General features: G+C 37.5%; 1 protein-coding gene across 1 annotated transcript; it reads left to right on the top strand.

Annotated features, from left to right (window-relative positions):
* Nucleotides 1-34,443: 34,443 nt before the first annotated feature.
* On the top strand, nt 34,444-114,851 carry LOC134536450 (keratin-associated protein 10-6-like). Its single transcript, XM_063376166.1, has 3 exons — nt 34,444-34,557; nt 96,076-97,229; nt 114,716-114,851. Exons 1-3 carry the CDS (start codon nt 34,444-34,446, stop codon nt 114,849-114,851), a joined length of 1,404 nt encoding a protein of 467 aa, XP_063232236.1.
* The last annotated feature ends 7,045 nt before the right edge of the window (nt 114,852-121,896 follow it).

Raw genomic sequence — 121,896 nt, forward strand, 5'->3', positions numbered from 1 at the left:
ATTACTGTTAACACATTGCCATGGGTAATGTCGTCACCATAAGTGTTTTATAAAAATATAACACTTTTTTTGAAGATTAATAGCCCGAAGCCAATGTTTATTCTTTGTTTTATAATCTCTCTTAACAATTCATAATTTTTGCTTGTACCTTTAAGGCCAGTAATTTTTTTATGTCTACAAATGTATTTGCTATGCAAATAAGTAAATAATAAACTTTTTGGTATTTGATAAAACGGAAAAGTGCATTCTTTAAGTAAGCATTAGCATCCTCATGATAACTAATCCAAGAATAATATTTTCCGTGTGATTAAAAAAGTGGATGAATGAGTGAAAAAATATTCCGAGAGGATTGCAACTTAATGGCTAATGCTTGGATTTTTATAAATACAAGCTTAAATTATTTTAGATTTATTTTTCACTTACTATTTGAAACCCCGCTTTGGTAAAATCAAAATAATAAAAAAGTGGAACTAGTGAGGAACGATGCCGTGGGCTAGTGGAGTTTCTCTGTATGCTCTAATTTCACTTTTTAAACTGTTCTCCGTCCTTTTGTATCGATTTATCTCTCGCTCCCTCACTCCCTTCATGATCCCCACTTCACAAGTGACCGTGATGCTGACGAAACTTCAACCCCTAATCCAACCACTTATTTTAATCCCCAAATTGCAGCTACAAAAATATGATACAAGGACCAGTGCAAACTAAAATTTGTGAAGACAGTATTTTGTAATAAGCTAGAGATATATTGATAGAGTTTAACCAACCGTAGCATTATCTGAAAAATGCACCACTGTTTTTTTTTATTTTTGTTTTTTTCCCAAATTTGTTGCAAGGCATCGTTTGGGTAGTCACTTCAATCACTCCAAGAGCTGTGTCGAAAATTAGTGTAATTTTTATCACCTCTTGAAGATGACTGATCTCATGTGGTTCACACATTTAATATAAGTTTTTGTTTGGCGTATGTATCATATCGGCGCTTAGTGGAGAAACAAGGAGGCAGTTAGGGTTGGATTTAAGCCCAAAGGAAACATGAGGACAAAGTACAAAGAAAACTACTCCTGGGGAAAGGTTCCAGAAGAAAATATCTCATTTCTGGCGCCGTATCCTGTGTTTTATTCACTCTTTTATTTTCTTTAAAAAAAAGGCAGCATAAGAAGACCGCAAGAATTTTATTATCGTCGCGACGTCTTCTTGTCAAGTCACGCGGAGAAGAAGAATTTTCAACGCCCTTCTTTATCGCCTCAATTATACTGTCCTCCCCCCACGTCTCGAGAAATTCGTCCTTTTTTTCGAAAGCACGGCCGCTTTCCAGCTGAAAAAAAAAATGGTAAATCTCACGTATGATGGTGGGACTGTTTTGGTAGCAGCATTGGACGGTTAAGAGGAAAAGAAACCAGTGGCATGGACGTTTATGCTTCTGCTTCCGCCGTGTGAGATGACGGATGGAGGAACGATGGAATGATTTGGCGGGTGTACACGGAAGTACCACGCGGGAAACCAGCGAGCTCAAGGCAACGTCCAACATGTTTCACACTAGGAGAAAACAAAAACAGGTTTAAACACCGCCACGAATGTAACAAGAGACAATTTATTGAAAGGCGAGTAATCTGGCTGCTTTTTAAAATTCAAACTCTTTATTTCATTGATTTTATTTTTTGACAGTTTGATACGCATAAAAAATATTTCTGTAGTTTCACAAAAGATTCCTTTGGAAACAAGTACTACAAGAAAGCTAATGTTACTTTCTACATACAAATGTCTATGGTTTTTTCTGCATATACGAAATACGTTTTTCGGGATAATACTGAGTATTTCTTCCGAAAATTGGCCCATAATTGTATATTCTTATTGATATTTCATTCAAGCATTTTTTTTAAACCAAGGAGAAGATAATTGAACATTCGACCATTTTACTTTATTTGGTTATACCATGGTTATTAATATCCGTAGTTTATACCGTAAAGCTAATCAGAGAACAGTTCACAAATAACTTTAACTATTAGAGTTACTCGGACAACTCAAAGCATACATTCCCAGGTATTACTGTGAACACTGTCTTGTAGTGATACAGTATTTTTTTTTTGATTGAATGTAGAGATTTTACAAAATATCTGTAATTTTACATGATTATTTATTTTCCATTTACAAAAAAAAATTCGTTGTCTGTAAAGTCGGTTTACGGACGATAGTTTAACGTGACGTCGTAACAAAACAATGATGAAATGATTGCATACTTTTATGAATAAAATTGAATCATTTTTATTGAATTATCACTATTTTGAATGGATACAAAGAAGGAGTGAAATGAAATCTACAATTTAATTGATAAATTTACTTTTATTTGCACTCATTAATTCAAATATGTTTATTACTTTAACGAAGAGATTATTTTAACTATAACTTTTATACATGTTTGCTATTTAACTTCTTCCAATCTGTGTTATTCTGTTAAGGATAGGACGATGATAGGAAAAGTAGGAAACGAATGGGAGCGTTTCAAGTTTAATGTGCCTCGAAAAAGTCAAATCGATGGTTGTTCCAATCGAGTGGAAGAGAGATAGATGCGGCGCAAGCGTACAATGAGCGTAACGGGACACAGCGTAACGGGACAATGTGCGTAACGGGACAATGAATCATCCTTTTTCGTGCGTGCAGCCGGCGTTCATCGATTTATTAGACGTTGTCACGTCAAAAAAAAACATTTACGTTGCAGTTCCGTTTGGCATATCCGAAGATATAAGACTTTATTTTTGTGACCGATTCCAACCATATAAATTCACACCCATGCCCTACCCGTGACTCATACCCAGAACCCATCGTTCCGGAAGCCGGCCTGCATACAAGCTGCTCGGCACTAAACCACTGGTAACGTGACGTGACTGTACTAAGATTTCACTAGAACGACGTAACTCGGGAAGAAGAATTGAACATGAATGCTTTATAGAATTTAAATGGGATGGAAAATTTCGTTTGCATTCATGATTTTTTTATTGACCAATTCTTAAACCTAAATGCAGTATTTGATTTAAATGGTAACTAAATTTTAAAGTACTGACTTTAAAATTTACCTATAATTATTATAAATAAGCTTACGAAGGTACCACCTATAAATCAAACAAACAGCAGGGTAGCGTAAAATCTTAAGCTAATTTTATATTATGGACTTCTTTTATGTGTCTTACACTTAACCACACAAACGTTTTAAAAGTAGGTATTTTTTAAATCATCACAAAACAATACATTGGTATACAACTAAGATAACCATAGTACAAAACCATACACAAGTGAATGAAAACAACTTTCAAATACAAAACAATACAAATAAATTAATAATTTAGAAAATATAAGAAATAAAAAAGTTAAAAATAAATAAAAATTTTAAGATACAGAATTGGATAAAACATTTGAATGATAATAAAATGGAACATAAAATTGGCATGAAAATTCTGCGTTTTGTTAACTTACACATATTAATAATCAGCTGTAAGAGTCCTTCGTCACAGTTTGACACTCTTGTCAAAATATGTTCCTTCACCAAAGCTCGATAATTTGTACAAATTCTTTGTAGTAATGACGGTATCTATCTCTATCTCCCCCCCCCCCCCCCACTACCCAATTATTTTCACCACCTAACTGTAGAAAAGAAACGTATCCCTCCCAGCACCGTCAAAACTACGTTGTATACCAACAATTTGAAAAGAGTTAATTCCCCAGCTGGCAACACCATCAAAATGGCCTAGGTGGTCAGCAATATGGCAGGAATATGAGCAGCCAATCATGGTTCAGGGTCTAAATTGCCTTATGGCATACCCAACCATTGTGAGATACTCCACAACAAAGGGGTTTATCGGGGAGGCAAGAGGGAAACTACCTCCCCTTCCAAAGTAAAAAAAAAAACTAAAATTATTTATTAGCAGCAAATTTCTTAATTTTTTCACCAGGTTGTTTATTGGTTTTTAAACACATAGAAAAAACTAATTGCGGAATGAAGAAGCCGCATCATCAGTGAGAAGCATCAGAGGGAAATGTAGTAACAACATGAAAGAGGTTAAATTCCTAAAACTCCTCTCCCCCCCCCCCCCCCCCAAAAAAATCCACAAACGTTTCGAGTTGGATAAGCCCTTGTTCCACAGCCTGGGGTCACCAATCAAACGCATGTATACGCTTATAATTTATTTCGTGAGAATCCACCCACTAATTTAACGTTTCCCTTTTGTATAAATCGTGTGTAAATCATACAATTACACTAAAATTTGCAAATGAAATTAAAGAAGCAAAAATATCCCGACCAGATATTCAACAGCGTCCAAATTAACAAATATAAAAATATCTCTAGCTGTCAGATTGTATCATGGGCTGGTCGAAAAAAGGTTAAGCCATTTTTTCTCTTTTTACTTTGTCATTAATGCTACCGGCTGAAAATTAATTGCAACTTCACAACCAAACAAAAAAAATGTGCTAATTACACGAGGTACATTGAGTATGTTGAATAATGAATGGGAACAACGTATTGCAAACACGTGATTGACTTTCATACTCGTAAGCATAGATTGCAATTATTAATTCTCATAATTTACTCCTTAAAAAGTATAGCCCAAATTAGGCCCGCAGTGATTTGTTGCAGAAATTAAAATTAATTAAAACGGATATTATCATGCTTTAATTATTTTATTCGTAAAAATTAATACCACCACTCGTTATTAAAAAAAAAACAGTATTTATGTTATCTCCAATCAGGTGTTTGTTATTCAAATCAGCTTCATTTACCCTGAATGTAAAAAAAAAATACATTTATCCCTTACGAAGTAAATGTGCTCAACTACATGTTTATACGCATTTATAATTATCAACTTACTACAAACCATCCGACTCGTAGATTTTACTGCCCAGTAATTTAGAAAATATTACGTTAATGTTAATATTTGACAGTTACCTGAATGTCAGCATTTCAACTCTATTATACAGTATTAGTCACAACTATAACGACAAAAAATACACAAAAAAATACGTACAAAAATTATGGTCTACAAAGTCTGGTATATGCATTTGAAGTTAAATCTGAACAAATTTTATTATTACAAATAACAGCGAATATATTTCAGACAGAAACACGGAGCGTCTAGAAAATATTCAACTTAAAAGTTTTACAACCACTGCTAAATGTGTCACTGACATAAAACTGATTCTTTTAAATAATTGGGTTGGATGGGATATGTTTTATACAACATTATATTCAATAAATGTATTTGACGTGTTGCTAACCCAATTATTTCCAATTAACTTATTTGACGACAGGTTGTAGAACTATAATATAGACGCCCAGCTTTTCATCTTAAATAATTTCTCTATAATTGAAATATAAAATTCTTATATCTTGAACTTTAAAACCGTGTACCAGCGTTGGAAAGTACTTAAGGCTATATATATATATATATATATATATATATATATATATATGTTTTCCGCTTTTTTTTTTTTGTTCTTCGTAATGGTCTACAGCCGAGGTTTTTCGTTTGAATTCTGTCCACATTTCAAATTTCATTCCGTTCCTGGCGATTATCTTGAAGAGAAAATTTTTCAATTGTACGGGATTAATGAGAATACCAATACAACAGTAACGCAGGTAAAAATTTAGATTTTCCTACAAAATGCTTAGCCTCGTCATAAATATATCACATCACGCATGCTATAAAAAAACACTTTCTTCATAAAAAATAATCCATACTCTTATGTGTTGTCTCCTGGAGTCTTTTTGCAGAGTTTCAAAATGATGTGGCTTGATTGTATAAAGTAATTTAAAAGACCTTTTTCTGTCCCCTGGTCTAAATTACCGCTTAATTTTTTTTCTTTCGTTATTAACTTTTGCAATCTGTTTACCACAGTCCCGTTCAAAGATCAGTAATGTCAGAATGAAACCGAAGTTTTAGCTTTAAATAGCTAAATGGACTAGTTCAATAATAATTTCAAACAAATAAATTTCTTTAAAATAATGGCTTCTTCATATTACTATGCTGGAAGTACTTTAGCTCCTGCTTTAACGAATCAAGCATCGATTATGCATCCACAGAAAATACCGCGTGCATTAAAACATTACCTATAACTTATAAATAACTAAGGATTTGATTCACCACAGTGATTAACGCTGGAATATATATTTTTAACGCTTTTTTTTTCCTTTGGGATGTGGATGAATTAAGCGAAATTAAATGTGATTCATTATGAAGTTCAGATCTGCTTGAAATAAAATGTTCAACTTCAGTAACATCCCTTGTGATAAATATCGCTGAAATTTGCTTTTAATACCACACTGAATACATTGAGTTAGGAATTACTAGACTGTGACGTTGTTGACGTCACTTTTTAACCTCGCTATCGCCATATTGTCTTGTCAAAAAAAATTGCGGTAATGGTGTTTGATAACGTCAGATGATGGTAGTTATTAATTAGAATCTCCGTCATTAAAACCAGTCCCTCTCATTTAAAAAAAAAGTAATTTAAAACTGTTTCTATACTGCACTTCACCAATGTTTTGGGCGTCTGACCAATATGGCGCAACAATGAACTGAAGAAGAAGACAAACGGCTTCACATACTAACCACGTGGCCACCCCTTCACTGCGTAACCACGGTGCTGCCATCTGCGGCGAATGTCGCGGAACAAAGTTCACAAAGAAAAAAAATTACAGTATGAATTGTTTAATGTTTTAACAAGATAGGCAGTATTTTAATAAAATTCCTTGTCTAAAATCAGGTCCAAAGCTGGGGTTTACTTTTTTTTTCAGGTGTTTTTTTTTTTTTTTTTTTTTTTTTTTTGCTTCTGTCGGAACTGTTTCTTCTTACAGTTTCAAATGTCGTCGACGTAGCAGCATTGGCAGCGAATTCTAGCGGCGAATGCGGAAACTACCAGTGAGATTTGCGTCTAGAAATTTAGTTGCAAACACTTTTTTGCGTATATTTTATCACTCTCGGAATAATTATTTTAAAGTCTTCTACGTTAAATTTTGTGTTAAATATCGTTAGATTTTAAGTTTCAAGATGAGAAAAGATGAATTCTCGTTTCCGAGGTTAGATGTTACACATCTCTGACGAGTACCGAAAGAATCGCTCTTCTTTTTTTCCCCCCCCCCCCCCCCTTGACGGTCAAATGCCGCCGTCTAAGTGAAGTGGAAGTTGGCCCACCGTTCCCCCCCTCCTTGACACGATGGGCGTTCAAAGGGCACAGCATTGACTTCGATTGCAACAAGGTAGCCTTACAAAGCGAAAAGCGACGCTCTTAGGCCGTGTTTCGTTTCTCCGGGATCGCCACCCCCTCCCCCTCCGCTCTTCAAAGCCCTCCTTAAGGGTGTACGTTACCGTTGCAGGTATTTATTTTATACTTACGTTTCACGCAGTTAATCTTGCTTACATGTTGAGTAGCAAAACTTTCATAAAATTTAAACAAAAATTATATCGCATTTTTTTTTTGCATAATTAGCTGGCAAAGTTGCATTTTTAAGTTTTTGTGCAGAATGGTAAGGAAAATAAAATGGAATATAAAACTGGAAATTTTAACGATTAGAGTCGATTTTCCTGGTTACTATGTAATATGGTTTAATTTCTTTCAGAAAAAGAAAAAATTGAATATTAATTAGTTTTTTAAATCCTCAGAATTTTTATGATTTTAAAAAACTAAATAAAAATAAAAATACTTTTCTAAAGCAATAAAAACTAAACCACGCAATAGTCACTAGTATTGCGATCAAGCCCAAACATTTTCAGATATTTGTTCCTTTTGGTTCTCCTTATCCGTACTGCACAACATTGTTAAAAATTCAACCTTGCCAGCTAATTATGTAAAACGTATGCAATGTTTATAAATTGTTACGAAAGAGGGAGGCAAGCGCACGAATCTTGCCAGGTACCTGAGCCGCCTGGCAGCCCTGCACTGCCACTGACGTCACGCGCGCATACCTTCTGGGATTAGTGCGGCCCAGCCTTGCCATCCCCTTTTCCCCGCAACCCTCTTTTGTCGGCGCTGTTATCTTTCACTTAGCGGCCTGGGGATCCCGCGGCCTTACTGCGGCCACCGCGTGGAGTGGCGTGAATAAGACCCGCTGTTCTTGATGCTTCGAGCGTCAGGTCCGTCCGCGATGAAGCGACACGTCGCAAGCACTCCAGTCGGTTCCAGAAAGACGGTCAACGGATATAAAAGTAGCGAAGCCGGCCTCCTAGCGAGTTCGCAACATGCGAGTTGAGTGGAGTGCGAGTTGGGCGAACGGCGCGACGCATAGGGAGGATACCGTGAGAGTGCGACCGAGTGGCGCGAGACTGTGTGTGAGGACAGGTGCGAGGTAAGGGGCGAACCACTGCTGAGCCTAGCTCTAGCGAGCAGTGTTAACTGCGGACTGGACAGATATTTAGTGATTTGTGAAAAGACATTAAGTGTGGTGATTTAATTGTAATGCAAATATTAGTAATAAATAAAACTGTATAAAAATAATTGAGCTATACTAACGAATACGTTTTCCCCACAAGTAACTATATATGTGTGTGTGTGTGTGTGCATACATTTTGCATGATTAACTGGCAAAGTTAAATTATTAACATATTTTATTTTCCTTGCTAATTATAATTTATATCGATTATTTTACTAAATTAAATAATTAATATTATGCACGTGTTTAATGCGAAGTATTTATTCAAATTTATTTTTAATTTGATTGGAATTTATACTTTACCAACCGTATTTATCATATCACTCCAGTCATTTTACTATTTTATTTCTATTAATTATTTACATGCAAAATTAAAATTAGTTTATTTACGGCAAGTTAAGTACTATAACTTATGATTCGCGTACGTAAGTACACACGCCTATATTTTTTTTTCAATCCGAAGCTCTGCACCGAGTGTTTGTGCCCGAGTAGGCGAGGGGCCTTAAAGACCTCGGGGGCAGGACTTGAGCACTTGCTGCGCGGACGTGCGGCGTGACTCGCCGACTCATCACCCCCTCCCCCCGACTCCCCAGGAGGGCTGTACGTTTGGTCATAGGATACCAGCGTCCCGTATCACGTGACACCCACTTCTTCTCCCTTCCCCCACCTTCCCTCCTATACGGGGTTCAAACCTTAACGTTCCTCCGCCGCCTGGGCGAGCGAACCTCCTCTTCGTCGTAGCTGCTACGGCTGCTCTTGGCGCCACCGGGTCTCACGCAACTCGAGAAGAACCCGTCAAGCACACACAGTCCGAGCCACGTAGCCAATTTACGTGGTGCAGTTTTTAATAATGTCAATGTTGGTCGGGAGAAATGATCTCATTATCGGGCTACACCTGCAGCAAGTCCACAGCACACGCATGAATATGCACAGGGCCGGATTTAGAGGTCTGGAGGCCTCGGGGCAACAGAGGAGCGGAGGCCCCCTGGCCCCAAATTATTTTCCAAATAAAATGAACAATTTTTTTCAGTCGAGTTATCCAAATAATTTATTGTGAAATCAAGTAGATTCTCTTAGCATTTAAAAAAAACATACATAAATATAATCGGAGACAAGAATTATATGAAATTAAATTTTAGTGTTAATAAATATTTCTGTTAATATTCAACAATAGTATAATCATGTATATACAAAGTGCTGTAGGTAAAGGTAAAACAGCGAAAAAAGGAATATCAGAGGAAAAGATGTTTACTAGTGTTTACTTGGAATTCGAAAGATTTTTTTTCCCCGAAGTCTCTATTGTAAGGGCCCTCCGTTTGTGGAGGCTCCGGGGCTTTCGCCCCGGTTGCCCTCCCCTAAATCCGGCCCTGAATATGCACAAGATTCGACGACACGTGTTCGCGTATATGACCGGCCAGATGTGTTTATTAGATTACCGTGTAAACCTACGTGGGCCGAAAAAAAAAAAGTACTTTTATTACCTGCAATATCATCGGGTCGTCATTATATTATTTGTGCGCGTGTGTTCAAACAAAAATTGAAATCTTTTATGGATTTCATTGTCAAGTGTCATGTTTTTTTTTTATGGACGAGCTGTTGGATGTATTTTATTGAATGGCAAAAACGAGGATTGCTACATTCACACATTTTGAATATGTGTGATCGAAAGAAAAAATTTCACCAGAACAAATTGACCAAGTTATTTCAGAAGAACTTCCAGTTGGAGAAATTGATCCAGACTTATTTCAAATAGTTACCAAAAACATTATTCATGGGTCATGTGTAGAGACATGCAAAATTCGCGGATTCATTTCGCGATAGGCTAGCATCAAAACAACTATACCTTCATACTGCTTCTGCGATTGACCCACATTTTATCCGGGGAACTGTGAGCCAATGGGAAACACTAAACCAAGAAAGTGCCGAATTACGGACAGCCTAGTTGAGACGTCTCGCGCGTCAGTAGCCAATGAACAGGTGTCATTTCCGCGAGTATTTAAAGGACTGTGGAGTCTATCCTAGAGGTCAATGAATCCGCGAATTTTGCAGGTCTCTAGTCATGTGGCTTACTCACCAACGACTCACGTGCATGTCTGATGGGAAATGCACGGCAAGATACCCGAGAGACTTTCATACCGAGACTATCACAGGCGATGACGGTCCTCGGATGTAGTTTCCAGCTTGTCACTTACAGAGCATTATTTTTAAAAAAAAAAATCTGTACTTTTACAAAGTGTTAAAGAAAATTAGCGAAGAAATTGACTCACGACCATATTTTTTTTTTTGTGGACCGAGTAGATCGGATGTTGCGATGAGGTATGTAGGGAGAAAAAAAAAATCCCGTAAGAGAAACTCCCGGGAGGTGCTTGGGCTCGGACGCACTGAAGATGCCTGCTGCAATGCAGAGCGAAACATCAGTGCAACGCATCACTTCGACGCGGTTCAACCTCGAAAGCCATGATGGTTTGTGAGTGCCTGTTGTTATTGTTTTTAAGACACAAAATTTTCCTTATTCTTGGGATACTTATCATGTTCGTGAATCATCTGATATTCGGGATCGCAATGGCGCTACGGAATTGGTGCGATGGACGTAACGCGAATAAAAAAAAATTGCGAGCGAATCTTTCAATGCTCGCCAGAAACGTTTAACATCTAACTCGGTAATGAGCAAATTCATTATTTATCGTGTTACAAATATTCTTATAATACGGAATTCGGACAAGAAATTTAACGTAAAATTATTTAATATAATGCAAAGAGTGATAAATAAACATTAATTTGGTTTATAACTGAATTTCTGGACGCGAATTACACGTAGTTCCCGTACCAGTCACTAGAATTCGCTGCTTTAGCGACTATGTCAACTATCGAATCATTCCATTTGCAGATCATAATTTAAAAATGTATAATAAAACAGCTGCGAATAAAACTAAAAATATTTGGGAAAAAATACCGAGCCCTGACTTAGGACCCAATTTTCGACAAGAAATGTTATTATAATACTTCCTAAAATTTTAATACTATACATTTTCTCTTTGGCTCAGTGAACTTACTTTGGTTAGCACCATCCGCCACAGTTGGCAGCACCGTGGTTACACATTTCCGTTCCATGTGACTTAAATTCTATTGTAACCCTTCTTCCTCCTTAATTGGAAGAGGGGTTGCGTCCCCGACTCACTCTGGGCGCGAAGGGAAAAAATAAATATTAAAACCAGGCATAAAAAGCTAAACAATATAAATTCCCCACACCACTGCCCAGGGGTCAGGCCAAAAAATTTAAAGGATATAATAGCAGAGTAACCATTAAACAAACAAGAGGCAAGACTTTGGACGTATGTTATTAAAAAATAGAAATTTGCAAAAATAATTTTTACTATACATAACCATACAAGCTTAGTTACAAAAACTGACGTTAATAATGGCAGCATCTTATCCCCATTTGCGATACTAACAATAACCTTTAAAAAATCGTAAAAATATAAATACTGATAACAACAAGTATAAAAATATATAAGGGCGTGAGGCGTGGCCACTATAAAATATCAAAATATACTGACTGCCCTAATACCAAAAATCAAACAAGACAATCAATACAAATATATAAAAAATCTACAAAAATAATACTGAAGTACAAACAAATTATTTAAATAAAGTTCTTAAACTCTCAATCAACGGTTTAGTCTTTCTTCAGATGTTCGTTGCTAAAGACTCGCCAAAAAAACAAAGTTAATATCCTAGGCGTGCGCTGGCTTCCCGACCTTCCTCACCAACTCCAGAGTCTAATGCCACGCCGGGCCATAGGTACGAATTCACAAAGGCGTGAACGATGACCAAAAAAAAATTATCTTATTTTTAAGGGAAATGTAGCAAAAACTCTTCACGTAACATAACCATGTTACCACAGAAGTATTTATCATCAGCTTCAAACAAAGTCTTACTTCTTTATTAACTTGCCAATGATTTTATAAAAACGTAGAATGGCCGCACCAACCATCATCAGGCTGCGCATGTAGTCCAATACCGATCGCATACATTTAATAATACTGCACAAGCTGATATATTAGCTAAATGCCAACTTTACGTATGCAAATTCCGATGACAAAGTCTCAAAAACAAATTGCAAAATGTTCGTTTCTTCCAAACTTATACTTTTATTGCAACTACAGGCAAACGGGCGACCTTATTAAAAAATCCCACACTGGAACAACGTGTGAAACAAATGGGCCTATTCACCAAACAGGCTAATAAAAGTTCCGTCCAAATAAAATTTAGTATGGGAAAATACACAGTTCACTAGGTTTGCCAAAAACCAGTGCAGCACCACGAGGGTAAAAATCAAAATCGCGGCCTCTCTTTACCTTGATTTCTTCTGTACCACAGGGCAAACCATTTGCCCTGTCACCCATCGTGGAGCCTCCAACCCAATACTCTTCGTCGCCCGTTGCCGTCCGGCATACCAGTCCGCGCCGTCACATGGCTCTGTCCTCCACGGTCCCTCGGCACCAACTCACTCGGCCCAGCTGATTTTTTCTTCCCGGCAAGCCGAATGTCTGACGTCATCAGCCAACCGCCGGGCGCTCGCCAAGTGGTATTTACGTGAAACACAATCGATGTTCTTAAACTTATAATCGATAGCTACCAAACGGCGTATAACTAATTAACAGAAACAAATATAATTAAAAAAAATCACAGATAAATTAACATTAATTAAAAAAGGCGTAAAAATACGTGAAATAAAAAACCATATAAAACTAGAGACCAGCAACAAAAATAAATTACAAGTAAAAATGTGGCCCTGCCGGCCACAACCTCCGCCTTGAACAAAAAAAAAATTTAAACAGCAAAGAAAATTTTAAAAATAACCACAACTACAAATTATAAAAAAAAAAAACATACCAGAGTAAGTTCCAAATAAAATAAAAATAAAAATATTTAGCCATATTCACCCTAAAAGGGTCATCCACATTCATTTTAGGAACTCCGCCTTACAAACATTTTCAAATGACTAACATGGGCCTTTTTTACCTTATTATTTCTTTCAACTTCTTCCAACAAGACAGTAACCGGCCCTAAAATCTTTACAATCTTATACGGTCCATCATACTTATTCTCTAACTTAGAGCTCTGATACCCTACTTTGTCACTCAAAACAAATTGCCTGCATAGCACTTCATCACCAATTTTAAATACATTATCCACTCGCCCCTTATTATAAAACTTACTCATTTTCTTTCTAACCTTTTGCAGATTTTCGGCTGCTTCTTCCCACATTTTTTCCAACAAACGGGGGCTTCGGGTTTCCAAAAGGGCTGGACGCAAACCCCAACAATTTAGTAAAGGATGGGGTACATTTCTTCCCAAAAAAATTTCCGATGGTGTGAATTTAGTACCACTGTGTATGGTCATGTTAAAAGCTAAATTTAATACGTGGATAACACTGTCCCACTTCCGTTGGTTACGTTGATGAAAAATCGTGAGGGCCACTTTGACATTTTTATTCACCCTTTCAACCAAATTAGGGTTGGGATAATAGGGGCTGGTAGTAATATGTTTTATACCCCAATCTAAACACATCACTTCAAAACACTTACTCTTAAAATATGTAGCATTATCTGATACTACTTGCTCCGGGCTACCAAACAAACCCCACACTTTAGTTTCTAAAGCCTTAATAATATTCTCGCTTTTCATATTACGCAAAGGCAAAAAAAAACAAAATTTAGAAAAACCATCTACCGCTATAAGTAAGCAATTATTCCCCCCTAATGATCTAGGTAGGGGCCCAAAAATGTCCAAATAAACCCTTTCCCAAGGTCTAGTCAGAGCTTCAACAGAGTATTTACCTATCTTACTATGTCTAGATTGCTTAGCGCGCTGGCAATCTTCACAGCTTAAAACATGATCTTTTACGTCTTTTTTCAAACCTGGCCAAAAAAATTCTTTAGAGATTTTATCTATAGTTTTTTCGATTCCGCCATGCGCGCCTATATTAGAATCATGGTAATACCGCATTATCATTTTCCTTACCCCCTTAGGAACAAAAACTTTATGTTCTCCATCTTTCATCCAACACAAAAGCCCGTCTTTCATTCCTAAGTCTATAGTAGTATCCTGTCCCAAACGCGTTATTAAATCTTTAGTCTCAGGATCCTCTTTTTGTATTTCGCGCAAATCAATAAATCCTTGAGGGAATTCCCTCAGGATGTTACATTCTTCCTTGTCTTCAGTTCTCATTTCGTCTTTACACTGAAACTCATGTTCATCAAACATGCGCGATAAGGCATCGGCCACTACATTATCCTGTCCTTTCATATGTTTGAGGTCAAAACGAAAACGCGTCAACCGCATGATCCACCGCCCTATTTTCCCTAGTTGCCGCGGGTGGGAAAAAAGCCATGTCAAAGCCTGGTTGTCAGTCCATAATTCAAATTTCTCATGTTCAAGAAAACTCTCAAATCTCTCCAACGCAAATATGCACGCTAATGCTTCCTTCTCATATACACTGTATTTTAACTCGTGCTTATTTAGGGATTTACTAGCATACATAACCGGTTTTAAACCTCCCTCACGTTCTTGCAACAAAACCGCCCCCAGACCTACTCCCGAAGCGTCCACTTGCACAATAAATTTTTGCTCAAAATCCGGAAGTATTAAAATGGGGGGTTGAGCTATGGCTTTCTTTAAATTCCTAAAGGCCTGTTCTTCCTCTTCCCCCCATACAAACTTAACATCTTTCCTTTTCAAATTATTTAAAGGCGCGCATAGGTTAGCGTAATTCGGTATAAAACGGGAAAAATAACCAAGCATTCCTAAAAAGCGCATCACTCCCTTAACATTACGGGGGGCCGGGAAATTAACTATGGGGTTTATCTTATCTTGGTCCATGACCAATTCACCTTCTCGGATTATGTATCCTAAAAATTTTATCTCGCTACGGGCCCAAACTATTTTTTCCGGATTTACGGTAAAGCCGGCTCCCTTTAGTTTCTCAAGTACTTTTCTTATATGTTCTATATGTTCTTCAAAACTATTTGAAAAAACACAAATATCATCCAAGAAACTTATTACAAATTTATACTGATATTCTTGTAATATGTGCCCTAAAATTCGTGACAAACATTGGGCCCCAAAATTCACCCCAAAAGGCACTCTAGTCCATTCAAAGTGCCCCCAAGGAGTGACAAACCCGGTAAATTTCTGACTACTTGCTTCTAATTCACATTGATGAAACGCCGAGTTCAAATCAAGCACCGTAAAAAACTTGGCTTTTCCCAAATATTGCAAAACAATTTCAACTTTAGGCATGGGAAACGGATCTAGTTTTACCCTGTCATTAAGGAGGCGATAGTCAAGGACCAAACGATATTTGCCCTTATTTTTCTTATCTACTAAAAAGGCAGGTGAGGCAAAATTGGATTTAGAAGGGACTATTACCTTATTATCAAGTAAATCATTAATAATTTCTCGAAAGGCTTTCATTTTAGGCGGGGCACATTGATACGGCACACATTTAATAGGGGTTTCATCTACCAGCACGATCTTGTATGGCATTAGCGTACATTTGCCAATTTTAGTAGTGATAACATCCTTATATTCCTCGCTTAATTGCTGTATCTGCAATTTTTCCTTCTCATCCAACCTTTGCTCTAACCCTTCGATACCACCACAAACCACCTTTCTTTTTTTTTTTATTCTCCCACAATTTTATCTTAATTTTATCATTAAAATCGAACCTCATTACTTTCTCGCCGCACACTATTATAGCCTTACTATCATTTAAAAAATCCATTCCCAAAACTACTTCATGGATCAAATCGGGCATTACCCAGAATTCACGTGTCCAAGATAAATGTTCCAATTTAAAATGTAAAAATACTTTTACCTTTACCTGAACCTTTTGCCCGTCCGCCATGGCCACATTAATGCCTTGACTACTTACGATCTTAGTTTTCAAAAATTTATGATCGCGCACCAAATTACTCAAAAATTTCTGCTGGATGAAACTACAACTAGCCCCCGTATCAAGTAAAGCTTCTATCTCACGATCATACAACCAAACTTTGACACATAAACCTCTTTTTGCCTGAATGACCGCCAAACTATGCTTATTGTTAAATCGATATTTCTTAACTTCCTTACGGAAATTACATTTCCCGCTATTATGACCATCTTTATTACAAAAACCACAAACTAATTTTTTCTTGCGATTACATTTTTTTATCAAATGGTCCATGCTGCTACACCTAAAACATGTCTTGTGTCTTTCCTGCTCCGGTTTCTTTTTAAAGCAAAATTTTTCTAAATGACCATATTTGCCACAAAAACCACAAACAAATTTATTAACCTCCGAAACCGAGCAATCCTTAGCAAAATGCCCTACCTTATTACACTTAAAACAAGTCTTATCAATTATTTCATTACCCGGCGTTTTAAAACAAACCGGTTTAAAATTGATTTTGCCTTTACACTTATCGAATTCACATTTAGCGTAAAAAATATTATCTACCTGGATAGCCCAAGTGTTGAGTTCCTCCACACTATTAGGTCTGCCAATAAATGCGCATTCGTGTCTGATGGCAGGATTTAGATTTTCCAAAATAATAGCTACAAAACGGTGATCATCTAACTGCAGACCAAATACATTAACGTGATTTCTAATATCCTGTATAAATTCTAAGGTGCTTTCATTTTCCCGTTGAAAACGGAAAATCAATTCCTTAATTAGATCGTCCTTCACCCTCTTAGGGCACAAATATTCCCACAAATTCTCTTTCACTACCGACCATCCAACAGACTTATTTATACCTGACGTAATCACGTCTCTAGCGATCCCGCTACATTTAGTCGAAATACACCTTAACAATTCTTGCTCATTTTGTAAACAACAATTAGTTTTCAAACTATCTACTCCCAAGCAAAACTTTATTAAATCTCTTGGCCCACCGGAACATAAAGATGGCAACCTATCCAGTTCTTTGAAAAGTAATTTACTTTGCATAGCAGTATTCAATGAATTTACTTGGCTGATCTCCGAATTCTCCACATTTTCCTCAACAGGTTTTTTCCTCCCTTCTTTAATGTGGGTACTTAATTTCCTGCGTAAGGTATCAATGTCATCCTCCAGACCACTCTCTACTCCCGCTGCATGCAAATTAGCGTAAACCTGTTCTTTGGGAAGTTTATAAATCCAAGAAACTGCCATTATTAAAAAAATCAAAAAAGTCAGCAAAATCGCAAAAGTCCAAAGTCTCTGCCTAGCAGAGTGGCGCAGGTTGTAACCCTTCTTCCTCCTTAATTGGAAGAGGGGTTGCGTCCCCGACTCACTCTGGGCGCGAAGGGAAAAAATAAATATTAAAACCAGGCATAAAAAGCTAAACAATATAAATTCCCCACACCACTGCCCAGGGGTCAGGCCAAAAAATTTAAAGGATATAATAGCAGAGTAACCATTAAACAAACAAGAGGCAAGACTTTGGACGTATGTTATTAAAAAATAGAAATTTGCAAAAATAATTTTTACTATACATAACCATACAAGCTTAGTTACAAAAACTGACGTTAATAATGGCAGCATCTTATCCCCATTTGCGATACTAACAATAACCTTTAAAAAATCGTAAAAATATAAATACTGATAACAACAAGTATAAAAATATATAAGGGCGTGAGGCGTGGCCACTATAAAATATCAAAATATACTGACTGCCCTAATACCAAAAATCAAACAAGACAATCAATACAAATATATAAAAAATCTACAAAAATAATACTGAAGTACAAACAAATTATTTAAATAAAGTTCTTAAACTCTCAATCAACGGTTTAGTCTTTCTTCAGATGTTCGTTGCTAAAGACTCGCCAAAAAAACAAAGTTAATATCCTAGGCGTGCGCTGGCTTCCCGACCTTCCTCACCAACTCCAGAGTCTAATGCCACGCCGGGCCATAGGTACGAATTCACAAAGGCGTGAACGATGACCAAAAAAAAATTATCTTATTTTTAAGGGAAATGTAGCAAAAACTCTTCACGTAACATAACCATGTTACCACAGAAGTATTTATCATCAGCTTCAAACAAAGTCTTACTTCTTTATTAACTTGCCAATGATTTTATAAAAACGTAGAATGGCCGCACCAACCATCATCAGGCTGCGCATGTAGTCCAATACCGATCGCATACATTTAATAATACTGCACAAGCTGATATATTAGCTAAATGCCAACTTTACGTATGCAAATTCCGATGACAAAGTCTCAAAAACAAATTGCAAAATGTTCGTTTCTTCCAAACTTATACTTTTATTGCAACTACAGGCAAACGGGCGACCTTATTAAAAAATCCCACACTGGAACAACGTGTGAAACAAATGGGCCTATTCACCAAACAGGCTAATAAAAGTTCCGTCCAAATAAAATTTAGTATGGGAAAATACACAGTTCACTAGGTTTGCCAAAAACCAGTGCAGCACCACGAGGGTAAAAATCAAAATCGCGGCCTCTCTTTACCTTGATTTCTTCTGTACCACAGGGCAAACCATTTGCCCTGTCACCCATCGTGGAGCCTCCAACCCAATACTCTTCGTCGCCCGTTGCCGTCCGGCATACCAGTCCGCGCCGTCACATGGCTCTGTCCTCCACGGTCCCTCGGCACCAACTCACTCGGCCCAGCTGATTTTTTCTTCCCGGCAAGCCGAATGTCTGACGTCATCAGCCAACCGCCGGGCGCTCGCCAAGTGGTATTTACGTGAAACACAATCGATGTTCTTAAACTTATAATCGATAGCTACCAAACGGCGTATAACTAATTAACAGAAACAAATATAATTAAAAAAAATCACAGATAAATTAACATTAATTAAAAAAGGCGTAAAAATACGTGAAATAAAAAACCATATAAAACTAGAGACCAGCAACAAAAATAAATTACAAGTAAAAATGTGGCCCTGCCGGCCACACTATTCACGAAATTACTCCCACCAAATGCCATACACCGAGAGCGAAGATGTTACACATAAAAAAACATCCCAGACGTGAGATGGAAGTTCCGATAAGGAATTTCCATCGCGTCGCGGGCGCGGCATTTCTGAAATGCGTGCTAAAATTTTTGTGTTCGAATGTTGGTTTGACTAGTGGGTTGATGATATCATTTTTTATCCCAAACTTTAAATTCATTTTGTCTTATGAACAGTGAAGTCTTTTTATGTGTTCATGCACATTTTAAAAAAAATTAACTTAAAAATACTTAGATTGATAGTTACAAATTATCCAGGGAGTTGAGTTCACTTACGTTTAAACGATTCATTAGGTACAATCTTATTATACTAAAAAAGCATTTAAGTTTTTTTAGAACCTAAAAAAACTTTCAATTTTCTTCCGCGGGAGTGTTTGCCTTGTTTACCACAAAACACGTAATTCGGTAGTTTGAAGCCCAAATAGTTAGCCTACTACTAAGATCCAGTTATTTAAGATCACCAAGAACTGTCAGTTTGAGGTTAAATCTTCGTTTTGAATAAAAAGTCCGTAACTTTACTGTTATTTCTGACAGTGCGCAGATATTTTTTTTTGTTTATGAAATTTATTTTAGACACATTTCTCTCTAAACTTCCGTTAGAAAAAAAAATGCATGTCAAGATTGATAGCTGAGGTACCTATGTGTTGGCCAGACATATTTTTTTTTACGTATATAATTGCTTGGTTTCTTACAATAACGCGATGTTTCTCGTCGTGTCCGCGACCCTGTCTGTTGTGACTCGAGCGTCGTTGCGGCTGGCTTCACGAAGGCTCGCAATCCCACTGCGTTCTTTTTTTTCCCCCGGGGGGGGGGGAGGGGGGGGGGGCAACGCCGGCCAATGAGAGCGCAGGGCGGCGGGGTGATAAACCCTGGAGGCGGAACGTAATTGGTAGCGATGGGGAGCGGCCTTCTCGTCGTCCCCCCCTCCTTCTGGCCTTGTTCATTACCGCCGTGTTAATTACTCGAGGCCCACGGAGAGAGAGAGAGAGAGAGAGAGAGATAGAGAGAGAGAGAGAGAGAGAGAGGAGGCTGGCCGGGGAAACAAAAGAGAGCTCGCCCCCGTTTATCTACCTAATTCATTATCCTTTGAGGTTTACAGCGGCCCTCGCGTCCAAGACCCGTTGTCCTTCCCCCCCGATGCTGCCCTTCATCCACGACCGGGCTCGTGAAACGGTGCCGTTTAAGGAGGAGACTATCCCACCTGGCCGCCCAAACGGGAGAAAAATGAAACACTTTGCTCGACATAAACTAACGGTGTCTCTCTACGGAAAAAAAAAAAATTAATAACATGCTGAGTGTGGATGACGCCTAGAACTCGTTTCTTTTTTTTTCTTTCTTTTTTCGGAGAATTTTTTTTTTTTTTTTAGACATGAAACACCCCGTGGAGATCCTTGAAATCATTTTAGCGACTTGCGCCACAACGTTGACTTTATTTCCCTGCCGTGCGATGTTTTTTGTCGCCCTGCGCACGACGAGAAGACGGCGCTGGAAGCACCAGCGAGCGTCGCACCTGTAATCCCGCCTCGCCGACACAGACACACAATCCCTGACTGGGCGGTCCCTTTAAGGCGCTCCCCTGCCCCGGACCACTGACTGCAATATGCGAAGCGGCCATCTCTCGGAATCCAGCACAAAAAAAAATTGGTTGTCTGTAAAGTCGGTTTACGGACGATAGTTTAACGTGACAAAGTCATAACAAAACATTGATGAAATGATTGCATACTTTTTATGAATAACATTGAATCATTTTTATTTTAATAATAAAAAAATAAATACCTGAAATTATACTAGTAATCAGATTTTTAAAATGCAAGAATAATTAACCTTTATTGTCGAAATTGTTGTTATAAGCAATGAAAACCACATTAACTTTTCACTTCACTTTATAAACAGTCGACGAAACAGTTCACCTGTAGATGACTTGTAATTAATTTTAAAAACTGGCGTTCAGCTATAAAGTTTAAATATAATTATGAACAAGTTTTCATATAAATAAACTGTAATCAAATATCTATCATCAATTATATGAATCACCATAATTTTTTAGTCAATTGTAACATAACCTATTATAACTGCACTCGCCAACAGCGTAACGGAACACAGCGTAAAGGAACAATGAGCGTAACGGTACACAGCGTAACGGAACAATGAGCGTAACGGGACACAGAGTAACGGAACAATGTGCGTAACGGGACACTTTTTCGTGTGTGCAGCCGGCGTTCATCGATTTATTAGACCTTGTCACGTCAAAAACAACAAATGAAATTGCACGGAGGTGTAATAATGTATAATAATGTGCTCCATGTGCGTAAGTATGCAAAAAAAAACATTCAAGTGTCCTAGAATGCATGCATACCGCAGAATGCCTCCAACCATCGAGCGCCCTCATCGTTGACTTTATTCGTTGTACTATGAACGTTACGCCCCAACGACGTCATAGCCTCGACTTGCCGCTACCAACTGTAAAAGTAGTTTCACTTCACAAGTCTCCACTGATGTGGAATTTATAAACAATAATTGTGTATGTATTAATGGGACTGTGTAAGCTATTATACAGTAAGTCCATAAAAGAATGTTTCAGTTATAAAAAATTTCATACTAGAAACTGTAAGCGTTGTGGAGTGTTGGTTCAAGTTCACAATTAAAGAGCAACTCAAACAGTTTTAGATAACCGCATGCGCGACAACTCCTTCATTGTTTTTCTCGCTTGCAGCGCGAAAGAATGGCGCTTTCCCCAAATAGTAGCTCGCGGACCAGTGAACTTTATTTGGCTACAGGATAGAGCCAATCCGCCAACTTGAATCTCTTTGTACGAGAGTGGTTGAACGTCGAAGTCCCTGACCGTTGGATTGGTCGTAACGGTCGAGATGACAGAACTCTTATTTCGCTGGCCTCCACGTTCACTTGACATAACATCCTTTGGGGCTTTATAAAAGATCGTGTCTACGTTCCGCCGCTAGCAAATGATTTTCCAGAGTTGAAGGAATTTGGTCATGAAAAAAACACAGCACGGACGAACAACTACGAGACAGTTTCAACAAGAACAGTGCATGCAGACAGACAACAAACCTGGACAACAGCACCGACGAACACTGTAGATCCATATTGTATGAGCCATGATCCATGATCCATGATACATGATCCATGATCTAAACTACGTTTTAATCAACGCATGAACAAAAAAGAACACAAGAATGGGAGATATAAATATTTCCCGTTTACTATCTCAAAATGTTGCCCAGAATAAAAAAAATTTGTCAAAATCGCTTTTTCCACCGTGCGGTGTTCCGTTATTCTTTGTGATTAGCTTCAGATGGAGTGCGCTGAGGGTCAGGGGTTGACCGCGGTGACGTTTCCAATTAAACTTGCATTCTGTATGCGGTCCAATTGATTTATAGGTTCCGTTGTAATTGATCACGCACCATTTCACGCTGCCGGATTCGGTTTCAGCCCGCCAAGAGAGGGAAAAAAAAAGAGTAGGGAAGGGGGGCGGGGGTTTGAACATCGGTTATGCCATCCGTCAGCTTAATTGAAGCTACCGGATGGGCCTGCGAACTAAAAAAAAAAAAAAAAAAAAACCCTAAGCCGTCCAGAATATTGAAAACTAATTCGCTAATTGACGAACTCTGTGCCTTTCGTATTCCCCGCCGTAGATTAACGAAATGTAAATAAAAAATTCCCTTGTGTTATGTTTGTTTTCGCGCACGCAACGGCTAGGTAAACTTTTTAATGGTTATGTTTCGAAGAAAGACTATATATATATTTTTTCAGTCGTCGAAATTGTGGTGCAATTTCCAGGAAAATTTCTACCTGCGTTTTGGTTTCATGGTCTCTAGGCCCCCAACTGCATGATCAATCTCGATAGCTATGTACAAGGACAAACAATAAACATTTTTTTATGGAAGCCATAACTGTCGTAATTTTCTGCAAATCACTTTTAGATTAATTGATTTTAAAAAATTGAAAATATCATTGTTGTTTGTTAATGGGCAAAATCGGACCAAGGGAGTGTACGCGGGAAAAAGTTTTTATTTTTATTCTTGAGAAATGATAAATCACTTTATTTCCTACAATATAAAAACAACATACTTCAACAGTTTTAAATAATTTTACTTCTTATGCATAGAAAGAAAAAAAACTTTTTCAAATGTCATTTTCATAACACTAGCTGTTCACTGATCCCAGATGTAGCTATGTTGAACTTTTGAATATCTAACTGGTGAAGACATTACTACTGTGACACTCGTTTTGTCTTTGGCCGATATTTTTTTTTGCTTAGAAAGATAGTATGATATACTTTGTTTTGTGTTACTTGTCTATATCTAATACTTAAAGAGTTTTGCAAATTATTATTATTATTAAGTTTCTTGTCGGCATAATTTTGTGTGTTGGTTTATGTTGTATTTGTTGTGAAGCTAGCAGTGTCGTATATTTCTTCGCACAAATATTAAATCATACACACCTAAAAAAAGTTAATCTTCAATTTACGAAGAATGGTGGTTACAAATTATCCAGGTATCGTCTTAATTTACGGCTATCTTTGTAAATTTAAGGAAACTGAGATCACTTACATTGAACATGAATCCAAAATAATATTTTTCGTGTATTAACAAAACATTCAAAAACCGGTTAAGTCTGCAGCAAGAACGATCTTCTTCTGTCTTCTTTGTGTTTACCTTTGTTTATAATGTAACATACAACTCAGGAGTTGAAACAAGTCGTAGATTCTACGAAGATGCAGTTATCTGAAATCACGAATAACTATCTGTTTATTCGAGGTAAAATCCTCATTTAAAACTCCGTTAATTTATTGTAATTTATAACAGTGTATTTGAGCCGGGATGTACTAATTTCCATCCCAGAACACTAGTCATTGGCTAAAAGGATGTAAAAATTAGGGGTTGCACAAATCAAAACTATTAAATAAAATTTAAAAAATACTGGTCTACTATCGGTCCAAAAAATACATTATTTTTTAATCGCCCTTAGTAATAACTTCTAGTATAATAAGTGTTTATTAGAAACTAGATTATAGAATGTAATATGTAAACAATATAACACCTCATAACTATACCCCCACTTAAAACCATTTATAAACAAATAACGATAGGTTTCTCGTTATGGATTTGTTTAAAACAATGAGCGACAATCAAAAATTATGTAAAAAATAATAATATTGGATATTACCTAGTGGGTACATAGCTGCGTGATTACATGGTTTTTTTTTTTTTCCTTCAGCTAATTGTTGTGCCGTATTGTTGGTTAGACGCCCAAACCACTGGCTGAAGTGTAGGGTTTGCAGTGTGGAAAGAGTTTCAATGACTTATTTATTTATGAAACAATGCTGTTTTTTAACGACGCAGATTCTAATTCGCACTTGCTGACCATCATCGGACGTTATCAAGCACCCATCTCCGCGATTTTTTTCGGGCGGAACAACATGGCGACGGAGATGTCACAACACGTCGTATTCTCATGGCTGTTCGCAACTCCGCCGCCGAGGCCGCGAGACCGCAGCGCTGCTGTCGCGTGTGCCGGCGCGGGAAGCTCACACGCGAAGGGGAGAAAACTTTCCTTTCGCCCGGACGAGTCGTTTCCCGTCCGTTGTCGACCAACTCCAAGCTTTTCCCCCCCCCCCCCTCCTTCCCAACCATACAGCTTCGTGCGTCGCTTGTCATTTGTTTAGCGACGCAGTTTGCAACTTCTCCGGTGGTGGTGGTGGCATGTCGCTGGCGGGAACCGGGGGGGGGGGGGGGAATTTTGGTTCCATGCTACCGTTGGCACGATAAAGTCAACGAACGAATTCATATTCCTTTATGAGTTGTTACCGTACACTTAATGCAATTTTCTCTCTCTCTCTCTCTCTCTCTCTCTCTCTCTCTCTCTCTCTCTCTCTCTCTCTCTCTCCAAGCGTGTCTGGTAACGAGTGTTTGGCATGTCCATGCTAGCATTTCGAAGGCAGTGAGTGGGGTTCGATGGGTATCGTTTGCCATTAGGGGCAAAGTTTTTTTTTTTTAGTAATAAAGAGTTTTTATCCATGCAGTGCTTGTTAAGTGCCTTCCTTAACGTATCCTTAGAGATCGTCGTTTATGGCGGAAAAATATGACCCTTTTTATAAATCAAACCTTTTTTTACAGCCGGTAGTAGACCGAAAATCACTAAATCGAATGGCACTAGACCGAAAACATGAATATTTATCAACTGGGAACAGGTCTTACAACTGACAGGCAGAAAATTTCGGGATACTCTTATATTTGAAACATGCGTAAGCATGCATTGAAAATAACCCTTTATTTACTAGTGTATATTTCTCCAGTGTAATCTAAGAATGGGTTTATGATTTGTTAAAATATGATAAATATTTTCTATCCCTCTTATCTGTGGCGAACACTCACCCCTGTTTTAGGTAGATTTCAAAGAAACATTACATATTGTAGCCGTTACCATGGTGCGACTTTCGGAAAAATTTTGTATAGTTACTAGTTTCATGGTCCATAGACTACAAAACTCGCTTCAACTAAAAAGTGTATTTATATATGTATATATATAATCACTTTTCTGTGTCTAATATAAGGCAATGAAAAATTACTTGATAGTGAATAGTCGGTTTTTCATTAGCTCCAGAATTATACTTTTAGGTAGATTTCGAAGAAAGACTACGTATTGTAGCCGTTACCATAGTCGAACTTCCAATTTGTATCGTTTTTCGTTTCATGGTCAATAGATCCCAAAACCATCGTAAACACACAAGTTTGTGTGTGTATGTATGTATATAATCACAATTTTTTAGACACTATAACTGCCGTAATTCTTCACTAATTCTTCCGATAAAAGCGACAAGAAAAAATTGATAAAATAATAAACCGTGGTTTTCGACCTGATTTTCGATAAGGCATTTTTTATTAAAATACTGCCCAATTCCTTTAAATGCATTAAAAAGTTAACACTATAATATTTCCGCACACGTACGATGACTACAAATTATAACAAATTATTTAAGGATAGTTGTATTATTATAAAGTTATTTTTTACTACCAATGCGAATTCATGGAAAACCATTGCCTAATTAATTGTTTTATTTTATTTTAAGTCAAAATAAAGGATATAGGCCTACCTAGTGCAAAATAATCAATCCAAGCTATAAATTTAATGATACTAAGCTATAATAATAAGCTATAAATACTATGCTATAAATTAATGATATAGTATAGCAATAAGATAAACGCATAAAATGTATTCATATATGCTTGCTTAAAGAACGATTGGTTATAATCCAGTAATATGCTATCAAAAATAAGTTTTAGAAAATTTCTACACAACCAGTTTGAACTACGACCTTCGAGCTTACCAAGGCGTGCGTCTTTCCGCTGTGCTACGAAGCCACTTAAGAATTTCCAATGAGAATATGTACTTTAAGTACCATTGTAATCCCAGGTTTCCTAAGTGTTTCGAAACTTGGGATAACTGTTCACTATGACTTCGTTAGGTTACCAAGCATAATAATTAAATTTAATTTGGCACAACAACACATGTTTGGTATGCATTATAATATTCACTAAAGAGACTATAAACGGGTTTATGTTGCTCCACACGGGTACCGCCTTAGCTGTGTCGCATTTAGGATCATCGACTTTCGTTCGATTCGCGAAATTACTCCTGCCAAATACCATTTACCGAAAGCTAAGATGTTTACACATCAAAAGAAAAAAAAATATTAGGATATAAGCACGTTAAGGTTCAGTCTCCCCTACCTTTATTTTTTTTTTGCGTCATTACTTTTGTTAAAAATCTTTTTTCCAATATTTTAAGGAAAGCCTACGATGTACATTCTGTATTGCACAGACCCGAACAAGCCCTAATATCTACCTTCGGCCAACGTCGGCATTAAAATGATTTGACAGTATTTTTAATGTAGCTATACTAACCTAACATAACCAACCATCCACAATTTTGTAAAGTAATAAACAAAAAAACTGACGAAGTTGGCCGAAGGTAGATATTCGGGCTTGTTCGGGTCTGTGCAATACAGAATGTACATCATAGGCTCTTCATATTTTAACTCAATACCTCCCTTGCGCTTGTTTTTTCTGTCATAGATACATATTTAACAGATGTTTACTTAGTGTAATGTCATGGGTGTATAAGGGCGCTCATGTCTTCGTTATTATCATCACTTGCGCTGTTCTTTTTTCTCTCTTGCCAAATTTCGGCAATTTTTAGACAAACACTGTGGAACGCCTGTTCGAAATAACTTGCGATCGCAAGTGCTCATTTTCCTACGATTTTTAACTCACGAGACTTGTGCCTTAGTGGAAAAGGGTTCCAAGACACAGGCTACAGGGGAACGGATGGGCTGGGTAGGGGGGAAAAAAAAAATAGGAATTTCGCTGCGTCACGTGCGTCGTGAAAGGCAATCGCTCGACTTTACTCTGACTCTACGGGCTTTTTTTTACGGCCCGAAGAAGTCGGGCGGCGCTTGACTCACGATTTCGTATCAGAAAGCTGCCTGGCGGGGGTTGTCGGGGGGGGGGGAGGGGAGGGTTGGGGGAAGGCAACGGATCTGATAGAAAATTCACCCCCCCCCCCCCCTCACGTCATCAAACGTTTAAGGACCTGCCACCAATAAAAACCTCCCGGACTATCAGCGCTGTGGAAGCTGTCTCCGACGTGTTCGAAGGGACAATTTGAGAGCCTGGGCTTCTGTAGCTGTTTCTACCGCACGCGCGAGAATTATGGCACTTCGTAACATAATAACAGTACGCTAAAAGGTTGAATTATCTTGTGTCAAAAAGGGGATTCGCGGAAAATTTTATGGTATGCACAGTTTGGTGGGAGTGAAAAAATTATGGTACGTGGAAGGTGTATGAAAGGGAGAATTATGAAGGGATCATGAAGGGAGCCAAAGTCAATTCGGTAAGATTTCCACATTGCGTATCCAGATACATGTTCACATAAAATATTCAAATAAAGAAATAAAGTGTGTGTGTTTGTAATGCAGAGCTGTATAATTACCAAAATGTATTTGATTTTGAAAATGTCTATATAACATTTGAGGAACATTGTCCCCGGGGGCTACCGTTCCGTGTAAAGAATCCAATTGTATTTTAACGTAAAATTTTAAAATAAAGTAATTTGTTGAATCTGTGTGTGATGCGGAACTGAACAAATATATTTGTTTTTAAAAAAATATTAATTTTAAAAGTTTGATAGGTATCAACTGGATACGCAGTAAGGAAAAATTACCGATAATTCTTCTCGAAGTCAGAAATAGAAGGAAAAAATGGCATATCTTAAGAGTGATTTTGGCGTGGAGTCTTCCAGTGGAGGTTGCAGGGACGTTAAAGATCAAAATTTCCCTATTTTTCAATGCTATTACGTTGTTTTATTTTTCCCCCATCTGTGTCTCATGGCAACGTATTATACATTTTAATTCTTTACTCACTTTCAGATCTTAAATCAGCTACCAAGGCGGGTAGAGGGGGCATTTGCAAGTACATGTCTTACAGACTTGAAAATCAGCAGGGATGTTCTTTATGTTACACACACACACATCAATTGAGCAGGTTTTTTTTTGTCCCCAGAAAATCAGCTCCCAATGGTGATTCAGCCCGGGCTGAGGCGAGTATTTCAGCTAGTTTCAAAATAGTTTTGTAACACGTTTTCTTCGAAAAAAAAAATAATAATTTTCCGCGGGGGTTGTTAGGGGAGGGGGGGATATATGTTTTTAACAGTGTGGTTCTATCTACTTCTTTTTTTCCCCACCTTCAGCCTCTTAGTGCCGACGAAATTCTACTTGGACGCGTCCGGGCAAGGATGCAAACAAATATTTTTTTTTCTTTCTTTCTTTCTTTCCTCCTCCCCCTCTCCTTCCCGGATCAACCCGAGGGAAGGTTCGCAGCGGAAACACAGGCGAAACGCGACCCCGACCTCCGCCGCAGAGCGGGTGTTGTAGTTAACAGAGCGGCCACATCAAAGGCCCGCTGCCCGCCCGCCCGGCTTGCAGCTAGAAGACCCTGAGGAGCGAGCAGAGCGAGCAAGCTCCAGTGTGTGCTGGCGGGGAGGGGAGGGGGGGATGTCTTCAGTCGCTCGCACCGTAGCCGAGGTGACCGACCACACCAACCTAGTTGGTAATGGAGGTGAAAAAAAAATTAGTAGCTGATCGTCCGAAGAAATATTCTCAAATTTTTTGACGTGACAACGTCTAATAAATCGATGAACGCCGGCTGCACGCACGAAAAAGTGTCCCGTTACGAAAATTGTCCCGTTACGCTGTGTCCCGTTACGCTCATTGTACGCTTGCGCCGCATCTATCTCTCTTCCACTCGATTGGAACAACCATCGATTTGACTTTTTCGAGGCACATTAAACTTGAAACACTCCCGTTCGTTTCCTACTCTTCCTGTCATCGCCCTATCCTTAACAGAATAACACAGATTGGAGGAAGTTAAATAGCAAACATGTATAAAAGTTATAGTTAAAATTATCTGTTCGTTAAAGTAATAAACATATTTGAATTAATGAGTGCAAATAAAAGTAAATTTATCAATTAAATTGTAGATTTCATTTCACTCCTTTGTATCCATGCAAAATAGTGATAATTTAATAAAAATGATTCAATTTTATTCATTAAAGTATGCAATAATTTCATCAATGTTTTGTTATGACGTTTTCACGTTAAACTATCGTCCGTAAACCTACTTTACAGACAACCAATTTTTTTATGATTCCGTAACAAGACATTGCGATATTTCAAGTAGTTTACCGGTATTTTCCTGTTCTTAACGTTCGCTGCGTTAAAAATATTTTTTTAATTAGTGTGAACGGCTGGTTGCGTAATATCAGCGACATTTAAAACGCTTGGCGACAATTTTTAGGAACAAATAGTGGTAAAAAAGAACAGAATTTTGCAAATTTGTTTTTTCTTCCTCTGGAAATGACCATAGTTAAGGGACGATATCTTGTTGTAAAACCACGTACTATGTTTTGTTATGTGGTGTGTAATCTCCAAAGGCAACAAAGCCACTTGTTTCGTTGATGCGTTCGCCTCTGTGTTGTTGAAAGTAATGAGTTTTGTGTGAGAGGGCATGCAATTTTCACGGAAACATTTCGAAACAAGGTTGTTTGTTAAAACTCATAATGTCAATAAAAGTATGTCCCAGTTACAATGGTACATTATAGCAGTTTAGTTTTGACTATTTACAAAAAAAATCATATCAAATTGAACGTAAACTAACTCATTTTTTTTACAAGCGTGTTCAATATGTGCACCTTTAGTTATACGGCACACATCAAAACATAAAGTCCGATTTTCCCACGCTTTGGTTAACAAGTCCGGAGTATTGGAAGCAATAGCCTCTTCAATGCTGTGTCTCAACTCTGGCAAATCACTATGTAGCGGCGGAACGTATACACGATATTTTAGCTGAAGACGGCAATCAGCAAAACAGTATTACGTATAAACTGGTGGTATTCATGTTAATATAAACTTATTCTGAATACCTTTTTTGAAGAACCCTTTAGCTTTTAAGGATGCTTGTAAATTGCATCTTAATCAGCCAATCATTTTGACCTTTAGACTAGTTATAAGGATCTTTACAGAATTTCCTATGCAGCCTTTCTTCAAAGGACGAGTTTCCCTTGTGCTTCCGTGCATCCTTGTGGGCTTTGATGCGTTTGGGGCGCTATGTAAATAGTGTCTGTTGCTTATTCTAAGAATTGCGGTCTACACTTCTTTTTTATTTTTACATATTACTTTCAAATGATTAACATGAACGAGTGAAAGTGAAAATGGCCTGAAAATAGAGTGTGAAATTTTCACACGGAAACAAATGACTGACGTAAAGTAATTTATTCTCCTATACGCTAGGTTGTGTTCACACGCACAGAGTTCATGATGTTCTATCGCGGCTAATTTATGTCCGAATACGGCCTCAAAATTAAAATAGATTTTAGTCAGTGCTGCATTTTAAAAGAACACATTCATTACAACAATTCAGAAACAGCAAAATGATATCTAAATGTATGTCTGTATGCTTCTTTCTGCAAGGTTACCTGATTCGCCGTTAAAACCCAACTCATTAACATAATTTATTGGCCTGACTATAAGTCAATTCACATATAAGTATGATTATTTTCTGGAAGAATTAAATCTAGGAAAAAATAGTTTAAAAAAACTTGTGATAGTTCAATTGCATACACAGCAAAATTGCCTAATGCATAACTTAAAATAATTAAACAAAATTAAATATTTTAATGTTCTACTGTTCGTACTATAGTTTTTTTCTAGCTTTTTAAGTGCTCAGCAAATTGATTGTTTGTTCTCAGAAAAAGAACAGTACGCCTTTGTGTCAGGCACATATATCTATGAAAACTTAGCTTTGTTTTTTTTTTTTACATACTACATGAGCTATACGACTGTAAATAAAACCTTCATAATAGTAACAATACTCTTTAATTCATATAATATTTTTATCATTAAAAACAATACATGGTTTGTTATTTGTGTTTATGAAGTACATTGCCGATTTTTGAGTCTTGCGCAGTGTTCTTTTTTTTCCCCCTTCAACGTTCTGCAAATTACTCAAGTGCTAGTTTTTTACTAAATATGTTTTGGGTGAAAAATTCTGACTTACATTCAGGCCAATAATTATACATTTTAATTATGTCTGATTGGTAAAGCAAGAGAAATCGTTGCTGGAGCGATGCATCTCGATTTTTCTCACTCGGTGTCAATAAAATTCATTCTACGAAACAATCTGTAAGACTCCCGTGTGATGCAGCTAAACTTTTTTTATTCGAAACACAATGCACTATTTAAATTTCAAGTGTGATGTTACAACTGACATTTGAACTGTCTGCCGCAAGTAATAAAAAAAACAATATTTGTGCCAGCTACGATTCAACTTGGGGTTGGAATCATTTATGGAGCAAGGGATTATTATCATTTAAAGTTGGTTGATATGAACAGTTTTCAGTATCACCTCCAGAATTAGGTGGGAAACACTAGTGAAACTGAGACTCAATAACATTACCAACTATTTGCCATGAAAATACCCTGGCATATATTTCGTCCTGAGGAGATATTTAATCTGGAAGAACTGAAAGGTTAAAAAAAAACACTTAGAGGAAATTATTATCTTTATACGCAAATAATGGAGGTAAAGTGGTTTTTTTTTATTCAGCCGTTGGCACCATGATCTAGAATAACGCGTGAGTTTACGCTTTCTTTCCACCTTAGCATCCGAGTCGTTTTTTTATCGGTGCATTGAAATTTCATGATCGTATTTACAGCTGCGACGATTTGTTTTGCTTCGAGTTTCCATCATTTACGGTCGACAGTAAACGCAAACCCACACGCACGGAAAGGGGGGTAAAGAAAATAAATGCAGTTGCGCTTAAACGTTTTTACGGGCTGAAATGTGCATTATCAGTGAGTGATTCGCAACAAAAAAAAAGTCCGGAAGTGCATGCATGGTAAAAAAAAAAAAAAGAAAACCGGAGCGAACTTCCCAACGAACATAAATTACAAAAAAAAGTTCTTCCATTACCAAAAGTCACCCAAATCTGCGATAAGTTTGATTGTTTCCGCCCATCCACGATTTTTTTAAATTAATAGCATAGCACGGTGCGGGATAAAATAAAAGTGCCTCGCTTTCAAAATAGAACGCTCTCGTAAGTTATTCGTGAGGTTTCATAGCTGCTCTCTTTTCATGGCATGAACCTTCAATGATTTTTAAGCAAACAAATTTTGACCTCACGCATAAGATTTTTAAACTGTCACAAAAATGTACTTACATTTAAGGTATTCACGCTAATCTGAGTAAATACCTTTGATCAAACATTTTATGTTTCGGCACTTTCTGTAATGCGGCACCTGTTGAGCCGCTTTCGTTAACATTATTTTTTTTATTTCTAATTCTATTCCAGCTTTTGGCCTTGGCTTTATCACTGCGCGACCGATGTTTTTTTTAGTTCGCTCAGAGTTTATCGTTACTGTCGGTTTTCATTTGAGTACAGTGTTTCCTTTTTTTATAGTGTTTAAGGTTACATCGCTCGTTACACATTTCTCTTCAAAACTATACGTAGATATTCTATAATCAGGCAAGACAGTGGTCTCAAACATGCCGGATTAAGGGGGTGCATCCCATTCCAGGTCAAAATTTTATATTTACAGTAATTAAAGATAAACTTGTAAACTTTTCCAATTGTCTAACTTTCACAAACTTAAAAATATATCCACCGCATACTTTTTGCATGATTAGCTGCCAAAGTTAGGTAGGGCTACATTTTTAACGTTTTTGGGTTGTACAAATAAGGAGAATTTAAGTTATTGAAGAACTGAAACTTTTCAGGTTTAACTGCAATTCCACTGGCCACTTCAAGAAATGGTTTGAGTTTCTTTCAGAAAATATTAATTAATTTTACCTGGCATTTCAAAATTCTTAAATTTGTTACGATTTTGACAGCTAAGAAACATGAAATGAGTTTTTGTGATAGAAATGCAAACCATATCACGAAGTAGCCAATGGCATTGCATTTTAACCTAAAAAGTTTCAGTTCTGCAATAACTTAAATTCTCCTTATTTGTGCAACTCAAAAACGTTAAAAATGTAACTTTGGCAGCTATTTATGCAAAAAAGATATGCGCTATATATATTTTTTCATTTCGTGAAAGTTAAACAATATTGGAAAAGTCTAAAAGTTTATCGGTGATTAATATAAATATAAAATTATAACCTGAAATGGGAGGCACCCCCTTAAAAAACATTTGGCACAGTTTCAAATCTAACCTTTAAAACATGCGAGCGAGTCTTTTTCAGTAGGCCTACTTGCCGGTAATCTCTAATCGCGCACGCTACGCAATCTCCTGTGTTACGTCCGCGTCATCTGAGACATCGCTGGATGACAAAGGAAGGCTGGTGGTTTGTTTCCCAGCGGGAAGGAGAGTGGGGGGGAGGGGGTGGGGCTAAATGGGGGAGGGGAATTGGAGGGAGGACTCGGCATGGTCCAATCAAGTTATCGATGGCCCGCATCGCAGGCAATTGGCAGAATGTGACGGGCGAGAAGAATGGGAGCAGTTTATCAAGATCCTGCACGCCCGCGCTGCCGTCCGTAATTGTCGATCCAGGCAAGGACGTAAGCTTCTGGAAGTTTTCATGAATCTGCTACGGTTATCCAACTTCGTGCGAGTTCGGAGGGGGAACGTAGGATTCGAAGGATAGCCCAATTGTTTCGCACTAAATCTCAGCGCAATGTCTGTCCGAAACGAATTAAAAAAAAAAAACACGATCTAATCGCACTGCTTTTTTACACTTTTCCCCAGAGTTCAGACTCTACGGTAAATCACTCCCTTGTTGATGCCTTATCTTCGCACCACTGTTCCCGAACACTCTTTATACCACTATCCACCTGCCCACCGCATCGCTAACGCTAACTCGCTAACTTTCCGTCTTCATCCGTGAAGCCTCCATCGCCAGCCGAAAAGTCACTCATCACCTCGATGCAGAAGTAAAATTATAGAGATATTTGTAAATTTTTGCATTCAAATGAAAACAACTGAATCACTACAAAATAGTGTTCGCAGTAAAGCTGGGTTCGAATTCTTACACGGTAATTTATGCTCGGTGTTTGTCCCTGTACCTCAAATAATTAAAGATATTTAATAAATGTTCCACTGAATAGCTTCCCAGTATTAACTGCACACATTAATAAGCATAAGAAAACAAAATTAAGTACAATCATTGACTAACCAATTCTTCTTTTCCGTGGTTTTGAAAAAAAAATGCTTGTAAGAAACATCAATTAAATATAAAATTATGCAATATTTTTCGTATTAAAAACTCAGTATTATCTCTAAAAACGTATTTCGTATATGCAAAAATTACCATAGGCATGTGTTGTACACTTTTGAGGTGTTTAATTTATATATATATAATTCTGTTACGTTTTAATCTTGATTAGGTACAGTTTTAATCACGTTTATGTAATTATAATTTTTTCTAAACTTTGATTTGATTCTGAATAGTGAATACGTGAGACCCGACTGACGGTCGACCTTACTGAAAGGTGGCGGTCTTCTGGTAGAACACGTGTAGGATGCGTATCTCTTGGTAGAGGCCTCGCTTGAGCCTTCCCACCACTCTACATTGGATGTGAATCTCGAGTTACTCTCGAGGCACTCGAATATCCGTTGAGTCGCCTCGTAATTGCGAAATGTGAGGTGGGCCCCGAGGCCTGAATGTGTTTAAAGTCATCACTTGACGCAGCATGCCTACGAGATAGAAGAAACACAACCGCTAGCCCTTCTCCAAGAAATTTGTTCTCTCAACCGTTTGCTAAAAAAAATACTTGACATCAAATTATTACCTGGAAGACATGTTCAAATTTAAAAAAAAATAGTTTTAATTGGTTAGTGATTGACACCCGTTATTTTTACCGCAGTGAGACTTCATTTATAGCTACATAGGACTCAGAAATTTGAGTTACGGACAAAACGTTAAGAGGCCGTGTCACAAATTTGCGCTCCTATCTATATCAATGTTATTTTAAAAGGCAGTTTTTCTCAAAGTCTATAAGAGGTAGGGGCCGGAAATTTTGCCTACTGAAAGTATACAATACATTTAACATAACCGCTTTTTTCAAATTTAGTTATCATATCATATATTATTTCTGTGATGAAAATAATATTATCAATATTTTGATTTGTCCAGATACATTGAAATTTTGCTTATATTTATAATTATTTAGCAAAAACTGAAAACGCCATTGAAATGTATTGCACATTACCTTCCGATCAGTGTCTTCATGATCATGATGGGTTTATAAACCTGGGTGTAATCAAGTCTTTAACAATTACATGACAACATTTATACTTAATAATTTGGAGATATGCCTTTTCTATCCTCAGCCCCTGAGCTTTTACTATCTGGTCTGGCGACGGACCTGACACTCTTCAACCACCCCAGGGGTCTCCGATTGCACATCTTATCAAAAAAAAAAAAAAAGCTGTTCGTTCATTTGTTTTTGTGTTCAAGCGAAGGTTTACTTCTCCATAAGTGCCACAGACTTCACACATTTATGCCAAGGGAATATTCCGCTGATGTGACGCTATACGAATGTATTATTCGCGACCATACAACTTTTTTGTTTGTCATCGGGAAAATGACGCCGCAGTTTGATTTTTTGTGGTGATATAAAATAAATTTTCTTGCTAGGGAATGTTCATTTTGAATTGAGCATTTTTAAATGTCAGCGTAGAATATGCTTATCTGCCCATTTTGTTTCTTTCCATAATAATGAGTAAAGTTAACATTGTCATAGACATTTTATTATATTCGTTTGCCGTCCAAGTACAAATGTCACACTATATCGCACGTAATTCTATTTTTTACTAATTTGTTAGTTGTCATTTTATTTAAGTTATAAATAACAGTAATAAAAATTATTACTTAATAGTCCAGAATAGAGATTGAGTTATTTTTCATTTAATAGGAGTTTAAAATATGGTACTACATACATATTTATATTATCTTGTTGTCTTCTTTGTAACTTTACTGGAAGAATGGCATTTGGTATGTATGTTAACTCACAATGAAAATACTTCAGAAGTACTCAATTAACAGTGAACAACCTAGGGCCTATACTAATTTCATTATGTTCATGAAATATAATTGATATTACTAATAATGAACTGTATGTGTTTTGCGTAGAGATATCGTACGAACTGTATGTGGTACAGACCAACATTAGCTAAGACTCTGTAAATAAGTAATTTCAGTTAATGTGTAGAGAATATTAAAAGTTAGAAATAATGATATATATATAAAACAATGCAGAGTAATCAGCATAAAAATAGAAGTTGTTTTTACGTAGCGCCTACTGGAATGTATATTTTGTGTTGAATTATGTGGTATGATTAGTATTCTCTTATTGTAAGATGTGTTTTGTTAAAATCTTATAAAACATCACTTACTGTTGAAGGATTTTCATTTTTTTTGTGATGATCTTACTTAAACAAGTTTTAATTATATTACACATGTATATTTTAAAAGCATTTTAATGTATACTTATAGAATTGTAATAGGCTTTATACGGACTCTCACGATGCATGTGAGCATCTATAATTAATAGAGACCGGAAAAATTCGCGGATTCATTCGGCGATAGGCTAGAAGTCAAATACATATACCTTTTAGATGATTTTGCTATTGGCTTACTGTTCATCTGGACGAATCTCAACCAATTATAAAACACCAACCAAAGAAGGATCGAATCACAGACAAACAAGCTGAGACGACTAACAAGTCAGCAGCAAATGAACTGCTGTTATTTGCCCGAGTGTACAGGGGAATGTGCAGTCTATCCTGAAGGCCGTCGAAACCGCGAATTTTTCCGGTCCCTAATCTACATCAATATTATGGCCGTTTCACAAGATCAAATATTTATTGAATTCAATCTGTTGCATTCATTGTACATGATTTTCGATATGTACATTGAATTCAATACAAATTGAAGATGTTACTCAACTAAGCTTATTCTTATTAACTTATAAGTATTTTGTTTGTTCAGTACATAAAAGTAAAAGATTCGTTATTATTTAAATAATGAGCATCTTTAAGCAATAACGTTTTCAAAATATTTACATAAACATAATGGAATATATTTTTTAAATACTTTATATCTACGATCACATCAACTGCAGTATTATGTAATCAATGAGGTAATGAAATATCCTGAAAGGATATTTTCTTCTCTGTAAAGTAAATTTGTAATGCAGCCCTCTTAATGTTAGTCTTGTGAGTTATTTCGTCTTCTAATATGCTACAGCAATGTATAAAATTAAGTTTTGTTAGTGTTTTAGTCTTGTGTAATGTGATAAATTCAATATTTTTTTTGTATGTTCGTATTCATAAAGGTAGGCTACATATCGTATTAAGATAAATAGTAATATTTGTAAATTTAAATTCTTTGAAACAACGTCGATAAGAGGTTCACCTACCTCTGTTAAACTGTATGATGGTGCATTGTAAAAAATTAGGTAGTCTGACTTAAGTGAGATTGTATTTAGATTGTGTGTGATGCATATGTAATATCTAAGCATATGCATTTATGTTATTATCCTTTTAAAACGTTACATGATGAATTTCGTATACCTTTTAATGTCAACTAACATTATTTTTCACGGACTATTACATCCAGATAAAGAATAATTACCACATGTTTGAAGATTAATTGTATTCCGATACGTTTAAAGTATTAAAATTTTTAGTTTTAGTTTTAGATACGACTCATACTACATTTGTTAAAGTGAGGTTTCTTGATTCTGAATCCCTGCATCTACAATTTCCTAGTGAGCCGCCGGTCAGATTGTCATCCTCTCAGATTGTCGAGGAACCAGATACATTTTTCGTCGAGTAAACTCGAGCTGTCAACCTTCCCACTAATCCTGTGATAAGGGTATAGTAGCTTTATCACGCGCTGCGGCTACAGTTCCTTCGGTTGAAAAAGCCACTAAATCTCACTGTTAAAAGAGAGAACTTCTAGAGCAGAATATTGGAAATAAACATTTACTGACACGGCCTCTTAATCTAGAGTTCGAATACAATACAAACGCGGAGTTGGGGGGAGGGGGTGAAAAATTCCGAACCTACCGCACGGAAAGGAGGCTGACCTTGTAATTAAACACTGACGGTAATTGTCGCTGGTATAGTAATTACCGCTGACATATTAATTTCAACAGGCCTCGAGCTACAAGGGGGGGGGGGGGGGCCTACCGGGCAGTTGACCCGGAGCGCTGGTTTTCGATGGGGCGTAAGAATTTTGGGGTGCGAAAAATATTAAAAACAAAAAAATATATATATTGAGGGACGGGGAAATTTTATTTTTTTAACGTACGGAAAAGACTTGATTTTTAAAAAAAAAATACATGTCAAATCCTACAATTTATATCACAACAGAAAGACGTGTAATATCCCCGCCATTATATGGAATACTACCACGGACAGAGTCAAAGGGAAATTTCAGTTTGCACTAACCATTTCATTGCGCTTAAAAATATTAGGCCTTAAACCAAATACGTTCGACAACTCTAACTACTATATATACAGTTCTCTACAATCCATGTTTCATCACGGTAGTTGTGCAGCCGTATAAAGGTGCAACAACCATTTATTAAATTTAAATACTAAAAAATACAAACAGCCTTATGTTTTTGAAAAACCTGAAAATTGTGTTGCATAGGTAGTGTTCTTTTTTAAAAAAAACTTATAGTAAATAATCTTGAATAGTAAAATTTTATGCTTTGGGAAGGGGGGAAGTGATAAGAAGGGGATGGCTAAGATTATCTGGCCGGATCACTAGCTGTCTAGAATTGAGGCCTTCATTTCAGAACGTAACAGGTGCGGCAGAAAACGGGCGATTTTGAAAGGGTTGTAAAATAAAAATAAAATGTATAAATCATAGTTTCCTAGATTTATTTTCCAACTCATGAGGTACACGTAAAATAATTTAATAAACGTAAGTTTGCATTGATTATGTCCTGAAAATAACTTCGAGAAGATTACGTCCGTCCAGCCTCACACTTTCTTCTAGCCGGGCCCTGAAGTTCCCCATTACATTTCGTGGCAGTGCTGGCGTAATGCATGACGCGTCTCATAAGAGACACGAGCTTTTAACTCTTCAACACTCCTTGGTCGGTTATCTTGATACGCCTTGCTTCTAAATCAGCCCCACAGGGAAAATCCATATTCTGTGAGGTCCGGTGAACGTGCAATATCCCCATTTAGGGAATGCTGTTTTATGTACTTTAAGGTGGTGGTAATACTTTTTTTTTTTTTTTTTTTTTTGGAATTTGTGAAGTCTTTAACATTTACAGACATTTTCAATATCACCCTTTTTTTATGCCGCGCCTGGTATTATCGTGGACATAAACTCGGGGCAGTGGTGAGATTTTAACCTGACCACGACTCAGTTGGAGTAACTAGACTTTGTGGGGCCCTCATGTTTTTGAGATAGGCTTTACTGCCGTGTCCGAGGGAGAAGGAACATGTAACAAACCTCCCTAGGGGAAATTAAAAAAAAATCATTAATACAACATTTTTAAGCCAATCTGGAACTTAAATTAGACTATTGTTCACTAATTCGTCTTAAGTTTTGAAATTATTTTTCGGAGAAATTATACTCCGGTTGGTTTTGTAAATTACAACGATCAAATTCCGGTGAAATCGCGTCATTATGAGCCAATAATTTTTTTTTAATATTTTTTAAAATGAATTCATGAAAATTCGATTTAAATCATCAGGATATTGACCAGCGAAATAACATCTATTTAACAATTTAGTTCTTCATTTTCCCATTTATGTCCATATTTTTTTTCGTAGAAAACTGAGCAAAAGGAAAGTGTGTTCACGCGCGCAACGGAAGTGTAACTTCTTGATTATTTTTTATAGATAGAGATAAATTGTTGTTGTTTTTAGAGACCCGCAAAATTCGCGGATTCATTCGGTAATAGGCTAGAATTCAAACACATATACATCTTAGATAATTTTGCTATTGGCTTACTGTTCATCTGGACGAATCTCAACCAGTTATAAACCCTCAGCCAAAGAAGGATCGAATCACAGACAAACCAGCTGAGACGACTTACAAGTCGGCAGCCAATGAACTTGCGTTATTTGCCCGAGTGTACAGGGGTATGTGCAGTCTATCCTGAAGGCCATCGAAACTGCGAATTTTGCAGGTCTCTAGTTATTTTTAATCACACTATTCACACAAAAATGGACGATCCTTAAAAAGTTTATTGATAAAATCAATAACCATTTTAAAAGCGAATAAATAGTAGATAAATTATGTAAAACAAAATAAATATGGTAGCATCAATCGTTAGCCGTCACGAAAACTGAGGAGTAGACAATCACAAGCAGCGTTACGAGAATTCCGCAGCGTCATTTCTACCTCTCCCCTGCCGTTTCATACAACTAGCATACAGCATGCTCCGCTACGTACGTACCTACCTTTCCGCCCCTCCCTTGACGTCATTCCATTCGACCGCTAGCGCATGCGTTAAGGCGATTGGTGCACGGTAAAAAACGGTCACAGGCCCGAAAACAATGAATTTTGTATCATATGACCACTAAAGAGTCTAGATGCCTATGTGGGTGACCGTTACTATGTAGGGAGGTCAGGAGCTTAGTTCCAGCTCGTCAGTGGCGAGATGGCCTTCATACGGGAAGGGTGACGCTGGTGGTCGCTCTGCGGCCTGCCATCTAGCGGGAACTAACAAAACCTCGAAGGTTGTATCTCGCTCTCCCTCTAACACACAGCCGATAAGGTTCTATCGTGCCCGGAGGAGGGGAATGTTTATCAGGTTTCTCTTTCACTCATTCTTCGCCATGGGGAGGCAGAATGGATTATTTTTTGTCCGCAACTGCGCAGACATCATGTGGCCACTCCCGCACTCTTCTCACTCAACTCGCTCATTCTCTCACACTATTTCAATAAATCTTTTCAAATCTTCAACATCAATACTTTAAACCATTGCGCTTCCTACGGATTAATTATATTTCATGCAAGTGCCCGAATTCAGCTGCAAAAAAATAAAACGCGTAGTCAATTTTTTTCTTCAAAAACCTTCCCAAACACTGTGTGTTAAAAAACATTCTGAAAGCCCATTTTTCTAGATAAATGGAAATTCTAAATCACCTACGCCACAAGGAAACATTGTGCTTTAATATTATGTAAAGAAAACACCTCTTAGTTTTATAGTTATGTAAAGGTGGTGTGATATGTTTTAGATGTCGCACCATCTTATCATCCATGTAGAAGAGTTACCCGAAAAGCTAACAAGACTATTGCCATGGAAATGGAAATATGTTTAAGGAAATATTTTTCAAATGTTTGTAAACAGTAAACAACATATAAAAAATCTTATAACTGTAAAATTAAAATACAAACAACCCTACAGCAAATTTAATTTCAATATGAAAAAGTCTACAATAATGTTTACAAGAAACGAAATTGCAATAGCAATACAAAAATATCGCAATTTTGTTACATTGTTAATATATATTATTTTTAATAAAGGCAATAAAAATGACATACTCAATAATTGGAATACAATAAATACCTTAAGCCCTACATAATTGCTGCGATATTCACAATAAATGCTTTTCTTAAATATAGTAATTAAAAAACATCGTAAATAAATTATGAACATACATATTATGGTGAAGGAAAGTGGACACTATCACACTGAAAAATCTTAGAGGGTAGTTTTCCTCATCTTATTTCTTTCTTTGCGTTTTTGGTCTTGTTCGTTAAAATATTTCATGTTCAAATACTTGATACGCATATACGTTCTTGTCCTGACAAAACAGTATATAACTTCTTCTGGATATTTATTTTCAGTAGTTCCGCAAATAATTTTAGTCAGTGATTCAAAAATCTGCTCTTTTTTGCACAAATTGTTGCCATGAATATTATCAAAACACATTTCAGCGATCTTTATTAATTCAAAAAATTCATTAGTAGGACATTTTAAGTTACCCTTTGATTGTACATGTATCCAGCTATCGTCCTCCGAATTGAAATCCGTAGTGCCAAGGTCAGGATATTTATTTCTGAAACGGTGAGCTATATAGCCAGAAACATATTTCAGCCCTTCAAGAGAAATTTCGTCACTTGAAAGGGGCCTGGCCTCTAAAACTAAGTCTATTTCTTCCATGTCAGCAAGATCTATTTCATTTAAAGGTGATTTCTCTTGAAATGTCTTTGTAAAATACATTTCCTTGCACAAAAGTAGTTCTGTAATTTCATTCTGATAAGCACTGTCCTGTTCCATTTCATTTGACGAAAAATCACTTACCAAACACATTTCGTCTGTCTTCTCATCCGTGTTTTTCCGTTCAGCAAAAACTGCTGCAGAATGTTTTCACAATATGTAGTTTATAATTCTGTATTTAAAGTAAATGGGCGACAGATGCGTATTTTATTACATGCTTTATATTAGCTTCACCTGTATGTTTGTTTGTCTGTCCGTCTGTAACTCTTTTGACTAAGAGTGAGTGGCTCATCACTATAAAATGTCCCACCAATTTCATCACGTTCGTTAGCCGAGCGGTCTAAGGCGTGTGACTTCTGAGACGACAGCTTTCGAATTCAGCGATCGTGGGTTCTACTCCCGGCCACGCCGGAGAAAGAAATGTTTTTTTTTTCTGGTAAATTCTAAGATTATATCCATACATCTAACTGTAAATGATTCGGAGAGACTTTACCATTTCTTTGTGACGTTGCAACTCCAAATAGTTATCTCAGATGGTAATAGGTAGTGTCGGTAACTCATTTCCCTATGATAATTATACATAAATATAGTTTAAAAAACTAAAAAAACATGCTTTTAAAGAATATCAAACTAAAAATTTAAAAATAAATATAGTTTAAAAAACTAAAGAAACATGCTTTTAAAGATTATCAAACTAAAAAGTTAAAAATAATTTTAAAATTTAATTTATGACAATAGTATATAAGCAATACTAGTATTGAAGTGTTTTCAGAATTTCCCCCTTTTTCTTTTCTTTTCAGACAGCACCAAGGATGAGTGACCAAAATTTCTAAAAGGGTGCGCCACCGTTGGGTGACCAGAATTACTCTATGGAGTATATTTCCTAAAATGCCAAAATCTCTGATGTAAAATGTATTATAGTTGGGCGCCTAGAAAACTCTATAAAGTACTAGTGTTGTGATTGTGTATGTAGCATAACTACTAACCTCTACAGAATATTAAATAAAATATGTCTTGTTACGCTGGTAGTGAAAGTAAATTATTCTCAGATTGTATGTACTGGTGTAGTTTGACTCTGTGTGAATATCAGAAAATAAAATGTCGTATATTTTCTTAGCAGTATGTCTCCTTCTCTTTGGTGTAAATATTCTGACCTTAAAATCAACAAATATAATGACTAAAACAATATTCTTTAACTGGTAGTGTGTTTAAAAGCATTAACTTCTCTATGGCTGCTGATCTCAGTGTAATAAAAATTAATTATTCTTTCAAGACAGCCAAAGCTAAATAATTCTTTCTCTCTGGTTTAACATACACATGATATGCAAGTATGGTTATCAATCGGAAAAATAAAGATATAATGAAAATTTAACTTTTTACTAGGGTCAAAATTATGGTTGTATGGGTGACAATACTCTTTTGCAACATATTCAAATGTAACATGAAAAGTGACAGAGTCAATGATTAGCTAGCAACATACAAACACCTTTGGGACAATTATTCATATTTAAATAGGTTTTTCATTAAACAAAATTTCAATATCAGTTATACTTAAATGTCTTTCAGAATTAATTACGTTTTACGTAATTGAATCACTGAATAATGGTTTGGTTATCAGTCAATATTTTAAATTTTATTGAAACACATTTTACCTGGCAAATTAGTCTTTTTTTTTTGTTACTACTAGCTCAGTCTCTTTCGGTAGATCAATCTATCTCAAGACTTCTGGACCTGGGGCTATTCTTTAAACATTCAAGACAATTAATGACTTTAACAGACTTTAACTTCGATCTAGTACATATTACTGCTCAATGTAAATTAACCAGGTCCAGTATGTACAAGCTACAAGTCTTTAAGTCGTTAAGTCGTATTAAGTTGGTTTTGCAAGTTTCAAATTAGGTCTTGATCGTAAACATCATGGTTTAAGATATCTTGACATTAGAATAGGACAGGTAACTTCTCGCTGTTCTTGTTAATTCGGGGATGGGGCAGACAAACCTCGTCGCGTCGTCACAAGACCAAGAGGCTGTGGAAAACCTCTCCGAACCCCTGTCTCTCCTCCGATGTTGCTGGTTAGATCTCAGTCTCTCCTCCGATGTCGCTGGTTGGGTCTCCGTCTCGATGCACCTCCTCTCGTGCTGCTGGTACTCCCGCAGGACTGGCGTCGGTCACCTGGAGTCGTCTAGAAGGCTGATGTCCTCCGGTACACCGTCTACGATGCCGTCTACAGCCGTCGAACTCCTTCCATCTCGAAGATTGATAGTCGTTTCCTTTTTTTTCTTCTTAATTAGTCGTTGATCTAGTTCTATTTAGGCTATTAGTCAAAAACCTATCGTCGTCGTCGATTCTTTAGTAGAGCTCCGAACATCGGTAACTACCTCTTCTTCATTGCGTAGTTCCGGGCATTTCTTACAAAATCATCATTTTCACGTATATTATAGCTATTCAGTCGTCGTTCCAATGTTTTACGTGATATTCTTATATTCATTTATGACTAAATCACGGAGCTCTCTTTATCTCTAATCATTCTCCCATGATAGTAGAACAGAAACTAAAGTTCCAATTTGTTTTAAACAGTTAAAGTTTTCTGTATTGAACACACTCCGAAATCTCACTGGAAATTACTAAATTGTTTAAATAAAATATATGCGCAGTCAAGCGTCCAATCACATATCCTCTTTCCTCAGTCATGACCCAAAAACAATATTAAAATGTGCAAGCTCATTTCCTATTCGTCGCCGTTTAACAAATGTTTGCAAAGACATTTCATAAAATTATTACTTAGATAAAACAAGATAAAACATGAAAATATTAAAGAGTAAAACCAAATTGACCTGACCATAGAGAGACAATACTTGTAAATATAATTCATAACAGGGCTAAGACAAAGTCATAGAGGTAAGAAGTAAAAATAATAAACATAAAATTCCTTTCTATTGAGGGCTTCTCAAATACCTCTATAGTATAAATGAGAAAAAAGCATGGGGCGCTTAATATACAAAAAATATGGCACAAAGCGCCTCAAGCTTTTTTTCTCATTTATACTAGTATTGCATATATACTATTGTCATAAATTAAATTTTAAAATTATTTTTAACTTTTTAGTTTGATAATCTTTAAAAGCATGTTTCTTTAGTTTTTTAAACTATATTTATTGATGTTCCATACCTCTAATATACGGACAGAGAAAAAACTACTCTAACACATCTTAGTTCAGTTTAACTGTTAACAAATATTTAGGTTAACAGGTCCTATAAATATTTCCGAATGTTTTACTGACTGAGTTATACTGGACATTAATTAAATTGATCGCTGATATTTATACTTTTAAAAGAAATTTTGAATTTATCATTTTATGTAAACTCTAATGCGTTAAAAAGTGTAACGCAACACTACACACAGGTACTGATGTCTAGTGCACTGCCCTATGCACATTAGTTAACAAAAAATATAATGAAATATTAATTACTGATAAATAATACCTTAATGTCGTGATACAAGTAACACATGCTTATCTGATATTTATCTCAATTAGAATACGAAATAGGAAGATAAAATAATTAACTGATTTTAAGACTGATTTATTACTTACACAGTACAGTGCATTTTGAAGACAAATGGGTCTTAAGAAGCGAAAATCGTACTCGATTAAAGGATGGTATGGTGTTCGGTATATTAAGGTTTCCCTCAAAGTAACGGTTTCAGAATGCTTTCAAGATATTAGTTACATCCCAACATAAGTTTAAAACATTTCTCTTAAGAGTGTGCTTCGTAGAATTAAAAAATGTGCCTTAATTATTTTGCAAATTTATCATTGTTATGGTGACGATGTCAGGGGTTTTCGTAATTTTTTTTTAGAAATATAGTACAGTATTAGCAACTACGTTAAGAACATATTTTATTCATACAGAGAAAAGAAATACAAAATGCTAAAATTTGGCGTTTGTCTTTGTATATACTATATAGGTTTGTTATTATATGTGTGTTGTAACATGTATAAAAATGTTAAATATATTCAACAATATTTGGTAATTATATATATTAAAAAACTTTTATGTACGCGACTTGAAACTACGTGAAAGGTTTTCAGTCTATAAAGGCCTATTCTATGATTTTTTTAAAATTATTAATTCTTATGCAAACAATTAATAAAATTGGAAGTTTCTTACATTGTCAGTATATGCATAGCATTACAGTTATTCCAAACAATTCTCTACCAGTGTTTACCTAAGGTTTGCATGTTACGTTGGTTCTTCTACTAATACACGTATATTACAAGAGGTTTGTAATAGATTAAATGAGGTAAGTAAGAATTCGTTTTTATAAACGTTGTGTATGAAATTATAAATTTTGAGATGTATAATAACAAAAAGAAGTGCGTTCCGAAGACATATGTCGGTAGTGTTACCCACTGAAACATTATTCCCACTTCAACTCTCTGTAAAAATAAAAGTATGGGGTTGAATGCGTCAAAAGGGGTATATAAATAAAATTTGAGGCTTCTTCCTTATTTCATACGCTAGTGTCCCCCACTTACAATTGCAAACAAAAATTTTTCCTCGATGTTGTAATTTACCCTGCGTAATCACAAAAAATTTTGGCAGTAATTAAGTATTTAATTTTTAAAAATGAAAGCATTCATCTTTCGAAAAAAATATTAAAGCTATGTGGGGAAAAATGTTTATTGATAATCCAGTAAAATTTTCAGTTTGATTGTTTTGATAGTTTCGGAGCTGTTGCGAGTTTAGTTTGGAGGATTCTCGGCCGCGCGAGGCGAGTTTGGCTCTTTTTCATTTTCTTCCAGCGTAGTAAGCCGATACCCGGCTCTCCAGATGTATTACTGTATATTAGCTCCATGAGCGCGACCTTGACAGACCCTTCGTTTCTTCGGTCTCCTCTCGTCATCCCTCTACACCCCATTCTTCCCCCTCCCCACCCGCAGGCTGCGGCCCGCCGGCCGGAGCTCCGCCGGACTACCTGGTTGCGACAAGCGCCGCCCTCAGCGCCACGTCGCGGGGACATTCTTCCCGGCGGCGAGAGTTTTACACGCAGCACTAGAACTGTCACTCCAGAGGGCATGTTTTGAGTCGGATCGTATCAAAAACAAAAGGATATGAAAATATATACATAACTCAATAGTGTTCTGCCAATTATGTTTTCATTTTCATTTAAATTTATTCTTTAAATCGCTCCTGAAGTAGTCCAGCAGTGATCAATGGAAATTGTCAATATTAAACTGTAATTATGACGATGAAAATTTTTTCTTCTTACTTTTATATGTGCAGAAACCTATTCGTACACTCGTTTCTTGAACTATACTTAAGTTTAACAGAATTATGTGTTTTCTAAATAATTCTGGCTTGGAATAAAAATAAATGCATTTAAAATGACATAACTCAGTAAAAAAAGTTTATTAAAAATATCCTAGGTATATTATGTCTTAAAAAGAAGCATCAAAAATGAATATGTAGAGTTAAATTAGTTTTGTTGTAATATTTTCCATGCACCAATCGCCTTAAGAGTGGCGTCGCCGCTGAAGCACCTGCGTACTCCCCTCATGCGATCTGAATTTTCGTAACGCTCTAAAGCAAAGAAGTTTCACTTCAAAAAAAAGTTGGTTGTCTGTAAAGTCGGTTTACGGACGATAGTTTAACGTGACAACGTCATAACAAAACATTGATGGAATGATTGCATACTTTTACGAATAAAATTGAATCATTTTTATTGAATTATCACTATTTTTTATGGATACAAAGAAGGAGTGAAATGAAATCTACAATTTAAATGATTTTTTTTTTATTTGTACTCATTAATTCAAATATGTTTATTACTTTAACGAACAGATTATTTCAACTATAACTTTTATACGTGTTTGCTATTTAACTTCTTCCAATCTGTGTTATTCTGTTAAGGATAGGACGGTGATAGGAAAAGTGGGAAACGAATGGGAGTGTTTCAAGTTTGATGTGCCTCGAAAAAGTCAAAGCGATGGTTGTTCCAATCGAGTGGAAGAGAGATATATGCGGCTCAAGCGTACAATGAGCGTAACGGGACACAGCGTAACGGGACAATGTGCGTAACGGAACACTTTTTCGTGCGTGCAGCCGGAGTTCATCTATTTATTAGACGTTGTCACGTCAAAAGAAAAAAAAGAAATGAAAAGCTCCGGTGCGGAGTCACTGGCAGACACAACACTTGTCCTGTGACCAAGAAGACACCCTCGGTCTTCATACTCCGCCGCGTCTAACGACGTCGAGGTGCCGGAGCGTCCCGTCACTCCGACACCCGCCAGTTTTCACGTCCGCCAGACGGGAGCATCATTCATTATTCATTCTTTCAGCGTCACGGCGCAAAGAGCCGGCCCGGGCCCGAGCACTTTCGCAGGCCACCGGCGTTTCCCGCCCGTAAATAAGATGACGTCGTTTACTCCATTTGCCTCCCCCCTCCCCCCCCCCCCCCCCGCACGCGATGAAGGGGAAGAAGAGCGGGAATGGGCGGGGTGGTTGCTCGCACTTCCTAACCAGGCCGCTCAGCTGTGACGCGCACTTTATCCACCTTCTGGGGCCGCGTACAGGAAGGGGGAAGGGGTAGTAGGGGAATTAATTTTTAAAAGGAAACGTCAGGAAAAGGAAGGGGAATGGAGGCGTTCTTTAAAGTTATTTCCCACCACCGCTAACTCAGCAAGGGGAGGGGGGGGGATGGTTAACGCGTTCTCCAGAAGCACTTTTCAACCCGACAGCGTCGAGTTAAAGGTTATTTCTTATTTCTCGCTCGTTCGCCGACGCGTGTGAACGTCTGACGAAAGTTTCGTACTTGATAAATGTTCGCAGGCTTTCACGGCCATTGTCTGAAGTACAGGTAGCTTGGCTTCTGGGTTTTAGCCGTGTCCTTGGCGAATAATTCACCGACGTTTCGGTCGACATTGCAGTCGCCATCATCAGGGAGCAGTTAACCTACTGATAAACATGACTTCAGTAGGTCAACTGCTCCCTGATGATGGCGACTGCAATGTCGACCGAAACGTCGGAGAATTATTCGCCAAAGACACGGCTACAACCCAGATAGCCAAGCTACTTCAGTTTCATACTTGATTCAATCTTTTTGAGGTGTGTCGATCGTGCCTGTTTCACAATTAGTACAAAACCGATTATTTGCGCCTTGAATACATCAGTATATCAAAACGGTTATTAAAATATAAAATATTGGGTTCATTACTTATTAAAGTGAAACGATAAAAATAGAATATAAAAATACAGAATAGAACTTAAGCATTGCATTTAAGTAAACTTATTTTTTTTTAGGGAATGACTTATATTTCTCCCTGAACGAGACAAAGTGAAATACAAGTTACGTTCGTCTGTAGAGCGCAGTTTATTTGAATCTTCTTAACTGTGAGACGGCAAAGAGAAGCTGGGAATATGCCGAGTATACATCATCCCTATATGAAGAGATCCGTCACAAGTTACGCAGAATGAAGAACGTGAAGCTTGACTTGCTACCAAACATTGTCGCGAGATTTTGCGGTTACAGTTGGAAGAAACTTTCACGTCAGATTTGATTCAGGTTAAAAAATATATATATATTAGTGTTTTGATTGAACCGGAGATATTTTTACACAGCTTTCCCTGTTACCAAGTACCATACGATGTATTGTGTCAGGACTTTCCAACATCGGAAATATGTATTTGTAATTATTATCACTATTAGAACATCCTAACGGTATCCGTTTTGAAAACGTTTATTTATACAGTCAATCGCATAATATCAGGCTAAATATCGGCGTTTGGCCCGTGTGCTAGATAATGTTGAAGGGATAAAATTATTTCAGTTTCTTGAAAAATGATGTTATTCCTTCACTACAAGTTCTTCCTGATTTCATTTTTTTTTTTTTTAGATGAAAATTCGTTCGAGAATAAAAATGTGGGCCAACGACATGTTTCTGTTAATATTTTTTTATAACTGGTGCAAACATGTAGCCAGGTTAGGAAACAACTGTTAAGGAGATAATTGTAATCTCATAATAATACTCCGTGTGGATGATCTAAATCTTTGTCATGTTTATCTTGAACATGTTTAAACCGACATGGCCTTTGAAACGTTTTAATCGAATTGAGCGCACTTTTGGAATTCCAGGTATTACTTTCTCGTGATTTCATAGTATTCTGGATTACATAAACCATTACTAACGAATGAAATAATGAAGGACAGAATGAAGGCTTAATATCTAGTCAGAATCGAAGCCGTTAAAGATGATTAAGATTGAGATATTGTGACACTGATTGACTCAATAAGAAGGGTAAACGGGAGCACGCGGAGAAAACCTCTTTTGGCTTGCGTGAAGAAGTACGTGGTTTCTTCGTTCGGTGAGAATTTAACCCTGATCGCGAAAGCGGGATGGAGCTTGATAAACCAATGAACAGGAAGAAGTATAATGATCGTGCCACAGAGTGTCTTTCCGTGCCTGAAACTAGCGAATAAGCGACAGTGGTTTTTTAGTACCAATGCAGAACATGGTTATAACAATCCTCTAGGTCACGTATGGCGAACCCAGTGGCACGCGACAGAATAATTCGGGCGCGCCAAATAAATTAAAGAATATATGTCCTTGATCGCTAAAAGTAACAAATACGAGCCTGATATAAGATATTTAGCATCTAACCTTGTGTTTTATTCAAACAAACATAACATGCTATAACATTTCGATTACTGTACGAAATTTCTAGTTGCAAACAAAGAGTTTTTAAGTTAATAGCATCTAGTTTTATATTTATCCATTATTATCTATCATCATCGCTAAGTCAAGATTCTTTGATGGCACGTCATAGCCACTTTTTTTTCATCCCTGTTCTAGGTTATTGTAAGAAGTAACTAAGTACGTCTTCTGAAATCCAGTATTTTTTTTTTAATGTTATAATTAGGGACCGGAAAAATTCGCGGGTTCAATGACCTGCAGGATGAACTCCATAGTTCTACGTACACTCGGTCAAATGTCACCCACTCATTGGCTGCTGTACCTATTGTGAGACGTCCCAACGTAGCAGCCTGTGATTCGATACAGCTTTGGTCGGGTGTTTCTCATTGGCCCAGAGTCATCCAGGTGAGTTGTGAACCAATAGCAGAGGCGGCACTGAGGTATAACGATTTGTATTTTAGCCTATCGCGTAATGAATTCGCGAATTTTTCCGGTCTCTAGTTATAATCAAGGTGTCAAGATAATGCCAGGCAGTGCAAAGCATTAATTTTTTTTCTTTACGCATTTTACGTGGAAATTTTTCGTTTCACGTGCAGACAGTAACCCCATGAAGTGCAGGCAGAGGCACCTAGCTTTCGTTTGCAGTTTCACCTCCAGAACATGCGCGTAGTAGGGGAAGAAGGAATGGAAAAGTAAAAAAAAAAAAAAAAAAGTTCTCGGGATGTTTTGGGGTGTGTATCCTTGTTAAGAGGAGACGACGGTAGTCTCGCTCCACGAGACTGTCTCCGGAGTAGAGGCCCTCGACCGCGGAGACGTCTCCTCGACGCGCGGCGCTGTGAGACGACCCCCTCCCCTCCCCCCCCCCCCCGCTGGAGGAGGAAGGAGTAGCCCGAGTCTCGAACCTTCGGGCGAATTCGCGTCTTCATTCGGTGCGATGCTGTGTTCCCTGCTCTGAGAGGTCCTCGCGAGAGGGGGCAAAGGATAACAAAACAAACGAAAAAAAAAAAAAAAAAAGCTAAATCAGTTAGTCTTTTTTTTTTCTCCATCCGGTCTCGCTTCCGTTCTATTCGAGCCGACGAAACTTGGAAGGATAAACAGACTGAGACAGAGAAAGAGAGAGAGAGACCTGAAAAGACTGTCATTGCAGCACAGACGACCGCTGCTACCATATCGATAGTACCCGGCTCGTTATCATCATATATCCTATTTTGTACACCATCTTTAACTAAAAATAAGTTTAAATATTGTTTGATTTTTTATTACATTTTTTTTTTAATTTTCAAAGGTCATAAGTTACTGTCTATTGCCAATACCTACTGTCACAGTTGCGGTCGTTCTGATGAAAACTAACTCGATGCTAAACACCAATATTTATTATTTAACGGGAGAAAGTAATTTAGCGGTCGGTCTTTGTTCACAACACAGCATTCTATACATTTATGTACGATGCTCAAAAGAGCTTAAAAGTTATAATATTATATTTTATGAAAAAAAATGTTGACGAAAGCAGTTGAAACAAAGATGGATTCTTTCAATTACGACTCGTTATAAAATAAATTTTGATATTATCAGTCTATACTATTAATGGTCTTTCATTAGAATCTGTGATTTTAAATTATTGTAAATAATATATATGATGATTTTATAATAAATGAAATATTAACTGGGCAATTGTGTATTTTATTAATATTGAATTAGTTAGGTATAATAATTGGTTGTATATCATTATTATGAATAATTGTTTTATTATCAAGATAAATATTATTTAATCATTACAAGTATTATTCTGTTTAATGGTAGGATAGTTTGTTTTAAAATTCGTATTCCAAAATTTACTTTGCAAAATACAGTTTAAAAATTTTCATCACATTACAAACTTGTGTCTAGAACTGTTGTGATCCATGGCGTATGCCTGGCCACAGAACACACGGAAGCAAAGACAGCGCTAATTGCAGAAACAGTGCGTTGTAAAAAAAAGAGATAGAGTAAATGCCCGTCTCAATGCTCGTTGCAAAGTAAGGATGAGACGGGGCCACAGACGAAGTCAAAAAGGAAAGGAAAGATTTCAGCAACGTCCCAGAAATTTCTGCGCGCCTCAGGAAGCGAGACATCTTCAAGAAGACGCAAAGGTAAAAAAAAAAAAAAAAGACAGTGATAACCGTTTCTGGGTGGAAAAAAAAGGGGAGGGGGGTTGAGGTGGAGTACCTTGCGATGTTACGCTGGATAAGAGAGAAACGAACTCGAAACGACGAAAAAGATTTCACCTTCCAAAAAGGTAAAGAGAGAGAGAGAGAGAGAGAGAGAGAGATAGAATTTTTGGCTTTGCCAGGAGTTAACGACCCGCCAAGGAATAAAAATTTTCTTCCTTCCGGCTCGAGGAGTCGGAAAAGTGACCTCAAATGAATTTGATCCTCTGCGTGGGAGAGGTGACGGCAGATAGAGGCCGTTAACGACGTCTGCGAGATATATTTCGAGAACCTACCCGAACGCCGAGCAGTGTCAGCTTATTTTCCCGTATCACAAAAAGGCCAGCTTGTATTGTTTTGGCTTGCTTGTACCCACCAAGGGCCGCCGGAAAATGTTGTCATTCCTACGCTTTGGATAAATTATTAAAATTCAATCAGCCAAAAATTTCGAGTAGTTAAAGGAGTGAAAAATAACCAAAAACCGTATAAAATTTGTTTTCGAAAATTCACTTAAGAATTTTTTTTTCTAAATAATTCAGAGGAATCAATATATACGAGGGATATTTATAAACGCGTGAAAAAAAAAGGTTTTTATTGACACTTTCAGTTTACTGCGTATCTACTCACTTCATTTTTCCACATAATTGCTATTCAGTTCAAAGAACTTTTCGTAACGCAGCACCATATTTTTTAACACCTCTGCATAAAAGTTCGCCACCACTTGTAAGATTTAAAACTTTAAAATTGGGGCGTATACAGTAGGGTATTAGTTCATATCATTTGCAGTGCTTTAAAATAGTTTAGTGACTTCGGTGAAATATTCGTGCATCAATCATCAATTGCATGAGCCCCACGTTTATAAATCTTAAATGTATTTTCTTAAGTATTAAAAATTCACAATTAAAAATTTTCAGGACAATCTGCATGGGGTTATAAACCTTTGTGGGGCCAGGATAAATTATTTTATACTTTGTAGTCCGTTTTAAAAATATGGTATATTTTTAAAAATTAGTAATTAAAATGATTATTTAATTTAGGTTTCATCATGACAGTGTTTAAAGCATACGTTTCTGAAACAAATGCGACCATTACAATCCAAAAATTTCCTCGTACATCACCTTTATAGGTAGGCACAACTGCATTCTGCCATGAATCGAGGTTTGCCTGTGTGTTAGGCTTACAGAATAATCGTAGCAAGAATAACCCCGCAAACAATTTTCTTGTCTAAATTGATTTTGGCCTAGTGTTTAGGAGTATGGACCAATTTTTCTGAGACACTAATCTTCCTGCATAAATAAACAAACGGTATTACTTAATTGTTCAAATCACGTGAATTATAAATTAAGTTTTCCATCGCCTAGCTGTTATCTTAAAACTTTACCTCCCCCCCCCTCCCTCATGGTTTACTTCATCATTCCCGAATACATCTGAAGTTCGTCGTTCGCTCGTGTAAATTCTCAATCAGAGTAAAAAAAAAAAAATTGGAGTAACTTTAATTTAAGTTACGGTCACCTAGATGTGAGAAAATCCACCCTCATGGAAAATAAAAATTAAGAAAGAATTTTTGCTATAATTTTTAATGTAACAGACCAAACCTTAGCCACAAATAAATCTGAAGATGCACTAAGGTGGTACTCTAAGGCATCTAACTCTGGGTTAGTGCATGTTAGGTTTATCATCAAGCTCAGGGGGTAAAAAAATGTATTGGACATTGTAATCAACTCTCTGGGTCTTTGAAGATTCCTGGGTTCCGTTTTCTCTCCACTGGAATTTTTTTTTTCACTTTTATGGCCCAATTTTTTTGTTTTCTCACGTCAGACAATCGAATATGTCCATTTAAAATGATATGATAATGATGTATCAGCATTTCTAAAAACTGTAAAGATCTTAATGGGACTAGTACTTGATTTATTAAATTCCAATATCGTATTCGATTTTTAAAAAAATTGCCTCGATTTGAAATTAGGACCAGGAATAAAATAATGTATGAGGAAATAAACAGCAAAATAATTTTTTCAAAAATCATTCAACTTTTTAAAATTTATTTTTAAAATATAATAGCATATTTTCATTTATTTTTTTGTAAAACATTTACCTCAAACGTTAGCAATACATTCCCAGACCATTGTAGCTGGTAGCGGATTCAAACTTTAATTGATAGCTTCTGTGGAGATATAAAAATGCAGCAAAGGCCCACTACACACGTAACAGTCTTTGGAGTTCTAAATCTATTTTTCTCAAAATGTTTTGATGTATAAACATTTTTGGCTCTCGAAATAACGGCATTTAGTAGGAGCAATTTCGTTAATGTAACAGAAGTCAAATGAACGGAAATGCGTAACAACGGTGCTGCGTCTGCGTGGAAGTCTAAGATATCTTGAAAAGATGGCGGACTCGCGTGATTCATATACATCATATGAATGAAGCCAGTATTGATTACACACTTGCTTACACCGTGCGAACGAACTGAATGGTAGCTGTTCCGAAACTAGCCGAAGCGCATTAAATGCACCAACTTTTATGTTTCTTTTTTCTTTCCAACCCACAATCACTGCACCGTACGTACGAACTACATCGTCATTTTTCCGAAACTACTCGAAGTGCATTAAAATGCACCGATCTTAAAAAAAATTATAGGAAATAAATAAAAAATATGTTGTCTGTAAAGTCGGTTTACGGACGATAGTTTAACGTGACAACGTCATAACAAAACATTGATGAAATTATTGCATACTTTTATGAATAAGATTGAATCATTTTTATTGAATTATCACTATTTTGTATGGATACAAAAAAGGAGTGAAATGAAATATACAATTTAATTGATAAATTTACTTTTTTTGCACTCATTAATTCAAATATGTTTATTACTTTAACGAAGAGATTATTTTAACTATAACTTTTATACGCGTTTGCTATTTAATTTCTTCCAATCTGTGTTATTATTTTAAGGATAGGACGATGATAGGAAAAGTAGGAAACGAATGGGAGTGTTTCAAGTTTAATGTGCCTCGAAAAAGTCAAATAATTGATGGTTGTTCCAATCAGTGGAAGAGAGATAGATGCGGGTCAAGCGTTCAATGTGCGTAACGGGACAATGTGCGTTACGGGACACTTTTTCATGCGTGCAGCCGGCGTTCATCGATTTATTAGACGTTGTCAAGTCAAAATTAGCCTAAACTAACCTGGATTGGGTTGAGTTCGGTTACGTTACGTTATTACCATTTTTTTCAACAAAATTACAGTTGATTTCTAAAAGGGGGAGAAATTCGTACAGTTTTTCCTTAAAATTTATACTTCTGGCGAGTACTGAAAGACTCACACACACACACACACACATAAAATCTTTCGAATATTAAGGATTTGATGGTATTTGAAGATTTGATTTACCCATCATATATATTTTAACCATGCCTAAATTACTTGAGGAATGCGTGTACATTATTAAAACCGTAATTTATGTTTAACTGCATTGCAGTTACAAACGAAGCCTCGGGATGCCGGTTGAAATGGAGTGTTTTCCCGGCGGGTCGAATACCTCCGAAATATGTTCGGAATTTCAATATCAGTGCTCGGCCTCAGGGGGTGAACCTTGGGTTGACTGGGGGAGGGGTAAAGGGGAGGAGGGGGGAGGTTGGCGAACCGAACAAGATCCACACGAACAAGAGGATTCTCTCCCGCCCCCCCCCCTTCTCACCACCCACACCTACTTCCCGCTCCTTCTACTTCCGGAAGATGAAATGCTTGATATCGTTGGTTGGCGGCTCCGATCCCCGGTCGGAAACGGCTGCTAATTAACTTTGGGGGAGGGAGGGAGGGTACGCAACCTCCCTTGTCGGAGGGGAGGCAAAACCCATTTTCCTTTTGTTGCGTACGAATCGTATTCTCTCCCTCTGCCACACCCACCCCCCTCCCTTCCACTTCCTCAAGGGCAACAGCCCCGTTTCGCTCGCATTGCCTTCCCGATGTTCCCGCAGTCCCGAACGCCGCTGGAGACTGGAAGAACATCGACGTTTTCGTCAAGTTGGTCACTTCACTTCATCGTCAACACAACCAATTTAAGAAAGAAAAATTTCCCCCTGCGCTGTTATAAATTAACAGAAAAAAAATAATTTTCAAGGAAGAATTTCACTCAAATAAACGAAGAGTTCTTAGTTATTTTTCTTCAAATGACTGAATCTTTGTAGAAATTTGTAACTGTCGAATTCGACACAATTTTGGAAGTTAAAATTTATGACAAATGTTTTAATCTCGTCCTGTTCAGGAGACGTGTAGAACTTTTCCAGCAGGAGATTGTAAAAATGCTAACCGTATCCGCCAGAATTGCTGTTCCATCACACAGGTGTCTTAATTTTGCTCGTTTTGGTGCACTCTGAGAGACAATTTTCTGCCTTCATTTTGCACATTTATTTCTTTATTTCTTCAATGGCCACCATCTCCTGAAAAATAATAATTAGTAAAAATAAATATATTTGCGATGTGAGTGTTGATTAAATAATCCCATTTTATAATGAAATTTCTTGGCATAGCGCAATTACTGAATGTCAGAATAATTTTAAAGCTTAAGGTAACACTTGACGTAATAAGTAATACGCTGTAACAACCCCCCCCCTTATCCCCTTTTTACCAAAAAAAAAGGGTGGTAATTTCATTTTTTCTGAATACTAGTCCATGTAATTAAAAAAAAAATTATTTACTTTTTGTGAATATTAGTGGTATAAATTGTATTTACAAACTTTTTTCAAGTGTATTTTCTTGTTCAATTATATAAATGAATTTATATAAGGTTGTATTTGGTATGTATAATTAATTTGCATTATAAATTATTAAATTTTCATTTATTAAAAAAAATTAAATTAATAAATTAAATCAACATTCAGCAAGTTTATAGATTTTCATTTTTAAATCAAATTCAGATAGATTATTTTACTGAATTAAATCATTAATTTTACTAATGTTTTTATATTGCTATTGAATACGGAGTATTTAATCTTTTTTTTTTTTTAATTTTATAGAATTGAAACTTTACCATCGGTCCTATATGTAATATTTCGCCATTCATTTTTTTATAGAAATTATTTGTGTGCAAAATTAAAGTTTTTTATTATTACGCCAAATTAAGTAAAACTTTATAGCTTCTAACGCACTTACGCAAGCACACGCACCCATTTATTTTTTACTGAAAAGTTAACAAGAGCGAGCGGCTGAGCTTCGGTTATGTTCGGGTGTGCTCGGGGGGCCCAGCGAGTATCTCGGGCGTGTAGCAGCGACCGAAGGGCTGAGGGCTGCCAACTGTGTGGGATCGGCCCTTCCCTAACACCCTTCCCCGAGGTTTGCGTGCGCAGGGAAGATAAAGTCTCCTCCCCTCCCCACCACCCCTGCCGCAGGGACTGCAAAGCCCGCTTAGAGCGCGCCGCGCGCGGGGTCGTCTCGAACGTTATCCGTCCCGTGGATTCGGCGGGCCCGGTTGAGTGGGGCTTATCTCCTGGTAACCTGGTGGTAACCCCCCTCCCCTACTCCCCCCTTTCCCAACAACTCACTTCCCTTGCCCCCCCCCCCCCCTCCTTTCCAACTCGCCATGCTTGTCTCCCGGTTGCCGATGGCGGGTCGTCCGAGGCGACTCTGTTCGTTACCGCCCAAACACCAACGCTGCTCGTTTAAACCGGTCTCACTCGCGCGATGCCCCTTTTGACGGACCGCTGCTGCGACGCTCCGGTTCTGCGTCCCACGATGCCAAAGGCCGACTTGCACGGTCGTGACTTGAGGCCGAAGCAAAGTATTTCGCCTTTTGATTAACTCCAAAAAGTTTTTTTTTGCTTTAAAATTTAACTTACCCGATTCTGCAAGCGGCCATTATGGTCGCTGTCCGTGTAAATTTAAACTTTTTTTTCCCCCTATAATTTCCTAACCAGGCGACTTCTCCGTGTTCAAAATAATTTCCGAAAATAAGTAGCTATATTCAAGTACTAATTGCCCCGAAAAAACACGTTTAAGTATTTTTAAAGTTTCTTACTTTACCTATCAAACTGTTCAAACCAATTTAAAGTGTTCATAAAACTTTCAAATGATTTTACCATATTGCAAAATTAGCTCATTCAAGCAACTGTTCGAAAGCCAAACCACCAGTAAACTACTCAAAATATCGAGTTTTAGTTTTACAGATTTATCATATGCACACAATCATGCAAACACACAATTTTAAGACATAGTTCTTAATATTTTACATTTGATACTACATTACATTTGATACTATCAAAAATTATAAATGGGGACGTTCTTTTTTTTTATGTACATGACTGTACGTCCCCGCGCGAATGGCTATGTTGATTTGACGGTCGCGTGCGCGCGTGCTGGCCCGTAAGGGGGGGGGGGGAGGATGTGCGGGGCCCAGCAGAGACCAGCACTCCTGGCGGACGGTTGGGGAAACTCGCGAGGGAAATCAGGTAACGACGGTCGCGGCGTGTGGTCTTGTCTCCGAAGGATGAACACGTGAGAGAGGGGGGGGGGGGGAAGAGAGAGAGTTGAATCTATGGAGTTGATGGATCGCGCACGGGGAGAGAAAAGAAAGGCAATGGAGCGAGCGATTAAACACGCTTCGCCACCGACGCTTACGTGTGTGTATGTGTGTGTGTGTGTGTGTGTGTGTGTGTGTATATATATATATATATATATATATATATATATATATATATATATATATACATACACATACATACATACACACATATATATATCCCACCCCCGTTTCGCGTACGTATTTATATATTTTCCCATCCCCGTTCCGAACTACCGACCCACAAACATTCACCCACACAAAAAAAAATTATTTTACGTAGCAACATTTTGCCCTTCGGCGTTAATTGTTCTTTACCACGAAAATACATATTCACTTCCCGTTTAAAAAAAAATATTTTTTTTTTAATTTGCTAAAAGCAGTATTTTTCTCTTACTGTTTTCGTTTCGTTTTTTTTTTTTTTTTCGTACACGACAAAACTGAGAATATTTTTTTCTTCCGAAACATTTTTAACTGCGTGCGGTAGGAAACGAAGAAAACTTTACCAAAGTTTAAAATAGGGGAGGTACCGGATAATTAGTGGCACGCGATGTAGGATTGTTTTCTACGTTCGTAATTAATACCTAAAAATGATGAAATGAAAAACAAGTAATATTCAAGTAAGCTCGCGGTTTGTGGACGATGAAACTATCAGCAGACGTAGATTCCAATTTTAAAGCTTACCACTATGCAACAAATATAATATTTTTTATCACCTGTATATATGTATACATATATACACATTAGAGTAAATAAACATCCGTCACAAAAAAGATAATTATAAAAATAAAAATAAATAGTTTCATGAAACAAAATGACTTAAGACTCTTCTAGGCATTTTAGGCTCAATATTTATTATTTTTCATTTTTTAAACTGTATACGTATTATTTAAAGAAACAGATATAATTTTCATATTTTAACATAATTATCAAATACACGATTTTTTTTTCATTTTGTGGTCCAAACAATAAAAATTATCAAACAAAGTTTAAAATTTAAAATTCAATACTAGTGGCTAACTAAAAACTAAATCAAAATTTCTCTTGGATAAATTTTTTAATTTACTTTTGAAATGAAAAAATAATCTTTGAAAATAAGCAATCAACACTCTGCAATGGTTAATAACCTAATATTACTGGAACATACTTTTTAAAAATAACAGCTATAATTTTATTTATTTCTTAAATGACTAACAGCTATAATTTTATATATTTCTTAAATGACTAACAGCTACAATTTTATATATTTCTTAAATGACTAACAGCTATAATTTTATTTATTTCTTAAATGACTAACAGCTATAATTATATTTATTCCTTAAATGACTTATTATAATTACACGGTAAAATTTTCATTTAATTTATTGAAAAATATATCTTGAAACTGTGCATCAGATGAACAAAATGTTGATAGAGAAAATCAGAAAACTTGAAAAAAAAATCTTTATTATTGCATTGATTAAACTAGTAGTTCTCATGTAGTTAGTAAACGCAAGGCAATAAAAAAATGTTAAAACCATGAATTACACTGGCATTCCAAATTCATTTTACGTTAAAGGGGGAGGGGGAAATTAAGAATCTACAAGTTTGTTTCAGAATAAAACTAAACCTCTTCAAAAAAGAGTTTTTTTGTTGTTATTGATTTAGTTTTACAGACGACCTTTAATAAAGAACGTATTTTATTCAGGTACGTACAAACGTTTCAGGGGCCCACCCAGTCAGGGTTGTATTTATGTTATTGAGGCGGGATGGTAAGTGCGATGCTCGCTGGTGCTTCTAGCGCGGTATCGCCTCTAAGCGCAAGGCTGTGAACTGGAGCGCAGTCTTCTTGTCGTGCGTAGGGCAACTGTGAGGTCTGAGCGGTAACGGTAACATTATATGGCGGATAAATAAATTTAAGTTGTAATGCAAGTCCCTTTAGTGCTTTTAAGAATCTGTACCGGTATTTTAATGTCCAACAGTTATTCTGAAGAACACACTATTTGGACATTTTCCCCTTCCTAAAATTCCAGTTTCAAATACGGAAACAGAACTACTCAATCGCGTTTCCTTGAATGATTTGTGCAATTTTCAGATATCTTGAGAAGTTTTCAAATCGCGTGGTTTTTTTCTGAAGCTCTGCACACAGTATGTGTGCCTGGGTAGCCGGGGTCCTTAAGGGGCCCGCCTCGTCAGGGGTGTATGTGTGTTAGTGAGGCGGGATGATAAGCGCGACGCTCGCTGGTGCTTCCAGCGCGGTATAGCCTCTAAGCGCAAGGCTCTGAACTGGCGCGCATTCGTCTCGTCGTCACAGGATAACTGTGAAATTTGAGCGGTGACCGTAACATTATATGGCGGAGAAATGAAGATAAAGGTGTTATGCAAGCCCCTTAAGTGCTTTCAAGAATCTGTACTGATTGTTTTATGCCTAAAAATTACTCTGAAAACACGCATTTTAGGCATTTTAACGCTTCTAAAAATACAGTTTAAAAACTTAATCCAAAATTAAAAGTACTTTTCGGGCCTCAGCAAACTCTTAAATGCTATTCGTAAATAGGCCCCACTCGGATAACTTGAATAGTTTAGAAATCGCGTTGTTTTTCCTGAAGCTCTGCACACTGTATGTGTGCCCAGGTAGGCGGGCCCCTTAAGGGCTCCGCCTACCTGGTCACACAGGCGGTGCGCAGAGCTTCTGGAAAAACAAAGCGATTTCAAAACTACTCAAGATATCCGAGTGGGGTATGTTTACGAAAAGCATTTAAGAGTTCGCTGAGGCCCGAAAAGTACTTTTAATTTTGAATCATGTTTTTAAACTGTATTTCCAGAAGAGTTAAAATGGCTAAAACGCATGATTCCAGAGTAATTTTTAGGCGTAAAACAACCAGTAAAGATTATTAAAAGCACTTAAGGGACTTACATTACACCTTTATCTTCATTTATCGGCCATATAATGTTGCGGTCACCGCTCAAATTTCACAGTTATCCTGTGACGACGAGAAGACTGCGCGTCAGTTCAGAGCCTTGCGCTTAGAGGTGATACCGCGCTAGAAAGACCATCGAGCGTCGCACTTATCATCCCGCCTCACTAACACACATACACTCCTGACGAGGCGGGCCCCTTAAAGCTGCGATACCTCCAAGATTACGTGTCCTGTACCGTTGACGGCCTGTCGAATGGGGCACGATACGCCTCTTAGGGCCACTTGCAGAGTCATTTAAGTAAACTCTAACTAAAATCTTTACAAGTAAATCAAATGGAGAAAGCTTTACTTCGCCTCAAGTCACGACTCCGCAAGCCAGCCTTATTTTCTCTTCACATTCAAATACTTGTTTGCACAGTCGTGACTTGAGGAAAATGAAGGTGATTCTCCAATTGATTAACCTGCAAAGATTTTGCTTGGATTTTAAGTACCTGACTCTACAAACGGGCCTTTCAAGAGTTCCAGCAAAACCAGTGATGTAGAGAGGTAATAATTTGCGTGACGTTTGGAATAAAATGAAAAACATCGACGCTTCTCCAATGCCGTGTTTTTACGGGCAGTAAAAGTTCCGTGCGAACGGAGATATGGCTTCGTTTTCGACGCATCCGAAAAGGTTATTTGGTTCCGAAGACTTCCCTAAAAAAAAGTCCCCATCCCGGAGTGAAACTAGGTCGGTGAGACATGGGAAAAAAAGGAAAAGGGAAGGGGGAAAGGGGGATGATCTTGGTGCCATCGGGCGTGGAGATTTTCACTTCCGAATACAGCGGAGCTGAAGAACACTGTGGAGTTGGCCGATTCTTCTCGCCGAACTTTCTCGGATCCCCCTTTTTTTCTAGGAAGTTTCTGCGAAGTACGGCGTTTTGATTTGGAAAATTCTCGCTTCTGGATCGGAACTGTCATTGTTTCAAATTCAAGGGAAAATTTTCTGGAGCCTTGCTTAAAAAAATTAAATAAAGTAGGTTGTTTCATATTCATTAATTACGTACATATTAGTAATTCTTTGGTGTACTTATTTGGTACAAGAATTTAGGATATGTATTTATTTTGATTTCATAATACTTTTCACGCTGAAAGGCTTTAACTATTTTTTTTTTGTTTAGTGTTATCTAGTTGAGGACTTAATGGGTGAGGTTAAATTGTCCCTAAAAAAAACCTAATTCGTATTTGGTTTCTAGCTTATTTAAATGTAAATTAAGATGAGTATTTTTCCCTATACAACAATATTAAACACAAATAATATAGGATAGAACAAAACAATTGAATAAATAAACCATACAACACAGTACTACGTGAATTTACAAAAAAAAATTCTTTGAATCTGCATAACTTTATTTAATTTATCTAATAGTTATTCTGCAATAAAAGGTTTTCTTTCGTAATGAACCTTGAGTAACGTGCATAATCAAATCCATTGTTTTAGTTTAGGAATATAACTTACAAAATACGTTATTGTGACTAAAAATATTCATGTAAAATCACAGATATTGGAAATTTTGTACATTTACATGAAAAGAACTGTATCAATAAAATATAGTGTTAGCACTAATACTGGGTTTGGATTCTTGCCCAAGCATTTATACTTTGTGTTATACCAGTACCTCAAATAGTCAAAGTTATTTGCCCATGAATAGTTTTACAGTATTAACTGCGCACATAAAAAGCATGTTAAATAAAATAATGCGAAATTTTTAAATTTTTTCTTTATATTTCATTGGTTTAAAAATATATTTACTTGAAAGAAACATAATAAATTATTGAATCATGCGCTCAATTTCGGTCTAGTTTTTGAATAAATATTTTTTTTCCCCAGTGTATGAAAGTCTACTGTTCCTAGAAAATATTAAAAACGAGAAAGGGCTTAATTTTTTTTTAATAAGCGCCACACGCGAACTTGCCTTCTTTGCATCTCTCGCCTGGAGTAATTTACATCCTTTATCCGCCTTCTGCTTCCCGCCGTCGTTCGCAATCAAAAGACCGGCGACAAGAAGCCGCTTGCAAGAAGCCGGCAACTCGCTAGGGTCTCCCCGAAGAAGAAAGTTCTCTCCGCGGCACAAAATAATTAACTTCTCGCAAGCCATGGGGGGAGGAGGGGGAGGGGGACACAATCGTGACACATATTAACAAAATATTTGTTCTCGGCGCGGCCCTGCGCGACTAACAATCTTCGGCGGGGCGCCCTTAAAAGAGGCTGCGCCGGCATCGGCGACCCGGCCTGAATTTCCCCGTCAAGTCAATTTACGAACGTAATTTCACCGAGAGCCGCAAAAGAAAAAAAGAAAACTGGATTTCAGCAGGGAGAACAAAAGAAGGCTGTTCTACGAACGACGCGCATGTTCAAAGCAAGTTCGCCTATTCTTTCAGCGACGGATTTATTATTAATTAGTTTGCATCTCGGGGTATCGCCTTCTCACAGCACGAAGGTGACACTGTTAAAAAAAATTCAGCTTAAATTTGCGAAGAACGACGGTTACGTTTTATCCAGGGATCTTCGTAAATTTGAACGTTAATCCACCACAATAATCTAGGTTCATAAAAAAAATATACAAGAACTGGTTAAGACTCGTGCAAAAAAAAAAACACTTATTTCTTCCACGTGAGAGTTGACCCTATCTATACCGAAAACCATAATTCAAAAAGTTGAAGTGCAGCGAAGATTCTACGAAGATCCAGTTATCTTAAATTACGAATAACTCTTCGTCGTTGGGAAGTAAGTTGTAATTTCTAACAGTGTAGACGACACCGTTCAACCCAGAAAATAATTTACTACTCCTGTAAATATTTCTTGCTCAACACAATGGCAAACTTTGGCCGTTCACTGAGAAAAACTACCACCGGATAAAAGACAACAGGACAGTCGTGTGACAGGCACACAAATACAGCAGCTACTTGCAAACAGAAAGATCTGCGGGAACAACTGCTTAACTGCATCGAAGTGGATGTTGGGACAGAAGAGGTAGGTTTTTCAGATGGTCCTTTCGGCTGAGTGTACAGTCCAGCACAGACGAGGTAAAAAAAAAAATGGAAATGCTGAAAGCACGAGTAGCCGCGCGATATTCGTCGACGCTAGCGTGGAGGATGCCCTGTAAACAGATCAATGAAACGATCACCAACTGTTCAGACAACAGTCAATATTCGTCGAGGAAAAAAAATCACTCATTGTTACGAGAAACTCGGTTAGGTTTGAGGTTAATTATACCTAAATCACAGCGATAAAAAAAATTCTTAAAGTAATGCCATGACTGTAGGTGTGGGTCGTCGAGGTAAAAAAAAACACACACAAATCGGAAAGCATCTGTACCAACAATCCACCCGGAGGAACTCGTCCTGTGTTTATCGATACTAGTCGATTACCGTTCATGCTCGACGGTTTCAAATCCTGTCTTTTTTTTTTTAACGTCAATTTTAAAAAAATTCATTTTATCGTTTGTTTACACAGAAAATAGTTTCATTTACGTTAAAAAAAAATATTTCTTTGGAAACCAGTTCTCAACCAATAGATCGAACATTAAATACGCATTTTTTTTTTAAAACGATACTGGATTTTTTTTCGCTCTTACCAAAATTAGCGCATAGTTTTAAATTTTTATTGGTGTTTTATAAAAGCTTTTTTTTTTTTCAAATAACGGAAAATTTAATTGAATATTCATCAATTAGACTTACTTTTATTTCATTGTGAATATTAATGTGCTCACTTAATACTGGAAAGCTATTCAGGGAACGGTTTACAAATAACTTTAACTAATGTAGATACAATGAAAACATAAAGCGTAAATTCCCGGGCAAGAAACGGAACCCAATATAACTGCGAACTTTTTTTTATGCCCATAGAGTTCCTTTAATGTAAATTTCCAAGTCAATCTGTAATATTTAATGAATTTTCGGTTATATTTACACTTATTTTTTGTTTTTAAGAGGAGTTCAAGCTACCGAAACTATCAAAGAATTTTATTTCCATTTCTTAACTTGTAGGTATATAAATTGCAGATTATTTTACGTACCGTTTTCAATGTGAAAGGCGAGAAAAACCAAATCAATAATCCGAGCTTGCTCGAATGACCCTAGCGTTATTAAAGGCTTATTCTAACGTCATCGGTAACATCCACCGAGTCGTCATTAGGAACCAAGAAAATCATTTTTTTTCTGCCCCAAAATTGGCAAATCTGTTGTATTCGTCAAATTTTTCTTTGCAGATTTCAAAAAAAAAAAAATACAAGTACAGCTATTGCTCATATTAAAAATATTTAGCTGGGTACGATACACATTTATGCTCCGAACTTTGAGACGGAAAAAAAACCAGTTACAACAACAGTGTTATGTTCTTACGATTATTTTAATTCTTAATAAACTGCCGTTCAAGACGTACTGAAACTTGCAATTTTACGTCACAGGTAGGGGCATTGGAGAATCGGCAAGGTCTCACTGTGTTGTTACACGATAACTTTTATTCTCCGATATCGCTCAGCACGTAAGAAACTTGCCTACTTTTGCCATTTTAAAAGATGGGAAGAAACGAAGTCGCGTGAACACGCGTTACAAGTCCGGAGCATCAGACTCGGGGCCTGTGAATGATAACAGGTCACCCAGCTGCCGGGCCTGACGCACACAATGTGGCCGCATAATGGTGCGCGAATTATGCATGAGGCCCGCCCTGGGCGGAGGGGCGAACGGCGCGCGGCGCCACTGTGTGCGGCCAGCCGAGAAATTGAAAACTGTATGAGATACGTGGAGAAGGAGGCGCGACCGAAGGCATTGCAGGTTGTATGGTGGGTATTGAGAATGTGCTCGCATCGTAGGTGGTAGAACAAGTGGTTTAGTAGGGAGGAGATTAGGTTAAAAAAAGAACCATCCCACCACAAAAATAGAATAATCTTCTAAAAATAAGAAATAATAAACATTATTCGATACACTGTGTGTTTACAATGTGTTACAATGTGTTGCAATGTTTACTGTGTGTTTACAAGTAATGATATATATCATTAATTATCAGGTTTAAACCAAATACACTGTAAAAAAATGTTTTCTACTTTTAAGGAAAATCCATGGAAACCCTGTTTCCAAAGATGTCACTTGTAAAACTACAAGGCAGATATTTGTGAAATTGCGTACTGTACAAAGCTTTCCCTTTGCCATTTTTACAAGTGATATCGTTGGCAACAGGGTTTCCAAGGACTATTTTTTTTAAAAAAGTAAAAAAAAAAACTGTTTTTAGAGTGTAAGTGTAAGACTATGTATTATCTGAGATTTGAATGACCCCTTATGTTAACAACGCAAAAAAAAATTATAATGATTGCTAGTTTAAAATTTAGTTTATATACTTTTATATATATAGCGACTTAGGTTTACATTTCTTAGCATTTTATCTTAGTCCTAGCGACTGTTTTGTTTCATCGGCTGATTTTCAAAAATTCGAATTACTTTATTCCGTTCGAGGCGCGACAGTGGCGTTCCCACGAGAAGGGGCACGTGTAATCAGCGGCTAGAGAGTTTTCTGCCTGAGGACTGCCCGAAGCGAACAGCGGGTGCGTCAGCTATTATACAACAACACTAGGAAGAGATGTCCTTCGAGAAGAACGTCGGGTCGTTACCACAACGCCGAAATACCACAACGCCGAACGTACAATAACGCCGAATACCATAACGCCGAATGCCAAATTGACCGCAACGCTGATAGCTAGAAAACTGCTGTGTACCACAACGCCGAAATACAGTAACGCCGAAAAACGTTTCTGCGGAGAGGGGGCAACAGGAGCAAAATGAAAAAACAACTGAATGAATTTGTGTGTGTTTCTTAAATGTATCTCAACGCCGAAATACCACTACCTAACCTAACCTTACCTAACCTAACCTTTGTGGCAGTCCTGCAATGACATTTTTCGGCGTTAATGTATTTCGGCGTTGTGGTACACAGCAGTTTTCTAGCTGTCGGCGTTGTAGTCAATTTGGCATTCGGCGTTATGGTTTTCGGCGTTATTGTACGATCGGGGTTGTGCTATTTTGGCGTTTGTGATGGTGCGTCCCCAGAACGCCGAGTCGTAACGTTCGCGTGGCGAGGCGAGTCTTCCCGCTCGAATCCAGCTCCCGAGCGCGGCTCGAATCTACGATCGTCTAGTCCGTGCCCGAATGAGCGCGACTACTACTTCACGGGTCCCGTCGCTTTAAGAGAAGCCTAAGATGTACATCAAGTTCCGTCCCTGCCCGAACACGCCCGAATATCCACCTTCGGCCAACCTCGGGATTTGTTTTATTTTTGCGCAGGAAAAATAAATTCAAATATTAAAAGCGGTCGGTTAGGTTAGCTACATTAAAACACTTGAAAACACTATGGACGGTTATAGTTAGGTTAGTATAGCTACATTAAAATAAACAGAGAAATATAAATATATATATATAAACCCGAGGTTGGCCGAAGGTGAATATTCGGGCGTGTTCGGGCAGGGACGGAACTTGATGTACATCTTAGGTTGGCCGAAGGTGAATATTCGGGCGTGTTCGGGCAGGGACGGAACTTGATGTACATCTTAGGCTTCCCCTCGCTTTGAAGCATCTCCACGCGGGCGTTTGACGTAATATTCTGACTTTTCTCCACTTGAGTTTGCGATCTCGTCGAAAGCGAGGCCATCAGAAGCGGATAAACTCAACAATTCAGTTCAAGGAAACTGTTGTTTGTACGCTGTTTATAAATACAGTAAATTCACTGACTTCTCAACGAAGAATTTAACTGAAACAAACGAAGATTTCTTCGTAATTTCAAATAACTGAATATTCTTGGAAACTACGTCGTATCTGGACTTCCCCGTTGTATATTTCGTTATTAACAAATTTAAACACACGAGGGGACAAAATAAGACTGTTGTTGTAAACTTAACTAGTTTCTTAATGTTTTGCCAACATTCCATGAATATTCTTTTGGATTCATGTTCAAAGTAAGCGAACTCGGTGTCCGTAAATTTACGAAGATCACTGGATAATATTTAATCAGCTTTCTTCGTAAATTGAAGGCGAAAATTTTTATAAGTGTAACAATCTCAACTTTTCTGGAAGTAAATACTGAGAGATGTCACGGCGGTAACCCCAAAATCGTTTGACCGCGCAGAAAAAATGTGTTTTGTTCGACACAGTCAAAAATAACTTTACTCATGACGGTGTAAAAAATATTTAGTTTCTGTCCTAACCAAAATGTTATGTGTAACAAAATTTATTTTGTACACTTAACGAAATATACCGTTGATTTGACGGAACCATTTTTTGAATCAACAAAAAATAAAAATTCTTTTTTTACAGCGAAAGATTTGTTTGGATCAAATTTTGTGTATTTGTTTTGCCGTATAAAAATAAATATGGTTTAAAGCAAAAAAGAAAAACTTCCTCTCTTCACGACAGACTTTTTTTTTTTTTTTTTTTTTTTAACGTCGCTCAACCAAAACGTAATTTGACAGACTGTCGTTTGAACGAAAACCCCATAATTTATCTCGCAGGAAAAAAAGTGGAAATTCTCTGCAAAAAGTCATCGCCAAAAAAAATATTTTCTGCGTAATTTCGGTCAAAATACTTTCGGCCTACTGATTGCTACACTTCGCCGAAATCATGGAATATTCAAAATCAGGGTTTTTCGGACCGAGATGCTATACCAGTTACGTCAGGAAGGTAATTCCATTGACATTACCGCTTTACCACATGGTTCATCGTTCCACAAGTGACACAGTAGATTTCTTTGGAGACCAGTTGCCAAGAAATAGTTTTTTTATATTACAAGAAACATATTGTAACTTTGCTCAGAACATGGCTATGGTTATTTTTGCGTTTATAAAATATATATTTTTCAATATAATGCTGAGTGTCACGAGTAATCAGTAATTGAATTTTATTTTTCTTATTGTGCTTATTAAAGTGCGCAGTTAACACTGGAAAGCTAGTAAGGGAACAGCATACAAATAACTTTAACTATTGGAGGTACTGGGACAACAAATAGAATAAATGCTCGGTTAAGTACACTACTTTGTAGTAATACAGTTGTTTTCATTAAAAAAATTTACAAATTTATAAATATCTGTAATTGTACATGAATATTTCTGTTCCATTTACAAAAAATAAAAAATTTCGGTGTCAAACACCACGTTAAAGATTTAAAGGGGGTTTGGGGATGGGCGGGCTGGAAAGGGGTAGTTTTACAGGTTGGCGAACAGGGGGAAAGTTAAATTAACTTCAATCAAAGCTGTCAACATTGTTCTGGAACGTCAAGCGCTGCGCTCGGGCTGAGGTCGCCTCGTTTCATTAATCTTCCACGGGGGCGAAAGTGATTTATCGACCCCCTTTCCCCCCCCCCCCCCCCCCTCTATCCCTCAACACTCCACCACTCCCTTTGCCGGTAGCACGTCCTTCCAGAGAGCGACGCGAACAAGCGTGCTCGGACATGTATGCGTGTGCTAACAAAAACCTCTGCGTAAATGTGAAGCTCGATTTCTCCGCTTTATCCCCCACACTTCGCACACATTCAAAAAAGACACGGGAGATGAAACTTTTCGAATATAAAAAAAAAACTAGTGAAATATGCATGAAAAACGTAATTAAGAATGTCAGTTTGATGAATTTGATATAATATATCAGCTTCAATGTGCTAAACGTTTTTTGTTGTGTTCATCACCTTTTTTTTAAAAAATTATTGAATCATGTTTAAGAAATCGAAACATGCATAATTAACATGTTATATCTTTTTTTTAAATATGTATAATGTATTCACAATATGTTAAACAAATTCACTCAAAAATAAACTGATTAACGTTAGCTTAGTAAAACGAATGGCAGTATCTCAAAAATCCTAACGATGCGTAACCAGGAAAACAGAACATGCAGAGTATTGGTAGGCCTACACAGGCTGGGAGAAACTCCGCTAGCAGGTTGAAGCCTGCAACTTCCGTGGGAGTGGGGGGGTGGGACGAGCTGGAGGGCTGGAAGACGTGGATTGGTTATCTGGGCCGAGCGTCACCGCGAATGATGCGGATCAGAGGGGGGAGAGAGGAGGGGAATGCTTTTCCGCCCCTCCGGCATTCCGGCCCTAACTGTCCGTCACGAAGGATCGCGTTGTTCCGCACCCTCTATCTCTTTGTCCTTTTGAGCCTTGAAGTATTTCGGCGTCGTGTTTTCTTCCACGCGCAGCCTTTTTGTGTCTGTACGTCAGCACTTGGAGTTAATGTTGAGAGAGCATTGCCCACCAAACCCCCACCATTCTCTCCCCTGAAGCAATCCAAGTTACCGAGTTCAACATCCGGCCTGGTTGTTCGCACCAGACTCAACTATTGGCTCGAGTGTTTCTTTCTTTTGTGTGTGAACATCTTGGCTCTCTGCATGCAGCAATAGGTAGGGGTAATCTCGTGTAAAAGGAACGGAAGTCGATGAACGGAAATGTGTAGTCACAAATATGGCAGACCATATGTGGCAACATAAACCCGTGTATATACACTTCTGTAAATATTAGGGGCATATCAAACGTATTAATGTGCCGAATGAATCTTTATGATAGTGAAACTACCCTGGAAAATATTTGGTAAACTAAAATAGTCACAGAAAAAAAGGAATCACAATCTTAAAATAACTAAGAAAACGGGCATTACAATGATTGACACATATTCTCTTTCTAAATTCCTGAGAGGGTTAGTAGCAAAGCGGTAGAACGCGCGCTCGGTATCCTCATGGGTAGAGACCTGTAAAATTAGCGATTTCAAATCCCTAAAGGATAGACTCCAGGATCCTCTACGCACTCGTGCAAATTACATCTGCTGATTGGTTACCGACCGTAACACCTGTTGACTGGAATGATCGTGATTCGCTAATTCTTCTGTTAAAGATTTTTCATTGGCCCAGAGTCCTTCAGATAAACTGTGGCCCAATCACTGAAGCAAAATAATGTCAAAAGTGTTTGGACTCTATCCTATCGCGAAATGAATCCGCGAATTTTACAGGTCTCTACTCATGGGGCGTGGTTCAAATCTCATCGCTGAGAAAACAATCCTTAGTTTAATTTTAAAAATATATTTTGAATCAGCATAATAAATATAAAGCTTCTTTGAGGGAAGTACATACAGACTGAGTACAGCCGTTTAGGCAAAAACTAATATCAAAATGTATTCTTAGTGTTATAATTGTTTGTTTTTAAATGTTTCAGGTTAATATTTTAGTAATACCATAGAAGTATGACTTCTTACATGTAGACAAACTTTATAGTATTATGTATTTATTGAATTTTAACAACATGGGCACTATTTTAATGAAATTCCTATTCGAAAATCAGGTCCAAATCTGGGGATTTCATCAGAGCCATTTCTAATAGTTAAAAATTTCCGAATGTTTCGTGCTGCTAATTGCTATCTTCGTCTCATAGTGGCAAGCAACATTTACGATTCAGGCAGCGAATTCTAGCGGCGGGCGCAGTGTGTGATTCGCGTCTAGAAATTTGGGTATTTCAAACGCAACTATTTTGTTTATCACCCTTGAAGTTATTTTAAATACTTCTACATTAAATGTTATATTTATTTGCTACATAAACAACATGAGAACACATGAGTTAACTCGTTACTGGGGGTTGGGTGTTACACATCCCTGGCGAGCACTGAAAGATGAGTAGTTTTATATTTTCTTTCTTGCTGCAGAAACATTAAGATGTTTCTTCTTTTTCTTTTCTCCTGTTACTTTTCCCGGTCATTATTGAAAACTTCTTGATCCATACAAAGCAAAACTATCGGTTTGACAAGTGGTAAAAAAAATTACAGTCACTCAAATAATTCCCGCTTGCAGATAACCTCCGCTCGTATAACCGCCTCCTGAACCTTCTCGCCACGTCGGAAACATGGGCGTAAGAATATTGTTGAGGTTTTCTCTGGGAGTAACTATTTGCCTAGATCCAGACCAGGCAGCCTCGTCGAATAACAGTGAGACCGAGCTGGTGGCAGACCAACTTCCCCTCCGCCTTTGAATATATATACTGTATAGAAGTCGCGAGTGGATAGGATTTACTCCACGTTTTTCAGAAGCGTATGATGAGCAGCTTGGGAACTTCACCGCTGCAGTGCGCTGCCGTAACGCCCTGTATCGTCTCGGGTTGTTATTTACACGTTAGAGCGCAGCACTGTCGCCCGCTGTCATTCCCCGCACCCCCCATCAATCATTCACTGCAGCTCGAGGTCATTCAACAGGAGGAGGAAGGGGTGTTTGAAGAGTTCGACACTTGTCCGCTAGGGACCACCACAAGTCGATGCCCTAGAGATGGTGGCGATTGCGGCGGTGAATTAACCAACTACCTCAAAACCGTATTAGAAATTTTAACCTGGGCTGGCGACTTCTATACAGTATATATATTCAAAGCCTCCGCTGCCTGCACAGACACTTCCCCCACTCCTGGCTCCAGGCGGCCAGCTGGAAAAAATACTCCGCGCGAGGGAGACATACCTCCCGGCAGAATAAATGTGCGGAAATGTGTTTCGTACACTAAGAAAATTCTGGGATTATCTTTGAAAGATTTGTGCAATGGGAGTGCATGACTTGATGTAAGCTTTTGGACATACGCCATTGCTAAGCGCATGTATGTCTGTTTTAGAAAACTGTTGTGTTTGTTTCGTCTTTTCGTTTTGTCGTGTTTTTGTCTCGTTTTGACTGTTGTGCTGATTTTTTTTTTTTTTGGGTTCAATATTTTTGTGTTATCATTTGTGGGGGTTTTTTCGTTCACTTCTGTTTGTTTCGTCTTTTCGTTTTGCTGTGTTTTTGTCTCGTTTCAACTGTTGTGCTGAATTTTTTGGGTTCGGTATTTTTGCGCTGTCATCATTTGTGGGGTTTTTTTTTCGTTCTGTTAGTCCATTTTTCTTTGTTTTTTTCTCTTTGTTTGTTGACCATATTCCTGTTGTGTATTGTGTGGTGTTTATATCCTGACAACAGCAACTTTTTTGCTTAACTTGTGTTTTTGTCATTTGTGTTTTGTTGTAGTTTTCTTCTACAGACATACATGTGCTTAGCAATCGTGTATTTCCAAAAGCTTACATCAAGTCACAATTCTGGAGGTTTTTCAGCGGTGACCTATGTATTTCTATGCACCTTTTTAATCAACATTTTACACTCTATAGCTGTGTGAATATTTATTATTTTTTTCTTATGAATTACTCACAAGCCATAAAACAGCTGTGTAAAACCATACATTCGAGAATTTTTCAACCTGTATTCAGGACATTAAAATGCATTTTTAAAAAATAGAGAAAAGTTCAGTCATCCTTTCCCTATCAGCTCAAAAAACATGATGATTCTATCTTTTATGGGAAGCTTCAAATTTTCCTACACAAGAGGTTCTACAGTCATTTCCTGAAGACTGTCTTCGTAGGCCTCTTAACAAACATATCATTTAATCTGCATGAAGGACATTTTCAATCAAGAATTTTTACTTTAATTTTTTTTTCTTTTAAACAATTATAAAACTACTATTTGATGAAAAATGATAAACCAAATAATTCCGGATAAATACCATTTTCCAAACAGTTTATTCATGACTGTCTAGTGAGCTTATGCTTAGCTTAGCAAGAGTCCACAAAACTATCAAGCAATGTGAAACACGGGGCAAAACAAAAGTACACACACCTAAAATAACTATTAACATTAAACTCTGATAAAACAAAACAAAGAAGTTTTGTTCTCACAGAAGGTGTAGTAGTTAAATTATTAACATGACAAATATTGTACACACCACTCCTTAACGTTTTACCTCCATGGGTTTATATTCCACGACAAGAAATATATTGTGACTTTGTAAAACTGATGACATTGTTTATTTTTATAGCAAAAAAACTGGTGCATAGTTTAATATTTTTATCAATGTTTCGTTCATTTTAAACAAAGTTCACTACACAGTCAGGATTTTATCCGTTGTTTTATTGAACGCAATTTTCAGTGGACATTTCCTGTGTCTGTGAAGGAAGATAATTTTTAACTGATATACTGTATCGGTAGAGTCACGGTAATTTCACTAATTTCACATAATTAATTAGTAAAACGAAAGTACACTTGAAGCACATACAGGTCTGTGTACTCTTGATGGTCGGACTGCAGCGCGCTTGACATTCCCTTCGCGATACAGAACCAGTAATATAAAAAAGAGAAAATTTTAACCAATCGAGTGTTACCCGCCAAATGACGCAACCAATTACCATTCTAACAACGCTTGATTACAATCAATCATCAGCGTGATTCATAATTGCCTGGCAAACTTTGGCTGCATGTTCACCACGACAAGGTAAGTTTAAAATGTTCTGTGCATTTACACAAGATCCTTTGGAAACAATTTGATTAATAAATAAAATAGGTTGTAATGCTACAAGAAAGATGTTGTATCTTTTTTCAACACATGGCTATGGTTATTTTTTCTTGCAAAAAAATTGGCGCATAATTTTATATTTTAATGGATGTTTCATTCGAGCATTATTTTTTAAAAATAGAAAAATATAATCGAGTATTCAACAATTTGACTTTATATTGTTGTATCGTGATTATTATGTGCTTAGTTAATACTGGAAAGCTATTCATGGAACGGTTTACAAATAACTTAAACTAATGGAGGTACTGGGACAACACAAAGCATTAATTACCGGGTAAGAATACGAACCAAGTAGTCCTACTGCAAACGGTATTTCGCAGTTATATATAGTTGTTTTCGTGTAACTTTACTAACCATCTGTTATTTTATATGAACATTTCTGATCATTTACAAAAAAAAATGTAATGTGAGGTTCAAAAACGCCTTTAAAACTGGAATTTGAAAAAAAAAAATTAAAAATAATAGATGAAGTATGTAGTTGCTTGGATTCTGGGTTGTAGCCGCGTCAAAGCAAATATTTCACCGACGCGACATTTCGGACGACCTTGCAGTCAGTCCTATTCGCCGTGGCTACAACCCAGAAGCTGTTGACAACGACCGCGGAAGCCTGTGATCTTTATTAAGTGTTTAAGATGGAACACTGAACATCTGGATTATGTTTAGTTAAACAACGTTCTGCAAAACTACTGTTTTTATACTATTTTATATCGTGTCATTACCGCCGATTGAACTTAGATTATCGTATTGGGGAAAAAAAAATACTTTACATTATATCTGTCCAAATTTAAAAGGTTTAAAAATAATATTAAATGGGATTAAGCCTCGCCATTTTGCAATTTCAAATATTTTGATACTGCTTGCAATAAAGCTTCAGTGCCAAACAAAAAAAATTGATATGGCATGACACAGGACTTAAATTTGGCTACTTGCCATGTCAACACTTGTGAACTGGTGTGATTATTATGATAGCTGTAGTCGCGACGCTCACAGACTAAAAGCTTTTTAGTAAATATGCGGTCGCAACAAGATATAAAAGGTCTGGGAGATATGATTTTTATGCCTTCGACGTGCCAAAAAAAAATTGGGATACATAGATCAAAATAGGAATTTTAACAAACAAAAAAGATGGAAAAATCAAAGATGGCGAGGCATCACACCCATTTAGTGTTTCAATCACGATCCTCGTACGGCAGCTGCGATGTTAACAACTGTGAACGGTAACCAGAGTTTTTTTTTTCTCTTTATCGTTACATCGTGATTATTCTTGTTAGCCGCCTTGAATGAAACATTATCCTCGCTGCTCAAGCTTTAAGCTATTCCGTGGTTCGGACGTGTTATTATTTTTTTTTTAAAGAGCGGGGTTAGAGCAGACCATCTTCCTTTTCTGCGGCTGTTTACGAGAAAACTTGACTCCGCCTATACACGTCGGGCGGGGAACTTGGCGCCGTTAAAGTTCAAGAGAAGACAAAAGCACTCGCGTATTTTAACGTCGCTCCTCCGAGGAGAATGATGGAAGTGTGAGCGGTCAATGAGGCTCGGGGTAATGTCAAAAAAAAAATTAAATAACGAGGGGAGTGAAGATGTAAAACTAGAGTGCGCGGAGTTGAAGTGTCTTGGAACGAATGGCGAACACACTCCCGCGGTCGGTAATTGATTAGCTAAACAAGGCGCGGCTGCAAAAAAAATGGCTAATGACGAAAGTATGTTTAATAGCTAGAGAAGAACTCGTTGAGAAGAATCATGAAACGAGCATTGTTGAACAAGCATGATAATAAAAATAAAACATCCCAGATATTAACATTAAACTCCGATGAAACAAAAAAAAATCTGTTTTGCTTGTACAGAAGGTGTAATAGTTAAATTACTAACATGAAAAATATTGCACACACCACTCCGTGACCTTTTTTTTACCTCCGTGGGTTTTTATTTCACGATAAAACAAATAACTAACGATAAATACCAGTTTCCGAACAGTTTATGCATGACTGTTTAGTGAACGTATGCTTAGCTTAGCAATAGTCCACAAAGGTATCGAAAAATGTGAAGAAGAAAAAACGGGACAAGTACACACAACTAAAAAATCTAATTGACATTCTAAGCAGTTAAATGTTAATCATTAAAAGAGTAGAAACGTGCATAGAAACCCCCCCCCCCCCCCCCACCCCCCAAAAATCACACTTACTGTAGTTTTTTTAAACAGAGAATGTACGTCAAATACACGAAAACTTCTTAGAAGCTCTAGAAAACAACATCTTCTTAGAGACTACACCGTATTCCTACTTCTGAGTTACGTGATTCTTTGCAAACGGGTTGAACAGCCACATGTAAAATATAAGAGTTTTTTATGTGTAAACACCTTGGCTCTAGGTATACGGCATTTGGTAGGAGTAATTTCGTGAATGGAACGGTAGTGGATTAACGTAAATGTGACACAACGATGGAGAACCCACGTGTAGCAACATAAACCCGTATATAGTCTCTTTCGTGAATATTAGGATACTTATTAAACGTATTGGTGAACCAAATGTAACTTTATGACAGTGAAACTACCCCGAGATATAGCTATTAGATTAACAAAAACAATAATCATAGTTAAAAGTACTCTTAAGTTCTAAAAAAAAATCAAGAAATCTGCTATTACTATGACTATTATATATATATATTCCTTTAAGTATATATATATTCCTTTAAGTATATATACGGGCTCGATATCACAGCGTTAGAGCGCACACTTATTAACCTCAAGTACCGTGATTCAAATCTCGTCACTGGAATTTTTTTTGAATTTTTTTAATAATTTTGAAAAAATATAATGGTTAGTTAGCTCATAATAATAAGCTTTTTATTTATAATATTTACTTAAAAATTAATAAAAATATAATTTGTGTTATAATTTGTTTTTTAAATGTTTGAGTTTAATATTTCACTAATGCTATAGAAGTATACATTATAACGTGTGAGGAAACTTTAAATTATTAAATGCTTAATAAATTAACAAGATGGATAGTAGACTATTTTAATAAAAAAATTCTCGAAAATTTGGTCTAAGGATTTATTAGGGTTAAGGATTACTTTTCAAGTCTTTTTCGCTTTTATCGGAACCGTATCTAATAGTTTCGTGCTGCCATCTGCAAGGTGATGGTGACAAGCAACGTTTACGATTCAGGCAGCGAATTCTAGCGATGTGTGATTCACATCTAGAAATTTTGGCATGCACTTGAAAAGCGGCTATTTTATTTATCAATCCATTTATTGCGCTCGGCAATACTTTAAGGAATAGAACGTTAAATTGCGTGTCTGAGTTTCGTATTATAAGGTTATTCGTAACATGAACAACATGATAAAACATTAATTTGCTCTTTAAATGTTTTCACATCACTGTCAACACTCCAAATTGATCGTTACGATTTCACATCCGAAGTAATTTAATTCAGCATCCGTAAATTATCATAGATTTCTAGATAATTGGAATTCAGTGTCCCTTGTTAATTTGATGTCAAAAATGTTTGATGGTAAAGATACTTTACCATTTAATATAGATCAAAAACATAAATCCTCGTCGGTAAAGCAGAGACGGAGAAAGACAAATAACGACCTCACAAATGACGATCGTGGGGGAAAACATTGATGAAACCAGGGAGTGTCTACGTCTGCTTGATAACATGGTAACGGGGTGAAATCGCTTTTTATTCACCTCATGGTCTGCGCCATGTGGATAAGACGTTTTTAACATTGGCTGAATTTTAAAAGACGGTTTTTTTTTTTAGTTGCTGTGTTAAACGAAACAGATTCTAATTCATACTTACTTTAAAATCACCAGATATGGTCAAGCCCCATTTACGCAATGTTTTGAACGTGATGGTGTGGCGATTGAAAGGTTAAAGAAAAGTGACTAAAACTACTTCATAGTATGCCGTCTCCTGACAATTCCTAACTCCACGGCTGAAACCATTAAAAACTGGGAATACACACCACGGCAGTAGTGGCGTAAACGAAACATTGTTCCTTGTCTTCGCACAATTGCATGTGATGCATTAGCGAAAACGGCGCTGGAAAGGGAACTGGTGTATTGCGCTTCAAACTTCTTACAAGATGGGTTCCGTAGTTCGATGGGAAACGCGTTGCAGAGTCAAATGGTGCCGACTCGTCACAGTATAGTTGCATGTCAACTGTTCTAAAAACCTAAATCGTCATGACGTTAGTATGTGAATCTATACGACGCTCACTAAGAACCTACATGGTCAACATATTTTTAACGGTATAAAACGCGAAGAAAAATTCCGCGCCCAAGGTGATTTTTCAACCTCCTTGGCGCTGATAGGTATTCCCTTTCCCCACTTTCTCTTCGGTCTCGCTTACCACTCACACTCCTCTCTCTCTCTCTTTCTTTTTCCTCCCTCTCCCCTTACCCTGCGGTGACAGTTTTCTCAAGACGCTTAGCTCGCACTTTCAAAGTCACGGCAAATACGGCAAGCCATTTCTCGGAGAATTGCAGACGTGAGAAAAGTTCACATTTCTTCCCGATTACATAACTGAGAGGAACGCTTTGTGATGAAGTGGCGAACGCAAGAAGGGAAAACGGGATTAAAGTTATGAAGAAAATTTTTCGAGATCTAGGTGAAGGCATTGTGTTATTTTGGATGATGCAGGTGAGCTTTTACAACACCTGGAACTCCAAAACACGCAGGAAGTGATGCATGCCAAGAATGATAACGTAACTGTCAAAACCCCTTGGTATTGACGCAAGTTTTCAGAACACAAAAATTCTTATACATCCTTTTATATTTGTTTCAAACATTTCTCTTAAATATATATATATATATATATAAATATTCAAGATTAATGGCGCAGCTATTTTATATAAGTAGTAAGAAATAGCAAGTAAATTAGTATGTCATATGCAAATCTCTGTTTACTCGACATAATATATTCCCGTATCCTGCACTGCTGTAACCAGCTTGACCGTCCCTATCGAGCAAACAGATATTTGCATATGACATACTAATTAACTTGCTATTTCCTACTACTTATATAAAAATAGCTGCGCCATTAATCTTGAATGTTTTAGAATGACTCCACAAAATGCAGCACGTACCCAGTCCGTAAACATAATTGGCACAAGAGTTTAAGACTTTTGCGTGGAGAACCTTGTTGTGGTGTATATATATATATATATATATATATATATATATATATATTTGCAGGTGTCTGCGCTCTTGTAGTCAAGGTCACGTGTGTAAAGTCAGACAGCCATACACCCCCCCCCCCCCTTACCAAAAGGACACAAATTCCCGAACACCGAGTCTGAGAGCCTCATGCTCATGGTTCGGAACCCATCCATATTCTTGCAGATCCCGGCGCAGGATAACACACGAGGAATCATTCCTTACATAATAAATACCGGCGGAAAGAAAAGATATTCATTTTTCTTTCGTTGTGCCTCCCTTACCACCCCCCCCCCCCCCTTTTTTTTTTCCCCCACCAGCCCAGCAACAAAACCATTATCGACGGCTGAAAAAATATAATATTTAAGTTTTAATTTAACGCTAACTTCTAAACGTTTAAAATAGCAGCTTTTAAGTGAAATGCGACTGTGAAACAAATGAAACATCCCGTTCGGAATAGGTATAATTGAAAAGATAATGTGCCACACTTCACATACCTACACCGTCCTTCTTATGGTAAGTCCTTGTGTTTAATATTGGCTATATTTTCGTATCACCGTTTGCTACGTATTATGTCTCAGCATAGTGTCATATTAAAGTTAGTTTTTTGGTTTAATTAGTTACTATTTATGTCGTTTCAAGGCCGCAGATATTGTCACAGTATATTGTCGTATAAAAGTTAATTTGTAAATGGGTTTAATTAGGTATTGGTATTCTGTCACAGTACTCACAGTATATTGTCGTTCGTATAAAAGTAAATTTGTAAAATAAATATTTCTTAAAGTATTCTCGTATTATTATTGCTAAGAATATTGTCGTGTTTCCATGGCTGACACCGACTCCAAAAATAACAATAAATTGTAACTACATTATACCTACCTTCTTGCGTGGTAAACACATAGATCGTACTTACATATTGATGAGTAGAAAAATTATGTTGATTATTAAGTTGTATAAGAAAACGCAATTATTTTTTTTTTACTTTTAAGTGCATATTAATTTGTTTTCGAATAGTTTTTAATTCGGTTTTTTTGTTAAAATTTTTGTTTACTTTTTAATTTTTAGTGAATCTGAAGTACACTAAATAATTTGTCTGAATATGTGTAGACCTACTAAACGTGCTGCTCATATGAGACAGCGCCGTTTAAACGAAACAAACGAAGTCAGGGAGAAACGCCTAGCTCAACAGAGGAAATCTACCTCGAGGACAATTTCAAAAGAGACTTGCGAAGAGCGCAAAAATAGACTTTCGAAAATGCGGCTTTACATGAAAAAGTTTTGAACAGGGAAAATATCGAAAAACGTAGTCACCTTCTCGGCTCGATCAACGATCGGCTATCGAATGAGACGGAGGAGCAACGTGCCCACCGACTCAGCGTGATGCACGATCGTCTATCCAAAGAGACAGAAGAGCAACGTGCAAACCGTCTCAGCTTGATCCACGTTACGGTAGGTGACAAAAATATCCCGATAGCCTATAAAAGATTTGGCCGAGTATCGTTAATTTTCTCCTAAGAATTGAAGAGTTCCGTTACTTTGTCATGGATCCCATGATCAGAACCTAACCAAACTTTCATCTAACTACCCTTGAAGTACATCCTTTCCAATAAAAAAAAGAATCATCGAAATCGGTTCGCGTGATATTGAGTTATTCGTCCATTTGTCGCGCACATACTTAAAGCAAATTTAAGACTTATAAGGTTTTCTAATGAATGCCATTGTCAGAACTGGACCAAATTAAAATGGGACCACAAGGGAAGCACCAGCTTTCAAACAAAAAAAGAATCATCAAAATCGGTTCACCCAGTCGAAAGTTCTGAAACATAAAAATAAATACAGACGAATTGAGAACCTCCTCTTTTTTTGAAGTCGGTTAAAAATCAAATCAAATCGCTTGACTTCGGAATGTTTTTTTTTTTTTCTCGACAGCTCCACTGTCCCGAGCAGTTTTGCTTGTTTCCGTGAGTTCTCTCTCAAGCGCTGCAGTCGTTGAGGCTTCGTGTTTTTATAATGGGAGTCCGTGCTTCGACACCAACTCTTGAAGTATCTGGTTCGAATCCCGCGCTCGGAGGTACTCTTACCTTTAAGCCTCTGTGCGCTACGGCGTGACACAAGAGACTGCGTCTAGCTCCCACTACTATCTGCGCACTATCTTTGAATATATATACTGTATAGAAGTCGCCAGCCCAGGTTTAAATTTCTAATACGGTTTGAGGTAGTTGGTTAATTCACCGCCGCAATCGCCACCATCTCTAGGGCATCCGGCTTGTGGTGGTCCCTAGTGGACAAGTGTCGAACTCTTCAAACACCCCTTCCCCCTCCTGTTGAACGACCTTGAGCTGCAGTGAATGATCGGTGGGGGGGGGGGTGTGGGGAATGACAGCGGGCGACAGTGCTGCACTCTAACGTGTAAATAACAACTAAGACGATACAGGGCGTTACGGCAGCGCCCTGCAGCGGTGAAGTTCCCAAGCTGCTCATCATACGCTCCTGAAAAACGTAGAGTAAATCCTATCCACTCGCGACTTCTATACTATATATATATATAGTATATATATATATACTATATATATATATATATATAAATATTCAATGGCACTATCCTCACCGTGTGGAATCACCTATCATTATAGGCCTTTACGTAATTTTTCTGGACGCTGACTACGAAAATGTGATGTTAACTAAGGTCTAACGAAATTTCATTTTAAAAAATACACATGACAGCGTTACAGCTTTACATTCAACTTTCAAACTTGGTCAGAGAACGTTCTGTTTATTGGCCTAGTGAATAATAATTTATATTGCATAGGTAAACTGAAGAAAAGAAATCTTCAGTCGGCGGATTCGTAAATATAAAAATACGCCATGAAAGGGTTTTCGAAAGGTATTGAAATTGTCCTGTCATCTCCGTGAACGGGAACGTGAGGTTAATATATCATTTTCTTTGCATTTCTTGAGAAAGAGAGATATAAAAATGAATGTCTTTTCTTTCCGCTGGAATTTGATGAGGTGCGCGCAAAGGCATGAAAAGGAATTTGTTGCACGGTTCGAAGCTCATGGCGAGTTGTTGGAGGTGAACAAGAAAAAAAAGGGGGGGAGTGTGGGGGGTAGAATTCCTGCAGGATTTTTTTTTTCAGGAACACTCATCCCTCGAGGACAATCAGTATCGTCCCCCCCCCCCCCCCCAATTCCCCCCGCGGGACCCGAGAAGAAAAGGGGAAAGAGAGATAAAGGAGTAGATGGAGTGGAGGATTGAAAGATATAAGTCGGACGGAATGAGATGGGGATCCCGACTCTGAGTTTTACTTCCGCTCGGTGCCGGGACGAAGACGCAAACTTCCGGTTTCGGCCGGCAGCAAACAAGACGCTACCGTGAGTGTATGTGTGTGTGCATATATATATATAACTGATGGAACCTAAATAATTACTGCAAGCCTAACGAGTAGCTGAGACTCCATCGGTCCTCAGACATGAACGAAGAGTTTCTCCGTTCGCTCGTGCAACTTCGTGGAAGATTTTTGAAGGAGAAAAAATAAAACACGTGAGCGTAACATCTAACCCCGTTAACAAGCATGTGTTCTCATGTTGCAAACACACTCTTATAATACGAAACTCGGACACGAAATTTAATGTAAAATTCTTTAAAATAATGCCGAGCTTGATAAATGTACGCAAATTCTGTTTTCCAACCAAATTCTTTGACGCGAATCACATGCAGTTCACGCACCCGTCGCTAGAATTCGTTGCCGGAGCAGCTACGTTGATTATCGAAACATTATATTTGCATTTAAAGAAATTTTAAACTTTATAACGAAACGGCTCCGATAAAAAAAACGGTTTTTGGACGTGATTATCGTCAAGGAAATGTTAATACAATACTGCCTGTCTTGCTAAAATTCATTGAAAAGTTAATACTATGAAGTTTTCCTTTTGATTCGTGAACTTTGGTTTGAGCCATCCGCCACAGATGGCAGAACCGTGTTTACACAATTCCGTTCCACGCACTAAATTACTCCTACCAAATGTTCATACAAGAGCAAAGATGTTACAGATATTTAAAAAAAAACACTTGTGGTGAGATTTCGTACATTCTCGCGATTTTACAATATTTTTAAATTATGCCACTGACCTAACTCGATCTTTTTTTTTTCCATTTTATTTGCGATCACCTACACGTGTGTTAAACTAACCTCTCAGGAAAACGATAAAGAACGATGTTCGACGAGAATTTTAATACTGTTTTTGTTGAGATTAACAGTGCTCGGCAGTGATAGCACAATTAATTAGGTCTAAACCTATTTATTATTTACACTAATAATTGAAATGTACATCTTGAACAACAATATGTCTAATGTCTATCCGCACAATCTAATTAATTCACAATGTTCACCCTCTGCTGAAGCTTGGTTTGACTGTGACTAGTTCTATTGCTAAATGTATACAGCATCCCACTCTTACATTGAACTTTGGACATATATATATATATATATATATATATATATATATATCGTATTAAAGCATTGAAATGTGCAACAAACGTTATGTAGTTTGCAAACTTAAGATTATTCTAAGAGGCTGAACATGTTACTAAACGTAAGCTTTCCACCAGGAACTATATTGATGAACTTCAAATTGTGTCACGCCAAAAACAAAAATTACCTACAGGAGTATTTTATTTAGAATTGTTATGCCATCGAACAAATCTCAAGATAAAAACTCATGATATTGGCTTGTTCTTCACGCGTTTGTGTATTCATTTTTTTTGTCCATTCTTGAAGTTTTCTTCTATGAAAAACGGTGTAAACTAGCGAGGGCGTAAGTCCATGAAATTAATTTAAATCCATCTTTCCCATTTTTTGGAATGTTCTGCGTACGTAACATTCTATTGCAGGTGCTAAAATAGTCCTAATGCTACACAGAAAAAAATTATCTGTACTTTTACCAAAGATTCTTTAGGAAACCGGTTGCCAACAAATAAATACTACAATATATATATTCTAACGTTATACAACTCATGGCCAGTTTTAGTTATTTCTGCACATATTAAATACATTATTCTAGATAATACTAAGTATTTATTATGAATTTTCGCTTTATTTTATATTTTAATTTATGTTTCATTCAAGCATACAATTGTTTAACCATGGAAAAAATAAACGAATATTCAATAATTTAACTATATATTGTTTTATTGTGCTTATTAATGTGCGCAATTGATGCTGAAAATTTATTCAGGGAACGGTTTACAAATAACTTGAACTATTGGAGGTACTGGGACAACACAGAGCATAATTTCCCGGGTATGAATTCCAACACAGTATTTCAACAAACATTATTTTTAGCAATACATTTGTTTTCATGTTCATGTACAAATTAACAGATGTATGTAATTTTTCATAATAATTTCAGTTCCATTTACAAAACAAATACCTAGAGAAATACTGAAAAATGTTGTACTTCTACAAGGAATATCCTTGTAAACTCAGTTACCGATAATATCACTTAAAAAAATGCAAGGCAGAAATTTACACCAAATTATGTGGTACATAGCTCTGCCTTGCAGCTTCATAAGTGATATCTTTGACAACTGAGTTGTTAAAGAACAATTATTTTTTTGATTGAATAATCGTAAAAGCCGTCATCATGTATTAAGTATCGTTAAACAAAATTTTAACAAAACACTGGCAATGAATTAGAGTCAAAATTCATCAAAACGAAAGATATAAAACTTTTTTTGCTATTGAAATGACGAAAGGGGGTAGAGGTTGTTCACATTTCGACTTAACGTTTCGAAGATTGCACACAGTCGTTTTTTTTTAATGGAACACAAATATTGATATAAAACTACAGATATTTGTAAATTATTACATTAACATGGGAACAACTATATAATTACAAAATAGTTTTTTTCCAGTAATAGTGGGCATTTATGTATTGTGTTGTCCCAGTACCTCCAATAGTTAAAAGTTATTTCTAAACCGTTCCCCAAATAGCTTCCCATCATTGACTGTCCACATTAATATGAATGATATAATTAAAAACAAAGTACAATTTTTTTAATATTTGATTTTCTAATCCATGGTTTAAAAAAAAAATATGTTAAGATAAAACGTAAATTGAAAATACAGAATTATGCGGCAATTTTCGTAATAATTACTCAGTATTATCTCGAAAAAAAAATATTTTATTTTTTTGCAAAAATAACCATAGCTATGTGTTGTACAAAGTTACGATACATTTCTTGTAGTGTTACTAACTATTTCTTAGCAACTGGTTTCCAAAGGAATCTTTTTTTAGAAGTATAAAAAAAAAATTTTTTCTGTGCACACGCAACTCCCCGAATTCTCACCACCATTGGTCTGGATCGTTGTTAGTCCACGGAATGAACCCGAAGGCCTGGAAGGCATGCCAACACCGCGGACGTAAAGCCAACGGGAAGCGCAGTCTTGCTCTGAGCCCTTGGGTTCGTCCCTGTGCGAGCAGCGCGATCGATATGAGGCAGTTTTCCCCCGGGAGATCGCGGCACGGCAGCGAGGTAAGAGCTCATCCCTTGCGGCAGATTAAGGGTGTTCACCACCTGATGATGATGATGAAGATGGGTTGAGTCACTCGGAGGCTAGTTACTATATCCAGCCATCGCTTGCGAGGGTTTACCGCACACCTAAAAACAATACTGCCGCACAGATAAAATGGCTTATTCGATTCAAACAAATAATAGCTTGTGTACGGTGGAACAGACACTTAATGTGTAAAGCATACGCATGCATTTACACACATATACTCACCTACACATGTGTACACATATTCACACATATGCACATGTACACATATATAAGCATAGATACAAATATATACACATTTACACTTTTCACTGTAACAAGATATTTTGTTGGTCTAGCCAACCATTTCGCGAAACTAGCAAAATATTTGTTTGAATCAACCGTTATACATTTATTTCGTCATATACAAACAAATATATTGTCCAGGCAAGCAAATATTTCTCTCGGTGCACAACAAATAAAAACAGTTACAGTTAATGACTTTGGAAAAAATTTATTTGCCGTTGTTATTATATTTCTTAATGGAAAAAAAATTGAAAATTTTGAAAGTGATTATTGCAACACGTATTAGTGTTATTTTCGTTGTTGAGAGCTGTGAATTCATTGTTGTGGAATTTAATATATAAAAATGTAAATGCAAATTTGCCATAGCACGAAATGTGGCACACAATAAAATCTTTTTTGCAACTTTGCACGGCCACAAATAACAATTGAGACACATGATTAAACATAACACACATTATGAAAGTTCCATGTTGTAAAACATACATGACGTGTTACATCTAAGCTCTCGGCATACGGCATTTGGTAGGAGTAATTTCGGGAATGGAACGGAAATGTGTAACCACGGTTCTGCCATATGTGGCTGACTGTGCAAACCAAAGTCAACAAAGCCAAAATTTAAAATTTTAAGTATTTACTGTTTACTGTTTTTTTTTAAGAAAATGGGCAGTATTTTAATAAAATTCCTTGTCGAAAATTAGGCCTAAAGCAGAGATTTCGTTTTTTCTTCAAGCTTTTTAGCTTTATCGGTGCCCTTTCATTCATTATGTAGTTTAAAATCGTTATGGAAATGGAATGATACATAGTCGACGTAGCTGCTCCGGCTGTTAATTATAGTGGCAAGTGATCTCTGATATTTAAAGTTGACTGTTTTGTCTGCGCTGTCGTCGTTTTGTCCATAATACCTGTTTAGTTCCGTGGACGTATCCATCTGTTCTCTGTATTGTTCCTGATTTCTTTTTTTGCGTTCTTGATTCTTTTCCGAGAAAAAACGGTGCAAAACTGAAATAGCGTGTGTCCCAAGAATATGTATTAAATAACTGTCAGATATTTATTTGCAACTCCAAATTATTTTTTTCCTTGTGACAAAGATTTATCGTGAAGTTATCAAAACGTTAACGTAAAAGTCCGCGTTAGGCGATGTAAAAAAAAAAAAAGTGTGTGCGTGTATCACGCACAATATTGTTGGTATTCCATGCCAAAATTATGGTATGCTGTGGTTTAAACGGTGGTTAATTTTTTTTTTTTTGGGAGACGTGGGGAAATTATCGTATGTTGTATGTGCAAAATCAAGAAATTATGGTACGCCTTCCTGGTCTCCCACACACAATTTTTACTTATTCCTTATATATATATATATATATATATATATATATATATATAGTGTGTGTGTGTATACGTGAGTTTATGTATATATTTTGTAGCGTTTTTGCTCACACGGGCCCCGTTTCCTGCTGTATCTTTTTACACGCACTCACACGTTCCTAAGCGCGCCGCCCACGCGTTAACGACACAATTACTTTATCACCGTCTTCTTGCTCGGATGCCTCTAACCTCCCCGCGAGACCTCCCTTTCTCTTTTACGTCTGCGTTCTCCCTCCCCCCCTCGACCTCCACCAATCATTCTTCTTTCCTGTAATCCCCTACGGCGTTCTATGAACATGTTAAAATATAAACATGAGACGAAAAAAGGAGGGAGGGGGGGTGTTACTTTCGCTCACTCTTCTCCGTACCGCTAACCTCCACCCACTTCCCTCCCTCGCCAGAACAGCCAACCCTACTTTTTCCTCCCTGGTAGACCTTCCCTCGCGTGAGGGGGGGAGAGGGGTGTGTTTGCGTCGCATTTGCATAATTACAGCGGCCCCGGAGGGAGCCAGTCGCCGAACAAGCTGACGAACTCCAGGAACACCTACGAACACTTCCTACCCCCCCCCCCTAACTCTTACCAACAACTACCCTACCACCCGCTGCCTATTTTTATGTTTTTTTTATTTTATTTTATTTTTTTTTTTATCTGGTCTTGGAGCGGTACCGCGGCGGGCAGCCGTGCTCTGGTTAGCGAGAACTAAGTTTAGTTTTTTGGGCGGGGAATATCGCCCGCCGCGCCGTACGGACCACGTCCGACCACGAGACGCGTGGGGGAAAACAAGTGAAGGCACGCGACGAATGAACTACCGTGGAAGTGCGGGAGATTTAATTATTTATTTATTGCAACCCCCCCCCCCCCCTTCTAGAAGGAAATCTACCTAATGCAGTCTTTTCACCACGTTGCGACTTCCGAGAAAAAAAATGTCTACCGTGTCTTAACGTTTTTTATGATCCTAGGCCCCAAAGCCATCCCCAACTCACACGTGTGAGTGTCTATATAAGTGTGTGTGTGTGTATATATATATATATATACACACACACAAAACCACACATACATACAGGTATCCCAGAACTCAATGACAAGTCATTACAGTAATGAATTTAAAAAAATCTAATTTTTGAATTCGGTATAGGCTTTTTTTTTTAGTTTTTAAATTCCTATTCTGCGCCAAATGATTAAATATTGTGACTTTAATTTTTGGTTACGCTATCCTGAATAATTTTACTATTGATGACAATTCAAAATACATATAATCAATAAAACCACTTGACAAGAAATAGTTTGTAACAATACAAGAATTATATTGTAAATTTTTACAACACATGACTTTGGTTATTCTTGCATAAAAATAGTATTTTTTCCAGATAATTTAAAAATTTTCTTAAGGAAATTGGCGCATAATTCTATATTTTAATTTATATTTCAATTAAGCATAATATTTTTTTCAACCATGGAAAAGAAAATCGAATATTCAACTATTTTATTTTATTTTATCAACCTTGCGCAGTCAATACAGAAAAGCTATTCAGGAAACTGTTTACAAATATATTTAACTACTAGCTGCAGTACCCGGCTTTGCCCGGGCTGAACACCGGGTGATATATTGTCCGCGAGTTACAGCAAAATGGAAAGTGATATGTCCAGTGTGTTGGACATTAAGAAATGACACATAATTACTGTTTGTGTATCTGTGACCTATGATTTTCTGTTTACCCATGGCGATCGGTTGAAAGGTTTAGAAGTTGATGCGCTACAGCGCCATCTAGCGGCGAGTTACAAAAAAAATGGATAGCATAAAAACCTTCATGATAAAAACACTTCGATGTGCCAACTCTCATGGCGATCGGTCAAACGGTGTAAGAGTTTATCGACGTCATACATGCCAACATCCAATTATATATATTCTTATATTTCGAAATTTTGGGGCTTTCACTTTTGTGGAAAGTGGATGTTCAGGACCTCGAATGGTTTGGAACAACTTCATCTCGAAAGAAATGATATTTGAAATTCCTGAAATTTTCGAGATTTTGGGGCTTTGTCCCCAGAGGGGGAGGGGTGATTTTGAGGATCCTGAATGGCAGGGAAACACTAAAAATCGAAAGAGAATGATTTTTTAAATTTTCTAAATTTTGGGGCTTTGACCCCTGGGAAGGGGGGGGGGGGGCTGATTTTGAGGACCCCGAATGGCTCGTAAACACTCCAAATCGAAAGAGAATAGGTTTTCGAAATTTTGGGAACTTTTTTTATTATTGGGTCTTTGACTCCTTGTAGGGGTAGGGTAGTTTGAGGACCCCGAATGGCTCGGAAACACTCCAAATTGTAAAAACGTATACTTAAATTTAAGAAATTTTTGAAATTTTTCGTAATTTTGGGGTTTTGCACTACACCCCCTCCCTCAAAATTGGGTGGGAAGTCGACTTTGGGTAAAAGTTCCACCATTCCCCGGAAACTTTAGTTCGTAATGACTTAATTTTAATACAATTTCCTCCAATTTTTCGAAATTTTGTGGCTTTCACGTTTGTGGAAGGGGGGGGGGGGGGTGGAGGTTCAGGACCTGGAATGTTTCGGAACACTCCATCTCGAAACAAATGATATTTGAAATTCCTAAAATTATCGAAATTTTGGGGCTTTTTCCCAGAGGGTGGCGGGGGGTTCGAGGACCATGAATGGCTCGAAACACTTAAAATCTAAAGAGAAAGATTTTTAAAAAATTTTAAACTTTCGAAATTTTGGAGCTTTAACTACCTGGGGAGGGGAGGGGTAATGTTGAGGACCCCGAATGGCACGGAAACACTCCAAATCGAAAGAGATATAAAGGAATATAAGAAAGTAGGCATTTACTGTACTCATATCTACCATAAAAACAATATTGACAAATATAAAAACTTATTACCTACCTAAGAATAATTTTCTAAATAAATTAATAAATAACTCTATGTTTAAGAATTTACGTACATACATAATATTAAACTTCAAACTATACACACCAAAAAAACTAAGGATGTTTGTGAAACTATTTTTTATTTGTCATAATGTTTAAAACATTTGTAGGATTTGTTTATATGTAAAACTATGGTGGCCATATTCCGCTTATCCAAAGTAGTATAGAAATTAATAGAGATATCACTCCCTGTACACACCACAAATCTTTGAATTAAGTAAAGAAAAAAAAAACATAGTCAGGAATGGAACAAAAAGTATAAATAACAACTAATTTGTCAAAAAAAATTATTCAACTGGAATGACAATGTTAACATCCACCTGAAATTTAATAGAAGTAGGTAGGTAAGAATATATATTATGTATAAGAAAATAAATGAAATTAAAGCATACATTAATAAAATTATCTCACACTCAACCAAACATAATGTTTAATATGAAATAAAGGAAGATGGAAATTATACGTAACTATTCTAATTAATAAAAAAAATCAACCTACCTGAAATAGTAAAATTCAAATTTTTCAACAATATATTACATAATTGATAAATATTTCTGGTCTTCGGTCTCAGTAGCCCTAAGACTCTTGACGCTCAGCAGATAAATTATAAACACTCAACCAAACTCCTTGCAAATAAGTACGTACTGTAAAAAAAAATAACAATATTGACAATCGAAAAAAATAATCAGGCCCTACCAACCTATGAATAAATTTCGAAGAAATTTATAAGTTTAATAATTTATATACCTACAATATATTAAACTTGAAACTATCCACACAATAAAAACCTAAGAATGTTAGTGTAACTAATTTTTTTATTTGTCATAATACCTTAAATACGTATGTTTCCAAAATGAAACAAAGTATAAATAATGACCAATTTGACAAAAAAAAATTGTACAACTCGAATGACATTGAAAACATACACGTGAAATTTAAAAGAATTATGAGTGCCCTAGGTAGGGAGAAAAAATATATATAGAAGAAATTAAATTTAAAAAATGGGTGCGTGTACTTAGGTACGCGCATGAGAAGTTATACTTCTTTGGCATCATAAAAAATAGTTTTTAATTGCATGCAAAAATATTGCGTGGAGTCCCTCCGCGCGGAAGAAGTGAAACTTCGTAATGTAGAAATGAAAATAGTAAAAGGTAGAAATTGATTTTTAGTGAAATCATATTGTATCAAATAAAACTAAAAAAATAAAGGAAATAAATTTGTAACGATTCATAGATTGATCTTCAGAGAGAGAGAGAGAGAGAGAGAGAGAGAGAGAGAGACCTATTGAATGTCTATAAAACTTACTTTTTTATGTGAGCAGATTTTCATGAAATAAATCATGAAATCATTCAACGATAAAAGTTGTTTATTTAACTAAGTGGACGGGTTCGCCCCAAGGAGAAAATTGACGCGGCGAGACCTCGTGGACATAGAGAAATGACACACACTCACTATTTATGTGTTTATGAAACATGATTTTTTTCTGCAATTTAAATTGTAATATACAAAAACGGTATTGAAAATTGAAACAAATATGGCGACACTACAAACTGTCAAAATCTTTATTTTTTTCTTACTCTCTACTTAGTTCCTTACAATAGAAAAACGTAACGTAATGGCTTGAAAGCTATTGCTCGGCAGGCATAGAGGAATGACACTAACAGTTTGTATATCTATGACACACATTACATAAAATTAAGATATATTTTTTTTAACCCGTTTAAAGATTATTTTTTTAGACAAAAGATAGCCTATGTCCATCCCCAGGATATAATCTATCTCCTTGCCAAATTTCATAACGATCCGTTCAGCCGTTCAGCTGGGAAAAGGTAACAAACAAACAGACAGACAGACAGAGTTACTTTCGCATTTATAATATTAGTATTGAAGTATTTATTGGAGGTACTGGGACAACACAAAGCATGAACGCCCGGGTAAAAGAATCTGAGCCCAGTAATACTGAGAACACTATTTTGCAGTGATACAGTTGTTTTCGTGTAAGTTTTACACGAATAATTATGTTCCATTTACAAAAAAAAATGTTACAGTGTAGCACGGTGAACTTAATTTGGCTTCAGCGGGTTACCTACCCCTGGCTCTTTTCCTTCCTGAGATGCGAGGAAATTAAGTGAAGGCCCAACAAATAAACTCCCGTGGAAGTGCAAGCTTTTTATTTTTAATTGCAGCCGTCTTAAGGAGTTCGCATTGTCAGGATTGTATTTGTGTTGGAGAGGCGGTGTGATAAGAGCGACGCTCGCTGGTGCTTCTAGCGCGGTATCGCCTCTAAGCGTCGGGCTCTAGAATGGCGCGCAGTCTCCCCGTCGTGCATAGGACAACTGTGGCGCAACATTACACGGCAGAGAAATAAAGATTAAAAGTGTAATGCAAGTCCCTTTTGGGCTTTCACTAATATGTACCATTTTTTAAACCCTAATAATTACTCTAAAAACACGCTTATTAGCAATTCTAACTCTTCTAAAAAAACAGTTTAAAAATTTAATATGGAAACCAAATACTTATCGGCCCTCAGAGAACTCTTATGAACTTTTCGTGAACAGATTACACTTGGTTATCTTCAGCAGTTTTGAAATCGCGTGGTTTTTTTCCTGAAGCTTTGTGCACCGTGTGAGTGCTCGGGTTGGCGTATGCCTTAAGGTGGTCTTATGATGAACCGTCGCGACCGTCCATCACCCGTCCGTTTGCAGTCCATTCTTCCGTCACTCGTCCGTGTGCAGTCCGTCCATCTGTCACCTGTCCGTCTGCAGTCCGTCCATCTGTCACCCGTCCGTCTGCAATCCATCCTTCCGTAACTCGTCCGTCTGCAGTCCGTCCGTCACCTGTCCGTCTGCAGTTCTTCCATCTGTCACCCGTCCGTCTGCAGTCCTTCCTTCCGTCACTCGTCCGTCTGCAGTCCGTCCATCTGTCACCCGTCCGTCTGCAGTCCGTCCATCTGTCACCCGTCCGTCTGCAGTCCATCCTTCCGTCACTCGTCCGTGTGCAGTCCGTCCATATGTCACCTGTCCGTCTGCAGTCCGTCCTTCTGTCACCCGTCCGTCTGCAGTCCGTCCATCTGTCACCCGTCCGTCTGCAGTCCGTCCATCTGTCACCCGTCCGTCTGCAGTCCATCCTTCCGTCACTCGTCCGTCTGCAGTCCGTCCATATGTCACCTGTCCGTCTGCAGTCCGTCCATCTGTCACCCGTCCGTCTGCAGTCCATCCTTCCGTCACTCGTCCGTGTGCAGTCCGTCCATATGTCACCTGTCCGTCTGCAGTCCGTCCTTCTGTCACCCGTCCGTCTGCAGTCCGTCCATCTGTCACCCGTCCGTCTGCAGTCCATCCTTCCGTCACTCGTCCGTGTGCAGTCCGTCCATATGTCACCTGTCCGTCTGCAGTCCGTCCTTCTGTCACTCGTCCGTCTGCAGTCCGTCCATCTGTCACCCGTCCGTCTGCAGTTCTTCCATCTGTCACCTGTCCGTCTGCAGTCCGTCCTTCTGTCACTCGTCCGTCTGCAGTCCGTCCATCTGTCACCCGTCCGTCTGCAGTTCTTCCATCTGTCACCTGTCCGTCTGCAGTCCGTCCATCTGTCACCCGTCCGTCTGCAGTCCATCCTTCCGTCACTCGTCCGTGTGCAGTCCGTCCATATGTCACCTGTCCGTCTGCAGTCCGTCCTTCTGTCACCCGTCCGTCTGCAGTCCGTCCATCTGTCACCCGTCCGTCTGCAGTCCATCCTTCCGTCACTCGTCCGTGTGCAGTCCGTCCATATGTCACCTGTCCGTCTGCAGTCCGTCCTTCTGTCACTCGTCCGTCTGCAGTCCGTCCATCTGTCACCCGTCCGTCTGCAGTTCTTCCATCTGTCACCTGTCCGTCTGCAGTCCGTCCTTCTGTCACTCGTCCGTCTGCAGTCCGTCCATCTGTCACCCGTCCGTCTGCAGTTCTTCCATCTGTCACCTGTCCGTCTGCAGTCCGTCCATCTGTCACCTGTCCGTCTGCAGTCCATCCATCCGTCAACTTGCTGATCGATTCACAAATACCTGCGCTTACTTCAAATACTTTTCCATTTACTGCGGCAACACACTATTAAGGCTCAAATAGTAGTGATAACGTATCTTGTACGTGTAGATTTTATATTGACGATAGTGAAAATTTACGACCTATAAATATTTAAACTCCTTTTTTTTTGCTTTGATATTAATTAACATATTTTCATTTTTACCATACGTAAATAATTACATTTCTATGTCTCGGTCAATTTTTGTGTCAAACTTTAAACTTTAAAATGTGTCCAAACTTAAAATTAAAAACATTTAATGGATGCAAATAAACAAATAAACCAATTTCAGTATCTTTTAATATAAGAAAGTTTGCCGGCAACACCTTGCCAAAATTTTGGAAGCAATAATTTCACCCGTCCGTTGCAAGTTAAAGTTTGGGAAGCTTTCTACGGACGGATGGATGGAATTTTTCGGGCCTTCTGGTTGGCTTGAGGTGATTGACGGATGGATGGAAACTGATGGATGCCACGGAATTTTTTTTAGTACAGCTTTTGAAGACGAAGCTACTACTCACTTACCCCTATCATACTTGATAAGTAATTAGCATCGATCCGTTTTAGAAGTTAAACTTCTTCGTGCGCGTTTGGGGAGAAATTTTTAGTAAGAAACGAAACAGGTGCGCACCGTGCAAAAGAAAATTTAACGGTTGATGACCAATGTGCGTACCTACGCGCCTCTGCTTTGTCCGCGAGAAGAATTCTTCAAGATGGTGGACACGCGCGTTATTTATCACAAATATAAATAATACTTTTAATTAATAACCAAGGAAACAGTGTTCGAGCAAACATGGTGTTTAAGATTATAAAAAAAGGGTGTTGGTTCGCTTAATAATATGAACGAAGTGCTTTTTTTTTTTTATTTATTTGTCAAACCAAATGCTACAGTTCAAATGTTAAACATTTGTGTACAATATTAATTTCAAGATATTTTAAATAATGCTATCAAAAAAATTAAATATATTGTTGTTTTTTTTCATGCACGTGCTAGAAAACATTTTTAAATCTAAATTAAAATTATTTGGTAGCTTTTTTCGTATGATAACACTTCATGTTGCTTTTTTAAGCAAGAAATGTTATAAACATGATAAATTAAACAATCTGCATTGTTCTGTGGTAATTCTTTTGTTCCCAAAGCCACAGTTGTCAGGTTGACTGTTGGAAGAAATTAATTTGCACGATTATAAATTAGCTATTAAAATACAGTCATAAAATTCTCCCTGTTAGAAAAAAATAATAAAGAAACCTTTTTTAGTTTTTTTTTATTTAAAGGCATGCAGTGCGTTCATAGCAGTGAAATATCAACGTCTAAATACAGTCCAGACACCTGCTTCCGTTCTTTGCAATTTAGCGGTTAATTTAAAAAATAAAGAGCAAAAAATTATCCCCGCTCCATTCCACCTTTCCGCCTGCAGAGTTTTACCAACAAACCCTTTTCCCACTTTCACACAGAAGCATTTCCCATGCTCTTATACGTGTTTTTATTTTTCTCGCCACCATTTCCAATATCGAACACGCAGGGGAACGAGCTGTACTAAACAATCCTCTTAATGTTTACAAAACAGATGGCTTAGAAAATAAACTAGCGAGGCGCATGCACCTGTGGGCTTACCACGCCAATATAAAAATGTGTAAATCGCACACGCCGTTCTCTCTTAAAGGCTAGCTGTAGCTAGACAAAAGCTGTTCATAAAACTGTGCTAAAAAATATCTGTAAAATATCGGAAATTTTTATGGAAATAGCTAGATTTAGCTATTTAAAAGTCATTCATAGACACTTTAAAAAAGAGTTGAAATAATGTCAGGTTGTAGGGAAGCATACAAAATTATACAGAAGAGTGATTCATAATGTCTGAAAATGGAGATAATGAACTTAAATTTTTTTAAGGTAACACGTACGAACATTGTAACATGAAGTTTTCTGGGTTACTGTCACACTTAATATTTGTTTCTACTGTGTTTTATACTACTTACATCAATTACATATTGCTAACACTCAAAAACATCGAAATATAAAACTCAAAAACCTGAGTAGCAGAAGGCAACATTCCAAATACCTAATCATTACCAAATCGAGAGCCTTCTTTCTCTAAAATTAATTTAGAGGGCAGAATTCACGTTAACTCTACTGACTATGTGGTGAAGCATGATTTGTGTCATAAATTGATTATTTAGGGCAATTGTTTTCTACGCATTGTGTTATCTGTGGCTTGCGATTTCCAATACAACTGTTAAAATTAACTTACGTTGTCAGTGACATGAGTAGTGAATTTATGTGTAGTTTCATCCAAGACATCCTAGACTTGAATTTCAAGATAGTAAAACGTGTTTTTATACTTTCAATTTTTTTAATCCACCTGAAATTAGTCGAGTAGGTATCACTACCATCTGATTGTTGAAAAAAAATTGTGAAAAGCGTGAATACTAAAAATAAACGAATTGACTACTGCCAAAGCAAAACCACAAAATATGTTAATGATTTACTTCCAACCTTATTGGTGGTATGCCAATGAATTTTTAGCTTAAATCGCACACACTTATGGAGAAAAAACTTTTTTTTTTAAGTTGTTTTTAAAAGATTTACTGTCAATAAAATTGCATGCTAATTATCAAATTGGTGAGAAAAAAACTTTAAAATACTATAGTCAAATCTATTGGTACTCAATGGTAAAAATAAAGCCTTAAGAGGCCACTCCAGTGTTTCAGGGGCACTACGCAACCCGCGTTAACCTCATAAGATTCAATGCTATTTTCATTTTGCTTATAACTAATTAACTAACATAGATTTCGAAATGATGTTTGCTTGATATGTAAGACAACGATGCTCTTATCAAAGCCCCTTTCTTCGAAAACGTGCATAACTTATGGTTTTATACTAATCTTTACAAATATCCATAAGTGTATTGTCTAGGTTTGAACCATAATTTATGCACGTTTTTGAAGAAAGGGGCTTTTATGAGACCATCGTTGTCTTACATATCAAGCAAGCATCATTCCGAAATCTATATTAGTTAATTAGTTATAAGCAAAATGAAAATAGCATTGAATCTTAAGAGGTTAACGCGGGTTGCGTAGTGCCCCTGAAACACTGGAGTGGCCTCTTAACGGAGTTCAGCCCCGGCGATCTCTTCAAGACGGCTGGGGAACTCCTTGTACAATTTAAGTTTCAGCACACGTAACATCGGAGGCGTTGCAGTCGTAATCAACGGAGTATGGTGCGTGGGAGAAAGTGATTTTGGGAGGAAGGGACGTGATTGTTTTCCACTCCACGCACCATTCTCTTTCTATCAACCTCTTTCCCCTTCCCTTCTTAACGCACCCTACCCAACACCCAACTGATTAAAAAAAAAGGCGTTTCGCGCTTTAGTAGTCATGCTTCTTTTTTTATTTAAGACTCTAAACTATTTTGGAAATTAATGCAACAAAAATAATGAAATAAGTATCAGTATTCAATAATATAATAAACGTGTGTATAAAATAATATTATAGCAATCCGATAAACAAATAATAATTATATATATGCTAAAAGCATAATTAGTACAATCCGTATTCTGTAATTTTTAAAAAATGGTAAACAATCTTTTCCACGGCCGAGTATTCTACCACGGTCCTATAAAATGTTAATCGCGCATTATAATTACTGCGCTACGATCGATGCCTGACAGAATTTGCTCGTCACTAGACCTTTTTAGGTTTTTGATTCCCTTTCGACGCGAGATTTTCTCTGACTTGCATTTTATATAATTCCGAGCATATTTACGAGTCATATTAGACGACGTCTTTAATTATTTTGTAATAGTTAATTAAATGCTGAGTTTCACTTATGTATATCCCGGCGAATATTTTTATTTTCTCACTTTAGGTCCTAGCAGTGTTCCACAAGCTCCTCACAATGACACCCGAATCAATGTCCTCGCTAGACGCGTATCCACGCTACCAATTCATAACTTTACACAAGGCTAATTCGTAACGATCACGCGCATGTACCCACACTGGTACGATGACGTCACAGGAAAAATAAATAAACTGCGCTGCAAAACACGTACAAGACGTGATCCATCCGTTTGTGGGCTCAAACCATCGTCGCCGCATTATTAGTCTCGGAGTTAACGGCGATTCAAATCTGACGGTGTTTTGTCACATTAATGATCAACCGACTGACACAAATTAAACTTTATGATGGCGACACAACCCTGTAATATATTTGGTGAACTAACGTAGTCATAGTAAAAAGTAATTACGGCTTTTACAATACGTAATTAAACTGGCATTACACTCATTGTAATACATTTTGTCCTCATCAATTTCCACGAGGTTTAGTAGCACCGTGATAGAGCGTTCTCTTGGTAGCTTCAAGGGGGGTGGTTCGAATCTCATCACTGGAAAGTTTGGTTTTACTGTTTTAGTAACTTTGTAATACTATTACAATAATAATATTTATTCAGCTTAAAATGATAAGGTTTGTTAGTAAAGAGTATTTACAGACCGGTTTCAGACGATTAAGGAAAAACAAATATGCGAATATATAGGTACTTCGTGTTATAATATGTACTTATTTTAAATTGTTTTGGGTTAACATTTTAGTAATTTCATAGAATTATAGCTTTTTACGTGTACGTAACCTTTAAAGTATTATCTGTTTAGTGGATTTTAACAAGATAGGGAAGTATTTTAATAAATTTCGTTTGTCGAAAATCAGGTATAAAGTCGGTCTAATAGATAAATATTTCCGATTGTCTCATACTGCTAACTGCTATCTGATTTTGATGGCAGCAAGCAACGTTTACTATTCAGACAGCGAATTCTAGCGGCGGGCGCAGAAAGTACGTGTGTGATCCGCGTCCAGAAATTTTCAATTTTTAAAGTGACTATTTTATTTATCAGTTAATTATTTTTTTTCACGCTCGGCGTTATTTTTAAATGATTCTGCGTTGAATTTCGTGTCCGAGTTCCTCATTATAAGTTTATTCGCAACACGAACCACGTGATAACACATGAGTTCGGTCGTTACCGAGGTTTGATGTTTACACATCACTGGCGGGTACTGAAAGACACTCGCTACCGTTTTTTTTTTTTTTTTTTTTTTTTTAACGGTGTGAAAACATGTTCATCAGACCCCGTAAAGGGTTGGCACTAGAGACAGTAATCGCATCAGAATAAAAAAAAAGATTAAAATGAAACTTTTTTTTAATGTTCGATGCCCGGTGATTGTTCGATGACGTTAACGTCATGACAATAACACTGCCACCACGGGCGGAAACTCGGAAGCTGTGTGCGCACATAAAACCTCCCGTCGCGAGTGAAAGCGAGTGGACCTTGTCAATTAATAATTCACCGGGCCAGAGTCACATTCATCCGAGGAAATGACCGTCATTAATTGGCCGGGGTGGTTCGTGGAGAGTGTTAGCGAAAGGGGGGAGGGTGTAAGGGGGGAGGGTTGTGCCAGATTAGGGCCACCGGCCATTACAAGTGACGGCAGCAACACCGCCAACCTCCCGAAACTTACACACACACACGCCTGCCAACCGCACATGCAACCGCAATTACGCGGCCATTAATATTTATAATCTCATTGTGTTTCCCGAACACGTCGCCACATTGATTATCCGCTCATATGCGTGGAATAAAAAGGAAGGGGGGGGGAGAGGAAATGATTACGGACCGGGCCTTTTAGGATTACTTTTGCGTGTGAAATTAAAAACTTCGGTGCGCGTCACATGGGTTCCGGTTCGGACGAAACACGTAATTACTTTACTGAAGTCTGTGTGTTATAAAACACTGTCCAGTAAATACTTACGTCAAGGGTATCCTACTATTGTGTGAGCTTGTTACGATTACGTTTTTCTTTTTTTTAGTCCAGAAATAATTTTACTATCATCCTTAGGATGCTACAATTACTTTTCTTACAGTGAAACATTACGAGGGAAAGTGCAAGGAATTAATTATCATAAATCATGTTTACTTTGAATTTCCGTTTTATTCCAGCGTATTTTAGCTACTTTTACGTTACGCGATGGAAAAATGTTCATTTCAATTTATTTCACAGAGATTTTTTTTTTTTTTTCAGTTTTCAAAGCTCATTCTAAGGCAAACCAAGCATCTGAAACGTTACAAACTTTCTTCGTTTTCTTTTAATTAAATTACGCTATTGAAACCCTGATGTCACTGATCTGCTTCAGAAAATATCGTTCAAAGGAGAAAGGTGTGCGCACAACGGCCAATAAGGCAAGGATGCGCCTAGAGAAAGCACGCAGATCTACCTTATAACCATCCTCCCTGTTTATAAGTTCCCATCGGTCTCATTTACTTACTCTTAAGGCTAGGTATCACTTATTAGATGTTTTTTTTTTTTAAATATTTTAAGGCCATTATTTTTTTATTCGGCAGCTAATCATATTATTTCCACTGAGTCAAAAATTTACTTTACGTTATTATTGCAAATTGTTTTCGACTGATTAGGAAGTAGATTTAGGAATTTAAAGACGTCATCTCAGGGCCAAACATTTTTAGGCTATAGCAATATTTTTATCATTTCATTTTCAAAATTCCGCTTCGTCAACGCCAAAGAATATAATTTATTTTAATGCCTGAAGTTAATAGTGACTATAAATAATTTCTCTGTGAAGTCACCGGCGTTTATTTGTATGACTTTGAATAAATAAATACGGTAGTAGACACTATTCCATTGCCTTTCAAAATCTTCTAATGTGTAATTATTGCCTTAATGAAGTAAAATTTTCAATACTCAGCGATGAAAAATCGTAACGGCATAAATACTTTTGAAACCAATAGGGTGTTTTTAGATTCCTATGTCTCCTCCATAAACATTGCGCATTATTAGCTTTTGTTTACAAAATTCATGAGAGTTTGCGTTAGTACAATAATTTTGTTTGACTAATTCCGTTAGTGTCACAACTTTAGAGATTTATTTTTTCGTGATTACACACCTGGGTAACGCAAACATAAGAGCCTCTTAAACTGACGTAAAACGGGGTTGATAAACGTAAACTTCAAAACTATGTTTTATGGAAAACTTCTTTCTGTGTTTTTTTTTTTAAGTTATCTACTTATTGCTTGTATGTAGGCCAAAATATTGGCGGGTGTACAACATACTAGCATCCTATTCAGAGATGACTTGTGTCGATTTAGAACACACGCCCAAAATTCTTAGACCACGCGGTCCCCCACGCCACATAACTGCGAATTTCTGTCGGCCCCGCTTGCGAACGCTACAGATTTTGCGCCCCTGCCTCAGTGTGGGATAATTTTCGGGTTTTCCGTGAACCCACTCTTGGTCGGATGACCTTACCGAACCTGGCCAACGTGCTGGGAAACGAAACACGTGACTCAGGTGTTGGGATCTGACGTAGCAACCACGGAGATTCAGTTGCCTGCACCTACGAAGAACTCTTAGTTCATTCCAAGTTCACTGTTCGTAATTATGTTTATTATCCATATGCATTTTTTTGTGTGTGCTACAACTCAAGGCTTGGTCTCACTCAAATTGTTCAAAATTTCGTTTTTTTTTTTTTTTTTTTTTTTTTTCGTGACTTCTATTTGAAGAATCGCTCCAAAATTTAAACTCAATGCCCTCCTTGCCTTTATTGCTCTGGCACAAACATTTTCAACAGATATCCACTTAGCAAAATGCCAGGGGTGTACAAAGGTGTGCAAGTCTTCATAATCATCATAGCTTGCACGGCTTTTTACATCCATGATCTTAAAATGGCAGTAAATCAAATGCAAGGGAGGTATCGATTTGGAAAATTTTATAAATAGGCCTTTAAAAAGAACGTAATAATGAACAAACTTAAAAATAAAAAAAATGGCGTGTGAGACCAAACCCTAACTTCTAAATTTTACAATTTTTTTAAATATTTCCTCGTAAAAATCTGGAACAAGCAAAAAATAAATAAAATACGGGTGATGCCTCTCCTGAAGGAACCCTGAGGTTGGTTTTCCCGTCTCCCGGATATGTCCCTCACGCCGTCTGGCTGTGGGAGGGGGCGTGGGGACTGTCAGCTCCCAGACCTGCCGATATCTCCATCCAGCGTCAGCGACGGCAGCCGCGATAACGTCCACTCGAGGCGCCTCCGAGAGGCTCTCTCTCTCTCTTGCTCTCTCTCTCTCTCGCTTTTTATCTCTCTCTCTCTGTCGTCTGCTCTCTCTCTCCTGCTCTGTGGGGTTCTCTCTTATGAGCTCATACCCACTCTCTCACTCGCTCTTTCTTTTTTTGTCTCTCGTCCTCTCTCCTGGTCTCTCTCTAACGCTCTTTGCTCTCTCTCTCTCTCTGCCTTTCTCTCTCGCTCTCTCGCTCACCCTCTCTCGCTCTTTAACTCTCTCTCTGTCTTTTTCTTTTTCTCCTGCTCTGCCGGGTTCTCTCTTACGGGCACACGCTCTCTCGCTCTCTCTCCTTCTCTCTGTCTCTCTCTCTCTCTCTCTCTCTCTCCCTCTAGCTGTCGCGGCGCTAGGGAGGAGCCCTCGACGGGGAAAGGTGTGAGCACGTGGTTGTCCGGGGGACGACAGCCCATCTCATGTCACGAGCGCCTTTTTTTTTTTGCACCTCACAAGACGCGGTCTCACACGCTCATCTTGAGTTTTATAACATTTTCGATATCATGTAAATTTTCAGCCGAGGCAGCACCCTGCTAAAAAAAAAAAAGAGGAAAATGGGGACATTTTTCGTAATCCAACCTCTTTCACCTGTCGATGGTGCCCTACAGTAATAAGCAATAACTAGAGACCTGCAAAATTCGCGGATTCATTCGGCGATAGGCTAGAATTCAAACACATATACCTCTTAGATAATTTTGCTATTGGCTTACTGTTCATCTGGACGAATCTCAACCAGTTATAAACCCTCAAACAAAGAACGATCGAATCACAGACAAACCAGCTGAGACGACTTACAAGTCGGCAGCCAATGAACTTGCGTTATTTGCCCGAGTGTACATGGGTATGTGCAGTCTATCCTGAAGGCCATCGAAACCGCGAATTTTGCAGGTCTCTAGCAATAACAAGAGACCGGAAAAAATTCGCGTAGGTATTTCGCGATTGGTTGGCTCCGAACCCGTTCACCTTCACGCTGCTTCAGTGATTGGGCCGCAATTTACCCTAAGGACTCTGAGTCAATCATAAACACTCAACAATTGAAGTATCGATCCACAAGCATCCCAGCTAACAGCTTTCACGAGTCAGTAGCCAATGAGCAGGTGTAACTTGTCCGAGTACACAGAGGATCGTGGAATCTATCCCAGAGTTCATTTAAACGGAGAAGGTTTTTTTTTTCCATGTCTCAAGGAATAACCTCATTTATGGAAACTATTTATCAACAACATTTTTTTAAGGATTAAGTTAATACAAATTTTGTTACTACAACTCCTTTCGTAATCAGGTCCTTTTCGAGTGTTGAATTACCAACAACCAACCCGTTAATACTTTTTTTTCCAGAGATTCATTATTTACATTTTTTATTTCACTTCAAAAAGGAGTCCTTGTTTTAAGTCAAATATCCGAATTTTTACAATGACATGGCATAAACAGGAAATGACTGGGAAAGTTCGCTGATTTCAGTGACTTGTGGGATGGAAGCCATAGTCCTCTACATAATAGGACAAATATCACAAGCTCATTGGTTCCTCAATTTCTTAGGGTGTCGTATTGGTGTTAATTATCTGTAATTTCTTTACTGGAAGGACTCTCGTTGGTGTAGAGATCTCCGAACGAATGCAAGATGCCGGACAATGATAACATTATTTCAATTTCAACCCATCGTTAAATGAGTTTTGCTTCCTGTGTTTGTAAGTATGTGGCAATGTACATTTTATATATTATTTATATCACACAGCGATTTGGAGACCAGATGGATGTTGTAACATTGTAGCTTTATCTTTGATTCGAGATTGGTCATGTTTTTTTTTTTTTTCGTGAGCACGTAAACTTGTCAGCACACCAATCACAGGCATCCAATGCGGAAGCAAAACTTCCTTACTGGCCCTGCCAAATAACATTGTCTTCTCGTGCAGATGGCCGCAGTATGTGTATCCTCACTGGCTGCGTTAAATGCGGAACGCGCTTCTTTCGCTGGTCTAAGCCAATAAGGAATAACATAATAAAACGCCACCACTTGTCTACACTGTATGACATAGTCAAACCTAAAAAAGGACTAAAACGATGAACACTCAAACACACATAAAAACAAGCTAAAATCAGCCGATCTCAAGTGTCAAGTGCAAACACAGCTCAGACAACTTCAAGGAAGGAATCATAAAAATATATATGTACTTTTACAATAAATTCCTTTAAAAACCAGTTGCCAAGAAATAAATTGAAATACAAGAAAATATTGTAACTTTGTACAACACATGGCTATGGTTATTTTTGCGTATATGAAATACGTTTTTCGAGATACCTAATAGTGAGTATTTCTTACAAAAATTGGCGTCTAAAATTTTATTTAAATTTATGTTTCATTCAAGCATTTTTTTAAACCATTGAATATATAATATAATTTTTAATAATTTGAGTTCATTTTGTTTTATTATCCTTATTGATGTGCGCAGTTAATACTGGAAAGCTATTCAGGGAACAGTTTACAAATAACATTAACTACCGTAGGTACAGGGAAAACACAAAGCATAAATGCCCGGGTAAGAATGTGAACCCAGTATAACTGCGAACACTTATTTGTAACGATACAGTTGTTTTCATGTAAATGCAAAAATTTACAATTATCTTTAATTTTATACATGAATATTTCTGTTACAAATACAAAAAAATTACAGTTGTCAGAAAAAAAATTATGGCACAGACGAACAAAGTGGATTGACAACGACGAGACAGTTGTAACAAGAAAGGTGAACTCAGACCAACAACAATCATGAACAACAAAGCGACAAAACAGAGAAATCCAGCGATGAGACTAAACAGACTGAAACGGTGTGCTTCTCAGGACAAAACAGTTCAAAGAATCATACGAAAATACATGTTTGAAAAGTACATACGGTTTATTTTATAGTTTCTCAAACTATGTCTACCAGTAAGTCTAATAATGGCGAATGACACCTTGCAGAGGACGCTGAAAACAGAAACCACAGCAATGGCACGCCTCATTTAATAGAACACGCTCACGCCCTGGGGGAAACCCAAAGTAATAACGTCTGTATACAACAAGCGAGCGGACATCCACATGCCGTCACATATCCAACAAAACACATCTAGTGGGGAAACGACAGCTGTTCTCGGATGAGCAGGGGATGCAACTAGAGGAAAATTAAAATTAATGTGCGTCTCCCTCTCTCCCCGAGGTCAGTAATTTCGCAACTGTCCTTTGTACGCTTGTAAATCAAGCCCAAAATTATTTGTGCTCTTAAGCTTCATGTGCTGGTAGTGTAATTAAATTTCATTCGAACGGTGTTCACTAAACATAGTTACTGAGTAGGTAGGTACTCGTGGCTTCAGCCACGTAAAACTTTTTTTTTTTTTTTAGTGGATCTTCTTTACAGCCATGAGTTCATGCCAATTAACCAAATGTCTCCAGATACACCATCTTCGATCTCGTTTAAATGCTTTCAGATGCCTCTAAGGAAGCTGTGCAAAATTCAATGACAACTAAAATGGTTACGCCACCAGAGCCCCTTTGGGTGGATGGCTGTGAACAACACAGACCTGACTTATGTAAATTATGTCAAGTTTTATGTACTACAGCTGTGCACATAAGGAAGACAGCGTGCTGATTCTTTTTTTTTTTTTTCATTCTTTATCATCTTTCTGTGAAGAATGCAGGAATTCCTTAATTTAAAAGCTGGAACTTGTAGTTATTTTTACAGTTGGCTTCGAAATTTACCGGACAAATATCGCCAACATAAATTTTAATCATAATTTTAACACCTAATATTTAATGAAATACAACAAAAAAAATTTGCTTTGAATCTAGTAGTTTTCATAGGTTTGAACATTTATGCATGAAATTTATTCTGAAGTGCATCCCAAGGCCTTTTAAAATGGAACTTCGTTATTTTAATGTGGCAAACACCGCCAAACGTATCACTTTCTAAAATTGAATTTATCTAAATAACAAACTGTAACACCTTTATTTCCAACCAATTATGTAACCCCTCATTATTAGAAAAAATTATAATTTATGACAGTGACAAGTTTCACGAAAGCCGTAGAATTTTTTTTTCGGTCAAATATTATCTAGACGGTCAGTTTTTCATATTAAATACGTTATTTCTGTGTTATTTTCAATAAAATAATATGATTCAGCTTCAATTTCAAAAGAGAATACCAGCATTGGCCATAAGATATGTATATTTCTCAGATACAAAAATATATATTCGCGCCTTCAATGACCTCTAAGATAGACTCCTCAGCCATGTAAGAACTCGGGAAACTGCGACCTGTTCATTGGTTACTGGCTCGTGATACGTCTCCACCGGGTGGTCTGTGATTCGACACTTCCCTGGTAGAGGGATTCTCACTGGCCAAGAGTGCTCCACATCAACAGTGAGCCAATAGCATGCGCAGTACTACGGTATTAAATTTTCAATTTTAGCCTATTGAGAAAAATAATCCACTAATTTTCTGTATCTAAATAACACTCCATGTGCACCCTCCCCTTCATTCTGCATCTCTCATCAGTAGAGACAGGAAAAATTCGCGAATTCATTTCGCGATAGGCTAAAATACAAATAGTTACACCTCAGTGCTGCCTTTGTTATTGGCTCACAACTCACCTGGATGACTCTGGGCCACTGAGAAACACCCAACCAAAGCTTTATCGAATTACAGGCTGTTACGTTGGGACGTCTCACAAGACAGCAGCCAATGAGTGGGTGACATTTGACCGAGTGTACGTAGAACTATGGAGTTCATCCTGCAGGTCATTGAACCCGCGAATTTTTCCTGTCCCTAGTCATCAGTCACGCCTGTGCGGAGGTTCAGGCTGAAATGGCATAAGTGAAGCATTTAACCGGCCGAAACCTGTAGTTTTTTTTTAACTAAATGGAGGTTAAAGAGGGGGTAATTTACAGCGGTATGAAGTGGCGTAAGTTACACAGTCAAGAGGTAGAGCCTGTAGTTTTTTTTTTCAACTAATATTTTTCCAAATGGCAAAGATACAAGTTTCCACAGTTTTTGGCAAAAATAAAAATAAAATAGCATTATTTTCAGGTAAATACGGTAAATATATTTTTGTGTACATATTTGAAACTTGTGTGTTGTTTCCAACTTTCCCCCCCCCCCCCCCCCCATGCTGAACATGCAGACGAATTTCGGTAGGTCGAACCCCCGTAAATTTTTTTGGAGAGATAGCCCTACGTCTGGATGATCCGTAAACTAGCACCGTTCGTAAAATTTACGGAGAGAATTATTATTATTTTTTTTTTTTTTTCACGCGCGTGCTCTTCTCGAGAACTACGAGCTTCGCCGACGAGTCGTGTGATCTCAGAGAGCGGACCAGCAAACCACCATATATATCTCTCCTCCACACACACACAATCCTTTGCGCGATGCGCGCCGCGGGCCTAATGGACCTCTCCTCTCGTCGTCGAGCCGTCTCCAGCCGGGCAGCGCGCGCCCCCTAGGAGCACGTCGAGTGAATAATTACACGGCGATTTCGTCGAGAGCTCCCGGCTGCGGCGACGGTGGAATGAGGGTTGGGGGTGGGGAGGGGGAAAAGGAATTCTCGCATATGAGCCTTAATGGGTCTCTTCTAGTCCCCTTCAACACTCGTCGCCGGCTTCCCGGGGCCACTCCGCGCCCGGGGCCTGGGGGCCTAGCAGCCTACCAGCCACTTCGCCCCAGAGTGGCTCGAGACCTCCAGTCCCGCGAGGTGTGGCAATGCGTCCTTCCGCCCGTTGCTGGGTGACGTGGGCTCCGCAACACAACTTACAACAGCCACAACTTACGAATTCGAGAGAGAGAGAGAGAGAGAAATGGGGTGTGGCTGTGTCATGTACACGGCCGCGTATTGTACGTGGATACGTGTACGTAACAGGTAACATTTTCTACGCAAAATATAAAATATGCTTATGTTTTAACACTATATATATTCACTGTAACTATTTTACACTAATGCGTTATACGTGCAATCGATAGGTTTTTGACGGGAGCTGACGATTGAAACCCGAACGAACGTCGTAGCTTCTCCGATTCAAAATTTTTTTGCTGAATGGAAAATCTCGAAACGCAGCAAAATGACCTCAAAATGGAGGCGTTTCACCCCTCCACCGTGCGCGATGCGTCACAGGCCTCACTTGGCGTAAAGATTTTTTTTTTTTTTTGATCCTTTAGCTATCCAGTGGCGTAATTAAATTTTGGATGGAGATGAAAGATATGTAGCTGCAACACCAAACTGTATACCCCAATTTTGTTATCATTCGTTTTTTTTCTAATTGCCTTACACTATGTAAGCAATTTTAAAGACGTATATACGTCAAAAAATTAACCACGAAACGCTTAACTTCGAAACACGCGACATCTTTCGAATCGTCGTAACTTGGGAAATTCTATATTGTGTGTTTCTGAGGGACGCGAGCTCAGCCAACGCCGCGCCGCAGTCCTGAAGGCAGAGTCGTTCCGAATTTCGCGGATTATATCGGTCGCCGGTTAGACCGCAAACATCTGTACCTCAGCATTGATTTGACCACAGGTTCACGCTTGTTCCGTCACGCCACTCCGCAACTGTGAACAGGTCCTCCCTCTACCGGCCAGCAGTAGAGAGACCAAATCACTGTGAAAAAAGAGAGTTAATGGAGTAATAAGTAGAGACCTGCAAAATTCGCGGATTCATTCGGTGATAGGCTAGAATTCAAACACACATACCTCTTAGATAATTTTGCTATTGGCTTACTGTTCATCTGGACGAATCTCAACCAGTTATAAACCCTCAACCAAAGAAGGATCGAATCACAGACAAACCAGCTGAGACAACTTACAAGTCGGCAGCCAATGAACTTGCGTTATTTTCCCGAGTGTACAGGGGTATGTTCAGTCTATCCTGAAGGCCATTGAAACCGCGAATTTTGCAAGTCTCTAGTAATAAGTGGAAACTGGAAAAAAAAAATCCGGTTTCCACTTATTACTAGAGACTTGCAAAATTCGCGGTTTCAATTACCTCTAGAATAGACTCCACGATTCCCTGCGTTCTCGGACAAATTACCACCTGCTCATTGGCACCTAACTGGGGTTCTTGTTAGAGAGAACTTGTTTTGTTGAGTGTTTCTCACTGGCTCAGAGTCCTTAAGGTAAACGGTGGTACAGTCACTGAAGCAACATGAAGGTGAGAGTTTGGATCCTAGCCTATATCGCGAAATGAATCACTGAATTTTTCCGGTCTCAAGTAATAGGAGAGCAATATCGGGTATAGTCTCAATATTACTGTGAATTTGAGCCTGACACTAAATGAAATCACCAAATTTCCGAAGGTTTGCGGTAGCGATAATCTACGCCTGCTGTAAAAAAAAACAACCTAAAATGATTTTAAATATATGAGAACATATGTATTTTCTGTTTACCTAAGTTATATGTTACACAACCCTGATGAGTAATAAAACACTCGCTCAACTGCCAAAAATAAACACGTGATAATAACTACAGTACACTCTTGGACTGCAAGTATCCGCTCTACCACTCTGGTTCTGGGGGTAGAGCGCCTGCCTTGTGACTTGTAGAACCCGGGTTCGCGCCCCGGCTCCTCCAAGGCGGATTGCCCAGACAAAATGGTGGCATTTTCTCTGGTAGGAATACAATCCCTTGTAACAAGTCAGGCTACCAAAGAAACGGTGGGTGGAACAGAAAAAAACCTTCCAGGTGGCTTCTAAATGGGGAGCCCGTTTCTTTTCTTGGGCTCCCCATGCTGTGGCCATTCCGGGGGTTTCTCCGGGGATCGGAGTTTTGCAAAAAATATTTTTTATCATCCCACGATTACTCATTTTTTATTCAAGTAACAAAATATGTATAAAAAATTGGTTGTCTGTAAAGTCGGTTTACGGACGATAGTTTAACGTGACGTCATAACAAAACATTGATGAAATGATTGCATATTTTTTATGAATAAAATTGAATCATTTTTATCTTAATAATAAAAGAATAAATTCTTGAAATTATACTAGTAATCGGATTTTTAAAATGCAAGAATAATTAACCTTTATTGCCGAAATTGTTGCTGTAATAAGCAATGAAAACCACATTAACTTTTCACTTCACTTTATAAACAGTCGACGAAACAGTTCACGTGTAATTAATTTTAAAAACTGGCGTTTAGCTATATGTTTAAATATAATTATAAACAAGTTTTCATATAAATAAACTGTAATCAAATATCTATCATCAATTATATGAATTACCATAAATTTTTAGTCAATTGTAACATAACCTATTACTACTGCACTCGCCGACATCGTAACGGGACACAGAGTAACGGGACACTTTTTCGTGCGTGCAGCGGGCGTTCATCGATTTATTAGACGTCACGTCAAAAAGCTCAGGATACGAAAACTCGTGCCTTGGGTACAAAAAAGTCACAGAAATTCGTATATGCGTTTGGAGGGGGCGAAGAAGAAGTGGTTTTGAGTGATGGTGTTATTGCAATAAAAAAGTTTATTTAAAGGCGAGAATTTGTAGCGTGTGCTAGCCAGGTAGGTGAACAGACTGTTAGACTTTTAAGATGGGCCCCAACATTTTTTGATAATGGCGAAGCAGGTACAACGACCTTTTCATTAGTGCGGTCGCGACAGGAAAATCAAACTCTCCCTCTCCCCCCCCCCCCCCTAACCTTTCCACTCTTCAATCTCCTTACCAAGGAATATTGACACCGCCACTCTGTCTCTCCCGACGGTTCGCATGATCCCAAGAGTCCAGTCATAAGAAGTGGCGTAACTACGACGCCACTGTTCTCGGAGCTTCGAGTGTTCAGTCGGAGATTCTGAAGACGCAACACTACGGAAGGCTACGAGACCTTTCCAGGGCGGGATCTTGGCCGGTGTCGAAGAGACTGGCCAAAATGGGTTCTATTTATTTTTTGATTCTATTAAAGTACGTTTATTTCTTTATAAATAGGATCTTTTGATGATTTTTCATGCAATTTTACTTCATTTTATTTATTTAATTACATTTAGGTACAAAAATTCAATTTGTATTGTATTAAGTGGTTTTTTTTTTGTTATATTAGGTTTCCGACTCATTTCCATTTATGTGAACTTATTTCATTTCCATTTGTATGGTTTCAGATTAATTCGGTTATTTCACATTAATGTGTTCAAGTAGATAACCTTTCCACACATTTCAGTCCTTTCCTGTGATTTTTTTCGTTACAATCTATGCGTTTATTCATTGAAATTCGTTTCTATTAAAGTACATTTATTTCGTTATAAATGGGTTCTTTTGATTATTTTTGATGGGGTTTTTTTGCGATAGCGGCAAATCCTCGGGCAGTGAAGTGAAGAGGGTGAGTGACCCCTTGGTGAGCGATAGTGGACGGCGAGCGGCGGACTTCGTGTGCGTCGAGGACCGAAGCATCCGGGACTGTGCTGCGTGTGCAATGGACGAGTGATTAGTGCGAGGCAGTGTGTTGGTATAAAGGTGCGCGGTAAGAAACAAGCAGTAGAGAGAGACACTGTCGAGCCGAGCTCCAGTGGGGAGAGTGAATAGAGAACTTATGAAAGTGTGTTTTTTTTTTTGTGGATAGACATTTAAATTTCCATTACTTCATTAAAAGTGTAAAAATTAGTAAATCAATAATATTTAAATATATAATTGGGCTATTCTTTCTGGACCTGTATTTCCCACACGTAAAAACATCATAGAAATAAATACATAAATCACTAACCTAGGTTTGAAAACACAGGAAATGAACTTCTCGTGAGTGACTACGACGGTGTTTGTCAAAAAATTAGTTTATGTTGTGATTACTTGCCTGAATTGCTTTTTTTTTTTACAAATACAAATTAAAAAACATCTTATATATCTTGCAATACTAATTTGGAGCAAAATATAAAATGAAATGATCATGTGATAGATTTAGTCACAATTATATTGCTTATTAATTAGGTAGTAAGTAGACTTGAAGAACTTATACAACTGTTTCGCACTGATGATTAGACTGTACGTGCATCTTTGCACGCCCCTGGCTATCCTGAGTCAATTGTAAACAAGAGGAGTGGTTACCGTATTACGTGTAACTCGCCAAAGGATGTGAACTTGTAACCAAACAACGATCATGTTAAAAATGTTTAATATATGATTGTGTGTATATATATGTGTGTGTTTGTGTGTGTGTGTGTGTAACTAGCTGTGCAATATTGAGGCCTTATTGCAAAAATAAATGAAAAACGCGATTTTATAAATTTTTATCATTCTACAACAATTAATTACTTTTCCGGATTTAATAGGCCTAAATCTAAAAGAAATGCATGTGAATTGTAGCGTATTAAGGCATTAAGCGTTAAAAGCGTAGGCCTTGTGTAGAAATTAAATACTTAATAAAGAAAATCTTTTTTTATTATGTTTAAGCATGTACTAATACGCAACTTTTCATCACTATTAGGGTTAGATATTTAAAATTGGCGATTGGCTTCCTTTTTTTTGGGGGGGGGGGGGGGGAAGCAAACATAATCGTCATCGACCAATCCGGCTCGCAAGCGATCTCTGCAGCGCAATAATTCGGAACACAAACGTCGGCGCTAAAGGTACTCGGTTCGAAACCCGGGTGAATGTAAGTGTTGTTTTAAACTGCATGTTCAAGTGTATTTTAGTTTACAAGCCAGAGTCTCCTCACTCAAATAGCCCTACTAGTTTTAAAGTTAAAAAGCCTATTAAAAAATTATTTTACTAACACACTTTTCATGTTTTTTTTTTGATCGGGTATTGGGATGCGTATTTCCAATGAAAATTTGTTTTTTCTGAAAATGCGCAACATATTCGTCACCTGCACCACGTATGAAAGCGATCATAAAAAACCTACATTCACTGCCAGTGAGTGCATTAGCGCATTGGCAATCGTGGTGGCACGTTTTCATAAAAAAAAAAGTTTGTACACCGCATGAGTTACGCGTGACCAAAAAAAAAACGGGAATGATCGGTATTTCAGATGAAAGCGAGAAGTTTCATTTTTTGTGTGTGTTCCATTTCGTGGATTATATTTTTTTTTTTTTTTTTTGCATTTACGAGTGAAACGGACGGTTGCAGGGTGGGTGACGCACCTGATTAAATATCCATTCCACTGTAACCACTTTAATTAATTATTTGCGGATTCCTGAAAGCCCCGGGTGCTTTTGCCAGTTCTCGACGAGCGAAATTACTGCGGGTGCAGAAGATATCCGAGCGTGTTAACTTTCCATTGGGGGAAAGCCACGCGTTCCGTGTCACGTGGGTCTCTCTCTCTCTCTTTCTCTCTCTTTTTCTCTTTCTCTCTCTCTCTTTCTCTCTCTTTTTCTCTTTCTCTCTCTCTCTTTCTCTCTCTCTCTCCACCCGCGTCATTCCCCTTGCAGTGGAAACAAAACGTGGACGAACCTTCGTAGGTGCATTGTAAATTTATTTGTTAGTGGAACAGAAAAATCCGTATTGAAATTGCAAGACATTTGCAAATATGTACAATTACATGGAAAACTGTATCGCTACAAAATACTGGGCTCAGATTTTTACCCGAGCATTTGTGCTTTGTGTTGTCCCAGTACCTCCAATAGTTAAAATTATTTGCAAACCGTTCCCTGTTAAGACTTTCCAGTATTAACTGGGCTCATTAATAAGTGTGATAAAACAAACTACAGTTCAGTTATTGGGTATTCGATTATCTTGTCCATGGTTTAAAAATATATATGCTTTACCGAAACTTCAGTTAAAATATAAAACTATACGCCAATTATTGTAAGAAATAGTATATTTCGAAAAAAAAAACGTATTTCATGTATGCAGAAATAGCCATATCCATTCTTGTTACAAAGTCACAATACAATTTATAAACGTACAGAAAAAAAAATTTTCTGTGTGGATGAGAAGGGAATTAAGTGAAGAGCTAGACAACTAGGAAACTCTTCACACGTTTCTTTTCCTCGCCGTGTTTTGTTCAATATTGTGAACCTGCGGAGTGAACCTCCACCGTGTACGTTATTGAAAGCTAGAGAATGATTCATATTTTACCTAACAAATTAATGCTATGGCATGTTTCAATCATAGCACAATTGTATACTCGTGCACTTTACTCGCAATCTCGCGCGCTCTCATACTTGGTAGCTCGCATACTTTTGCACGAATATTTACACACTCGATTGCCTGCGCACTGGCCTGCATGCTTGCAAACTTGCACCCTTCTACATGTGTTTCAAATAACTATGCACCCTGAAAATTTCCTATCCGTCTATCTGTGAAGTTTCACTTCGAACGAGCGTGGATGCTACGCGCCCATGTTTTTTTTAAATTTATTTATTGGCATATTGTATGTACTTACAGGTCTTGTCACGAAAGATGACGTGCGATAGAATTTAAAGTAGACGAATCAGAAGGGAAAAAAAATTCGTGAACAAATCTGTACACGCAGCGGAAATTTTATTCGATTTTTTTTTTGTGCACATTCTTATTTTTTAGAATGTGACAAAAGCAATAATCGAAGCAATCTCCATTGTTATACATTCAACGGTGGCCCCCTCCCTCTTTTTTCCCCTCTTTTTCCAAGTAATCTCCCTTTCTGCCATAAAAAATACGGTGACCCTATCCGCGCATATATATATATATATATATATATATATATATATATATATATATATATATATAGTTCCCTGCCAGGACAAATAAAGTATAAAATAGGGTCTCCGCCGTCATAAAAGCGGGACGTGAAATGTCCTGGAAGGACTTGTCTACGGTGCTGGATGATGTTCGTTTCCTTAGTCCACGCCTCCGCACTCAAGATATTGCTGCGTTCTTTTTTTTTTTTACCGCGAGAGATTGCATCAGCTCAGTAAGGCCGCCGATCCTCGCTAACGACGTCTTGGGCAACGCGTAGACTATCGTTGAGTTCACTCTTCTGTCCCTTTCAGGATGAACTCGGAAAAAAAAATAAAGGCTGAGTGGGTGCGTAGCCACTACTCACGTTATAATTGAAACTTCTGTGAGTATGAGAGCGTGCAAGAACGTGCGCGGGCATAAGAGTGGTATATACCCCTTTTTAAAACCAGTTATACATGCGTCCACTACTAGCCTATTTTCTCGAGAATTATGATAGCTACAGCTTCCAGATTATTAATCTGACGAGAAAAGTAATGCAGTTTTTCCAATATAGTTTTATATTTTGAAAATCGTGACGCAAAATATATTTAAAAAAATGGTAAAAACAAGCAATTCGTTGACGAATTTCTAGTTATTCGATGAGAAAAATTAAAATTTGAATCTATATTGGAAAAGATTATATTTTTCTGAACAAAATGGTATATTAAAAGTATAAGGTCACCGCATTAAATATCAGTTTATTTGGTTAGGAAAACTGGCTAATTTGGCATTTTTAGTGTCTGCCTTGTGCTGCTCGACGTGAAAGTTGACGCCAAGCTCCGGGAAGACGAGCAGGGTGGGGATGACACTGACACGCCTCAACGTCGCCCGCTGTAGGGGAAGTGCTGATCTGTAACGGTGATAAACCTCCCTCCTCCCTTCAACCTCCTCCCGCTACACAGCAACACCGTTTCTCTGAAGGATTCATAGTCCAGGCATTTTATGAGAAAAAGGGGTCGATTTACGGACAAATTGCAAGAAAAGGTTTTATTATATCAAAATTTGCAGAAAAATTTGTAGAATAACATATCCAAAATCCACCGAAATCCACTTTATTTTGGTAACGTTTTTTCCGGGATTTGTCCCGGAAAAATGCGGAATAAATTAATAACTGGAAAACGGTGCGTTCTACGAAGAAAGGTAGAGACACTAAAATTAAAGAGAGCCAAATTTACCATAACATACAAAACATTTACAAAAATACACTAATAACTACTATTTTGTTTTCTGGAATTCGTCACGGAAAAACCTAAAATATTGAAATAAATTGAAAATAGCGCATTTTACAGCAAAATGTTTCAGGACAAAGTTAAAGTACACAACGATTTTCATAATATATTACAAATTAACAAAAATCAACACAAAATAGGTTTTTGGTTTTCCAGAAAATTTCCTGGAAAAAAAAGGACAAATCGAAAACGTATCGTACGTCAAAGAAAGTCGTGACTAAAATTAAAGACTTTTTTTTGTGTTAAATATAATTTAATTTCACCAAAATCTGCTCATATATATAAATGTATATATTTTTATATGTATAGTTTTTTTTGTGACTCGTCCTGGAAAATCTTTAAAAATTCAATAAAACGAAAACGGAACATCGTATTGAAAAAGTTTCGGTGGGACAAACAGAAGCACACAAGATTTCCTTTACCAGATCCTAAATTCACTGAAATCTGGTAAATAGATTTTATTTTGTGATCGGCCACGGAAAAAGTATTGAATATGTAGGCAAAATAACAGAAAGCATTGTATCCCATGTCAAATTGTCAGATCCGAACTATATTCATTTTCCATAATATATATTTAAAGTCACTTAAATTATATTCCTTTTTTCAGTTAGTGATGTGTTAAAACGTTTTTGAAATCTACCAAAATTATATTCCAGAAAACAAAATCAGACTCATTTCAACTGCTTATCGTTTGAAAGAAAAATTCGACACGTCCATTCTCACAAAACATACCATACAATTAAATTTACACAAGATTTCCAGTGACCTGTATCGAGAAGAAATAGAAAAATATACACACATTGGGATGCACTCTAACACACAATACTGAATAAACATGTATTAGGTAACATACATAAGTACTTTAATTTAAAATATAGGTTACCTAAACAAACATTAACGTGATTTTATATTTCTATTAATGTTAACAAACTGATCCAACAATTCGGAAAATTACCTACATATAAGCTCGAAATGTTATTTAACAGAATCATCCTGTTTAAGAGTGGTATATACCCCTTTTTAAAACCAGTTATACATGCGTCCACTACTAGCCTATTTTCTCGAGAATTATGATAGCTACAGCTTCCAGAGTATTAATCTGACGAGAAAAGTAATGCAGTTTTTCCAATATAGTTTTATATTTTGGAAATCGTGACGCAAAATGTATTTAAAAAAATGGTAAAAACAAGCAATTCATTGACGAATTTCTAGTTATTCGATGAGAAAAATGAAAATGTGTAACTATATTGGAAAAGATTATATTTTTCTGAACAAAATGGTATATTAAAAGGTCACAGCATTAAATATCTGTGTATTTGGTTAAGAAAACTGGCTAATTTGCATGGATATGTAGGAACACCCTACCTTAAAAAGCCGTCACAGTAACTGCAGTCCTCGGGAGGTAATTCACGGTTTTTACAGGTTGATCCATGACAGTTTCCACAAGCCGAAGAACATGAGATGCCGTGTTTCCTAGAACTGTAGTTGGATGCACCGCAACCATCTTCCTTGCAAGTGCACCTGATTACCTTAAAAAGGCATTCCGGAACTGTTGGCTTGTCTGTCGAAATTGGCAAGAGAAGGTAGCCACATTTTCTCCATCCCCATTCTTCTGGATTCATCTTAATTCCCTTCCATTCTTGTATCTGATAGAAAACCCTTAAGAAATGGAAACGAGCTGAAGCACTAGTTGGAGGTAATTGTTCTGGTTGTACACATTTGGAACTAGTAGCTGCATTCTCACTAAACACTTTACAACGCAAAGTGTCGAGTGTGTCACTTCTTGACCCATTGTACAGGCGTACTACAGCTGTTCTGCCGATTTTACAGTGTCTTCGTTTGACACACTGGGAATACTATCTGAAATACTTTCGCAAGTTGCCTGAAGGCACTGTCATTCTGGAGCAGATCCAATGTTTTCCCCTTTCCTATACCATAGATGTGTGATGTGTCACATCCCATGAATGCATGACAGAAAAGAATATTACTACAAATTTCATCACCGAGCTTCAGCTTTAGCTCCTTAATGTGATATGTTTTCTTCTGCCTTTGTTCACTTTTTAAACACAAACAGTTATGTGTTTGTGAGCCAAAGTAGTAGAGTAAAAGGACAAGTAAATCTGTGTCTGTTCCTATAACTATTGTCAACTGTTATTTTGCACATTTTAAAGCTTCTTGGACAATGTAAATATCTGCATCACCTGGTGCTTCAACAACAGGACATTCTGCTTCGCGTAAATGTATTGCTAATAACCTTACAAATTGTCCTTTATTTCGCTCGTTCAAAAGAAACATATCTTTACGGAGTGATAGATGCATTTCTCCTGTGAATTCAACTACGGGTGATGCATTACCTCTTGTTCTTCTCATATGTGCTGTGTCTTTAGTACTGTGAGTTTTCCCATATCCATCAAATACAGTAGTTGCTAATCCATAATTTTTCAAGATGAAACTCACGTACAGCTGAGCGATCTCGTTGTATGTTGCAGTATGGGGCCAAGGTAACTGATGAAGTAAATATCCTCCGTCAATGACATATTTAATTTAATTTTATATATTTTATCGTTTGCAGAGTTATAACACATGGATACATAAAATCACTCAGTACAA

Source organism: Bacillus rossius, chromosome 11, assembly GCF_032445375.1.
Source record: "Bacillus rossius redtenbacheri isolate Brsri chromosome 11, Brsri_v3, whole genome shotgun sequence".
NCBI lineage: Eukaryota > Metazoa > Arthropoda > Insecta > Phasmatodea > Bacillidae > Bacillus > Bacillus rossius.

What these genes read in the sequence shown, in the direction of transcription:
- LOC134536450 (XM_063376166.1), top strand. Translation starts at nt 34,444, where the DNA reads ATGGCCCGCATCGCAGGCAATTGGCAGAATGTGACGGGCGAGAAGAAT. An exon ending in TTGTCGATCCAGGCAAGGAC is followed by an intron (nt 34,558 to 96,075) that starts GTAAGCTTCTGG and finishes GTCCGTCTGCAG; the next exon opens with TCCGTCCGTCACCTGTCCGT. An exon ending in AGTCCGTCCATCTGTCACCT is followed by an intron (nt 97,230 to 114,715) that starts GTCCGTCTGCAG and finishes TTTTTGCGATAG; the next exon opens with CGGCAAATCCTCGGGCAGTG.